The 144,179-nt window shown below is 33.4% G+C and overlaps 2 protein-coding genes across 2 annotated transcripts; one reads left to right on the top strand and one right to left on the bottom strand.

Annotated features, from left to right (window-relative positions):
• Positions 1 to 46,688: 46,688 nt before the first annotated feature.
• Positions 46,689 to 51,248, top strand: LOC115877961. Its single transcript, XM_030894313.1, has one exon. The coding sequence runs from the start codon at positions 46,689 to 46,691 to the stop codon at positions 51,246 to 51,248; it is 4,560 nt and encodes a 1,519-aa protein (XP_030750173.1).
• A 32,072-nt stretch (positions 51,249 to 83,320) lies between these two features.
• LOC115877960 (protein 5NUC-like) lies at positions 83,321 to 143,480 on the bottom strand. The gene is made up of 3 exons (XM_030894312.1): positions 143,330 to 143,480; positions 114,905 to 115,156; positions 83,321 to 83,583 (listed from the first exon to the last, which is right to left on the bottom strand). The coding sequence occupies exons 2-3, from the start codon at positions 115,086 to 115,088 to the stop codon at positions 83,321 to 83,323; spliced, it is 447 nt and encodes a 148-aa protein (XP_030750172.1). The 5' UTR covers positions 115,089 to 115,156; positions 143,330 to 143,480.
• Positions 143,481 to 144,179: the final 699 nt, after the last annotated feature.

The raw sequence follows: 144,179 nt of genomic DNA, 5'->3' as shown, positions 1-144,179 counted from the left end.
ACCACCACTACATATTTTCATACAAGGCGAAGCCAGATCTGTCATGCACAGGTTAATTCACGGTCAGCAGCACATAAGCCAAACGCATAGTGCTGCTAACCAGAAGCTAATCGAAGAGCTAAAAGCAGACAAAGTATTGGGATTACCAATTGATGCAACAGCTACTAGGTATAGCTTCAACAACAAATTTAATATAACTATACCAGGAAGGGAAGACTGGAGTAAAGGTGTACCCATTCAAGCTGAGGCAACCTGGTATACAGACGGTTCAAAAACGTCAGAAGGCGTAGGAGCTGGGATAGTAGGGCCGAAACAAGGGAGATCCTTCCACGTAAGCCTATCGAAGGATGTCACAATTTTCCAGGCAGAAATAACGGCAAAGCACTATTGTGTAGAAGAAATAATAAGACAACAAAGAACAAATCGTTCTGTGGCCATCTTCACAGACAGCCAAGCGGCGCTAAAGGCACTAGGTCAATTCTAGACTAGTGTGGGACTGTGTGCATGCTCTGAATACTTTGGGCGAACGTAGCACTCTTACGTTGGCCTGGGTGCCAGGGCACGAGGGTCACAAGGGTAACGAAAAGGCAGATGAAAGGGCGAAACGCTCATCAATGGCATTCATAGGCCCAGAACCCTTCTGTGGCGTTGCAAAGACGGTCACGAGAATGGCCACGGAACGATGGGTGGCCAACAAATCTCTAGAATGGTGGGGAAACTCACCAGGGCAGAGACAGGCGAAAAGGTTCATTGTAGACCATTCGCCAAAATTCACGGTAGACTTGATAAGCAAGGACAGAAAGACAGTCAAAGCTGTAGTAGGTCTACTAACAGGACATTGTAAGCTAAATAGGCATATAAAGCTGATGGGACTGACAGACGAAGTTATGTGTAGGTTCTGCCAATCTGAAGAAGAAACGTCAGAACACATTTTATGTCGGTGTGACAGCCTGGCAAATGTGCGGTTCCCGGTAATAGGCAATGATAGGCCATTGCTAAGGAGCTACATGAAGGGTGCAGTCTCCAAGTTGCTAAACTTTGTGAAAAGGATAGGACTGGAGAATGTAATCTAAGGATCAGAAGAGGACCACAATAGATCTGAGAAGGTCGCGGTGGATCAGCTCTAAGAAGCTAATCTATACATCTAAGATCACCTCTAAGAATCTAATCTCTAATCTATACAGGAATTAACAGATTTATACATTAGGAACATCGCATTACCAGTAAATCTCCATACTTATACGGCTTTCCTAAACTAGATAAATCTGATAAAACTGTTAAGGAAAGAGTAATAGTGGTATAAATTCTCCATTTACTCTTTTAGTTAAATTCTTACCTGATTATATTAAATTTTGGTCCGAATAATTCTAATTTTATACAAAGCGAAAAAAATAGAACGTGATGTTTTTAGAAATAAGGGAGTTGGTGAGGTTAGTGGGGTATCATATAAAAAATTTTTGTCCGGAATTTCTCTACAAAGTTTTTTGCATTTAGATGGCGAACCAAGCTCACTGTATTATTGACATTTTCAAAAACGAGTCACAGTGAAAAGTCGAAATTTGTTGTGTGTAAGTTTTTAGGTAAGATGATATAAGGTTCCAATAACTAATTATTTTTTTTAAAATTAATTTGAATATTTTTTTTTAATTTTTAAACGCGTCCAGTAATTTTCAAATAACAAATCTAGTGTCTAACAGCCAATTTTTAAACTTTTTCGTGATTTTTGATTTTGGTTCACCCTGCTTTATAAAAAACTTGCACTTATTTTTCCAAAAATAATTACCTCTCATTTTTTGGGACTTATTTGTTTACATCTTATATGTAAAGAAACACATCTTACAGATAAAAAATATGAAAACAATATTTAAAAAAGAAACATGAAATATGATTATTTAATAGTTGAGGCGTCAAGTTGCAAAACCGGTCTTATCCAAGAAACGTTGTACCGAGGTAAAAAGTAAAAACTGTTTCAGTCAATGTTTGAAGCATTAATTTACAAACAAACGTGCTCATTGAGTAGAGTCATTGTTTTGTATCTCGTTTTTCTAGAAATAAAAATTAATATTTAATTTTTAAACAGAAAAAACAGAAAAATAATTCGGATTAGGCGGTTTTTGTTATAGTATGATGCATATTAAGGGTTTTGATACAATACGATCAAGAAAAAACGGCGTCAGCGATAGCTATGAAATGAAGAACGCTGTCACTTTATATGTAAATTAATATGGGAAATCTCATCGATCGTCATTTCCTAACCAACTGGACGCCTTGGCTTCCCTAATTATTTTAGAGAATAATTTCTATTTAGGTTTATTGAAGAGCACACATTCAAAAGAATAACTTTAGATATTTTTGATTAGCCCGTTTACGAGTTATCGCCGATTTCTTTTTAAATATTTCCCCTTTCTTATGGCCCTGTATTTACTTATGAGCACCAGTCAAAAGATAACTGTCAAATGAAGTTGTCATTTCAGAAATTTATCTATTTAGTGCTTTATTATTATTATTAAAAACTCATACCTACATCGAAAATATTAGCCATGAATTACACCTACCGAAGAAAAGCATTTACGATTACAAACATTATCAAGGAAATAGTTATCAAAAGGTGTTTGACAGGTTTGTTGCTCTGTAATCCGAATAGACTACCGAAAATTTAATATCGCAAGTGAATATCTAGAGATTTGAGACCAAAGGTACAATCTAATAAATAACCGCAGATGGAAGCAAGCAGGAACAAAGAGATGATGCAAGAAATGATACCCGACTTGAAGTTTTATTGTGCGTGGAAGAGAACGATGGAAAGATCAGCACAAGGAAACTTGAGGATGAAATAGGGAATAGATCACACTACAGCAAGTTTCGGATTTTGAAACGAATATAAATACTATTCCTCCTCAAATATGAAAAGCATCAAGTGCATGAGATGGGGACGAAATACGCGGTAGGGGCGTTTTGTTTTGATACATGATGGAAAGAGCAAACACGGATATGGAATTTTAAAAAACATTTGTTTCACTGACGAATGCATCGTTTACTGCTTAAATAATGAACATAATGTTCAAAATTATCGTCAGCTACTGGGACAGAAAACCAACACAGTTTTTGTCGAAACAAGGACGCAAATATCCACAGAAAGTAAGTGTTTGGGCAGGATATTCGACACAATATTATCGGGCCATTATTTTTAGGTGAAATTTAAATGCAGAATATTATTTGGAACTACTCGAAAATCATATTTTACCCAGGCTTTGCATAATGCCACTTAGGGAAAATCAGAAGTTTGGTACCAATGGATGGCTGCCCGCACATAGTATTACCTGGCTGCTTTGAACGGAAACGTTATTGGCCTTAAATCATACAGTAAATTGGGCCAAAGCAAGGTCTTCCCCTGATATTTTGCCAAATGATTTCTTTCTCTCTGGGGACATTTTAAAAACAGGATATACAAGATAAAAAATAATCAAATCTAGACGGAAAGTTAAAAAATGCCTTCGCCGAAAAATAAATTTTCAGCTTTACCAACTGAGCAAGTAGAAGAGAATTTTATGATCGCCTGGTTGCTGGGTTGCCAGTCGATGGAGGAATATTTGAACATCTCCTTAAATCCTAAAGTTCATCGCGTAATTCTAATAGTACCTTAAATTGTTAATAGGTTATTGAATATTGGTAATAATACTGTTACGGATCTGTGGGTCCACTAATCTAAACCTCACGATAAAATACTTAACGAATTTATTTTTCTCACTTTATACACAATTACTAACTTATAACACACAAAATGTAACTAACTATTTAAGAGATTCCTTCACCAAATTGTCCGATTTTCACAATCCCCACGCGGTATATTCAAATTTCAAAAAACTGTCTCAGTTGTCGATGGCTCCGGCTTATATATACTCTATTGACTGCTTCGAAATTTCCCCAATTCTCGGAAAGCGTAATTTCTTCATACCAGACAATTCCATTGTCTGATTCCCTTTACTTCGACTTGACTAAAAAGATGGCGCCTGAAAAGTCTTTTAATTTCTGGCGTGATACGCCATTTTTCTTGACACGCTGCGGTTGTGCAGGCGACCAGTAATACATTTTAGCCCTTGACCTTGATGACATTGCCCCTTTCTCAAATTTTGATCGTCCTGATCAAGGTTTCCTGTCTGGTATCTTCTTCAATCGATCCAGATGCGAACTGGCTTTCATCTTACTTCTAGGGCTGCGTTGAATCCGGTACAACAACATCATTTTATCCTCCTCGATGACTGTATAAGGACCTTCCCATGCTGGAGTTAACTCTTTGGGGACCTCCTTCTTTGCGTGCTGTGGGTTATATAACCATACCATATCGTCCTGTTGAAATCCCGTAGAATTAGCTCTGAGGTCGTAACGAGCTTCATCCGGTCACTGGCTAGCGTAATCTTACTTCTTACGGCCTTATGAATTTCCATTAACCTTTCCTTCAGTCCATCCCAAGGCGTAGTCCTCTCTCACATTTGTGGTGCCGTCGTCTGGTGATCCGAACACTAAGTCACAAGGCAACCGTAATTCTCGACCAAATAAAATCTTCGATGGTGAAAGTCCGGTGGTGTTGTGAACTGCACTTCTATACGCCATTAGGAACAGCGGTATGTGTTGATCCCAATCTCTTTGATGTTCGGCCACCATTTTCGAGAGGTGTTGTTACGGTTTAAAATTTCACCGTAACTTATTTTACTTATTTTGCTTATTTTTAGGAATAAAACTAAACTTACTTGAATAACTTGAATAATAACGTTTAATTAGCTTACTTCTTAACTGTACATATAACTTCTAATAATATCTTATCTATTAAATCTCTTCACCACAACAATTTCTTGGAATGGAGTTGTCTCCGATAACCGTAATATAAAACCCCATTAATAAAATATCAATTTGTCTGTTTAAAACCTACCTTCTTTCTACAGTGGTTACTAATTTTATTTAGACTTAGGCTTGTGTTAGGATAATTTTCGGCATATTTCTGGAGGATTCTTGAACATAGACTTGATGTGATTATCTTTATGTCTGTTTTCAACGCAAACAAGTGGGAATGTTAAGGTCTGCTGCTATACTAGGGTTAAAGATTTTTATTATGTATATTTCCTGTGTGTGATCAATTGATTTTACCTGATTATAGTTGATTTTTCCCTAAATTTCATCTTGTTTATATTACGATTTACAGACTGACGTTTCAATTGTTGTCAGCTGATCGTTTGACACCGACGTTGAAGTTTGACCATTGAGTTATAATAAAAGAGGAGATGCTATCACGTGACCAAAGCGGTACCAGGTCAGCCATATTGATGCGACTCTCTTGTCAATTCGTGCTATTGCCGTCTAGCGTAATCCTGTTCTTGATTTTTGCGTTTATTTTGAGTTATTTTGTGTTTTATTTGGACTTATGTGTGTTGTGTGACTATAAACAATCATGGTGTCATGTGCTGTTCGAAGTTGTAGTAGCAGAAACGCCATCGATAGAAAGAAATCGTCAGGAATTACATTTCACAGGTAATGGTAAACAAGATGCAGGGCCGAACTCTGAGTATTTTATTATCTTTAATATACCATTTTATAAATTAAATCCCAATTTTTATTAATATATATGTCTTTCTAGGAGGATTTGCGGTACCGGATTTGTAATTAAAATTACGTTTCAATTTGACAATAAATTATAAAATACACATTACATAGAAAATGGTTAATAAAACAAATAAATCATAATCATATGAATTAAAAAGGCAATGTTTATGCAGTGTTGTGTGTGTTAATATACTATTGTGTGTGTTAATATACTATAGTGCTATTATACAGTGTGACCCATTTATTTTAGGTTCACTCTGAAAAAAAGTTTATTAATTGTGCAATATGTCTCGGGTTGTTTTTACATGAAAAACTTTATCTACTTAGCAAAAATAGCCTTGTTCTAAAAATATTCTAGGCATACTTTCCAGTTTTCGTGGGTAAGTAGTTAAAGTGCATTAGGGCTTTTTTTAATCTGTGTATATAATCCAAACCAAACCACTCGATTCAGCATAACTTTAAAGGGCTTACCTATACCAAATTTGACCAAAAAATCTCTGGTGTGATTTGTTAAAATCTTGCTCCTAAAACTGGTAAGTAGACGTTGAATGTTTTTAGAACAGGGTTATTTTTGTTAAAATAATAAATTGGTTTAAATTTTTATTATTTTTTTTATTTATATGTTATTATTATTTATATGTTTAAAGTTTTAAATTAGTATCACACAGTTTTGATCAATCATTTCTAGATAATCACAGAACATTATTAATAAAAAGTATAATAGAAAGATATTTAAATATTTGAATGATATACCTCAGTAAAAATATATTAAACAATCTTGTAAGTGAAAGACATCAAAGCAATAAACTTATTTTATTTAAAGGGCAATAACTTTCATATTTTTTCTAATGTGTATCATAATATTTTATAATAATCTATTTGTAATAAATAAAGTTGCATTTTTCGTAATTTTATTTTTAGTTTCATTTTTCCCATAGGTATATATCATCAACTTCAACAAAAGTCAATTAAGGTAAGTTATTTTTTATTTTATTTTTTTAAAACTATAATATGATACATTTTATCTTTAAAATACATACTAGAAAAAATAATAATATTAAATAAAATATTATATTTTATTTAGGTAGGTATTTTATTTAACAAATTTTGGGTATAAGAAATATTTTTTTTTCACTATTATAAATAAATAATTAATTTCAAAAATAAAAAAAAATAATAACTAAAAAATAAAAAACATTAATTTATTTAAATTTTAAAGGAATATTTTAAAAATGCAAATTTGCTGAGTCCAACACTGATATTTCGCCGCCATATTGATGCTACTTATTTACTCCTCCTCCAGTGCGAAACTGTTTTTCCAAATTTCCTTTTGGGTATTTGTTTCATGGGAATAGCATCTCCTCCCTTTATTATAACTCAAATGAGTTTGACAGATTGAGTCTTTGTAAATTAGGTTTTCGATCTTTTAAACGGTTTTATATATGATCGGAAAATGGCTAATAATTTTCCGAAGATATTATGTTCATATAGGATTATTATAATTTTATTGCGATGTAATAAATCGTTTCACCTAACTAGATGCATTTAAATAAAATTTTACATCAAATTTTATTTTGGGTCTTTGTTTTGCAATTGGCTGCCAGTGTTGGATTTTGTGTTGGTATCTTGGGAGTCCAGCGTCTTTTTGCGGATTTGCAAACACGCGTCCTTTTCTCGACTTTGAACCATCTTGGTGCAAAGTAAGAGAAGCTTCCTCTGATCTCTGCCGAACATAAAAGAAATTTAGTGAAATTTTGGCTGGTCGCCGTTCCATATTGGGATTGTTCAGTAAAATTACGGTCTTGGAATTCATTGAGGGTCGAGAAGACCGATTGGCAAGAAATTGAGCTTGGCCTGTGTGGGTTGTTAATTCCGGGAAACCTTGAAAAGGACATCTTTGTTGGTTGGAGGACAGGAGTTGTAGATGGGTACGTGGACGTACTGGGATGAGTACCGAGGATAAAGTTAAGGAACCCTTCCATGGCTAGTAACATGTTGAGACGCCATCTTGTCTTGAAGGTCCCGCATGGTGGAAAGGTATTTTTACTCATGTCCAAATCTAGAACGTGTTACTAAAAATAGATTACATTTGTGTGGTTCTCAAGTTCCTTGGCTCTTAGTGATGATTATGGTTTAGCTTAAGATTTTTATCAATTTTTTTTGTACTGGATTTGGTACTGAAACTAATGTCCTCGTGATGTGAATGCTGGGTCAGACGAGGGATGCCACTGTGACGAGGAAATGCCACTGTGACACTGAAGAACTGCAGCAATTCGGGATTTTCTCATGGACTGTGACTGAACGACCACTGGATGACAGATAGAGACTTAATCATCTCTTATTTTATTGCGTTTATGATTGATTAAAATTTTGGTTGGCATTAAATATACCTGATCGTATGTGAACTTGGCATACCAGGGATTTTTTTTACATTTAAATTTCATTTCCATTCTTTATAGACATTTCTAATCATAATCACAAACACGCATCAGGGGGTTGTTCACAGTTTAGTCACAACAATATTTTGTGATACTATTCATGATTTAATTGTATTTTACGGATAGTCCATTTTACTAGATATATATATAGAGTATTATATATATATATATATATATATATATATATATATATATATATATATATATATATATATATATATATATTTCATTATTTCGTATTTAAATATTTGTTACATTTATGATAGATCTTGGTAATTTGTTTTAACTTTAAATTTAATATTTATTAAACGAATCCAGCACATTTTAGACTTTTCAATCAGTACAATTTTTTCCATACACCTCCCTTTGATATCTCTTGTTCTGTGCATTTATATTTTACTTAATTATTTACTGAGCTAGCTGGAACCTATTTGGTAACGGAGCCTGGTGAATTTGGTTCTCATTATAAACTTTTCACCTGGCGGTGGCGTTATAAAGTTTAAGCGCACAAACGTGTCAGGGGGCCTGGTGGAAAAATTCGTATTGATTTTAAATATATGATTGAAAAATTTTAAATTTTTAGTGAATTTTGAAATTTGATAACGTGGAAGTGTCAGATTTGAATTATTATTGAATTAATTGTGTCACAGTCGCAGATAGTGTCATTGGTTATTTATTTTAAATTGGTAGTAACTATTTTTGAATATTATTTCGTGTGTGAAACTGATTGACTATTAAAATGCCTTTCAAACTAGATGTAGACAGATTGCATAAAGATGAACTTATTTGGGAACTTCGATCTCGAGGTATAGCCGCTGAGTCTGATAATGTGGATGCTCTTAGGAAAAGTCTCCGTGCAAAGCGCTTTTAAGTCTTGAAAAGATACTTTAACCAACCTATTCCCTTTTGAGGGAGATGCTTCTGAGGAGTTAAATATTTGTCGCACTTAAGCTGAATGATGTATTACGGGAATCTTTTAACGACATTCTCTGGTTCTGTGGTCAGGTTAGACGGGTCGTGAGACAAAGATAGCGGCTTAAGCTACCGCATAATAGATTAGAACGAATTACTTCTGATGATCCAGATCTAGTGTGCAAGGTGCCGTGCTTCGTAAGGGTTTGATGGAAATGATTTCTGTATATAATAGTAAAACTTAGCCTTAAACCTGTAACAACAAAATGTACTTTACAGATTTACGCCTTCAAGACATACCACCTAGTACTTGGAAATACAGAAACGCATTCTCCACCAGCTGTTATGTCGTCACTGCGTGCGTTCCACCGGATACCTACAATGATTTAAATTTAAATATTTGCTTTAAGACGTTATTTACTTCTTTACGGTACCTATTCTATAAGCTGGGCAAATTAAATTTTCGGGCTTACCTACTGAAAGTTTTTACCCATTTTTGTGAAGAGTGTAGAGGAACATTGCATTAGTAGAAATGTTAATAAAGCAAATTTGTTTAGCTCAGCTAGAGATCTTTCTTCGCAGGCGATGCATTGAGAATGTACAACTGGTTTAAGAGATATGCGCGAGTGATTGGAATAGTTTGATTGCTGATGAAGGAAGAGCATGTTCCATCCCGGCAGATAAACTATGGCAACAAATTTTCTGCGTACCTAGGGTGCTCCTTCCGGAGTCGATAGTTCATATATGTAGCTATTATGACGAGTTTATTTGATAGAATGCCTGCCACACATGTGTCAGATAGTTTGCGTATGCAAGTTTTGCGTCGAAAGATATATTTTGCCATTCTTCCAGGAACGATTAGCATTAACAGAAATTAGATCACCTTCGAACTTATTGAACTATGTCGTAAAATCGAGGGAAATTCGTGAATCTGTAGATACCTTAAGCCGCCTAATTTGTCGTCACTTTCTTTGAACCTGATTTAGCTTTACAGTAAGGGTAGTCCAGAGACAAAAGCCGTCCAACTGTCAATGAAATTCAAATTAGAGAACAAACTTGTTGAGATGTAAAACCCGGGGGCATTTTGCGAAAGATTGTCCGAAAAGGAAACACGATTTTCGTTGTTTTGGATGTGGTAAAGAGGGTTTCACAAAGAATTCGTGTCCTAATTGTAATCCAAATAGGAATTCTCGAAGTCGAATGAGCCTAGTGCGTACATCTGAATCATCTCAAGAAACAACCAAAACACACGAACTTCTGGTTCGGGAAGCTACGCAGAGATTTGTAGTTGATCGGCCCAACCGCCTCTTTATGAGACAGTCCGGTCAAAGATTTTAAAGGTAAAGTTGTTCTGGATTACATTTTAGCTCCAAGTCACCGGCGAAGGTGAATGTCCGTATGCTTAAAGTGTTGAAATTTTAGGTTTATCTTTTGTGCGTTTATTAGGACAGTGGTGCTAATAAAAAGTATTTATGAATTTAGAGGGATACGAAATGATTAAGAATTTAGGCATTAAATTAAATCAATAACCTCTAAATTTACTTTGTCGTGTCAAAGCTGATGATAGTCAATGTCAATGTTTAGGGGTAGTTACAATTCCAATTTAGGTTACGTAGTTAAAATTATGGACGTATATATATTTCCGATTAAGACATACAAGTTAGTTTTGGGAATAGATTTTTGGATTAGAATGGGAATAGTTCCAGATGTTAGGAAAGCGAGAAATGGTATTTCCGATGTAGATCTAAATACCAGTTTTAAATTCTATCGAGTCACAAACTGACTTAGGGACAAATGACTTGTGAACAATCTTTAACCAAATTGTTAATTTTATTTTTTTCAAGTTTTGATAGCAAAATGCTTTGGGTTGTTGTACCCACAGCAGTTCAACATAAGATTCGTGTTACACAGGAAGATCCTATTAAAACAACGTTATTAAGTTTATGCATCACCTTTAAAACAAGATATTATTAATACCTCGAATTAGATAAAAATGTTAAAGTTAGGTTATTGAAAATCTTCTAGTGGTTGGTCTTCACCCGTGTTATTGGTCCCAAACCAGATAAACTGGAGATTTTGTGTGATTATCGTAAATTAAATAGGGAGTTACGGAACGCGATGCTTATCCTTTCCTCGTACATTTCTGGATATTTTTGAGGAAGTTAGGTGGAAGTAAATATTTAAGTTCTTTAGACATCAAAGTGCTTACTGGCAGGTAGAAGTTGAGCCAGATTCGCGTAAATATACTGCATTTACTGTACCATCAAGGGGTTTATTTCAGTTTACAAGAATGCCATTTGGGTTACATAATGCGCCCGCAACGTTTCAACGGTTAGTTGATAATTTATTTGGTCCTGAGTTGGAACCGTTTATTTTGAAATACCTTGATGACATTATCATTGCAACGCCTACCTTAGAGAAACACTTTGAAGTTTTAGAATTAGTATTTGAACGTTTAAAAACCGCTAACCTAACCTTGAACAAAGAGAAATGTTATTTCTGTAGACCAGAGTTGAAATTTTTGGGTTTTGTAATAAACAGATCTGGGATAGCTGTAGATCCAGGTAAAGTGGAGGCTATTGTAAATATGCCAGAACCACGAACAGTTAAAGAAGTCAGACGGGTAATTGGTATGATTACTTGGTACAGACGTTTTGTTGACGGATTTTCGGATATTCTTGCGCCACTCACGGGACTTCTTAGGAAAGGGAAAAAGTTTGTTTGGGATGAGTCTTGCACGACTTCTTTTCTTAAAATTAAGGATGCCTTGATTTCCGCTCCAGTTCTTGCTTGTCCAAACTTCAAGTATCCATTTTATGTACAAACTGATGCTTCAGCTTATGGATTGGGAGCAGTTCTGACGCAGAAGTATGATGATCAGGAATTTGTGATATGTTATCTATCCAGAACACTTTCACGTCCTGAACGGAATTATTCCAGTACAGAGCGTGAATGTCTCGCTGTTCTTTGGGCAGTTGAAAAACTTCGTTGTTACTTGGAACTCTCTAAGTTCTATGTCATAACTGATTGTCACTCTTTGTTGTGGTTGGAGAACTTGAAGGATGCGCAGGGTAGACTTGGTCGCTGGGCTTTGAGACTTCAACAATTCGACTATGAAGTAATTCATAGAAAAGGTAAGGAACATGTGGTTCCGGACACTCTTTCGAGAGCGTTACCTGTTGTTGATATTGAACTTAATTTTCTAGAGGTTTCCGATGTTAGTGATCGTTGGTATTTGAAAATGCGTGAACGTATCCTTAAAGATCCACTTCATTTTTCTAAATGGCGTGTAGAGTCTGGTAAACTCTATAAATATATTGAACCTGATTTTCCTGAATTGCGAGATTCAACAGATTTTTGGAAATTGGTAATTCCCAAGGAGAAACGTGTAGAAATTCTTCAAAAATTTCATGATGATCCGACTGCTGGACATTTAGGTGTTTATAAAACCTACCATCGAATCGCTCGTCTTTTCTATTGGCCTGGTATGAAGAACGATATATCCAGATACATTAAACGATGTCGTGTCTGTTTACGGACAAAGCCAGAGCAGAAGAAACCAGCTGGTTTAATGGGAAATCCACTCTCTATCACACAATGTTGGCAAGTCATCAGTACTGATCTCTGTGGTCCTCTTCCTAAATCTTCGCATGGACATCAATATATTTTGGTTGTCACCGATAACTTCAGTAAATTCAGTTTATTTTTCCCGTTGAGGAAAGCTACTGCTGCAGCTGTTTCAAAGATCATCAAGGATCAAATATTTATGATATTTGGTGTACCGTTACACTTACGTTGTGATAATGGTGTTCAATTTAGAAGTCGAGAATTTACCAATCTTTGTAAAAATTATGGTGTAAATATTATTTTCAACCCAAACTATTCACCTCAGTGTAATCCTACGGAACGAGTCAATCGTGTCTTAAAATGTATGTTAACCGCATATGTTGGTGAGAATCACCGGAAATGGGATGAAGTTTTGTCTGAAATTGGATGTGCCTATCGAAGTGCACGACATGAAGTTACTACTTCAAGTCCATATTTTGTAAATTTCGGTCATGAAATGGTTACGCATGCTAATGAGTATGAGGTCCATCCGAAGTTTTCTACGAGCTCGACGCTAGATCCGGATAATCATCAACCCAATGATCCTCTCCCATCTGCTGAGAACATTCTTAGGTTACAGAAACTTCGAGAGTTTGTTAGAGTCCGTTTAAAGAAAGCTTCTGATCGATCTAGACAGCAGTATAACTTGCGTAGAAGGCATGTGACTTATAATGTCGGCGATTCTGTTTGGAAACGACAGTTTGTTTTGTCAGACGGTGCGAATTATTTTGCAGCAAAATTGGCTGGGAAATTTTGTGGTCCTTACAAAGTTCGTAAGAAAGTTGGATATTGTGTTTATGAACTTGAGGATGACCGTGGTGTATCGATTGGGAATTGGCACGTAAAAGATTTGAAACCAGATCCAGGTTAGATTTTAGGATGTATATATTTTTCATTGAGTTGGTAGTAACTCGCTGTTTTTAAAGAAATTTCATTTCTTTAAAAAAGGAAAGAGGGTGGGGTGTTACGGTTTGAAATTTCACCGTAACTTATTTTACTTATTTTTTGCTTATTTTTTTGTGAACAAAAATCAAACTTACTTCCCTGAATAACTTGAATAATAACGTTTAATTAGCTTTACTTCTTTAACTGTACATATAACTCTAATAATCTTATCTATTAAATCTCTTCTACCACAAATGTAATTTCTTGGATGGAGTTGTCTCCGATAACTGTAATATAAAACCTCTCATTAATAAAATATCAATTTGTCTGTTTAAAACCTACCTTTCTTTCTACAGTGGTTACTATTCTTTATTTTCAGACTTATGCTTGTGTTAGGATAATTTTCTTGCATATTTCTTCGGAGGATTCTTGAACACATAGACTTGATGTGATTATCTTTTTGTCTGTTTTCAACGCAATGTAAGTGGAAATGTTGGGTCTGCTACATACTAGGGGTTAAAGATTTTATTATGTATATTTCCTGTGTGTGATCAATTGATTTTACCTGATTATAGTTGATTTTTCCCTAAATTTCATCTTTGTTTATATTACGATTTCACAGACTGACGTTTCAATTGTTGCTCAGCTGATCGTTTGACACCGACGTTGAAGTTTCACAGATGAGTCTTTGTAAATTAGGTTGTTGGATCTTTTAAACGGTTTTATATATGATCGGAAATGTATTAATAATTTTCCGGAAGATATTATGTTCTACATAGGGATTATTATAATTTTATGACAGGATGTAATACAATGTTTCACCAATCCGTATGCATTAAATAAAATTCCTACATCAAATTTTATTTTGGGTCTTTTGTTTACTGGTTGCCAGTGTTGATTTTGTGTTGGTATCTTGGAGTCCAGCGTCTTTGCGGATTTTGCAAACACGCGTCCTTGACTTTGAACCATCTTTGGTGAAAGCAAGGGAAGCCTCTGACTTCGGTTGAACAACATAAAAGAAATTTAGTGAGGAAATTTTGGCTGGTCGCCGTTCCATATTGGGATTGTTCAGTAGAATTACGGTCTTGAATTCATTGAGGGTCGAGAAGACGATTTGGCAAGAAATTGAGCTTGGCCTGTGTGTGTAGTTGGGAATCTGGGAAACCTTGAAAAGGGATATCTTGTTGGTTGGAGGACAGGAGTTGTAGATGCCGGTGCGTGGACGTACTGGCTGATGAGTACGAGGACAGTTAAGGAACCCTTTTCCATGGAGTAACATGCGTTGAGACGCCATCTTGTAGTGCAGCGTCCGCATGGTGGAAAGCAGTGGTATTTTACTATGTCCAAACTAGAACGTGTCACTAAAAATAGATCAGCATTTTGTGGTTCTTGTTCCCTGGCTCTTAGTGATGATTATGGTTTAGTTTATATTTTTATCAATTTTTTTTGTACTGGATTTGGTACTGAAAACAATGTCCTTGTGACGTGAATGCCACTCAGACGAGGGATGCCACTGTGACGAGGGGAATTGCCACTTATAGGACACCAGAAGACCAGCAATCTGGATTTTCTCATATGGACCACTGGAACGATCACTGATGACAGATAAGACTTAAATCATCTCTTATTTTGATTGTGTTTGTGATGATTGATTAAAATTGAGATTAAATTAAATATACGATCGTAACCTTGGTATACCAGGGGATTTTTTTTTACATTTAAATTTCATTTTATTCTTTAGATATAAGACATTTAATCATAATCACAAACACGCATCAGGGTTGTTCACAGTTTAGTCACAACAATATTTTGGTGATACTATTCATGATTTAATTTATTTGCACGGATAGTCCATTTTACTAGGATATATATATATCCTTCTCTCATTATTTCGTATTTAAATATTTGTTACATTTTATGATAGATCTTGGTAATTGTTTTGAAACCTAAAATTTAATATTTATTAAACGAATCCAGTACATTTTAGACTTTCAATCAGTACACTTTTTCCATACACCTCCTTTGATATCTCTTTGTTCTGTGCATTTATATTTTACTTAATTATTTACTGAGCTAGCTGGAACCTATTTGTAACGGGTTCTGTGAATTTGAGCTCTCATTATAAACTTTTTTCACCCAAGGTGGCGCGTTATATGGTAGTTCTTCAATGGTCTGGGTTGAATCTTTTCGACCCATCCCACTAGACTGCGGGATGTAAAGCCGTTGTCCTAGTCTTGTGAATACCAAGCAGATCACACATCTTCTGGAACAGTCTTGACTCGAAGTTCCTTCCTTGGTCAGTGTGAAGCTCTAAGGGAATTCCAAATCTACTGAAGACATTATTGACTGGGACCAATACTTCAGCTTACAGTCGATGCTTCTTGGTTTGTAAATGGCAAAACTTCTGGCCATTTACTGAAATAATCCATCGCCACTAAAACGTACTTGTTGCCCTTGTGCGTTTAGAATGCATGGGCCTGTGTCACACAGCGATTCTTTCTCGAATGGCAGTCCAACGTTATATTGTTTCATTTTTTCCCTAGATCGAGTGTTTGGTTCTTGGCCGGCTGCATAAATTTGCACATTGTCGACACCATTTCTGACATTTTCGCAATAATCCACCCAGTAAAAGCGATCTCAGCTTGCTCAAGGTCTTGTTTACCCCAAGATGGGCTCCAGTTTTACCACCGTGAATTTCTCCAATATCTGGGTAACTTTCTTCCTTGGTACCAGTAACTGAGTTGTTACCTGCTGCCATCCGCACTCTTCCATGTGCGCTTTAACAATCCATTCTCACAACCAGTGAATTCCACTGAGCCCAGAGAGCTTTGAAACGAGCCCTCTGTCCGCAATATCCTTCCACGGTGGTCTCCTCGCCGTTACCTTCCTTTGAGCCGTGTAGTATTGTCTGATGTCTGGATCTTCCATTTGATCTTTCCTCAATTGTGTCGTCGTCCACTGTTCATCGGTTCCAAGTTTAAAACCTCCTTACTTCATGACAGTGCTCTTCACGTTGTTCCGTTTTACAGCAGTGCTTTACAATCGGTTTGACAGGGTCTTCTGATAAACCGTCTGCGTTACCATGCATTTTTTCCAGCACGATGTTGGATGGTAAAGTGATACTGCTGGAGCTTCGTCGCCATCGTGCTACTTTGGCCTTCAGGGTTGTTTTCATCTCCATAAGCCTGGAGAGCCGCATAAGGATCTAAACTCCAATTAAAAAAATTTTGGCCATACAGATATTTATGAAAATGATCAACTGCCTTCACAATTGCTAGCAGCTCCTTCCCAGTAACGCAGTAATTCCTTTTCCGGTTTGGATAGAACTCGACTGTAATATTCTATCACTTCGTTCTTCGCCATCTTGCACTTGTGATAGCACTTCGCACCTATGCTGATGTTGCTGGCGTCTGTGTCCAGTGGATATACCTCCCTTGTTGTTGTGTGGGTAGGCTAGAATAGAACTTTGAACATAAAAAGCCGTCTTAAGTCTTCCAAAGGCTACATCACAGTCGGTGTCCATCTGCAGAATGACTTCATCACCTGTAAGTCTATGTAAGGGTGCAGCTTATATTGGCAAATCCCTGACAAATCTTTCTGTAATAGGTGGCATAAACCCAGAAAACCTAAGTTCATGTTTTGTCGCGAGGTTTAGGCCAATCTTTGATTGCAGCGATTTCTTCTGATCGGTGTAAATTCCGTCTGCCGAGACTATTACATGACCCAAGAATTCCACTTTGTCGCTGGAATAAGCTACACTTCTTCGGGTTCAAGCCAGAAGTGAGCATTCGCATGCGACCAAAGACTTCTTCTAAATTTCGCAATGCTCCCTCAAAAGTTCTTCCCATAACCAGCCATACATCGTCGAGGTAAACCAAGCACGTTTTCCAAGTTAATCCCTCCTTAACACCACCTCCATGAGATGTTCGAAAGTGGCTTGAGCATTGCATAATCCAAATGGCATAACTCTTGAATTGGTATAGGCCGCTTCCTGTAGAAAAAGCCCAGTCTTTCTTTATCGTCCTCGTCCAGACTGAATCCTTTGGACCATCCACCTTTAAGTCGAGAGTGGAGAACCAGCACGAACCTGCCAGAGTTGTTAATGTAAGCCCATACGTGGCAGTGTAGTAGCCATCTTCTTTATAGTGACGTCATTGAGCTTCCTCCATAGTCCATACGCAGAATCGTACTACCATCTTTCTTCGTCACCAAACAACGGGAGATGACCGCTTGGACTTGATGATTCTTCGATTACCCCTCTTCAGACATCTTATCTACCATTGTCTCCATTTTCTTGTTGTTTGGAAAGGGGAACTCTTCTAGGACGTTGTCGAATCGGCTGAGCATGACCAGTATTAATCCGGTGCTTCACAAAAACTCCGTTCTTCCACTGTTGTTCTTCTCAAAATACTGCCATGCTTTAGCAGGAACTGCTTAGCCTTCTGTTTCTCCTCAGGTGTTAGGTGATCCCATGGCTGTTCTAGATGTTTTAGTGTTTCTGGGATGCCTTTTTGTGTAACAGCTGACGACACTTCATCACATCGGGTGACACTTCTTACAGGTTCGCAGATGGCTATCTTGTCACCTTTTGGATCTTGACACAATCTTCGGGAAAACATTCGCAATTTGATCGGTATATTCTTGTCGGTGTTAACCAATGATTTTCCTACTTAAGTACCTATCCTTGTTTTGTTGTCGCTACTTTGTACCAGTCCAACACAGCACTCCAGCGATTTTCCCACTTTACCTGAATACGATCTTCCTCGGTATTAGCCAGGTATCACCACAGTTTCCGCTGATCTTACATCCATTCCTTCCTGGTCCCTCGTCTGGAGATAACATAAACTCTTCATTTCCGATATTCAGGATATTTCCTCTGTAAGGATCGAACGAAAATCCATGCCATGTTGACGAATCACATCCATGCCCAAGATGAAGTCATCTTCAATATCTGCCACCTTAAAACGCTATGCTGGAACTTCAAATTTCCTAACTTCAGTTGGCCAGTCTGACGATAGCCTCCCCGTACAACGGCCATTTCCGTAACTGTACACAATGTAAACACACTTTCTTCTCAGAGGCATCAGCTTCAATCCTTGCACTGAGTTAGCCCGCAATCTAACGATACCATAGCGCCAGTGTCCACTGTCATTCGGATTCCTCTTTCACTGATTCTTCCTCTCCTGTCGATCACCAAACTGTCAGCGGTTCTTCCTAGACTTCTAAATGGAAAAATCCTGGGGGCTCTGGTTCTCCCCAGTCAATACTTGCCCTCTTAGTATTGATTGCTTTTAGTTTTCCTGGTGCCTGGCGTTCTCTGGATGGTGAACGGATCGCATTTGAACGCGGCATCCTGGGTTTTGATGCGGCCATTCCTGCCACATCTATAGCACCTTATGTCCTGGGATCTTCTCTGGTTCTCTGTCTGGTTATTGTTGACTCCTCTTGTTTATTAGTAGCCTGTACATAGTTTGTCGAATTTTCTACACATCCCCTCCAAACTTCTGTGGGTACTCGGGCTGTTCCTCCCCACCGTTACCGATCTTATCTTCGGTCTAGGGATGGCGCTTAAAGCAGCTTCGATTTCCAGCGCTCCCTGACCAGTGCTTCGCTGCTGGTAGAAAATTGGATATATTGCAGCGCCTCTGTAATTCGTTGTCCCTCAGTCCGGGCTGATAAAGCACTAGAGCAGCGAGTTCCTCTCCCAACCTTCCGGTGCTTTCAGTAGTATACGCTAGGTGTACCAGCCGACGTAAGTCTGCTTCAAATTCTGAAGACTCTCTCCGACCTCTGCAGGCGTGTCTTTGATCTTGGGCCTGGAAAAAGTTGACGTCGATGTTGGTCGCCATATTTCTGTCCAGTGCAGCAACCAAAGTTTGGCATATTCCTGCTGGGCTGCCAGGAATAGTTTGTAACAGTTCCAGGGCAGGTACACGCAGCGCGATGACAAGTGCTGCTGCTTTCTCTGGTCAGTCCATTCATTGGCAGCAGCCGCTGCTTCAACTGGGCGGTGGTACATCGTCCATGTCGTTTGTCCATCGTAGGTCGTGGGCCTTAAGGTTTGCCGTTCCTGGAATGCCAGGTGTTTTACTTGTACCTTGGTCTCTGTAGGTCCATCTCCAACCTTTCTATCTCTGCTGAAGGCGCCTCCAGATCTTTTACGGCTTTGAAGGTGATTTTGTTGTTCCTGGTAACGTACTCAACATTACTTGTTGCTTCTTTTTTCATATCCCTCGAAGTTTTTGGTGAAGTCGAATTCTGATTTCTAAAATTTTCTTGAAGCCGGTCCTGTTCTTCTTGCTTTTCCTCTGACGTCGTTCTCCAAACGAATTTCCAAATTCATCCAACATTTTCTCAAGCCGGTCCTGTTCTTCTTGTTTATCTTGTTGTTAAGTTGAATTTTTAAATCTCGAAAAATGTCTCCTGCCGGTCCTGTCTTTGCTGACGTCGTAATTTTTCCTCTCCTTTCTCTTCTAATCGGGCCTGCTCTTCTTTCTCGTTCTTTACGGAGTCTTTTCCTTGGATCTTCTTCGTTTTTCTTTTCGCAGCCTCTCTCTTGTTCTTTTTCCTGCCTTTTCTCCTCATATTCTCCATAAAATCGCCTCCAATAATTTTACATATTTACTCTCCATTTTCTGCTTGTTCCCTTGTACCACAACCATAAAAATATTTCCAATTCGGTCTTAAAAATCTCTCAATCCACTTAATTTCTGCTTAAAATCCTCTTTGAATCGCAATCTGACACTCAATTGTTACGGATTCCGTGGGTCCACTAATTGAAACTCACGATAAAATACTTAACGAATTTATTTTCTCACTTTATACACAATTACTAACTTATAACACACAACAAACTAACTATTTAAGAGATTCCTCTCACCAAATTGTCCGATTTTCAATTTCCACGCGGTATATTCAAATTTCAAAAACTGTCTCAGAAGCTATCGATGTATTCCGGCTTATATACTCTATTGACTGCTTCTCGAAATTTCCCCAATTCTCGGAAAGCGTACTTCTTCATACCAGACAATTCCATTGTCTGATTCCCTTACTTCTCGACTTGACTAAAAGATGGCGCCTGAAAAAGTCTTTTAATTTCTGGCGGATACGCCATTTTTCTTGACACGTTGCGGTTGTGCAGGCGACCAGTAATACATTTTAGCCCTTGACCTTGACAATACTATAATTAACCTTGTAATTGATTACTTTATTTTACTTTAATTCATATTAATTTATATTTATAAATACATCTTTAAAATTTCCGATGTAGGAATAAGTTTTCAATAATAATAAGACACTAAATAGGTAAATTTCTGAAATGACAACTTCATTTGGCAGTTATCTTTTACCTTGACTGCTGCTCATAAGTAAATACAGGGCCATAAGAAACGATAAATATTTAAAAAGAAATCGGTGATAACTCGTAAACAAGCTAATCAAAAATATCTAAAGTTATTCTTTTGAATGTGGGTTTTAGTGCTCTTCAATAAACCTAAATAGAATTATTCTCTAAAATAATTAGGGAAGTCAATAATTGACCCCATTAAAATTTACATGGGATTTCCTATGTCCCGGCCGACGATGCTAGGTAGTCGGTAAATAGATACCCGGTAAATTAATATATTAAGCGTCGGGACTGTATAGCCATTAAATTATTTGTAAATTTATTGTTATTTTAACAAACATTCTTCTCTTCTGAGTATGCATATACGTTCCGGAAGTTGGTGATAAGCAAAGCGCTTCGAACTTTACTGTCTGGCTGAAAAACATTACTTATTTAAAATATTAAAAACAGGCTATTCTCAAGGCTAATTAAAAAACTTGACGACAAAATATGTATGTAATCAAAACTGCAAATACTTAGTTTCGTACAAAAATCTTTTCAAAAATTTTTAAAGTTAGTAAGTAGTTTTCAGTAAGTAGCAGTTTTTTAACTATCTCCCTACATCTTTCTATTTTTCACTCTGTAGTATATCTTAGTGATTTTGTCTGGTTATTCTCTCTGTATGCCATATATCACATAACACTTAACCTTCAATCAGAATAAATTAGCCGTTTCAATTTGCGTAGAAGTTTGTCCTAATTTCAATGTAAGCATTCAGAACGTTAAAATCGGTGGCAGTAATTTTCATTTAGCAGAAAAGTTAACAAACTTTTACATTTTTCCACTAATTATACTTCAAAATTTGCGAGTAGTGTATTTTGCTCTTCAGAAAATTGAGGTTAGAGAAATAAAAAGATTATTGTTTTACAACCTAATTATTAGGCTTTTTCTATGGATACAACTGACTATCACAAACTAAGATAGGTTGCTAGGATATTCCATTAATTTTAATTATTTTTTTGAACGACATTTGATTGAAAAAAACGGCGTCAGCGATGGCTATGAAATGAAGATTAGCTAGTCATTTTATATGTATGTAAAATTATATGGGGAATATCGTCAATTTGTTTATTTCCAAGCCAACTGGAGGCTGTTTTTTTCGATTATACGGTATAATTAAAACCATTAATCTACGACAATGTCATTATGACACATTTAACATTGTCATTTGGATGTCATTATGGCTTTCATAATAGCACATATGGCTATTTTGAATTTATAATAACAGGCAAATTTTAAAATAAGAAACAAGCAAAAAAAGGTATCTAAATACGTTTATTTATTGTAAACATTAATTATAATATCAGTAAAAAAAGTCATAAAGTAAATTTATTTCCTGAGTGCTTGAACTTGTTGAAGATCCATCATTGCCAGAAATGTTACCCAAAATATTACATGGCACTTTTTTCTTATTTTCTTTGGAATTTTCTATATAGCTCTATGCCACTGTGTAACAATTAATAAATCAACTCCTGAATCTGCAAGCAATGACGCAGACGATCTACGGAAACAATGACCAGTGTATTGTTGTGGATTTGGAAGACTTAGGAACAATGCTATTTTATACAGCATTTTTCCTAAAGTATTAATGCCAACGGGTTTTAGAATTAGAATTTAGAATGAGTGGGAGGGGGGTTAATCACTTCGACCTTACAGATCCATTGTGTCCCCCTTTCTTGAATCATAACTCATCATACAGTCCCAGGGCTTTGACAAAAGCCAGTATCTGGGACGGTTTTATAGAGGGTAGTTCTCCATCTCCAATATCAGTCGTACCAAAATTCATGGCACGAATGGTTGTCGTCTCGGCGCACTCAGTGATGAGGTGTACTGGTGTTTCCCCATCTTCCCCACAGAATCTGCATTCGCCGTTTCTTCTTAGTTTCAATCTACTGAGGTATTCATTGAGGAGACAGTGTCCTGTTAAAAACCCCGTGACAATCCGAAGATTGTTCTTACTCAGACCCAGGAAGATCTGTGATTTTTCTTGATCATAAGCCCTCAGAAACTTCTTCGAGTGTCTTAGACCATTGCAAGATTTCCATTCCAGGTTGCGGATGGAAATGCCAACGGGTTGCTTAATACATTTTCCATTTCTGTACCCCACAAAAAGTCGAGTATGCTCTGTGTTGCTTGGCCGCATAGCTATATATCTTCGAACAATTTCCACCATATTTATTCCTTCAACATTCCCTTTCGTTATAAAAAAATCTCGTGATATCTTTGTTTTCGTAAATGGAATAATGACATGAATGCATTGTCCTTCATCTTTAACATTTTGCAGCTGCAGATTTGTCAACTCGATACGCCGGCAGGCTCACGCATATCCCACTATCAATGAAACTTTTGTCAGGAAATAAGTTTTATCATTAGCTTCCAACAAAAAATGAGTTATGTCTTCCTTTCGGATTTTCTTTATAGAAATGCAATTCAAAATATGCCAGGAGAACCTTTTCGTTACTACTATTCTTGATTCCTTTCCCTTTACACCAATCTTCAAGTTTTACATAGGCTTGCTCGTACGTTTGTCTTCATTTTTCGGGAAGTAGGGAATCGACAACGTTTTGCGCAATGCCTTCAATATCCGAAGGGTCACTTTCAGAATCAGAATCACCCATATTAATATTATTTTTTGCGTTTTGCTAAAACTGAACGTTTAACACAAAATTGAACATCAATAATTGAGTTGCCAAAGTCAAAATGGAAACAATCAACAAGCACGGTTACCACGGCGTCGACTAATATGGGTACTGGGCACCTGATAATTTTGAATTTTAATTTTTATGAGGATATCTCTGATATTTTAAATTACATCAAATCTCTTTGGATCGTCCCTTGTGTCATGTCGTAGATTAAATTTTGAATGATACACGTTCGATACGAACTTTTTAATGAAACTTGCGTAACTAAGCCACTCGGCTAACGCCTCGTGGCTTAACGTTACACGCGTTTGATTATGATGTTCGTATCGAACTTGTATTATTAATAACTATAATCTGTTCCACTAATTTCAAAGTGAAGGTGAATGAAGCTTTAATAAACAAAGACTCAACGCTCGGATCAGTGGCGCAACTAGGGGGGGGGGGCTAGGGGGGGCTTAGCCCCCCTAGACCCAAAATTAGCCCTCCCAGATGTTTGGTGCGGTTCAATAAAACCACGTGATATAGTGTGATTCTACGAGCAAAGCTGAGTAACAAGCGTCAGGTCCTCATGGTTGATTACCAAAGTTTATTGATATTTATTAGTTTTAAGTTTTTGATAATATTTTATTATGAATAAAAATTATACTTTTTTTGCCGTACGCTTGGCATTTCAGGCGAGGCACAAAAAGTAATTTTTACTCAAATAGAACATGCAATTTTTTTACGTATTTTTTTTTAAATTAATAATTTAAGACTTATCAACAGAAAATTTGATTATTTATATGGGACACTCTGTATATTTTTAATGCATTGAAAATAATTTAAAATTACCTTTCCAAAAATATAGCACACTTGATATTTTGCCTGTGATTCTAGCTGTGAACAGCAATTAAAACGAAAATAATATTTGCAATGAGAGATGCAGAGATTAAACTATATCTAATAACAAAAAAAATAAATAACAAACCAAGAGATTTTGCTACAGGTGTTTGACATGTCGACCGTATTCTATTATGGACACACGGGACCGTTTTTAAACATTTCTCGCGGAATTTATTAACTCAGTGGTGGTGAAAGATACCCTCGCATAACCGCTAATTACTTCTAATTCTTGTCTAGATTATACAGCCAATTTGAAAATAAAAACCTTTATTCTTTCGCAAATAGAAAAATCCATACGCGCCAAGTCCAGCGGCCTCGACGGCCAACGGCTGGAACCTTGGTTAGCTATTCCTGATTCTCGAATTGGCTGCAAAAATTTGCTGATAACTTCAGTGTTCTGGGGCGGTGCTTCGTTTTGCTGAAAAAATAAGTTTTCGAGTTCCATTAGGGGCAGATCGTCAAATAAGGGGTCCAAAGCTTACTAGTTAAAAGTGGCGAACTTTTAAAAATTCTGTATTTCGAAGGGGACTATAACAAAATATTAAGTATGCTATATTTTTGGAAAGGTAATTTTAAATTCTTTGCAGTTAATTAAAAATATACAGGGCGTTCCAAACAAAAAAAATATTTTTTCTGTTAATAACTCTTAAATTATTAATTTTAAAAAAAATATACTTAAACCATTAAAATGGTACTTTGGAAATGTTTTCATAAAAATACAAAATTTTCCATAGCAAAAAAGTTATAGAGATTTGTTAAAAATGCACATTTTTGAATAAAAAACCCGTAACTTCGAAACAGTAACAGATATCGATATGCGGTTTTCACTATCATCTTTTTGATAGAAAATTGAGCTCCAGAGACCGACATTAGTTTTAGTGTATCTCCTATAGAAAAGGGTGTTTCCCTTTAAAAGCGTCCAATTTGGCCCATCCTGTACATAATAAAGATTGGTTAAGATTAAGATAGTATTATATTTCATGGTATTATTAAATAAAGAATGAAAAAATATTATGAACAAAAAATCACTGTTTCTTTAAAATTGTTATTATCCTCAAACCAATATTACCTTAAAAGTCTCGGGGCTTGAGCCCCCCCCAACAGTCGGTGTCTAGTTGCGCCCCTGGCTCGGATATTCCCCTGTCTCTTCTCATACTTTTTTTAAAACTTTTTCAAAATATTCCGAAAATGATAGGAGACTCTCTGTCTAAATGTCGAACATCAGTGTTTTCTGTTGGTTAGAAAATATTATTTTTATGGAAAGAAACAACAGATATAATATATCCTTAGTACATTCTTAGTGCGGAAAATACAGAAGCATTAAATGTAAATGTTATAGATCAAACACGTAAAATACATGGCTGAATTTCTCCGACACTTAATACATTACGCTAGGAAAACAAACGTCAAAAACAGTGCGTCATAGTTTTGCAGCACGTAAAATTAATGTTGTTTTGTTTTTGTTCTAGGTGGTGCAGCTCATGGTAAGTAGATTCAGAGGAAGCTTCAGAGTAACAAAAATAGAGGTGCCGTTCTCTCATCTCTCTCCAGCATTTCTATCCAAAATAAAGAATATTTATGTGTTCACTGGAGTTTCCATTTACTAACTTGTAATACATACAAGAACACTTTTAAAAATTTTTTCGCCGGTAAAAAACTCATAAAAATTAGAGAGTTATACCGGGTGCATCTGAAAAGTGGCTCACCCCTATAACTTTTTTATTTTTTTAGTTAAAAAACGAGATTTGGTATGTTAGTACATATATGACATAAATTAGGATTGATTGACATATGTAGTAAGAGTTTTCGGTCACTTCCTGTTTCACCCGAAATTACTCCAACTTTTGATTTTTAAATGGCACCCTTCGTATTTGGATAGAAAATCACATTCTGAATAGAATGACATATCATATGTCAATTTTGACATTTTTGCATATGGTTTATTTGAAATTATACCTTGCGGTTTGTAACGAAAATTTGACTCGAAATACCAAGTGTGTGGTATCAAATTATTCGTAAAAAAATGCTTTTTCCAAATATGCTAATGAGCCACCCTCGTTCCATTTGAAAAAATTGAGATATGATTAAAAATACGATTTGAGCATTTTCTAACTGGCCAGGACAAGACGCCAAAAACATTAGACGATCAAATCTATTTTTCCAAGGCTCCTTGATTAAGAATTAGTGTTTTTAACATAGCCATGGCACTCTAGATTGAATTTTAAAATACAATTTTTTATTAAGCAAGAGTGTCAAAAGTTGACATATGATATTCATTCAGTCATTTTATTCAGAATGTCATTTTCTATCGAATAAGGTAAAAAAATAGGAGGATTCCGTTTAAAAATCAAAAGTTGTAGTCATTTCCGATGAAACAGGAAGTGAAGAAAAACAATTGAATACGTCAATAAATCCTAATTTATGTCATATACTATCTCGTTGTTTTTATCTGAAAAAACAGAAAAGTTATAGAGGTGAGCCACTTTTAAGACGCATCCGGTAGAGGGTTGTTCACCAGATACGACACGGAGTATTGTAGTAGATTTTTACAAATTGTTAGTTTTGGGTTCCTCGAAGGACTATTAGAGCTGCAATTTAAAAAATATTTTTACAAGATACACAGTGTCCCAAATATGTAAAAAATATTATAGTTGTATTTTTTTTAAATAGAATACCCTGTATATTATTCTATTTTTAGATTCTACGATTGAAATAGAGATAAATTTGATTAAGGTTTATCACACTTAAACCTTACCGTTTTTGAAATATTTTGAATTTTGTGAAATTGCAGTGAAAGATTTAAGGCTTCATTTCTCCAAGGTTCGACTTTTTAATGGTCCAATCAATTCCAATCAACTCCAATCAAACTTTTTAATACTAAATATTTACTGAAGTTTATTTATTGATCAGATATTGTATTGCAATAATAAAAATAAGATTACCTAATACAGAGTATATAAAATTTTATATTAAATAATTACTAGCTTTAAATGGCAATAACTTATAATTATACACATACATAACAATTAATTTAAATAAAACACCCTGTATATTTTACGAGAATCAGATGCACAATTTAATTGTCTATTAAATTGCATCATACCATTTTGTTATAATTTAGACCTCATTTATCAATATACCCATGGAATATTGACATTTTAGATTTTTTTAAAGCAACAAATCTACAAAATGTACAGGGTGGCTCGAATTCGACGCTCATCATTGGGATTTCGGAAACCGTAAGAGATACAGGATCGGTTAAATGGAGGCAAAGTTGCGCAATTTGATGCTCAATAAAATGCCGTATTGCATTTTTATTTTCTATTTTATTTGCACAAAATATTCTGGTGATGGAATAAAATATTCTGGTGATGGAATTTTCTGTACGAAACGTCGGCAAATATCAAAGTGACTATATATAGTGTTTTAAGAGCGGTGAAAGAATTTAATTAAATTGAAAAAAAATCAGGTCCGTACTTAAAAAAATTAAGTTGATGATGGTCGCCAGAAGCCCACACAGAGTTATAGAGCAGAAAAAGTGGCCATGAAAATGTGTTTTTCATGTTAAGTTAATTTAACAAATAAAGCCAGGAAACAATAGAAAACAAAATTGAAAATTTCGTTTATTTTTTCGAATATATTCGGAAGTATTCGGAATTTTTCAAAATGCAATACGGCATTCTATTGAGCATCAATTTGCGCAACTTTGCCTCCATTTAACCGATCCTGTATCTCTTACGGTTTCCGAAATCCCAATGATGAGCGTCGAATTCGAGCCATCCTGTACAGGTGCAAAAAACGATAATATTGCAAGCCCATTTGTTTACAAAAAGAAAACTATTTAAATCTTTGTAAGAGAGTATAACAATTAAATATACCACCATTAACACAATTGTGCTTAAATTGTGCATCTGATTCTCGAAAAATATACAAGGTGTTCCATTTAAATTAATCTAGTTATTGCCGTTTAAAGCTAGTAATATATTTTTTTATTTTAATTTTTAATTAATTATTTAAAGTGTACTTGCGAAACACTGATGACACACATCACAAATACACACACTGTAAGAAATAAGAAGTTATTAGAATTATTTAATAGTTATTTACAGTACAAGTGTGTTTATGAACATGATTACAACAACGAGTGTAACGAGTGTTGTAACCAAGTGTGAACGAGTGTTCACACTCTTTCTCACTCGTTCACACTCTTTCACACTTGTTCACACTCGTTCACACTCGTTCACACTCGTTCACACAATCGTTCACACTAATCGTTCTAAACGCACGTAGGTCATGTACAACGTTTTATCTACAACCGAAAAATATGAAAATGCTGTTTTAATTTTCGTTTATTAGTCGCCCACCTTTAACACCTTTAACTATGACATTTTGACTTTTTTGCCCAGAAAGATCATTTTAAAAATTACGATGAGCGATTCCGTCTCCCTTCAGGTGTAGAACTTGCCGCAGTACGTGCCACGGAATCATTATTGCGGGAAAAGTTAATATATTTAGATGTTCGTAGTTGTTTTTCATTAATATAGCAACTAGTTGTGTTATAGATTCATAACACCACTAGTTGTGTTATGAATCTCATAACGTGATTGAAATACTAAAAAAATAGTGATGTAAAAACGTTATAACTAAACGGTTGTAGATAAAATAAATTTTTAGACACTGTGTATAAGGTAGTATAAGTATTATTTTACACAAAATTTAGTAAATAGAAAAACTTCAGTACCTACTATTTTGGTTTTAAAAACTTAAATACGCCTAGAGAAATGAAGCATTAAAATAATTGTTACTGTGTTTTGACAAAAACGTAAATATTTCAAAAAGGGTAAGATTAAAATGCGTAAACGTTAATCAAATTTACCTTTATTTTAATCGTAGGAACTAAAAATGTAATAATATACAAGGCGTTCCATTTAAAAAAATACAACTTTGATATTTTTTATTTATTTAAGACACTCTCTATCTTGTAAAAATATTATTAAATTGTAGCTCTTAGTCCTTCAACGAACCCAAAACTTACAATTTGTAAAAATCTAATAGTTTAGCTACAATACTCCGTCGTATGTGGTGATTAACCCTGTATATCCATTTGTTTCTATTTTCATTGATTAGTAGCATTGACTTTAGCATTGAAAATTTTGACCATAAAAAGAAACTTTTGTATTACGACAGTTTACAAAAGTTCCTTTTTATAGTCAGTAATAGGGTACTGGAAATCGTATTTAAAGGTCTATACATTTTCTTATAAAATCAAAAATTTAAATATATCGATAGATATTTTAAATCAGGGGTGAATGTTTCCGCCAGTAAATACCATGGTATCCAGAAAATACATAAAACGGATTAAAAAATACTCAAGTATTTAAAAAAATTGGTCAAGTGCGAGTCGGACTCGCGTACGAAGGGTTCCGTACGTTTCAGTATCTATACAACATTAGACACTATATTGTTATAAACTCTTTTCCGATTTAGCTGAAATTTTGAATGCGTTAATAAAGTTAATTTAAAAAAAATGAAGAAACACATTACTAAAAATTGTATTAATCAATAATAAATTTGTAAAAAGTAAAAATAAATATGTAAAAATTAAAAAAAAGTCGCCTTAACTAGGATTCGAACCTGCCATTCTACTCAAACTTTTTGTTTTTGTCTAAAAAATCAGAATATCTACTTCGTTTTATAAAATGTTTCTTAATTTTAGGGACCTAAAGTGAAACATTCCCATAAAATATTTTAAAAACAAAGTAAAAATCAAAAACAGTATCCACGACAATTTTCTTTGGTAATTACGCCGCGCCGGCTGTGGCAATAGACAAGGCCGAATCCATCGTCGTCGCCTTGCATTATATCTCGCATCTGCCGACTGAATAGATTCCCGTGAACTAGTCTTTTAATAGTTCCCCTATGCCCGGATCCGATAACATGCGGCTGGCACTCCCCACGCCTGCCTAGCATCAATCGCGCTGGCTGATCCATACGTAAACTAGTCTTTTATTTAGTTCCTCTAGTTTCTTTAGGTCCGGATCCGATAACATACGGCATTGGGCTGGCACTCCCACTCCTGCCTAGCATCGATCGCGCTGGCCCGATCCGTTCGTACGTAAACTAGTCTTTTATTTAGTTTAGTTCCTCTAGGTCCGGGTCCAATAACCTACGGCTGGCACTCCCCACTCCTGGCTACCATCGGGCTACGCGCGCTAGCCGATCCGTCGCCGTCGCATATTATTCTATATCGGTCACAGTGTCGATCCCGGAACAGGTCCTGAGGAACTAGTTCTTTGAGAAACCAGGAACTAGTTCCTTTCATTCCGGGGTCGGAATAGTTCATTGGAACTAGTTCGTTCACTAACTACACACCTTTAAGTCTTAGTAATAGGGTTCCCGTTTTTACACTTTGGGTACGGAATCCTAAAAAACATGTGTTTCGATATTTCCTCTTTCTCTGAGGTGAAAGTAAAGCCACACAAACCGGAAACCCCAAAAGAGAATAAAAGGAAATAAACCGAAAGAAAACTGCAGAGAAGGAAAAAGTTTCCAGTTTGTCAGCGTCCTAAAGTTTCTTTGGCTTAGTTTAGGTGAGAATTCATGCCGCAATTTGTATTCCGCGAGGTGCCAGCGTCGAGCTTAATATGCGACGAGACTTGCTTAAAAGTTATCGGGATTCTGTTGTATTTAAACAGATTTTTTTGGGTTCGATTTCATTTGGGATTGAACGTAATGAAACGAAATGAAATAACATTAAGAAAGTATTTGAAGAAATAATGTTGTGAGCAGTACTTTATTTTGTTCCCCTTCTATCTGGCTATATCCTTTTTTTTTGTTTTTAGAGAGAATTATTATACATTTTTTTATAACGACACAAAAGTATACATTTTTTTTCTTGATTAACTACATAAAAGGGCAATTTTTTTGCTAAGCAATTAAAATAATAGTTTTGTCGCCTAGGCATAAAAGTAAAGCACTTTTTTTTTTACTAAGGAATATACCAAGAAAAAGAACGGAAAAAGTCTTGCTGAAGAATGGTTCCAATTCAGATGCGCCATCTATTGGGGCGTTGGCATTAAAATAGAAAATTAATATTTTTGTGACGTTTGAAAAAAAAAAAGATTGTTTATTATAATGAAACAAGAATAACATAATGTGCCCAAAGTTTTGAAAATTAAACAAGTAAATATAAATAGGTACTTATAATGAAAAATAAAGACCTATAACAATCGCAAAATATTTTCCGATGCACGTCATCAATCATATCGAAATTGACACTAATGCCTATAAACCTGACTAAATGAAATTTTGGCAAACATGTTTAAATTTTTTGTATAATTTAAGATACCGAACATCTCTTCATTTTACTTCATAGAGAAAATGATTGTAACAGATATTTTATTTAGATTAAAACTGCAAAAATTAGTTTAAAGCGATTTTTATTATCGCCATTAGGGTTGTGGATTTGACCTGTCAATTTTTTTCCGTCAATTGACCAAAATAATTTTAAAAGTACAATGAAACAAATAAAAACAAATTATTATTTTATTTCACATAATCATTGAAATAATATATAAATAAAGAATATTTTCCTTTAAAATAAAAAAAATAAAAATTAGAAAATTAACAAAAACATATTTCTATTTTAACTTAAAATAAACAGAGAACATTTAAAAGTTATTTTAAAAATACTTTTATTCTAATTCAAAACAAATATATATAACATAAATTAATTGACATACATAAGTAGACAGTGGTAAGTTCTCATTTTTATCTTCATAGTCGATGTCTGAAGACGAAGACTTAGTACTTATAGTAGACTTACATTGAGGTAGCAACCCTTCCATTTTTGTTTATTATATTTAAATTATATTTAACATAAACAAGTTTACCAGATCTTGTAGTGGTCAACCTGTTTCTTAATAATTTATTATGAACAATTCCCGAAGTGGACAAGTTTCGTTCACAAGAAGCTGAGGAGGCCGGCATTCTTAGTAATTTTGTTGCAACATTGTGAAGTACCGATTTATTCTGCCAACTGTCCCACCAAGTTGATGGTGTAATATCTGACGCGCGATGTTTTACGTACTGATTTGATACTTTTTACGGCTGTCCATATTATTCGATTATTGAATATATTTGATGCTGTTCCAAAATTTGATATCTCTCCAAGTATTTCAATTTCAGATTCATTGACACCAAGTTGTACGATCAACGTAGTCGCGCGTTAAAGTTCTTCTGGAGCTTTCTCTCCTTTATATCTAGGATCGAGTAAATATGCTGCATTGTGCGTGTTCGGTACAGACCATATCAATTCTTCTCATTATTGATGCAGTTGTTATTTTTTCGATATTTTTATTGAGATTCTCCGAATCGCTAAGTGTCATATTCCTTGAAGGCGGTTATAGGTAAATTGGACATCACAAACGCATTATAATTATAAAACACCATATTATTATTAAATAATGATAGATAACATTCTACAATTGTATAAGATGTTGTTTAAGACATTTTGACCGAATTTGACTGGTCAAATAAGAAGTGGTCAATTGACCACTTCATTAAGATTCGTCTCATAAATCCATCACAATCTGGCAGCGCTGTCGCCATCGCTTGTCACTCAAAGTTGATCACGTGTATCGGAAATTGTTTTGCGATTACTTTATATTTTAGGTAATTTTAAAACTTTTCTAATTCAAGTCCGTCTAAATTATTTTAAAATAATTTTATAAAAATTTTAACAACATTTATGTCTATTTTAGTTTTTGACATTTATCTGTTTGTTTATTTTGATTTACTAATTCTGGTCTATAGTGTTATAATTCGTTATAAAAATAATCTGGCTGTCACACACATCCCGGATGGGATTGCGGAGCTGACTAATATATTTACATTTATTGAAATCTATTTATTTTCTTGAAACTTTAATAATCTCAACACATTTTTTTCTTTCAATGATTTTCTGATGCAATCAAAATAAGTTCATTGGACACAATTTATCTCTGTACAAAAGTGCATCGTTTGGCCGTTAGAGGGTGCCAGTTTGTTTAAAAAAATAAACAAATTTTTTAAGATATTTTAATAACTGATATTCCGATTTAAACGAGATTTAGGGTTCCTATGTTTTGCTAAGCGCTTTAACATTTACGGGAAAGTTTACGGAAAAAACTACCCCCACCTTTACATAAATTTTAGTGTAATTATTTACGTCTTAAAGTACTTGTTTTTCCGATGTTGCTAGCTCTCGTACTAGAATGATCGTAAACTAAAAGCACTTCATTATGTCTACGGAATATTGAAACACCTTGTACACGGTGGCGCACCTCATTCGCATTGGTTGATTATACGAAAACGGAAAGATGTAGAAACAAAATACTTTTTGGGTATCTCTGGGAAGGCAATATGCATAATTTAAAATTATTTTTCGAAATATACAGGGTATGAACTAATATCCACACCAAAGTTATATATTTTCTTATCGAATACCCGGTATTTTATTCGTATTATTTGGATCCGTGGACACAAAATGAAGAATTAATTATAAGGGTTAAATATGTTTACAAGCTTTGGTTTTTGAGTTATTTAAAAATATTTAAATATGCATGCTAAAATAAAAAAGATTGTCAACACCCTGTGCCTTACTTTTCAAAATTAATTCTTGTGCTGACTTTTAAGCCAAAGAAATAAATTTTACTGCAAAATTTGATTGCTTCGTTTAATATTGGTCTATTTTAAATATTTATTTTACATAAAACTTCGTTTGAAATAACGAAGTTTTTATGTAATACGTACAACACCCTGTATTTTTTTAAATAAATCGAAGCAGATTTAAATGCTCTTTCAAACTATATCAGGGTTTCCTATACCTATCTAGCTCAGATTTTGAATTAAGAGCAATTTTTCAATAGAATGGCAACCAAGAGGGACAGTTAGTAGTTATTTTCGAAATCGAAATTAGTCTATGGACTTTATTTAAATTTATACCAGTTTACTTTTATTTAATTTACCCCTATAATAGTTTAATAAATAATATCTATTAAATGTGTATTTATTATTCTGTGATTTATTTTACGATGCCAATTAAGACAAATTCATTTTCTTCACTTCCAACGACAGGTTTTTTATAAACCACACTACCAGATCTCCGAAATAGGACAAGTAGTTTTTCAAAGGAACGCTTATCAGGAAGATTCCTATTTGGATATCTTTGAGTATAAGCCCTTGAAGCAATTTTCGTCACAAAATAAAATCACTAGTAACAGATCCATTCGTTCCGCTAGCAGATACTGCTTTATTTTTATTAATAAAATAATGAATACTTACTTATTAAACTATTGTAGGTAAATTTAAGTAAACTGTTATAAATCTAAATAATAATGTCCATAAACTAATATCGATTTTAAAAATAGTTACTAAATGTCACTATAAAATTGCCATGGCGACACCAGCCATCTTAATTGCGATTTTATTGAAAAATCGCTTTTTATTCAAAATTTGAGCTACATAGGTATAGGAAACCCTAATATAGTTTGAAAGAGCATTTGAATCTGCTTCGACTTAATTTATAAAATACAGGGTGTTGCATTTGAAATAACGAAGTTTTTATATAAAATAAATCCTTAAAATAGATCAGCAATTTTTGTACGCCTGTATAAATTTAAGGAAGCAATAACATTTTATAGTAAAGTTTATTTCCCTACCTGTAAACTCAGCACAACAATTAATTCTGAAAAGTAATGTACAGGGTGTTATTAACCCATTCTATTGTAGCATGCATATTTAAATATCTGTAAATATCCAAAAAATCAAATATTTTAAACATATATGCTTTTTTTGGGCACATTGCCTCCCCACATATACCCATAAAATATTTTGCTTGTACATCTTTACGTTTTCGTATAATCAACCGAGGCGAATGAGGTGCGCCACCCTGTATAGTGTTTTCATTTACTTTGTTTACATGTCTAGTAAAATGGCACATTTGTTTCATTTGGAAATATGTTGAAAATGGAAGAAACTCTCGGGATAGGAGAAACTACCACGTTCTCCTAATGAAAATCCATTTCTGCCAATGCTCTGGTTATGCGTTCAATTAGAAATTAGAGAATTGGATTGCCACGATATACAGAAGCCTCATTTAGTGATTTATCTGGGTATTCGGGATATTAGTAGGATTAAGGCGAATAGAAGACAGGGTTAATAGTTTAACATCTCTGTTTTATCTGATTAGTTGTTTGATAGAGATAGAGCGTATACAGATCTAATAATACAGTTCATTTGTTGAACTATAAAGAAAATAGAGTAATTTAACATTACCTACGTAATGAGTTTTATGTTTTTTTTTTATATAGGGTGGGTCTGTTTTTATATAAGTTACATTAACCTATATGACATTATTAATCTAATTCTGGAGCTCAGTAGATTCGAAAATTTCTTCTTATAATAAATATTTTTATTTCTAACCAACTTTTATACTTTTGAAAAAAATAATCTTGGGCCCAAACTCAAATTCGTGAAAATCAATTTTTTTTCCTTGAAAAAAATTCAAGGTGTTTCGCCACTGGAAAAACTAAAAAAAATTATACTTTTTGGTATAGAATATGGCAATATACAGAGTGGTTCGAACTGTATTCCGGAAACTTCAGCAGCATATTCTGCAGATAAAAATAAGTAAATAAGTTCCTATAAATGTATGTCCTAAAATGCTTAGTTTTGGAGATACAGTGTGTAGAAATTTCATTATTATTTCGATTTTATTAAATTGTTTTTTTCCAAATAATTTCTGAATTAACCTCAATATTTGGATGAAAATTGGTGTCTGGTAGTTTTTTGACATGAGAAATTTGATTTTGATTCGGTTTGAAGAGTAATAACTTTTCGTCCGTACCTGTCTAAAACTACTGAGTGAAAAAATGTACATTTCCATGATTTTTTACGTAAAAAATGCCTCTTGGTAAAAATCTCTACGAGTAACCGTCCTCAAGATATTTAGAATGGTAATAAATAGTCAGTACATGTCATTATTGACAAATAATAAACATGTTGAGTAGATAATTATTTGACTGAAATGATAAATTTTGGAACTTTTTATTTTCTTAAATAAATGATGATAAAACAGTTTCTGTTGAACTTTTTGCTCAAAAATATTTCAAATTTACGATTGTAGTCTAATAACTATTTTGTCAACAAATGATAAAACAGTTTCTGTTGAATTTTTTGCCCAAAAATATTTCAAATTTACGATTGTAGTCTAATAACTATTTTGTCAACATGTTTAATTTATGTCAATGATGACAGGTATTGTTAATATAGATTCCAAATATCTCGAGAACCATTACTCATAGCGATTTTTACTAAGAGACTTTTTTTGCCGAAAAAACGCCGTAAATGTATATTGTTTAACTCAGTAGTTTTATACAGGTACGTTATATGTAGGTGGCACCCTCTACAATTAGGGGTCATATTGACATCAAACTCGACATCAAAATAACATTTCTCATCTACTACTTGTTTTATTTTTTATCTCAAAAACTATTAGATATGGTAGGTATAGGTTAGTATAATTGAAAAATTGAGATATGAAAGTAGTTTCCAAAAAATGTAATAATATATTGGGTGTTCCATTCAAAATAAGAAAATTGCTATCACTTCAAATGATGCGGTCACATTGTAAGGTTGAAAGTATTTTAGAAAGATGGAGCAGGTGCATTTATGTAAAAATCAAAATTTAAAAAAAAAGTTCACCGGTTCTCCATAAACCTCCTACTTGCCATCACCCTGAATTACCCTATATAGAGGTTTTCTAGAACGCTGGCTAACCCTGTATATAAAAAACCCTTATTTTTTAACAATCAATTACCTCCTAATCTTTTTTTTTCACACTTCCATACTGTATGTTTCTGCCACCAAAAATATTCTTTACGAACACCTGGGACCAATTCTGAAATCGTTTGGGACTCCAACATGCCACTAAAACTCTCCTCCGGGCGATCCCTTTTAGGATCCGGCGTTTTCAAGTTTTCCCGTATAGTTCCCTGTTTTGCGGTCTTCTCTTGCAGGTCTATTGTGCCCTATAGTATCGTTAATTCCATAGGTTTAAGTCTACTTCTGTGTTTTATTGAGGGACAGTCTTGCTCTAGAGCAGGGTGTTTCAAGCTTCAAAAGGAAATTCAGATTTTTTTATATATGCAAAATTTTTGAAGTAAAACTTTTTTACGCGCGCTGGGAGTAAAAATTCAAGGCCGCGACACACGAGCAAGTCTTAGATTATAGTGATAACGAAAGGTGGTAACCAGGGATGGCATGATTTAAATCGTGATTTAAATCAAGTGATTTTTTTAATTTTAATCATGGGATTTAAATAAAAAACAAATTGAGACTTTATAATAAATAATAAAATAACTGTAAAAGTTATAAAAATGTGTCCTAGAAAACTAGAAAAAATATTTCTATAACAGATAATATATCGAAAAATAATTGTAAATGTTAAAATATCTATTCATCAATTTAAATTTTGACCGATATTTGAAGTAATTTCGTGTGATTCCATTAGACCGATAAACGCAGGAATTATTTTAAAATTTATGTTTAAGTGACAAAAACTCGCTGTTCGAATACGCAAAGTCTAGTGCGGAACTAGGTTCTTCTGATATCCTACTCTAGACTATTTCTTCATTCCCGAGAATTTATGACCGTTGTCAGAAAATGTGTTATTTTTTTAAAACTGTTGTATGTTCCCAAATTTCTACCGACATTTTGATCTGCAGTAAGTACTTTACACTTTGACATTAGATAATACATACTAATTTCATTCCCGACTTAAGACTATTTTCGAACAATAGTGTATTATTTTATTAGGAATAAAAACTATACTTTTTTTGACGATGCTGTACCTTTGAAGGACCATCGTAAAGTTATTCTGACGATGCCTTATCAGGGAGGCACAAAAAACAAAAGATATTATTATAGGGAGGCACAAAAAAAAGGATTTAAAATTAAATATCTTAAACTTTATACATAAGTTTTAGTTAGCTACACGATTTATACAAAAGTGTTTAAAAGGAGCCACCCTGTATATACTATTTCGTCTCACCCTGTATATGTAATCGAGGCAGAACAGTGGTCGGTTTGAGTGGTTGCCGACTTTAATTAATTGTTCTGCTAGAGTGCAACACGAGTATGGTTGATTGTTATTGGAATTTCGTTATTTTGATGAATATGAGCAATAATTTTGGCTGTCACGGTTTGCAAAGCGTTTGTGAAACAAGTATCGATATTTTTAACCGTTTTAGCAGATGGTTTAATTATAGTATCGCAGATATAAAGTTTTCCTCATCCTTTTAGTAATTTACTTTTAATTGAAATTTGACTTTTGGGTTGGTTTTTGCTCTGAACTGTATTAAAAATTATATCAAAATTTTGTTGATGTTTATTAACAAAACAATACCTTATCTTAGATAGGAACTATCGGAAACAAGAAATAACCATCTTACCCGATAGTCAAGTAGTCTTAAGAGCGATCAACTCAGTAACCACCAATTCGAAGTTGGTGAAATAATGACTAGAGAAGCTGAACAAATTAGGCAAAGAAAATAAAGTTCTTCTACTTCTGGGTACCAGCCCACCAAGAGATAGAAGGTAATGAAAAAGCAAACGATCTAGCTAGAAAAGGAGCGAACACTCCACTAACTGGACCAGAACCGTCCTGCTTCCCAAGTATAAACCAACTTAAGGCGGAACTCAAGAACCTGGTAGGTTCTACCTTTAACTTGGAATGGGAATTCTCCAATGGTTCGAGTTCCAAAAGTTCGAAGACATTTCTCAGAATTTACGACCGAGAAAAATCAAAGATTTTCCTTGATTTAAGTTAAGTAAGAACAATCTGCGGATTGACACGGGGTTTTTAACTTAAACAGTACACTCTATTCTTAAACATATCAGTCGATTGACGTTAAGAAACAACGGCGAATGCAGATTCTGTGGGAAAATGGGGAAACACCAGAAAACCTCATTACTGAGTGCGCCGAGACGACAACCATTTGTGCCATACACTTTGGTACGATTGATATCGGTGATGGACAACTAACGTCTGTAAAACCAAACAAAATAGATCTATAAGGAGACATTGATTAACTTCCCCCCTCCCATATAATCTGAAATCTACTGAAAAATAACCTAAAATCAGTTAAAATACGAAATTATAATTATTTAATATTAAAATTGTTATTTTTAATTACTTGCGCTTTTTTAGTTTTAATATTTAATTGAGTAATTTCTAAAAGTTCAGTCTTTTTTAGTTTGTTTGTATATTTCAATTTATTTTATTTTCGTAAAAGGGTAATGAATATTTTTTCATTCTCTTTGATGCCATGAAAACATAATAAAACTACAAAAAAAGTTTTTTTTTAAATGCCGAACTGTATAAATGGTGATATTTATTAGGTATTGTAGTTTTTAGGTATATTCTTTTTTCGTAATTGACCTGCGAATATTATATTTGGATTTATTTGTAGTTTCTAGGTAATGTTTGTTAAATAAATAAATAAATGAAACAAACAGAATTGGCATTTGGTAAATACATGTCATGCTAAGTGTATTTAAGCGATACTTCTGTTTTATAGCAAATATTTTTTTTTGTCCAAGAGTAATGTATTGATAATATTACACACCGGTTGTTTTTCGAAAGTGGCTCACCTCTATAACTTTTTTTTTCAGATAAAAAATGAGATTTGGTATGTTAGTAGGTACCTATATAACATAAATCAGGAACTTCCTGTTTCACTTGAATTTGAAGAAAGAATCCTGTTTCACCGGAAATTACTAAAATAATTGATTTTTAATTTTTTTAAATTATTTATTAGATTGTCAAGGTGTATGGCGACATCTGTCGGGGAACGAGCCAAGTAGAAGAAAAGCGACTTCTGTAATTTCGACCCAAACAGCAGAATTTACTGGTAGGGGGCCGAATGCTACAGAAAATTACAGTAAGTTCTAGAAGCAGCCGCTAGAGTATATAAGGCGCTTCCCGCGCTCTCTGGACAGTAATCGTAATAGAAATCGCTCCGTAATAGAAAAATTGTGGACTAATTGGCGAAGGTGGCAGAAAATAGTTTTAATAGTCAGTTGTATTGTTAGTTCTGTGTAAATTGTTTATATAGTGAGAAAAATAAATTTGTTAAGTATTTTATCGTGGGTTTAAATTAGTGGACCCACGGAATTCGTAACAATAATAGGGGCAAAGTTGCGCCTTGGGATGTTCACCACGATGCTATCTAAAAAGTTTTAAAAATCTCAAGGATTGCTGAGTTTTTTGAAAAAAAGGGATTTTTTGGAAAATTAATTTTATTTTTTCCTGTCGTTACTTTTTAGAAAATCAAAAAATTAATTGCACATTCTCATAGTCACTTTACTATTGCTATCTGATAGTATTTTTAGATTTTTCAATTAGCTGATAATTTGTGAGATACAGAGGCCAACTTAATTTTTTTAAATACGGATCTGCATTTTTTTTGTATTTAAAATTTTGAAAGAACTCGGTCTCCTGAGCAGAATGATATGCCACACTTAATATTTTTTTTGTTTCGGACAGTTGAACACAATTTAATTAAACTAATTTCAAGTCCGGCTCTGTTTTTTTTTAAATATTTAATCTATTCATCGTTACGATATTGATAAGCTTTCAAACTTAACAATGACGTGGTGTAAAACATTGAATACGGAAAATCAAATTCAATCAAATAATAAAAAATAATATAAAATTATTGGGCATTACTTGACGTCATTTTTAAAAGTGAAATACAGCAAGTGACAATACATTTCAACATTTACAATAAAGAGGCATTCTGTACTCTATATTATTCGGAAGTATAAGAAGAAGATATGTTCAAAGAGCTATAAATAAGATTAAACGAAAAATGCATTTTTGCATTAGGGACGGTGGTAACCCTTTCGAACATGTAGAGCATTAGAAACTAGTTTGTAGAAGTTTTAGATTTATTTATAATAACTACGATTAATATTATGCATATCAAAATAAAATTACACTAAATCACCACAATACACCAAAACACTTTTACTTTTACACTGGACGCGCGTTTCGCTAGTGTTTTGGTGTATTGTGGTGATTTAGTGTAATTTTATTTTGCTGTGTAACACCAAAGGTTCCAAACCTCAACTGTAATTATGCATATGATTAGATCATATATTGAGATTTCAAATTCACAATAAAAAAAGTTAAAAATAATATTTTTAAATTGCTGATCTGGATATTATTTATTTGAATCTTTCAATTGGCTCGATTCAATGTTAAATAGCGATTAGCACTGATCCATATTGTTGCGATGAATATAATCAGATTAAATAATTTAAAAAACCAGAGTCGGACTTGAAATTATTTTAAATAATAATTAAATAGTTTTGAGATTGTTAAGGTACCTAAAGCAAAACAAGTATCAATTGTAGCATATTATTGTACTCAGGAGACCGAGTTCTTTCAAAACTTCGAATAAAAAATGCAGGTCCGTAATTAAAAAAATTAAGTTGGCCTTTGTATCTCACAAATTATCAGCTAATTTCAAAATCTAAAAATACTATCAGATAGCCCTAATAAAGTAGCCATGAGAACGTGCAATTAGTTTTTTGATTTTCTAAAAAGTAACGTCAGGAAAAATAAAATTGATTTTCAAAAAAATCCGTTTTTTCCAAAAAACTCAGCAATCCTTGAAATTTTTAAAACTTTTTTGATGGCACCCTGGTGAACATCCTAAAGCACAGCTTTGCCCCAATTTAACCATCTTCGTATCTCTTACGGTTTCCGAGATACCAATGCTCGTACCTCGAATTTGTAGCACCCTGTATATTTATATTTTATTTTTAAAATTAAATTAAAAAAAAACGTCAGCATACGTCGATCAATCGTGGTTTATGTCATATACGGATATACCGAATCTCGTTCCTGAAAAAATAAAAAACTTATAGGGGTGAGCCACCTTTGACACCTGTTACAGGCCCGTATGCAGGGTGTTTTAAAAAACGTGCCATCTCTAGTAAGGGGATTCTTCACGTAAAAATAAGATTTATTTTTTATATCATAATAGGTCCGATTCTGCTTTGTTTCGTAGCTATAGGGTGTTAAAATCTTAATAATTTTTCGATTTATTATAATTTTCTTCCAAGTACTTTTAGCGATTCGTATGAAATTTTGAGAGTAGAAATTACTCTAAGTGCGACATATTTTAAAGCTAGAAAAGTGTTACCATATTTACTATTAACCAGGGGCGTGCATATGGGTTATCACTGGAATATTTTTTAAAAGGGCTATTTTTTAAAATTTTTAACATCCTGTAACTTTAAAACTCTGCATTTCCGCAGCATGTTTATAGGTGCTTTTTATAATATTTTATTGTATATGTATACATTACAATAAATTTTTCTTTTAAAATACTATAACTCGATTAGATATTTTCAGTTTTATACAGTAGGCCAGTAAGCGATGATAAAAATAGGGTATTACCTCCGAATTCTTGACACCCGCACCAATCGACGTGAAATTTTAACAGTGAATAGAAATATATGTAAGAAACAAAAGTTACATAGTAGCGATGTGTGCTATCACTCTGGGGGTGAGTGCCCCCTTCTCGGGGGTGAAAAATAAATCACCCATTTTAATTGCAAAAATCAATAAAGAGATGCTCGAAAAGACCTTTTAAATGCTTTTTTAAAAATTCTTTTCAAGTTTGTAGCTCAAAACTCGCGTAGTTATGATAAAAATAAAATGGTCGCCTCATTTTTTCGGAAAAAAATTAACAACAAAATCTGTGACTAAAATCATAAAAATAAAAACTATCTATTTTTAGGAAATTAAACGAGCTACAAATTAACCTCTATGGTTGAACAGTCTTGAACTCTTCATTTTTACGAGATTTTTGTGTTTTAAGGGCTCAAAGAAGGTGGTCCTTACACGCAAGTCTAACTAAAAAAACGTAATATCTACGAAACAGAGAAATCAACAGAAAAATTGAAAGATCGCAAATAAAAAGACCTTTAATTTTACTCAACTGCATTTTTTTGTATCTTTTTTGAGATATGTAAAAAAAAATATTTTTTTTTTAAAATAAAATATAAAAAATTTTCAGTATTTTCAACTTTTCTAAAATTTTTGGACGAAAAAAACTGTCTTGCAAAAATATGTGTACTGTCTAAACGTCAAATTTGTGTGTCAATCACTGTGCAATAAAGTGAAGACATGTGGCTATCTATTTCAAAAATTAAGTTGTTCGAATGTCATATGCCGCAGCTCTCATGAAACTGAGTGATTAAAAATTATCATAAATTAATTTTTTTCAAATGGAAACCTTTAGTTTTAAAGCGTATGTTTTTCTTGATTTTAACGAGTAGTCTATGACTTTAAACGTCAAATGATGTAAAACAATAGATCTGGCCATGTTATATTGTGACTCTTTGTTCAAAAAGCAGTATGTTATCGATCATCGTTTCCAAGCCAACTTTTTTTTTCTATCATACGGTATATTATTAATAATTAGTAATATCAACCATTAGATATCACTAAAGAGCGAAAATACGAGATATATTTTTATAAATACACTTTTTAAACTTTTAAGGGGGCAGGCAGTATTTATAATATAGGAAATTCAAATAATGTGTTTTCTGACAGATGGAAATAAGTTGTCTGACTGTTTGACAATTAATGTCCAAGGAAGCTAGATAAGATCAAGAAAAATATACGTTTTCAAACTTAACCTTAAATAACTTAAAAACGATTTATTTTAGGTATAGGAACATGTATAGTTAAAAAGCAACGAATTGAAAAACCTTTTCATTAGTGATATAAAAAAGTGGGTTTCCATTTAAAACAAATGATTTATGATAATTTTTTAATTGCTCAATTGCATCACAGCTGTCGCCATTATTATATGACATTTGAACAATTCAATTTTTGAAATAGATAGCTACATGTCTTCTCGTTATGTTACAGTACCTGTGGTAATCACTAAATTTGACGTTCAGGCTATACAAAATTTTTTGAAAGGCAGTTTTTTTCTTCCAAAAATGATTAATATTTTTTTTTTCGAAAACAGTTAATGTTAGGTATATAGTATATCAAAATTCATAAAACAGAGAATATAAGTATGTAATAAAATATGGGGGTACCCATTTAAAATAAGAAAGTTGCTGTCAACTTCCGGTATTTCCGGAAGTGAGAATTTACACAGTTTCTTCTTCACGCCCGTAGCATTAGATGAGCTCCGTAGTACAATTAAATGTATTAAAAATAAATTCTCATCTGGGACTGATGGGCTTACTCTCAAAATGTTCTCTGAACTTCCGGAATGTACATTAATCTATCTTACTACTTTAATTAATGAGTCATTCCAAAAAGGAGTTATTCCAAACTGCCTTAACACAGCAATAATTATTCCTCTGCATAAAGGAGGAGATAAAGATCAAGCTTCGAACTATCGCCCAATTGCTCTCCTGCCCACATTATCTAAGATCATTGAAAGATTGGTTAAAAAAAGGCTTCTATCTTTTCTCCTTAAATATAAAGTACTTTCTACCCATCAATTTGGATTTCTAAGTAACAGTTGCACAAATGATGCTGTGTTCGACCTTTTTAATAATGTATACTCTAGCCTGAATAACCATCACTCTACAGCTACAATTTTCTGTGATTTCTCTAAGGCTTTCGACTGTGTAAATCATAATATCTTAATTAACAAATTGCAATACTATGGATTCAGGGGAGTGCCGCTCGAATGGCTTAAGTCGTATCTTGGCAACAGAAGGCAGCTTGTGAGGATTGATACGTCTATGTCTTCTTGTAAGCCTATAGAATGTGGTGTCCCTCAGGGTTCAGTACTTGGCCCTATTTTATTTCTGGTGTTTATCAACGACATTGCAAATCTAGACATTAATGGTAAAAGCCTCTTTGCGGAAGATACTAGTTTCACTTGGAGCGGCCCAGATGTTACGGCACTATATAATACTATATCCAGTTACTTACGCACCATTAAATCTTGGTGTGATTCTAATCTCCTATGCCTCAACCTTTCAAAAACTAAAGCTTTTTCATATAAAAGTACTATACAACCTTTTGTACTTACAACTTACAACTTTGTTGTAGACAACTCTGTTACGTTAAAAATATCTTATTGTAAAAATTTAAAATTTGGATATTTGGCAACGTTGCGCCACCTGTAGGAATACTTCCTTCTTGTCATGGCTGCCGGCAACTGAACACTGTTTATATTTTATTCACAACAATAAGTTATTTTTCAAGAATTAAACAAGTTGAAAAAGCTCGCGAGTGTTTTATTCAAAGAGACAAGCTAGTAGAGAATCAGTGCAACATAAATAAAATGGTCCAATCGAGCTGGATAATTACATTCGGGCGATAAAAGTTCTCAAGGTTGTTGTCGGCAGCGCAAGAGAGCAGGTTAGTTCCTTTAATTTTCCATTTGTTTTAACCGTTACCCTTGTATATCCATTTTGTTAGTATTGTTTTGTTTGAATGAGAACTGTCGTACGATGGCAGAGCTAGATTTATTAATCCGGCAGCGCGCGGCTGTTAAGGGAAATCTTACGCGGCAAAAATCATATCTAGAGCAAATTCAAGACGAGGAGATAAGCGAACGTATAGTCGTGGAACTAAAACTAAGGCTTTCTAAGGTAGAAGTTTTATTAGATAAATTTTTATGAGATTCAAGATGAAATTGAGAGTAAAGTTGAGGAAAATCAGTTAGGGGCGCAAGAGCAGGAACGGGAAAAATTTTGAAGTTTCATTTTATAGTACAGCGGCTGATTTTCAAGAGATTTTAAATAGTATTGAGACAAGAAATGTTTCCCAGAATGATAGCAATGGCATGGTACCTACTGAAAATGTATCTTCGGTAGTACCGCAAAAATTGTACAATTGCCTGCCTTAAAATTACCTACATTTAGCGGCCGATACGATGCTTGGGTCGAATTTCGCGATGCATTTAAAGCGTTAATACATGAAAATTCCGGATTAACTAATGTGCAAAGTTTTATTATTTAAGGTCGTCCCTTAAGGATGATTCTTTGAATTTAATAGAGTCTATACCAGTGTCAGATTCTAACTATCAGGATGTATGGCGGTTGTTGCATGACAGATATGAGCAAAAATCATTATTAATTCATAGTCATTTGAGATCATTATTTGAATACCCAGTAATTGACAGAGAAAGTCATGCCAATCTTCGCACATTTTTTGATTCTATGACAAAACACGTTAGGGCATTAAAAATTTTAGGGGAAGAAACAGATAAATGGGACAGAATTTTAATTTATTTGTTTTGTACGAAAATGGACAAGAATACGCGAAAAGAATGGGAAATATTTGATTATAAGGGAGAGCTTCCGACGATGTTTGACTTAAATAAATTTTTAAAGCAAAGATGTGATATTCTAGAGAAACTGGAAGTGACAAATAAAGGTCCTCAAAAAGAATACGAAAATAAAAATAAATATATTGAAAGGGGTCCTAGGGTGCAGCAAAAATTCAATGCGTACAGTAGCTACGAAAAACCGGGTATAAGTTGCTTCTATTGTAAACAAAATCATACTATATTTAGATGCGAGAAATTTTTGAATTTGACAATCGATAAAAGGTCTATTGAAATACGCAAGTTGAATTTATGTAGCAATTGTTTCAGGCGATCACACGAGCTGAAAGACTGCAGACATTCCGGTTGTAAAAAATGCGGAAAATATCACAATACATTACTGCATAATCCTAGCGTCAATGCCACCACTATACGACAACAAGCGACCGAGCGAGGGAGCGAGACAACCGCGAGAGTCACGCATGATACCGATGGTGACGTACACGAGGCTCAAGTAAGCGGCGTTGCCACGGTTAGTTTAAATACCGAGATTTTTCACGATACAGGGGAATTGGTTTCGCGCGAGGGAAAAATGGAATCAGAAGACAATGAGACTATGCATGCGATGAGTAGTGTTTATAATAACACATATTATGTTGGTAGTCAGGTTATGCTACCTACGGCTATTGTCAAAGTGGTTGATTCATTTGGTAATTTACGCGAGTGTAGGGCATTATTAGATAGTGGTGCGCAGAGCAACTTTATTAGTGAAAAAATGAGTAAACTTTTGAACTTGGAATTATTTCGAGGGAATTTTTGCATATCAGGGATAGGCAATGGCATTTCAAAGATAAAAAATAAAACAAGTGTTAAGTTGTTTTCGTGCGATGAGACTTTTAGTATGACGATCGAATGTTTAATTATGCAAAAAATAACAGATAATTTACCTACAATTTCTTTTGACAAAACTGAGCTAGAGATACCTAGGGAAATAAAATTAGCCGATCCTAATTTTAACGTAAAAGGAGAAATTGACTTGTTAATTGGGTCCTCCGTGTTTTGGGATCTTTTATGCGAGGGAAAATTACATGTGAAAAAATCGAGAATTATTATACAAGAGACCCGTTTAGGTTGGGTAGTAGGCGGTGTTATGGAATTGTCTAGGTTTACACCAGAAATTAATAATACGGTGGTAGGTTTGTCTTTGGATAAAATGATCACAAGATTCTGGGAAATCGAAGAGATAGGTTTAGAGAAAGTTTTGAGTGAAAGTGATAGATATTGCGAAGATCATTTTACTAAGAATTTTCAAAGAACTCAAGAGGGAAATTTTGTTGTTTCCATACCGTTTAAAGAGAGTATTAAGAAATTAGGAGATTCTAGGGAGAGGGCTTTGCAATATTTTTATTCACAGGAAGTTAGGTTAGAAAAGAAGCCAGAGTTAAAAAGGGAATATATTAAGTTCATGAATGAATATTTAAGCATGGGTCACATGATTGAAGTGAAAGAAGGTGAATTTGATAATACTGTTTCATATTTTTTGCCGCATCATGCTGTGGTACGTGACGACAGTGTGACCACTAAGGTGCGTGTGGTATTCAACGCTTCAATGAAAACTAAGTCAGGTCTTTCACTTAATGATATTCAATATTGTGGTCCTACTCTTCAAGACGAGTTATTAGCAATTATATTAAGATTTAGGAAGTATGAATATGTTATGACCGCGGACGTATCCAAAATGTATCGTATGATTTTAGTGAATGAGAATGATAGAAGTTTGCAGCAAATTTTCTGGAGGCCTGATGCATCTGAAGAAGTCAAGATTTATAAACTTAATACAGTGACGTACGGTACGGCGTCTGCTCCCTATCTTGCGGTGCGTTGTTTGTGGCAATTAGCCAAAGAAAACTCAACAAACTATCCAGAGGCAAGTGATTCTATTCTTAAGTCATTTTACATGGATGATTACATAGAGGGCGCTAATAGCGAAATGGAATTACTAAAATTACAATGTGAGGTATCTAATATTTTGGCAGGGGCTGGATTTGAATTACGAAAGTGGCTCTGTAACAAGAAAGATCTATGTGAAAAATTTAGAATAAACGAAGAGATTGATTCAAAAATAATGACATTTGGGGAAAATGAGTCAAGTAAAACTTTAGGTGTTGTTTGGAATGCTTGCTTAGATAACATTCAATTTTCAGTCAATATTAGAGAATATAATGTAATAAATAAGCGTAGTATTTTATCAATGATTTCGCAGATTTACGATCCGTTAGGTCTTGTAAGTCCGATTATTATAGTGGGTAAGCTATTAATGCAAAAACTATGGGAGGCAAAGATAGGATGGGAAGATGAAATACCTAGTTCTATTAAGTCAGATTGGTTGACATTTAAAAATAATTTAACTTACCTGAATGATTTAGAAATCCCTAGAAGAGCAATGTATTTGAATTATGATATTATAGAGCTGCATGGATTCAGTGATGCGAGTCAAAAGGCGTATGGTTGTTGTATTTTCATAAGGAGTATTAATAAAAAAGGCGAATGTATTTCTAATTTACTTTGTTCAAAGTCGAGAGTGGCTCCAATTAGGCAGGTAACACTGCCGAGACTTGAGCTGTGTGCTGCGTTGTTGCTTGCAAAATTGGCACAAAAGGTTATTCAACATTTAAATATTAAATTTAATAAAATTTGCTTGTGGTCAGATTCACAGATAACTTTATACTGGATACAAGGGCCTTCGAATAAGTGGAAAACCTTCGTGGCGAATCGCGTGAGTGAGATACAACAACTTACCGATGCTACGAATTGGTATTATGTGAAGTCAGCTGACAATCCCGCTGATTTGATTACGCGTGGAACGGCTGCTACTGAATTATTAAATAATAAATTTTGGTGGTCAGGGCCAGAATGGCTTTTAAATCCAAGTTTTGAGCCAACAAGTTTTCAAGGTAAGGATGATTTTAATTTTCCAAACGAGTTACCCGAACAAAAAATTATTGTAAATTTAACAATTGAACACTTTGATATAATTTCAAGGTTTTCTAAGTTTTCCAAGTTAAAAAGAGTTTTTGCATATTGTTTACGTTTTTTGTGGAATGTTCAGTGTAAGAAAAAGAATTTAATTAAAAGAAGCGGTACATTGTCTATAGAAGAGTTAGATCATTCTGTTAATGAGTTAGTTAAAATAGTACAAAAAGAATCATTTACAACAGAGTATCAAAGAATGCAAGAAAACTTACCTATAAGTAGAAAAAGTACATTGTTATCGTTGAATCCTTTAATGCATAATGGAATAATAAGGGTAGGAGGTAGATTGCAGAAATCAAACCATGAATTTGACAAAAAACATCCGATTATATTACCTAAAAATAACTTACTAACTACACTTATACTTACAGAAGAACACAGGCGTCTTATGCATGCAGGACATACACTTCTTTTATCGTCAGTTCGAGACAAATTTTGGCCAATTTCGGGCAGAAATCAAGTAAAAAAGGTTATAAGAAATTGTGTTACATGCTGCAGGTTAAATCCTAAATTTAATACTTACCTTATGGGCGATTTACCTGAGAATAGGGTCAATCAATACTTACCTTTTTATAACACTGGTTGTGACTTTGCCGGACCTTTCTTGCTTAAAGACCGAATGACTCGAAAGCCAAATTTAATTAGGGGCTATGTATGCATATTCGTATGTCTTGCAACAAAAGCTATGCATCTTGAGGTTTTAACTGATCTTACTACTTCTTGTTTTTTAGCGACTTTCAAACGTTTTATCGGTCGACGCGGGAAACCTTTAAATATTTACACAGACAATGGCAAGACATTCGTGGGAGCAAATCGTGAGCTAAAGGAACTATTTAATTTCATTAATAATCAATATCAACAGGAAGATGTCAAATTTTATTTTACAGAACAAAAAATATGTTGGCATTTCATTCCTGCTCGTGCACCGAATTTTGGCGGGATCTGGGAAGCAGGGGTTAAGAGTTTAAAATTTCATTTGAAACGCGTTGTCGGTGAGGCTCACTTATCTTATGAGGACTTCGCGACGGTTCTCATTCAGATCGAGGCAATACTCAATTCACGTCCTATTTGTCCAATTTCACCCTCCCCAGATCAACTTAATCCCCTAACTCCAGCTCATTTTCTTGTTGGGAGAAGTCTAGTATCACTCCCAGAAAAGTCTTACATTGAAACCTCAGAAAATCGCCTAACAAGGTTCCAGAGACTTCAGTATATCGTCCAACACTTCTGGAAGCGATGGCACCAAGAGTACCTCCATGAACTGCAATCCCGGAGTAAATGGAAACACGGTGATCCCTGTCCTATTAAAGTAGGATCCATGGTGCTGGTGAGCGAAGCCAACAGTCCTCCTTTGCAATGGCCTATGGGATGCGTGCAGGAGTTACATCCCGGGGTAGACGGTGTAGTGAGAGTGGTGTCGGTAAAGTTTAAGAATGGTGTCTATAAAAGGCCTGTTACAAAATTGTGCCTATTACCTTGTGACAGCAGCGAACCAACTAAACTGTAAACCCTAAACTGAGAATCTTTATGGTGTAAAAAGCTAATTTGTAACAATTAAGAATTTGGTTGTTAATTTGGTAGTTTGTAAGCAAGAAAATGTTATTAAGTTAAGCTGTTAATTTTGAAATTATATTTCAAGGCGGCCGGAATGTTACGTTAAAAATGTCTTATTGTAAAAATTTAAAATTTGGATATTTGGCAACGTTGCGCCACCTGTAGGAATACTTCCTTCTTGTCATGGCTGCCGGCAACTGAACACTGTTTATATTTTATTCACAACAATAAGTTATTTTTCAAGAATTAAACAAGTTGAAAAAGCTCGCGAGTGTTTTATTCAAAGAGACAAGCTAGTAGAGAATCAGTGCAACAAACTCGTTAAAATGAGACTTGCACATCGAAGCCTTATCAAAGAAACTAAGCTCTGCCTGTTTTGCGCTAAGATCAGTTTCTAAGGAACTTAACTCATCAACTTCTAGAATGGTCTATTATGCCCTTTTTGAGTCGCATCTTCGTTATGCCCTTCCATTCTGGGGTACTTGCTGCGCGACAAAATTTGATCGTATTTTCAAACTTCAAAAGAGAGCAGTTCGACTTATTGGGACTAAACAGTAGAACTCACTGCCAGAATTTCTTTAAAAATTTCAAAATATTGACTCTTCTTTCCTTATCCATTTTTGAATCCGTTTGCTTAATCCGCAAGCACATATTCTCTATTCCGGAAAGGCCTTCTCACAACTATCCATTTAGGAATGCGGAGCACGATATTTATCTGCCAACCCCGAGCTCAGAACTAGTTAAGGGCTCAATACTGTTCAATGCCAAGAAAATGTACAATCATTTGCCTTCGAATATCAAGTCACTTTCATTCTTTCCCGCATTTTGCAAAGCTCTGAAATCATACTTACTGGAGAGAGCCCTATATGCGGTAAACGACTTTTTTGTTAATGTTTAATCATGAACAATTTTGAATTTTAAAATTTTGATCATCTCACACACTTGTTAAAGGTCTAGTATTTAATATTTAATATTTTATAACTCTTGATTTTATGATATATAACATGATTTTATCCATTTACAGTATTCCTTTTGTAAAATTTTCTAGATACGCCTGTGTTCTGCAATGTCCATATATGTTTTATTTGTAATTTTATGACGTAAATTTTTTGGAATTGATTTGTATTGTATGACACTTTTTTTTATTTTTTGTTTATTTGTTTTTGTGGTTTTTTGTTTTGTGAATGCTTTTTCGATGAAGCTGTTTTGGCTTTCGATATATCTCACTGTGAAACAATGATGTGCAAAATCTAAGGTCTAAATCTTGTAGTTCTCTAGAAACTTCTAATGCACGCTCAGTCTGTATATTAGGTATACAGGGGACACCCTGTATATTATTTTTATTTAACACTTCGAGTTCTGTAACTTTTTTGGGAAGCATTTTATGACATGTTTATAGGAACTTTTTGTTTTATTTTTAACTGTAGAATCACCTACCAAAGTTAGATACACTATTTTTTGACACTATGTATAATAAAGCAAAAAAAGTTAATGAAAACCAACTAAAAGAATAGGATTAAATTATTTAGAAAAAATGATGTAATCTGTTGGTTCCAAAAACCATTTGTCATAAACGTATAGTCATTCGTCATATAATATAATAAATAGAATTAGTAAAAGGATGACAAAATATACCTAAATTATTTTTTTTGAAGTGGAGCCATTAGATTTGGAGATACACATGCACATTTGCACATATTGAGGTAACGCCACAAAACGTTTTACATGAAATTTCCAACACATTGTAAAATTAATGGTTAAATTTATGGCGGTTTTATGATAATGTAGCGTGGTGGATAGAGAATATCAGATTACAGCCCCTCGAATATTGTTATACTCACAAAATCAGATAATTCCACTCTCTTCATCATAAATTAGCTAATAAATTTGGTTAATGGACATCACCGAACAAGATTTATCGCGATATTGTAAAATTTATTAAAAATTATCTCGCTCAAGAGGGCTTCTGATAGGTATTTTGTCGATTACCAGATTCCATATTTTGTAATCTTGTTACCTATCATTTTATCGAACATGGCTTTAATAAATTATATTTTGAACAATATTTTTAAAAAAGCTCTTTAAATAAATATTTTTTATATTTTTATAAGTATACAGTGATATATTATTTATTGGAATGATACTTTCTAAAAATTGGTTTAAATTATATTTTTCTAAAAATTGTAACACAAATTTATGTTCATATACAGGGTGGTCCTAACTGTATTTCGGAAACTTCGGCAGTATATTCTGCAGATGAAAATAAGTAAAAATGTTCTTATAATGATTGTATGTCCTAAAATGCTTAGTTTCGGCGATACAGGGTGTAGAAGTTTTATTTTTATTTCGATTTTTTCCAAATTATTTCTGATGTAACGTCAACATTTGGATGAAAATTGGTGTCTGGGAGTTTTTTGGCAGGAGAAATTTGATTTTGATGTCAATATGTATCTCTATAAAGTCGCTACGTGCAACGGATCTCAAAATATTTAGAATGGAAATAGTCAATACATGTCATTATTGACAAAAACTAAACAAAAAGATAGTTATTTGACAGAAATGATAAATTTGGGATTTTTTTAAAATTAATGCTACATTTTTTCTTTGAAGAAACGATGATAAAACAGTTTCTGTTGAACTTTTCAAAACCACAAAAACATTTTAAATGTATGATTTCAGTCTAATATCTATTTATTAAAAAAGACGATTAATTTATGTCAATGATGACAGGTATTTTTTTAATTTTGATTCCAAATAACTCGGGAACCATTAGGTACTCGTAGCGACTTTTACCAAGATATTGTTTTGCATAAAAAACGTTGTAAATGTATATTTTTTTACTAAGTAGTTTTATATAGGTATGGAAAAAAAGTTATTACTCTTCAAACCAGTTAAAAATATGTAGGTGGCGCCTTTTACAAGTAGGAGTCATATTGACATCAAAATCAAATCTCTTACGTTAAAAAACTCCCAGACACTAATTTTCATCCAAATATTGACGATATTTCAGAATCAAAAATAAAAATGAAACTTCTACAATCGAAAATAAAAATGAAACTTCTACACCCTGTATCTCCGAAACTAAAGCAATTTACGTCATACATTTATACGGAGTTTTTTATTTATTTTTATCTGCAGAATATGCTGCCGAAATTTCCGGAATACAGTTCGGACCACCCTGTATACTAATAATTACTACTGTTTTAATAATTTTAATGCTGAAAATTTAGGGTCGATGAAAAATTTAAGGGTTGATGCAAACCAATTTAAATATTTGTTGGAAGAAGTTGTACCTAGAACAAAACAAACACATTAGTGCACAATATTATTTTTCTTCGGGCTAAAGCTAGAAATTACTCTTCTTTTCTTAATTTTGTTTTTCATATTCTGTGTTTTCCATATACAATCATATTTTTCATAAATAGTAATAAACCTTTTAAAAAGTATAGTCAACTGAGACATGAATGAACTCATCTGAACTAGTTTTTGGGACCAGAGCTGTTTTTCGGAACCGGGAATCTGAACCGGAATTGCGCCTCATGGGAACCGGGATTTTCCATTCTTTTCGGTACTTTTGGTACTAATTTTTGTTTAGTGATGGTGCAGTTTATCAATTAGAAGTTTTTCCGGTTCTGAACACTAATTGGGAGAATTAACTGGGGTTTTCGAAACCGGGAATTTCCTGGTTTTGTCGGTACTTTCGGTACTAGTAAATTTTTGTTTAATGAATGTGCAGTTTGTCAGCACGCAAGGGATAGTTTTCAGAAGTCGATCGAAAATTTTAAATGAAAATAGTATCAAATCATTAAGTTATCAGTCATGAGAAAATTAAGATGAACAAAAATGAATACAAGAGAAGGAAAAAAAAACAAAAACATAGGTAACTTAAAATTTAGATCAAAATTACATTTTTAATTAAAAATGCAAATGCCTATAAAAGTATTAGCAGTTTATTTTCAAATTGTTAAGGATGCAGCTGTGAATTTTCTACATTTATTTTACTCTAAGAATGTATATTTTTAGAGGTACACAAAGGTATTGATTTTTTGGTAGTGATCTCTAATTTTATTAACTTAAAAAAAGATAATAAAGAATAATTAAAGATACTTAAAGATATATATTTCTTGTTGGATTTTATATATTGACACGAACTAAAAAATTAAAATTCCCGGATCTCCAATGTATGTAAATTTATGAACATGCATCTAGATATTAAAAAAATCACATTAATATGAATAATTGTTGGTTAACTCTATACTAGTAGCTTCGTTGTTTAGAAACAATACTATAATTATGTGAATTTGGCAAAGCATCCGAAACAGAATAATAGAAAATATAGGGATGCATTGCCAGGATGTAATTGTATTTAATTTGTGGTTAAACACGGCAACAGAGGAAGTTTCAAACAACAGAATATAATGGCCTAATAAAGTTTCAATTTATTATGAAACTCAATCCTGGAAAATTTAATATAATGTCTCAGTTTTTGTGCAACCTAAGTAACACATGTAAAATTTGATAAAATTTTGGTGAAGTCGATTTAGTAGATTTCTAGAAAATATACACTTAGATGCAAAAAAACGAAACGGAAAATTTTTTCGTTAAATTTAAAGCGTTATATTTTTTTATTTTTAGCCCAATTCATGATTTTTGACAAACTGTATATAAATATATTAACTTCGATTCTTAACCTCAGTTTTGCATAAACTGTAGTATTGGACTTCATTATACAGGGTTTATCGAATGAGTGTTTTTTACCTTAAATTTAAAACACCCTGTGCCAGAATGTCGTGAAAATGTTTTCCTTAAACATTATTTTTCGGTCAGAACCATGACTCCTGAGCATTTTCTTGTTTTGCTTAAATTTTAAGAGCGAAATGAACTTGCCACCAACAATTTGTAATTTTTTCAATTATCACTTCTTTTTGAAGTTATTTTTCAATATTACAAGGCGGCTTCGGTGATTATTGTGAACTATGTACTACTATGAACTGACCATCATGTTCGACGTTTGGGAAACGCTTGGCAGGAGGGTTAGAGGTCACGAAGCGGTATCAGCTTCATTAAATGAACTTTGCTTGGTCCTTAAAGAATGGGAAAACATAACGCAATATTATATTATATGCAACTTCAATGACAGTATGAACGGACAAGGGAGGCAATACAATAAGTATTATGGTATTTTTTACACGATTTTTTTTGTTTCTGTCTTGAGTATTACAAATGTTTTCTTTAATATCGCTAGTTCTGTTATCGTTATTAAAACTTTTAATAACCTTTACTTTTTTTTATTTTTTTTATTAAAACCAGGACTGACCTTTTAACATTTTTTTTAAATTTAGTATAGAGTATCCAATACAGCGTAATATGACGTTACGACAATAATCACCAAAGTCACCTTGTCATATTGAAAAACAACATAAAAAAGTAATAATAACTAAAAATAAATTGCAAATTGTTGGTGGCAAGTTTATTTGGCTCTTAAAAATTAATCAAAGCATGTGTTGACATGAGACAAAGAACAAAATGCTCAGGAGACATGGTTCTGACAGAAAAATAAAGTTAGGGTGTGTTAAAGTTAGGGTACATATTAAAGTTAGGGTGTATTAAAGTTAGGGTAGTAACTTTCACAAAAACTAATAACAAACTACTATATGTTATCCAAACAAATAACACCATTAAATTATAAAAACTTCGAAGAAAATTAAAATCATGAAATTTAAGAAAATGATATAAACGTTATGACATCGACCAATTTATATAAAAAGGAACAATGTCTTCGATACTATCTGGCCTAGGGAGAGTCTTAAAAGTCTACAAATTGTTGTCAGACGATGAAAGTTTTAACCGACAACTGCGAATGAAGAAAAAAATTAATAAATCAAGGTATTAAAATATATTACATAGTTGTATAATGGTTTAGTTAATAAATTATTAATAGTAAAATACAGATAAAGTAGTAAAATATAGCCAAAAAATAGTAAATAGTAAAATATAGCCAAAAAATATAGACATAGAAACTAGAATAAAAAAAGTAAACATTTTTTGATAGTGATAGAGGAGAGAGGTAAGCTCGAATTAAAATAATATTTTTTTTAAGCCAACTGTCACGTAGATTTGATTCGATAATACTGCCTATACATTAAGAGCGCTTTCACACACGCCGGCAAAATCGGTGCCGGTGTCGGAGCTGAAATCGATTGCAATATAAATAAATTAGCTTCTTCACATATACTCCGATCCGGTAAATTATTTTGTCCGGCAGCATTTTGCCGGGAAATACTATAGAATACAACAAAAAAATTTACTGGGACGGTGCCGCTGCCGGTGTCGTCGCCCCTTGCAATATAAATAAGTTAGCTCTTTAACATATACTCCGATCCGGTAAATTAGTAGGCCCGGCATTATGAGCCGGCAAATGCATTGGTCTTGGATCTCGACAAAACGGATGCCGGACCGATCTCCGATTTATCGATTTCAGTGTTTAGCCCAATTACTTTAAAATTTTTCAACAAAATAAAATAATCGGAACTTTTGGCGCAGTTAGTTTCTATTTGACAAGTAGATAAAATCACAGCCATTCCATCTATTTCGTATGGGAAAAGTCCGCCATCTTTATTCTAAAGTTTTTGCAATTTGAGCTCTTAGCTCTTAGCATTTTTCTACCAAAAAGTTTATAATTTTTTAAGTTTGTAAAAATACGTATTATTTATTGCTATTAATTTATATAAAGTGTGAAAAATGATGACGCGGAGTTTGATGTTTTTTCCTTTATTCAGTCATTTATGATAACAATAACATATTTATAGTTAATAGCACATTTAAATACCAAGTTGTAGAGGACTTAATTCTCGACAACTTCTAAAATAATATGTCGAATAAAAAGCGTTTTTATTAATTTACCTTATTGATACAGCAATCATTTCCTTGGGAGGAACAGAGAGTCTCATTGGAGTATCCTGGTGCTTTATACTTTTGCTTAGTCTTTCCACAAGGAAATCAAAACTAGATATACTCATACGAAAATAATTAAAAAATTTATTGTTGCCCTTGGTAAGTTTTTCAAAAAGAGTATAAAAATTGCCTTCTATGTACCGGGTGTCCCACTAAGAATAGCTCTCGGCTGTATCTCGGAAAGTATTAGTCATAGAGCTTGCGGAAAAGAATATTTATGACTAAAGAGAGCATGATAAATTGCTGGAAATTATTTTCAAGTTTGTAGAGCGGCCGCTAGAGGGTGCAACTGCTATTAAAAATAAGGAAAAGGAGTTTTTACACAATTTTGCTTAGATAACGGATACTATAAATAATAGATTCATAATCTTCAGTAAATTTTGCATATTTTTTTGTTACAGCCATTATTCCCTATCTGCCAAAATAAAGTGGTGGGGGAGTTAGATCTGTTTTTATTTAAATGTTAATAACTCCGGACTGGTTGATCGGAATACAACAAGTGAGGGCTCGTTTAAAAGAGCGTTTCTTACTCTATATTATACCATAATAATAATAATAATAAGGTTTTGAACGTAGACGCTAGGGGGCGCGGACTTACAATGTAACAAACATTGCGCGTTTTATTTCAGAAAAATTAAATGCGATAGTATATGTAATTTTATTATTATTACTTTTTTTTTATTCAGTACATCATATTGCACTGAGCGTATTTACCGTACTGTTCGTGCATACGGTAATCGGCACCAAGGCCAGAAGTGTATCCTATATAGTAGATTATAATTTGAAAAAAAAATATCATATACAAATGGTGTATCATATACTAGTCAATTATGGAAAAATATGTATACAATTATGTCTTTTGTAAGGCCTAATCCATCTAACTACTAATATAATAAGAGAACTTTTTATTTATCTACTGGGTTTTTAATTACAAAGTAGATTATAATATGAAAAACTATCAGAACCACTCTATGAATACTAAATTTTATAAAAAATATTTTTTTACAACGTCTCTCTTTAAGTGTTAGATCATATGGTTATGTATGTGTTTTTCTATAAAAAATATGAATATAAAAGGGATATTTGTTATAATTATAATTTAACTAATGAAATTGTAGGCATCTGTAGCTCCTAGAATAAAAAAACTTGGGAGTTTTGTTTAAGTGCAAATCTAAAGTATGTACTAGGATGTATTTCAGGAAAATATTTTAACTTCTACAGGGTGGGTCAAAAAAGTGTGAGTGTGAAAAAAAAACACATTTACGAAACTAGAAGAAAATCAGACATCAGAACAACCAAGTGAACCAAACATAAACTTTCATAAAAACTAATAACAGAAACTACCATAAAATTCATTATGATACTCAAAAAAAGAAATAGCACAATTAAATTATTAAAAAATCTTGATATTAACAAACATGATATTTAAAAAAAATATATAAACGTAGACGGCATCGACAAATTTATATAAAGGAACAATGCCTTTGATGTCATCTGCTCAGGGAGAGTTTTAAAAGTCTTCAAGCTGTTGCAGAAGATAAACGATTTAACCGACAACTGCGATGAAGAAAAAGTCTAACAAATAAAATTAATAAAATATATAATATATTACACAGTTTTGTATTATGGATTAGTTAATAAATTATTAATAGTAATAAACCTGTCAAAAATATAGAAATTATTTATAAAATTTAAATGAAAATTTTAAATAAAACTAGAATATGAAAAATAAAAATAAATCTTTTTTTGATAGTGATACAGCTAAGCTCAAACTAAAATATATTTTCTAAGCCAACTGTCACGTAGATTTGATTCGATAATACTGTTGATGTTACATTGTTGTATTTGACTTTACTTACATTTACACTTCATGATTATTTGTCATGAAATGAAGGGCCCAGTGGATAAACAGGTTAAGCGCTATTTTACTAATTTTACATGAGATCACTAGATGGCTGATGGCTATCAGGTTCTTTCGGTGTATTCCATATTTTTACTAGGCATATATCATAGAATTTAACAGCTTATTGTCCTGCAGAGATTGTACAGGGTGTAGGGACAAGTTAGACCAACTATAATATTGTAAAATCCTAAAATTAAAAAAAAATTGGCGCTTAGCAAGTTATTCCCCCGGACTCTTCAAATGTAAGTGTTAATTTTTTTATAAAATTGGAGTTTTACCCGTGTACACTTATATATGTATATTTTGGGAATTCGAGACCCTTTAGTTGACACGTCAAATGGAATGTTAATTTAAAATTCTTGTTTATGGGTGGGAAAGGGTGTATGAAAATATTTGCTCATTAGGGAAGCCGCGTTATACGCTATATTTTTTTTATGTTTTTTTTTGGTTTGATCTTTTTTGTATTTTAGTTTCAACAACTCTGAATAGTGTTATTTTATTTATTTTAACTATTCTAGAGAATACTAAATTAAATATTCCAAGGTAGCTTTTTATTATAATATTATCGTTGTAACTACTACTAATGATATTTTTTTTAATTTACTGGCGTATTTATTTTATCCTATCGCTAAGCGAAGTCTTGGGTCGGTGTTTACATGTATATGGCGATATATATGGCGATCTAGTAAGTCGGAGAGAGAAAAATGCGAAGTATTTATTTAATTTCCACTTAATCCAACACTAGATTTCATGCGCTTGGGAAAATACTTGCTCTTCTTTCTTTGTTCAGTACATCATGTTGTACTGAGCATATTCACCGTATTCTTCGTGAATTCGGGTATCGGCACCCAAGGTTAGAAATGCCTAACCGGTATAATTTAAAAAAAAATATCATAAATGGTGCTTCATATACTAGTCGATTATGGAAAAATATGGCTGTCCCAAGGAAAAACACAGTATGTTATGATAAAATATTTTTGTGAGAAATTAGGAGTGAAAATTGCTTTGTTCTACCGATCACATTGAAGATACTGTTTTTAGTCTGTATCTTCGTTATTTTGCTCTAAACTGACGATTGCAATAAATTGATAATGACCAAGTATACACATATACCGGGTGCGTCTCAAAAGTGGTCCACCCTTATAACTTTTTATTTTTTCAGATAAATAAACGAGATTTGGTATGTTAGTATACGACATAAATTAGGATTGATTGGTGTATTCAATTGTGTTTGGTCTCTTCCTGTTTCACCGGAAATGACTACAACTTTTGATTTTTAAATGGCACCTTCTGTATTTTTTTACTCTATTCGATAGAAAATTACATTCTGAATAGAATGACATATCATATGTCAACTTTTGACATTTTCGCTTAATAAAAAAATTGTATTTTAAAATTCAATCTAGAGTATCATGACTATGTTAAAAACACTAATTCTTTATCAATGAGCATTGGAAAAATAGAGATTTGATTGTCTAATGTTTTTAGTGTCTTGTCCTGGCCAGTTAGAAAATGCTCAAATCGTATTTTTAATCATATCTCAATTTTTTCAAATGGAACGAGGGTGGTTCATTAGCATATTTGGAAAAAGGATTTTTTTACGAATAATTTGATACCACATACTTGGTATTTCAAGTCAAATTTTCGTTACGAACCGCAAGTTATAATTTCAAATAAACCATATGCAAAAATGCCAAAAGTTGACATATGATATGTCATTCTATTCAGAGTGACATTCTCTATCGAATAAAGTAAAAAAATACCGGGGGTGTCATTTAAAAATCGAAAGTTGTAGTCATTTCCGGTGAAACCGGAAGTGACCAAAAGTAATTGAATACGTCAATCAATCCTAACTTATGTCATATACTAACATACCAAATCTAAACTAAACTAAAAAAAAGTTATAGGGGTGAGCCACTTTTGAGACGCACCCGGTATATCAAAAATTATATTTACAGGAAAATGCATATACTGTGCTTCTCCTTGGGATAGCCGAATTATGTCTTTTGTAAGGCCTAACCCATTTAACTACTAATATAAGAATGGAACTTTTTAATTTTTATTTATCTACTTTATCTATACAGGGTCCGGCAATAGTGCGTCGGGCATCTGTAGCTCCTAGAATAAAAAACTTTTGGGAGTTTTGTTTAGGTGCAAATAGTAAAGAATGTACTAGGTATACCGGGTGTTGCATCGTCGAGCGGGACATAGGAAATCCCATGTAAATTTTAATGGGGTCAATTATTGGTTTCCCTAATTATTTTAGAGAATAATTCTATTTAGGTTTATTGAAGAGCACTAAAACCCACATTCAAAAGAATAACTTTAGATATTTTTGATTAGCCCGTTTACGAGTTATCGCCGATTTCTTTTTAAATATTTCACCTTTCTTAAGGTCCTGTATTTACTTATGAGCACCAGTCAAGGTAAAAGATAACTGTCAAATGAAGTTGTCATTTCACAAATTTATCTATTTAGTGCTTTATTATTATTAGTAAAAAACTCATACCTACATCGAAAATATTAGCCATGAATTACATTACCGAAGAAAAAGTATTGATGATTAAATGGTATAATATCAAGGAAATAGTTATCAAAAGGTGTCGGACATGTTTGCTGCTCTGTATCCGAAAAGACCGATACCTGGAAAATCTACAATCGCAAGGAATATCCAGAGATTTGAGCCCAAAGGTACCCTAATAAATAACTGCAGATGTGAAGCAAGGCAGGAACAAAGAGAAGATGCAAGAAATGATACCGACTTGGAAGTTTTATTGTGCGTGGAAGAGAACGATGGAAAGATCAGCACAATGAAACTTGAGGATGAAATAGGAATAGATCACACTACAGCGTTTCGGATTTCGAAACGACATAAATACTATATTCCTTTAAATATGAAAAGCACCAAGTGCTACGAGATGGGGATGAAATACGGCGGCAGGCGTTTTGTTTTGATATGATGGAAAGAGCAAACACGGATAGGGAATTTTTAAAAAAACATATGTTTCACTGACGAATGCACGTTTACCTTAAATAATGAACCCAATATTCAAAATTATCGATATTGGAACAAAGAAAACCAACACAGGTTTGTCCAAACAAGGACGCAATATCCACAGAAAGTAAATGTTTGGGCAGGGATATTCGGACACAATATTTCTTATATATCTTATACGCGAAATTTAAATGCAGAATATTATTTGGAACTACTCGAAAATCATATGTTACCTGCTTTACATGATGCCGCTAGGGAAAATCAAGAAGTTTGGTACTAAATGGATGGCTGCCCGGCACATAGTACCCTGGCTGTTCGGGAATATTTAGACAATCCGGGAAAAAAATTGAAAATTTAACGGAAACGTTATTGGCCTAAATCATACAGTAAATTGGCCAGCAAGGTCTCCTGATATTTCGCCAAATGATTTCTTTCTCTGGGGCCATTTAAAAAACAGGATATACAAGGATAAATACCCAAATCTAGACGAGTTAAAAATGCTATTTCTGCCGAATGCAATAGAATTTCAGTTTACCAACTAGCGAATGTAAGAAGAGAATTTTATGATCTTTTACATCTTAAATCCTAAAGTTGTAACAATTTAATAGTACCTAAATTAATAAGTTATTGAATATTGTAATAATACTATAATTAACCTTGTAATTGATTACTTTATTTTACTTTAATTCATATTAATTTGTATTTATAAATACATCTTTACGATTTCCGATGTAGGAATGAGTTTTCAATAATAATAAAGCACTAAATAGGTAAATTTCTGAAATGACAACTTTATTTGACAGTTATCTTTTACCTTGACTGGTGCTCATAAGTAAATACAGGGCCATAAGAAAGGAGAAATATTTAAAAAGAAATCGGCGATTACTCGTAAACGAGCTAATCAAAAATATCTAAAGTTATTCTTTTGAATGTGAGTTTTAGTGCTCTTCAATAAACCTAAATAGAATTATTCTCTAAAATAATTAGGCAAGCCAATAATTGACCCCATTAAAATTTACATGGGATTTCCTATATCCCGTCCGACGATGCAACACCCGGTATACATACTTTACTTATAATAATAGTAAAGTATTTTTATTATATTTTATTGTATTATTGGGTGGTTTTGACAAAAAATTACTGTGGAAAATGTCATATGAAATATAAAACTGCGAATATATAAACAGTTAAACATTTTGAGATACTCTAAATACCAAAAAATTTGTAATTCTCCATCTATTAAAAAAAGCTAATATACAGTACATGTGCACCATTAAAAAAAAAGAAAAATATATTTTATATTTAGAAAGTTTCGCGTAGAATTTTGAACAAACTATATGACATAAAATTACGATATTTATAGCAAAGTAAGTACTGTCCATCTACAGTTATTGAATTTTTAGTAATTTTTTTAAGAAAGGCTGAAAAAAATATATTCCTTATTTATTTATTAATATTTCTGAGACTATCAAATTATATTTACTCATATCTTAGGATTATGTAAAGTGATCTAAAAGAAAACCAAAAATGATCTTTTCACACTCTCAAGAAGTTAAAATATTTTCCTGAAATACATACTTTAAGTTTGCTCAAAATTTTTCTATTCTAGGAGCTACATATGTCCGACGCACTACTTCCGAACCCTGTATAATAAATCCCCTTAAAATGTTAATTATTTGAAATCTTCCGTAGAAGTGTTATTTTTAATATTGGTTCATTCTTCGTTTCTAGGGATTTGCAAATTAGGGGTTTTCTTGAGATTTTTCAATTCCCATCCTTTTTTTTTCACTTCGTTATTCTCGAGGACATTTCTTCCGTCCCTTGTGGACCTTAATTCCTTCCTCTTAATAGATATAGGGGTATTTTAAAGGGATTCTTACCCGGGCGACGATTTTGGCGCCTTGATAAATCGCAGAATAAATACTAGAACTTCGAGTTAGTTAAAGTATTCCGAACGGGATTCGTTTAATTTTTCTTCGTTTTAGTTAAAGTCTAACGAAGTAAATTAGTCCTTAGATAGATAATAAATTATTCGTCTTTCTTAGTTTTAATGTCGCTGAGTACCCTTTTTACTCGTTTTTAGTTAGAATTCGGAGAATTTAAGCGATTACTGAAAAGAGAAAACTAAATTAAATATTCCAAGGTAGCTTTTATTATAATAATATTTTTATGACTACTGCTAATGATAATATTTCTCTTTATTTAGTGGGCGAATCTTATAATAGATTATAATTTGAAAAATATTACAAATGGTGTATCATGTCCTAGTTGATTATGTAAAAAAATTGGAATACAATGACTGTGTCTCTTGTAAATCCTCCACAATCTTATTGCTAATAATAACGGAATTTTTTGATTTTTATTTATTATTTATTGGTTTGCTGGTATTGTAGATACAAAGAATATTAGAATATTGTATCATGTCCATGTTTATTTTGAAATAAAAGATTTGGGTACGAAATAATATAAAACGCGCTTTACTAGAAATTTTCTTTTTAAGCTTGAGTCTGTAAAATTGGATTGGTTGTTGTTTTGTTTGATGTATTTTAATCGTTTTTGTATAAAATAATACTTATGCGTGCTACAGGATATATTGGAGACGTAATGATAAGTCATTGGCTATGAGCATTGTGGAAGTCTCCAAGTTATTAGTCTTTTAGAAAATGATACCATTAGAGAATGTAATGTGAGAGATGATAGAAGGACCATGATAGATATGTAAATGTCCCAAAATAAGCCCATCATGAAATAAAATAAGTCATTGGCATAATTTACAGGCATACTATGTATAAGTAGATAGAATATTAGAGACCCTCGTCCTCATTTTCCACCTCCTCCTCCTCATTTCCATCTCCTCCTCCCCTTCCAGTACTGATCAGATACACTTATATCTCCCCACTCACTTGTGTCCCCACTATATTTATTTTTAATTTGATGTTGTTTTATTGCTAATTATGTTCGAACTAAATATTATCTGACTTGAGAGAAAAATTGAAAATAAATATAATGGGGACACAAGTGAGTGGGGATATAAGGATGGGGATATAAGGAAGGGGATATATAAATGTATCTGAGCAGTACTGGAACGGGAGGAGGAGGTGGAAATGAAGAGGAGGAGGTGGAAAATGAGGAGGAGGGTCTTTCACATTCTATCTACTTGTATAATGATTTGGTTTGGTCTGTCTAGATCCAGTGTACAGTAGACAAATTATAGATACTGAGATGAACCGCCTGTTTAAAAAATAAATAACATATTTCTTTAAATTCTAAACATTCATTTTTAAGACACTCTGTATACATAAATAAAATTATAGATTTTTAAAATAATATTCGCAAACTAGGGAGATGGAAATCAGTAAGTTTTATGTCAAAGAATATTATTAAAAGTAAAGTTAACTAGTGTTAACTAAAGCATAATATAGCTTATTTCTCCGTAATAATATTCTGTGCTAAAGATTTTACTTCTTTATTTCATCTGAGAATTATATCATATAACAAGAGGGTGTATTTAATGGAATGTATTTATGCTGGAAATAATTTCAGTTTAAAAGTAATCTAAATAAAATCGTTTACTGTTCCTGCGTGCCGATGTTTGTGGTTTGTGAAAATAAGGGCCTGTTGAGTGTACTAAAATTTTTCGACCGTGCATGGACGCATATCTTAGCTCGCAAAAGGGCAACCAGAATCAATAAATAGAATTACTTATGATCTAAAGATATATGTACCAAACCTTCAACTTTAGCGTCGATCTCTGCAACCAGGGACTTTGTACCTACGGGTGTGGGGACCCGTTAAACTCTCTTCTGTTTTGAATTATATAAATGTGGCATGTTTTGAATGTATTAGACTATTAACGTAGGTATGAGGACAGTTTCTGTATTATTATTATTATTTCTCTTTTATTAATGTTCAGGACAGCATAGTTAGATTCTCTGGAATAGTGATCGGGGATTTCTCTGCCGTGTTCTTTTACTCGTGAATTCCAGGTAGAGTACGGCACTCCTTTCATTTCATTTTATAAAATAAGTAGGGCTATTTACAAATTTAGCGTTTCATTTACAAAACCTATTCTCATCAAATTTCTCAAAATATTGCTTCTGGCGGGGGCATCCGAGTCAATCGCAATAAAAAATGATTTTAACACAACGTAGGTTCCTTTATTTCATTTAAATTGTTTGCTATACAGTTGGCCAAAATATTACCTCCTCAACTTTCTTAAAGTACCAATATTGTTAGAGGTAGTACATTTGGACTCCAGAAACACGATTATGAGTTTCTTTTCGCCAAAAAAATTGCTAATTTGGAATTTTTTGGAAAATTTTTTGGAGTTTTTTTTTTATTTTTTAGTTAAAAATGATAATTTCTTGATAATATGGCAACATAGGTGGAAGATTAAATTTACAAGGAAGAAAGCCCAGAAAAGATCTAGTGGTTCTCAAAATTTAAACAAAAAACATTTTTTCGAAATTTTCAAGTAAAATAACTCGGTTATTGTGGACTTATTTGAAAAACGGTAAAGAGAAAATATGTTTCTTTTATCGAGATCTACCAGCCCTGAAAATATTTGCACTTATTTAAGGCTCACCCTGTATAGTATGGTAATAACAATAATAGATAAGTTTTGTGTTTAAACGGTACTCCAATGAACGAATGTACTTTGAAAATAATTTGTCTCAAAGGGAATAAACTAGAAGCGAACAGAAATATAAACATGGAAAATAAAGAACATGAAAGTGGGCTTATGATTTTATTACACTGCCACCCGAGGGTTTTATTGTTGGATGGTTTACAACAAGCCATCTAAAAGCACTTTTGGTTTATGTATGTGGAATATTGAACTTGTTTAGGAAGGTTAGAATACTCTGTTTTATTTTTGTCTGGTTCTGAATAATATTAGATATATTTTAATGTAATATCAAAAACGTGATACAGGTTGTCCCTGGCCTAGCTCCAATAATTATCTATAGAACTACAATATCTAGATTATATATTTTATTTTCAACATATTATCAACGGAATTTTTGAACTTTTAATGTGGGCATTTGGATTAGCATCAAATTACGCAACCTTGCCTCAATTTAACATACTTCATATTTTCTTCTAGTTTCCGAGATCCAAATGAAGAGGCTCAAATTTGGGACACCCTGTACAAGTAGATAATAGTTTTATGGTAATTATGGTCTTGAAATATTCATTGGTAAATTTTTATCCATATAACCGATTTTATTCTCTGTAGTATTGGATTCGCATTATTTTTCAACCCCAAAAATTTAAAATATATTTTACATTTTACCCATTATCTTATGTACCTATTCATTGTTATTTGTATATTGTAAAACATTTGATGCATTTGTATGGTTCATAGTTTATTTGCCAAAGTATTTATTACTATAAATAGGTATATATATTGTATTTATTAACTTTGTATATTAGTATGTATAGTTCATAAACTATATCATTTTAAAATACAAACCAAAAATATCAGGAATAATTATGTTTCCGTGTATTCTACAACATATTTATTAATCCGTGGTATCTAACTAGCGTGACGTCATAAATCTCGCTTCAAGGCTGTTCTATTAGAGACGGCATTGATTACGATATTACGTGTCAAAGGCTGATGACATTTTACTTTTGTCAATTATGACATTTCGCGTTGATTTTTGCAAGAAGAGGAAGAACTGTCACTTGTTTTATTACTTTCCTTTTCTATTTCACGAAAGTAAAAAGAGTTACCTATCTGATTCGTTCAGGCATTCATTTTAAAGAATATCAGTAACTTTTTGGATAGAGGGGTTTTATATTTGCCATGTTGGTAAAAAATAACGGTCAAGATTCAAAGTTATTCATTTTATAGACTATATTTTTAATATTTTTTTTAAGTAAGGCTGAAAAAAAAATATTTTTTATTTATTTATTAACATCTCTGAAACTATCGAAATGTATTTATTCATATCTTAGGGTCATGTAAAGTGATCTGAAAGGAAGCGAAAAATGCAATAATATACATTGTGTTCCATTAAAAAAACATCCCGATCCACTCACACCATGTAGAATTTAAAATATTTTCCTGAAATACACCCTAGTACATACTTTAGGTTGGTACTTAAACAAAATTCACAAGTTTTTTTATTCTAGGAGCCACAGAGCGCATTATTGTCGGACCCTGTATATTACAGTGTTTCATTTAAAATCCGAGCGATATTTTTATATCAATTTCCCTTAACTTTTTATTTCGGAAGCGCCGTCATACTGAAAATATCTCAATTCGGAGGTTTCTTTGTAAAACACTGACGCGAAAAAGCTCGAATATTGCAGTTTTCTAAAAACTTAACTAACGCCAGCGCCACCCTATATCTTCATTTTAATTAATTTTCTAATAAATTAAATTCTATGAAGTAACAGAAATTAATAATAAATTGTAATTTACAGTAAAAATAGCAGATTAGGGAAAGCAAATACATACTTTACTATCAAATATTTCAAATCTTTTAATACATTAAGGCTGGATTAACAGATCTGTTGCGTAGTAAACCTCAATAAAAATGTGGTCGATCATTCACCAGCATATTTTTTTTTAATTACAAATCAGTCTAGAGCTTATTTAAATAAACATTTCAGATGAGAAAAAAAATTGCAAATGATTCTTGCTTGGAGGCATAAAAGCGTTAGACAACACAAATTAATTGTAGAGAGATGAAATCTTGTTTGACAGGGCGATACACATTATTGAAAGTTCATGCACGTGGTTGGAATAATAGAACATTTAAATCATTCGGATTTACATTTTAAAACTCTTTTGAAAATGTTACAATATTATGCTTTTTTACGAGTTTCGTGAGGAACTTTAAAATCGGTTAATGATTAACAAACAATTGCATATTTATTAAAACGAACAATAAGACAGGCAGTTATTAACAAATAAACACTTCATACTACAATTTCTAAATCTGCGCAGTGACAACAACGATATGATAAATTTTCACATAGCCAACAGTCATGGGCGTTAGAGATGAGCAACAAATCGCAAACTGCGATTCAATCGCAACGATTTTAAAATCGCAATGGCAACCTGCTCATAGGAAACCGCGACTGCGATTTCTTCTATTTGCAAGTTTCAATTTAGGCAACCAGTATTACTATAGTTGCGAGTTGCGATTTTGTTGCGATTTTGCTGCGATCGTGATTTTATAAACTAGGACCGTGATAAATTTCTATCTGCGAGTTTGAATTTTTAGGTGTTGCGATTTTGTTGCGAATGTAAGTTTGTGGTCCATTGAAGCATTTTATAGTAAGCTGCGATTGAATTTTTTTCTCATTTTATTTATTTATGAGAAGGTATTATTTTCTAGGGACAAGATCAAAATAATATACCGGGTATTTCTCAAGAGTGGTTCGCTCTTTTTTATTTTTTATGATCAAAAACGAGATTTAGTATGTTAGCAATGTTAGCATATGACATGAATTTGGATTAACTGACGTATTGAATTCGTTTCGTTCACTTCCTGTTCCACTGGAAATGACTACAACTTTTGATTTTTAAATGGCACCCTCGGTATTTTTTTTACTTGATTCGATAGAAAATGACACTCTGAATAGAGTTACATTATCATATATATGTCAACATTTGACATTTACACTTAAAAAAATCGTATTTTAAATTTCAATCTAGTGTGCCATGGCTGTGTTAAAAACACTAATTTTTAATCAAGGATCCTTGGAAAAAAAATTGTCTATTGTTTTTCGTGTGTTATCCTGGCCGATTAAAAGATGCCCAAATCGTATTTTTAATAATATCTCAATTTTTTCAAATGGAACGAAGGTGGTTCATTAGCCTATTTAAAAAAGCATTTTTTACGAATAAATTGGTACCTAAGCTATAGGTAGGTACATACACAGACAATTATATCCCTAGTACAACTTCCCTTACTATGAGGAGATGCAAGACCTTGTCGTTGGTGGGAAAGTCCCTGGTCAGGTGCTGGGGGGAATCCCCCCTAGCACTTGGCTTGGTCTAAGAAGCATCTCACTCATCGTCTTGTCCCTGGCTGTAGTGTCGTGGCCAGGGAATTGCACCAAGACATATAACACATATAATGCCATACCAGGGTTGGTCATACCAGGCACCCTCTACCGACTGTGGTCATGTCTCGCGGGTAGAGGGTAGAGGAGGGGGGTCTTGGCTTAACCGCCCGGACCAAGAGGAGACAACCTCACCAAAAACATAAATCGTAAGATGGCGGGACCAGGTCAAAGGGATGCGTGGCTAGATAGAAGACTAGCCTTTACTGGTCTCAACCTAGGGGCATCAGTGGGCACCCCATTGTATTTACCCCTTACTTCTATACGCGGGGCTCTGTCCAAATCTAAAGGTAACTACACGAGGGGCGGATGACACTTGCTTGAGTTCATCCTCCACAAGTGGCACACAAGCTACCACCTTCTCCAGGAAGGGTCGGGAGCCTACCTCTAGACCCAATAAGCGACACAAGCTACCGTTTCGTCTACCCGGCCTGGGTCAACCAGGCGGACTAGACGATCCTCGAGAGTAGCTTAGTAGTAATTTAGTCTTAGTAGCGGAGCAGAAGAAAGGAGATACAAGGACTGCTCCACGAAGGACTTGCTCCAGAGGAAGCAAAAGCGAAAACACACCTCCTAAAAGGGGAGAGTAAAGAAACCAAGAAACAACCTGACTCATCTCCATCAAAGGGCAAGAGAGGGAGCGAGAAGCTCTCACCTCTTCACCGGCAGGGAGAGAAAAAAGCCAGGATGGAAATCCGTCCAACACTGGGAGGCAAGCAGGGACGTATCACCAGCTTTGCCGCTATTACTGGACAAGTGAAAATGGCGGTACTGCTAAAGGATTTTCCAGCTCTGACCACCGACCAGCAAACGTCTCTAGAAGAGGCTATACTGGACGTAGCTGTGGCGATAGGATCGCAATACAACGATCTACAAAGTGTGGGTGAGCTGCGTTTTGCGGGGATACACTTTCGGGTGGGCATGATCCTCATAGATTGTGTATCTCAAGAATCGGCGAATTGGTTGGTGGAAATCGCACCTAAGCTTAAAAATTGGCAAGGACCGGAACTGGTTGCAGTGAAGGGAGAAAACATCCCTAAAGGGGCGGCCATCACGGTCTTTCTGCCGAGGAGCAAGGGGAAAGACACCACCTACCTGCTGAACCTTATTCAGGGTCAGAATTTAAATGTAAGGACATCGAGTTGGCGAGTCATCAACTCGAGGGAGGAGGGTTATGGTCAGGTCCTCACAATAGGAATTGACCTCAAATAGACAATAGAGAGAGAGACATATCCCCTATTATAGATACGGGACAACACCGATATCAGGTCTAAGGAGAGACCAAGTTAAAGAGATGGAGGAAATGGAGACAGATCCTCGAGCCTACACCTCACGGATACCTCATGCAGAGGCAAGCTCCTCGACTGTGAAGGACACGGAGGGTCAAACTCCAACCGTGGAAGGATGTGTACCCTCCGAGGAAGAACATCTGTTGTTCAGAGGAGAATGGGAAATACCCTGTTCCTTATACAACAGGGGTATGATGGGTTATAGACTGTGTAATGACTGAAGGAAGGGAGACACAATAGATCTTTAAGGTCGCAGTGATTAACCCCTCCTCTCATTCATTCTACATTCTACATCCCTAGTACAATATTTAAATATTAACATCGCAATCGCAGGTTACAGTCGCAGCGATTTAGAAATCGCAATCGCAGTTTCAGTTGCGATTGGAGAATCGCAGTTTTGCTCATCTCTAATGGGCGTAGCTAAGTTTTGACTTTGGGTGGAAAAAAAGTGTCAAAAGTCAATACCAAAATCTGCCTTACCATACTTTCAACAAAAGAATAACTTCATTTAAAACAGTAATCTGCGAGGGGCTGCGGCTTAATCTTGACAAAATTTCGTTTTCAAATTTAGTTTTCGCATCTACGACATTTCATTTCGTTGCTTTGCTGGTAAAGAGAAGTTTTCTTTGCTTTTATCTTTGCCCACAGCTCTAACATAACTTCTGTCTTTCTTCGATAATACCGTCGATAACAGATATTCAAAAATATCCTTCTTCGAGGCGTTTATATTAGAATTGAAATATCTGCTAGTCGAATAAATCGACTTAGCTCTTGCGTTTTTTATAATGTTTGATTCTGCAGGAAATTTTTTATCTTCAAATTCTGCAATTTTCTAGTGCGAACCCTTATTAAAACATCATGAGTAAAAAAGAAACGTTCAGACTTTCCACATCTCATCTACAATACATTTCGGAGTAAATTTGGAAAATTTCATAATTTAAATATTATAATTAAAAAAAAATATATTATTAATTATACCAAATATCTAGAGCACTTGAAAAACCTGGTGCTTCTGAATGCGTTTCCACTGTATAATCGAAAAAGGCAAAAAAAAATCTAAAGATCTGTTACACTGCTCTCATCAATGGGCTACAAAACAGTGTCGATTTTCTCACAGTTTCACCATAAACACTTGCATATAAATTGCATTTTATTTCATTCTTTTGCTAGTATATATTTGTTTTTATAATTTATCACAACTCAAACAAAAACACGGCATTGCTTTTTTAAAGTCAACGTTTTCACGCAATCTGTTTCAACATACAGGGTCGGTTTTATGTATGGATGGAAACGGTCGATTATTAGGTTAAATATACAAGGTAACGCAAAAAGTCCAATACAAAAATTATAGTGTTTTTAATGTCTATTGGCGAGTTATTAATTTATGTATACAGGGTCGGTCATAAAGTCGTGGCACATCAAAGTTTATTTTTTTTTAAAAAACCCTGTATATTACTGCATATTTCAATTTTTCCTTCAATTCTAAGCAAAAATCGAAATAACACAATGTAGCTCAAACCAACTTTTCCGAGTTATTGATTTTTGAACATATCACTTAAACAATTTGATTTAATTAATATCGATATGTTATACAGTTTCTTTTAATGATATATTTCTGCTGAAACTGTGACACTGTTGTAATGTACTTATAAATACCTATTAGCTGCTAGTTAATTTAAGTATACAGGGTCGCTCATAAAGTTGTGGCACATCAAACTTTATTTTTTTTTAATGAAACCCCCTGTATATTATTGCATATTTCAATTCTTCTTTCAATTATAAGCAATAATCGTAATACATAATGTATATAAATTGAAGAATTGAAATGTTAAACTTAAATTTTGTAATTTCCAGACTTGATATAATCTCATTTTATACTTCTATAAATACTAACTTGGGAACTAATGTCAAACATTATTAAATATCAGTTTCGGCAGAATGGCATCGTTAAATGAAACTGAACATATCGAAATTAGGTAATTAAATCAAATTGTTTAAGTGATATTTTCAAAAGTCGATAACGCGGAAACGGTTGGTTTGAGGTAAATTGTGTGTATTTCAATTTTTGCTTAGAATTGAAGAAAGAATTGAAATATGCAATAATATACAGGGGGTTCTATTTATAAAATAAAAACTTTGGTGTGCCACGACTTTATGACCGACCCTATATACATGAATTTATTACTTGCTAATAGATATTTAAAAATCCTATAACTTTTGTATTTAACATTTTGCGGTACCTCCTATATTTTACCTAGTAAACGATCGTTTCCATTCATAACAGCGACTTTGTATATAGGATACTTTTTAAACTCAACATACAATATACTTAATTCTACCAATATCGTTTGATATTAGTGTTGCACAAGACAAGAATTCTTGTCTTGAAAATCAATTTCTTGTCTTGTCTTGAAATTCAAGACAAGAAATTTTCAAAGTGTGGAAATACAAATTTCTTCTTGCCTTGCAAGTTGGAAGACTCTTAAAATTTCTTGTCTTGAAAAATGTTACATTCTTTAATACAGTTTTTTTTATAATACCATTATACCAATATAATTTTGTGTACGAGTATAATACCAATTACCAATATACGGTTTATTGTCTCGACTTTATTTTATTTCATTCTCAACACTAAAACACTGGCTATGATAGAAAAAAATGAACACTGGTCAATATTAATGCCGGGTTTATACAACATTTGCAAAAGTCGTAATCATAATCAAAGTCTTAATCATCGTCATAATCACAACGCAATTTTAATGTGCGTTTATAGAACATTTTCATAATCATAATTTTTATATCAGTGAAGTTGGGTAACATAATTAAAGGCTAAGTTCATGGTAGATGTGAACAGGTTTATAAGAAGTGGATAGTTTAACTTTTATGATTATGACTATGATTGTGATTGCGACTATGTAAATGTTGTATAAACTCGGCATAAGTTGCGCAAAGACCTAATAATCGCTTAAAAAATGTATCATTTCTAACTTTCAAGAAATCTTGCAAGACTCTTGACATTTCTTGCGTATTAAAATCTTGTCTTGTTTTGAAATTCAAGACAAGAAATTTTGAAAGTCTTGTCTTGAATTTCTTGCAAGTGTCTTAGTCTTGCAAGACTTATTCAAGACTCTTGTGCTACACTATTTGATATATTGATAGTCAAACGTAAGGTTTTCATAAAGGCTTATGACGCCGTGCGTCGCAAAAAAGAAACTATAAATTTATTTATGAACTTTTATAGGACGCAAATAATAGCTCCGGATCAATAAAATATAAACCAAAAATCATTCACTTTCCAGGGGTGCATCAAAAACAAGAAATTTGAGCGCCAAAGTATAGAAATGGGTACTTTCGAACATGCGTCGGTTAAGTAGAGTTGTAGCATCGTAGAGACTAAAATACTCAACAAAGTAACTGATAAATTTCAACTGTAAAAATATTGTTAGAAATAAAACGTGCGAGTCGCTGCCGTGTCGGTCACGGGGGTGTCAACTATTCTCAGGTTAATAATAAGGTTGCTTTTGTTGTGTGTTTTTCGTATTTTGAAATAATGCGTTTAAACTCTCTCGGTTGTTATCAATATTTTACAAGTTAATTTACAAGTTAAATTGTTTTTGCGGTCATGTTTCCCGGACGCAAATCCGGGCCGGACTGCTCCGGACACTTTAAAAATCCGGACATGACCGGGTAAATCCGGACGTATGCAAACCCTAGACATACGAGTACAAGTTATGTTATCTTTTAGTATTAATAAATCCATCAGGTGGCATCCTAGCCACATCCAAAAATGATAGAAAAACAATATACATGTCAATTATAATGACAGACACAACTGCCACTGTCATGTATATTGTCGTTCGAAAGACTATACATCAACAATAATTATTTAAAAAAAATTCAGAATTTTTCAGAAAGAAAATTTATTAGTTGATTATATCCTTCTATAAATTCTTGTATAAATATTAAACAAGGGTTATATTTAACTTTATTAGAAATAGTAGGCGAATAAAATTTTTGCACATAAAATGTTTTATTGTTTCTTGTTAACTCATATCTGGTTTCATAGATAAAATAAAAGACTAGCTGGGTTATTGGCAGGAAAATTCGTTTTGTTTAAAAATATGATTTCATAGTATTGTAGAACATTATTATATGTGCCTGACACTTTAATGAAGCATGACTAAATATAATATTTTGGACAATAAAGAGAGTAGTGTAATAAAACTGTGATATCTAAATACTTTTCAATTTTACAGCCGTTATAAGTAGTACAAGATTAAAAATATGCTATTTTTAATATACGAATATTTTTATATGAATATTACTTTAAGCGTAATCTTCTGAAAGAATTAGTTGTAACATTGAACACTTCCTCAAGTCAAAATATAATAAAATTTTTGTACTTTGTACCTCTGGATTAACTACCAATGGAAACGTATTTCTCATAAGCTCTTTACTTGAATAAAAATTTGCCTAACGAATGAAAAAAGCTTGTTTTATTATAATTTACGAAGATATTTGTAAAATTAAAATAATTAACCTGTCACTAAAATGTAGACATTGCTTAATCATTTTATTACTGGAAGGTTTATAATTGAATGAGATAGGACAATAATAGATAATACAGTAAATAATTTAAGTGTCAATGATTTGATTAAAACAAAAGAAATATTTTCTAAAACAACTCTAGAAATATTGTGTTATTCATTTAGCAAGCACTATAACTTTTCTGTTGTTTTTTACTTTAATTAACTATTTAAATTAATAATATTTTATTTATTATATTTATAAATAATAATTAATTAATTTAATAGGTAACACGTTATTTTCAGATACTACCCTGTATGTGCCGGACGAATTTTTATTGTACTACTCTAGTAATTCATGTTATATGTATAAACCATGAGATTTTTTTAACTATGTATAAACCATATCACACATAGACAATGTATTTTATGTTTATAGATGGTATTTGTTATGCCCCGGGTCCAGACCAAGCAGACAAAACAACGACAAGACAGAAACATTCATGTTTTACGACAAAATTGCGACAAATCCAAGACATTTCTGCGACATTTTTCGGTAGTCGGTAAAGATCAAAGTGTCTATGTTAAGGCGGATTCTCACGACTGGCGTACTTTACGTACTACGTACATAAATTAATTATACGTATGTGTATACCTTTAAGATTGTTACATAAGGATAATATTTTTCTATCGATCGTGTCAGATGATGTTTTTGAGAGATTTGTTGATTCATCTATGTTTTTCGGTCAGTCGAGATTATTGTTGTTTATTGTAAGCTTCGGCAAGTTTCGAGCGGAATAAATTTGTTTGTGTTTTTGATTTTCAACGTTTATTTTCTGTAATATCCCTTGTTTTTAATAATATAATACTAATTGCAAGATGCATGCTTGTCGCCCATGTGTAAGTACATCTCTGGTTTTTGCCATTTACGCGTGGACTACTCTGGTTTTTCCTTTGTACGGCAAAATAACCAAGCTGTAATATCTCTGGGACTAAGCGTATTATTGCTTTCTTTTTTCGAATGACGTTAACACTTGTCTATAAAGTTGTATCGCTATCTTAATTTCTATGAAAATGTGACATATCTGGTTTTTCCCGTGTAGTCTTTATTTGTCCACTCCATTTATTGCTGTGAAAACGATTTAGGTATGTCGCCAATATTGAACTTATTAATGTAAATTTGATATTACATAATCTATTATTGTTTTAACGTTTTAAATTATCCATAATTAACTCGAAAAACACTACGATCCGGAAAGACATACGCTATAACAGTCAAGGCGGATTCTCACGACTGGCGTACTTGACAAGTACGCCAATATTTGCGTACTTGGCAAGTATCCCCACCAGTCCCCACTTTGTACTACATTGGCAAGTGTACTTGGCAAGTACGCCAATATTTGCGTATTTGCCAAGTACCCCTACAATCCTTGGCAAGTAAACAGTATAGTCGCATCGATGGATACTGGTCGTCCCGAAATTGTCGTTGCTAGTGATTCTTTTTAAGTTCTTTTACTGTACACTGCAATACGATTTCTATGTTCTTTATGTTTGGCCATCCATATGAAGGGCTCATTTTCGTATAAATCCCTAAATTCCAAAACAACATCATTTGAAGACTACACGGGAAAACCCAGTTTTGTCCATTTTAATTCGAGCCGAGAAAAATGCAATTTAGTGTTTTTAAAGAAATATGTTATTTTCGGTTGAATAATTAGAAAAATAATTATATTACTACCAATTCTGAATTATTAATACTGCGAATTATCGCCATATTCTGAAATATTGAAATAAAAATCTAAATAGTTAATCTAAAAAAATAGTCAAAATGCAAAACAAAACAGGGGAAAACCAGAGATGTTCAATTAATTAAACGTTGTATAAAACCTAAATCTAAACTACATATTATTTTTTTTGTTGAAAATTAGTATTTAAGTAGGTTTTTATTCCAATACATAAATTTATAACATATTGATAACGAAAAAAATATATTCCATATATACGTACATAAATTAATTACGTATGTGTATACCTTTAAGATTGTTACATAATGATAATATTTTTCTATCGATCGTGTCAGATGATGTTTTTGAAAGATTTGTTGATTCATATATGTTTTTCGGTCAGTCGAGATTATTGTTGTTTATTGTAAGCTTCGGCAAGTTTCGAGCGGAATAAATTTGTTTGTGTTTTTAATTTTCGACGTTTATTTTCTGTAATATCCCTTGTTTTAATAATATAATACTAATTGCAAGATGCATGCTGGTCGCCCATGCGTAAGTACATCTCTGGTTTTTGCCATTTTCGCGTGGACTACTTTGGTTTTTCCTTTGTACGGCAAAATAAACAAGCTGTAATATCTCTGGGACTAAGCGTATTATGGCTTTCTTTTTTCGAATAACCTTAACATTTGTCTATAAAGTTGTATCGCTATCTTAATTTCTATGAAAATGTGACATATCAGGTTTTTCCCGTGTAGTCTTCATTTGTCCACTCCATTTATTGCTGTGAAAACGATTCAGGCATGTCGCCAATATTGAAGTTATTAATGTAAATTTGATATTACGTAATCTATAATTGTTTTAACGTTTTAAATTATCCGCAATTAACTCGAAAAACACTACGATCCGGAAATAAATCGGACATACGCTATAACAGTATTGCTGCGCAACATTATTTGCGCAGTCGTTTTTTTGCGCCTCGGCAAGTGTAAACAAGGCTGGCCCAGGCTGGCCAAGTGTACTTGGCAAGTGTACGATTAATCGTTTGACTAGGGCTATATTTACCGACAAAGAGTGGGGACGCGACAAGTGACCAAGGAACCCGTTCTCACGACATGGCAAGTATATTCCAATAACAAATGTTTGTCAAGTACGCCAGTCGTGAGAATCCGCCTTAACATTATTTGCTCAGTCGTTTTTTTTGTGCGTCGGCAAGTGTAAACAAGGCTGGCCCAGGCTGGCCAAGTATACTTGGCAAATGTACGATTAATCGTTTGACTCGGCTATGTTTACCGACAGAGAGTGGGGACGCGACAAGTGACCAAGGAACCCGTTCTCACGACATGGCAAGTATATTCCAATAAACAAATGTTTGTCAAGTACGCCAGTCGTGAGAATCCGCCTTTATGTTCGTATACTTTACGCCAAGTTGTCGGCGCAGTGTGGATGGCGTGTGCTGCCAACAGTAGGGAGACCTGTGAAATCACACATGCTTAATAAAATTCATTCGCAACAACTAAACTTTTGACTTTGTTATACTTTTGTCCTTGCGGTGTGGACAATTTGTCTTGTCAGAATTCCCCATTTTTTGTCGCAAGTTTGTCTTGTTTTTGTCCGAAAATCGTGTTTAATTTTTGTCGCCTTGGTCTGGACCCGGCTAGGACCCGGCGATTCTACAGTGAGTAAAAGAAAATACGTAATAGATTATCTAATTTAAATAGCCAGTTATAATTAATACTACATGACACTCAGACAGCTAATATTGGGACAAAACGGTCATCCGATTTTTAAATTAATTTTGTGTTGCAAATAAAAGTGATAAAATTAAAAGTGTGAAAGAATTGCGGTGTTCCTATACTGCCTAGCCTACAATAATTATAAACAATTAAATATTCCACTCACTATACTCAAGTATTATCCAAAGTGATTGGTATTATCTATAGTCTGCCCAACGAGAGCAGACATGACTGTGACAGTTAGACAGCACTGTCATTTTAATGCACACATAAATTGTATTTTGTATCATCTTTCCTGAATCGTAAGATGCGATTCATAAAACTAGCGAAGCAGTACTGGGAAAGTCCACCAAAAAGAAACAACCCACAGACTGGTTTAACGAAAATCAACCACATATACAGACCTTATTGGAACAAAAGCATAGAGCACATCAAGCAGTCACTAGAGACTTTTAGATTTTTTGGAGACACTTTAAAGCAGCCAACAAAACGTTTCGAAGAAATCTGCGCCAATTAAAGGATGATTGGTGGTCACAAAAGGCTAATCAGATTCAAGAGTACGCCACGCATCACGATTATTGTAAATTCTTCGAGGCTGTAAAAGAAGTATACGGCCCAACCAAGAAGGCAAGCTGCCCAATCATGGCACAAAATGACGAACTTCTAAAAGAGGAAGAGCAAATTAGAAACCGCTGGAAAGAGCATTACAGCCATATCCTTAACCAAGAAAACAACCCCAATATGGAAGCACTAAACACAATACCTCAGTATAACAGCCTTCGATGTATTAGATACTCCAATAACAGAACAGGAAATAATGGCATCCATAAAACAGCTTAAAAACAACAAATCAGCTGGCTGTGACGCGATCCCGGCGGAAATCTATAAGTGTACAAGTAAAGACCTTATTGGTCATCTTAAGGCTCTCTTCGATGTCATATGGGAAAGCGGAGAGGTACCTCAGGACTTTTGCAACGCGAATATAGTTAATATATTTAAGAACAAAGGAAGTGCATCAGACTGCGGAAATTACTCGGGAATTTTACTATTGGCTAACGGAGGAAAAATTCTTACAAAAATTATGTCAAATCGCCTGCACCCACATATAGAAAAAATCCTTCCAGAATTGCAGACGGGTTTCGCACTAACCGCGGCACCCTCGATTCCATATTTTCCATCCGCCAACTACAAGAAAAAGTAAAGAGCAGCAGTCTAAACTTTATGTTGCATTCATCGATCTAACAAAAGTCTTCGACTCTGTGAACAGAGATACACTTTAAGCAATTATGAAAAAGTTCGGTGGACCCAACAAATTTCTTACAGTGTGTAAAAGCTTCCATAACAACAACCAGTCAAGAGTGTCACATCATGGATCACTGAGCGATCCCTTCCTGACAAATACAGGAGTTAGGCAGGGATGTCTCTTACCACCTCTCCTATTCAACATATTCATGGAAGCGCTCTCCATTATAGTGGACAGCAAACTGCAGAAGAGAGGATTGTGCATTAGATACAGATATGACGGCGGTCTGTTCAACATAAAAAGACTCACGGCAAAAACACGTACAAAATTCATCACAGAACTTCAATACGCTGATGACTGCGCTCTAGTTGCAAAGACGTTACAACAATTACAAGAAATGTTGAACACATATACCTTGGCATACGAGGCTTTGGGCCTTAAGCTAAACATCGACAAAACCAAAATCATGTGCATTCCCCCAGAAGATCATAACAATGCTATAAAAATCGGAGAAGAACTATTGGAATATGTAGCGGAATTTAATTACCTCGGCAGTTTGATTTCGGAAAAGGCCAATATCGACTATGAAATTCAGCACAGGATTAGCAGTGCCTCAAGAGCATTCTGGAAATTAAAAGACAGAGTTTTCTACAATCATGACTTGAGTACAAAAACGAAACTTGCAGTGTACCGAGCAATTATAATCCTGGGTGCCGTACCGCTGGGTGCCGAAACCTGGGTGCCGTACCGCCGACACATGAACGCATTAAACAAGTTGCAACAGAGACACCTTAGACATCTCTTAAGAATCCGGTGGTTCTATCATGTCTCAAACGTTTCGGTCCTTGAAAAAGCTAACTGCGAGAGTATTGAAGTCATGGTTACAAAATCCCGCTTAAGATGGGCTGGTCACGTATGCAGAATGCAAGAAAACCGCATGCCAAAAACTTTGCTTTACGGTGAGCTTGTTGACGGTAAGAGGAGGCCGGGTGGACAATTCAAAAGGTACAAGGACATTTTCCACGAAAACTTAAAGGGGATTAACATGCAGAATCATTGGAAAGAAGCAGTTCACAATAGAACTCAATGGAGAAGAACTGTAAACTCAGTTAACAGCGACAACCAAAAAGTAAAGAGGCAACAAAGCAAAGAGATTTTTGAATGTCCGGAGTGCGGTAGGCAAATAACATCACGTATCGGGCTTTTCAGTCACAGAAAAGCTCATGAAAGAAAACGCTTTGCGTGACCATCTTTTGATCCGTGTCGAATACTCGTCAGCGTACAGACTTTACTCTTTGTTACTAGTAAACTCTTTTTAGTTTAGGCTTCCAAAATGTGTATGCCAGCACTGCTTTTTTGATCTCATGTCAATTTATCAGTTGTTAGTATAAGCACAGACTAACCTAAATTTAGTTTGGTATAACTAATACGATGAAATATATACGTATGAAAATAGACAATACATATAAACAATAAGTTATTTAATTTAAACTTTCATATTCACCGAATGGCGTATATTTCTGTATGCCAATTTGAAAGAGCTTTTTAAATTAGAAAGAGCTTTTTACTTGAAAACTTATTGGAAAAACTTTCGTTTTACAAACGAAATTTTTATGTATATTTTTAGTTTTAATAATTCCAATAATCGTTTTTTTCTTACCACGGCATCTGGTTTGAGGGTATTCATAAAAGCAGCCGATATATTCGTTGTAAACAGACTGAACCAAGACGTTCCAATAAAAGTGTCTCCAGCATTTAAAAATAATACAGGCGGGGATTCACCTGCATCAGCGGCTCTTCTGAATTTTCTAATTACTTCAGCTGTTCTGGCAAATCCGCCTGGAACAAAAGAATATTCATAAAAAGTGTTAGTAACAATCAATTTAGCAGAGTGATATACTGCAAAATAAAACACTAATTCTCCACAATACACCAAAACACTTTACTTTGCACTGGACGATGCTAACATAGTTTAGCATCATCAGCAGATGATTAAAACTATGACTGTGTAATTAACTGTGTATTGAGGTGAATTAATGTATTATTTTGACTCGACAATTCTAACACCAAAGGTTCCAACCTTCAACTGTAATCTTAAGAGGCACATACTACCGTATGATAAAAAAAACGGCGTCAAAGATGGCCGGGGAATGACTATCGATAGTAATTTTGGCGAGGTCGATCTCTACACTTTGCCAACAATGCAATCGCAACCTGCGATCCTTTTTCATAGTAAACTGCGAGTTGCGATTGAAACATCTATCTGCCGACTTTCGATTTTCAGGCTACCAATATTACATCAGTTGGGATTTGTCACTGCGAGTTCCGATCGCAGCTCCCACCGCTGCGATTTTCGATCGCACTGGCATGTTATGGCATCGGCACCGACACGCTGGACGCCGCGCCGCGCGCCGTAATTCGCAACTGCGAATTGCGATCGCAGCTCCCAACACTGCGATTTTCGATCATACAAAGCCGCCGCATCGACAAAATCACATCCGCAGTTACCATTCGCATTGCTGTAACGTTTTTAGTTCGTTACATGTCTTTTTTATATATAATATATGATGTCTGGCCTATCATCACCGGATTCCGTATCGTTCAGGCCTGATAATTTATTTGGCACGCTTGGCGTAATTTTTACGTTCCCTAGTCGCCAACCCTGCTATCGTTTCACTGTTCTGTGGAGGCGCGCGCTGTCAATATCCTTGTTATATGTCAAGGCGCCTCTCTGCGTTTTAACCTCACTTTGTTTTTGGCCACGGTTGCAAATCCTGCTTTTAGAAATGGCAATTTAAATCTTGCTGCAAAATATGAATCAGCTGCCATTTCGAAGCTACAGGCACAGAATATCTAGCTACGCAACAAAAAAATACTCGAAATGAGAGAGCTAAAATTGCACAAATAAAATACTAGATGGCGCGACAATATCATAATCAGTAGGGACTTTAATAATCAGAATATAATTGGAAATTTTGAACTACTAGAGTGTAGAGGTAAGGAGAAATAACTCTTACGGGACTTTTATTGAAAAAGTGGTCACAAAATGGGAAGAATAAGGGTTCGCCAAATAACCATAGTGGCGCTAAAAACGCATGAATCTAAAAAATGAAAAGTAACCATAGATAAGAGAATAAAAATAAATATAACCAAACATTACCCAAAAAAAATTTGTTTTTATTTTTCAGACAGAGTTTTTGAATATAAAATAATTATTGTTTATCAATATTTTGTGCTTTATTTATTATTTAACAATGGTTAAAGTGTGTGTGGTGCGAAGTTGATTGAATAGCTGATGGAAAAATAAAGAGCAAAGGCAAAGCCTACGGTATGTAAAATACATAATATAATTCAGTATTGTATTATTTGTATTATATGTAAAAATTAGAGTCAATCAAAAGTGTAGTAAACATTTTTCGTAAGATTATTAACATATATGTTACAAAGTATATTTTTACAATCCTTTTTATAAAGTTACAACCTAAATAAAATTTATTTTTAATGATTTTAAAGTTTGACAGACATGCACAAATTGTTGGCATTTTTTTAAACAAGTTAAAGTAGGAAATACATAAAATTGTAGGTACTTTCAAGAAATATAGTTAATTGTAAGTGCTGTATTTTAATAATCTATCAAAAATCAAAATCATCAGGATAATATTAGGTATTGATTTTCAGACAAGAATTAGATTACAGTGATGGTCAACAGCATTTAGATATTGCTTTGAAATCTACAGATAACGTATGGCAGTTTCATTTTAAAGAACAAGATGTTAAAGTTTGTGATAAAATTGTTATCAGAAATACTGTCCACTTTAGTATTTACATAGGAAAATATTGGAGGATGAAGCTCTACCTACTGCCTCAGGTTAATTTAAATTCTGAATTGCAACAACAGCAACAAGCAAGAAGGGCACCATTAAATGAATATTATACACATAAGTATATTATTATACACAGAAAGAGTAATGTTATACACATAAATATTAACATTTTGTAGAACAACAACACAATAAAAAACCAAAATATGAACACCAGCAACTAAAACAGGAACCATTAAATAAATATTATACCCGTAAGTACAATTTGATCGAATAAAAAACGGCGTCAGCGATGCCTATGAAATGAAGATTGCTGTCATTTTATATGTAAAATGATATGGAGAATGTCATCGAGATGTTCATTTCCAAGCCAACTGGACGCCGTGTTTTTTCGATCATACAGTATTATTATACACATAAATAATAATATTATACACATAAATAATAATAGTTTATTTTTTTTTCTTTTTCTTAAACCTTTAGAATTATATCCATATATATATATATTTTTTTTCCTTTCTTGGGTATGAGGTTTTCTTTATTAATTGAAAATGGAAATTTTTGTTTTTATTATGCGACGTTTCGCCTCATCATGGTGGGCTTTCTCAGGCACTTTATTCTTGAAGCCGCAGCCGCCTTGCTACCACCAGTCTATATAGAATTAAGCCATCCGACTATCGAACATTTAAAATCCACTATTCTGAATGAATGGCAACTACGATGACAAAACGTAAATAAATACTTGTACAGTATAAAATTATATTATATTGGCTTAATTTGTAGCGTTTTATTTTTCTTTTTATAAAATTCCAAATTTTAATATTGCTGGCGCCATCTATTCGCTAGATGTTAAACTTCATTCAGTACAGGTAGCGGCTCCTTTCCATAAAAACAAATTTCATTCAGTATAGACGATAGAGTTCACTTAATTGCCTTTGGTCATATGACCTGTCAATTCGAAGACTTCCGTTTTGCGAAGAGGAGGAAGGAGGTTTTTTCCGAGAGATTGAGATCAGAAAAAGACGCGTGGTTCAGCGTCCGACGAATCTCAGAGAAAAAGGGCTTTCTGAAACACTTTTCCTAACAGTAAAGGCACAGGTATCCAAAAGTGGAGATTTGAAATCCTGTAAAGAATATACTGTTCAGAGCCTAGTTCGTGTTTTTTGGCCTTTTCCTGGAATAAGATCACACTATTCCCGTTTTTTATTTATTTTGATAATGTTTGATTGTGCATTACTGGTTTGGATCAGCATATAGTTTGGCTATATTTTGGAAGGTGTACAGCTGATTTTCAGACCGTAAGTTATTTTTTTGGTATTCGGTGACTGTTCTGGGAGTTTTTTTTTATAGATAACTGGCGTATAAGAAATTGACGTATAAGTAATTGGCATATGAGTAACCACTTTTGAGACAGTATTTATGACTCTACATTTATTCTACTGATATCGAAGACTCCTGCTACTATCGAAGAGTCTACATCCACTTCCGTTAGTCTGGAGACTGCCTGCCTATCTGTTCACTACGTCATAAATTAAAAAAAAAATACAGATAAGTTCTAAGTTCAACACACAAGGTATTCCCTAAATTTTTTTTACTTTGAGATAATATTTTGAATATCTCTGTGAATTGTTGTCATTTATTCCATATATTATAGTCAAAATTTACCTTTTAGTTAACATTATAAGTCATGCTTTGTCCTTAACGGTACGTTTTACTTCAGTATGATCTTTTATGTGAGAATCGCTAACACGGATTCATTTTTGAAGGTTATTGTACACGATTTGTTTCGAAACATCATCGTATTGGTACTTACATAAATTTCACCTGTTTATATATTACGTAGTATAGTATACTGAAGAGAACTTTAACTAAATTTGAGTTTACTTAAAGCAACTAACGATTTCATTGGGATAATTGAAACTGGGTTTAAACTGATTGATAATTGTGTTCGTTTTTAAATAAATGTTCAACGTAGGATAGTTATATCTGACTTTTATTCTTGATGAACATAATAGACCCTTATTGCTGTTGATTATTTTATTTTAGCTATTTCATGATCAAATTTTCTTACTGGTTTCTTACTTTACCTTTTCATACCCAAAGTAAGTGGCGCCTTTTTACTGTCTTTGACCATTACTATTTGAATACTTAACATCAATTTTAGAATCTTTGCAGCCTATACATTATTACTTTTATTTTATTATTTAACAACATTATTAAGTCACCACAGGTCACAAGCCTTACCTACGAACCCAGCTCTCCTCTAACCCTGAGCAACGGATACCTTTTTCTTTCTGTTTGAGTGATGACAGAAAAAGTCGTCACACAAATAGAAGAATAAAGAATATGACGCCCTGTCACGTGGGGCTTTACTTGGTTTAATTGGCTCGACTTAGTTTAATTGGCTCAATTTAATTTAATTTGCTTCACTTATTTGGTAGACTTTGTAAAATAATTTTTGTTAGGCTCAGATAAATTTTCTATAAGGCAAAGACTATAGTTTTGAAATTTTATTTTCATTATTTCTGTAATTAAATTCTAATAATTTCAGTTCAACAGCAATTTTTTTGTTTTATAAATTCTTGAGGGTGTTTGTTTATCTATTTAAAACCCAGATAAATAACTTAATACGTATTTCTGACTACATTTTTTATTGACGTTTCGATTTTGATTTAAATATACAGGTATGGTTATATTTTGAATATACAGAGTGGACATAATTTCAGTATACAGGGTAGCACTGTTAGTATTTCATAAAATTTTGGAATTTGTTTCGAATACTTGAATCTTTTTTGGTTTTGACATTGAACATATTTTCTTTCTGATAGTTTGCGCCGAATCATAACAGCTTTTTGTTAAAATTAGTAAGTTTTTCTGAATCATTTAGTCTTTAGTATTTCATATAGCTGAATTACAATGGAGAAAGAATCTTTTAAAGTTAATCATTTACGACAAGTAGAATTAGATTACGAACTTCTTATTAGGGGTATTAAAACATCTAAAAATGTTGACAGTAAACGTAAAATTTTGTCAGGTCTTTTAAGTAGAGAAGTAAATAACCCTTTTTGTTTAGTTAATATGGAAGATTATCCTGTTTCTTTTGATCAAGAAATTTCAGAAATTAAAGCAACTTTAGATTCAATTTCCTTGTCAATTTCTGAATTTGAGGGTGGAGTAAATGATTCAATGTTCAAAGTTATAAGATCTCGTCTTGCGCATTTGGCTGGTAGAATCAAGAGAATAATTTTAGATGAAAATCGTGCTGATGCAGAAACTATTCAAACTGATGTTTATACTAGTTGTTATCAACTTGAAGCTGACCTGCTTGTCAAAACTTCAGACATTAATGAAACTTTAAACGTTAGTTCTGTTCCTTCAGGACCAGTTATTAATGTACCGCCTCCTATTGTTACTTATGTTGCTAAACCTTGTCCAGTGTCAGACTGGCCTATTAAATTTAATGGTAATCCTCAAGATTTATTTTCATTTTTAGAAACTGTTACTGAGCTTTCTGAATCACGTAAAGTTAGTGAACAAGATTTATTTTCTTCTGCAGTAGAACTTTTTACTGGTAATGCTTTTATTTGGTATAGAAGTATTAAACAACATGTCGCAGATTGGAAATCTCTTGTAGAAAGATTAAAGAAAGACTTTTTACCACCAGATAATGATGATAATATTTGGTCACAAATTAAATCTTATAAACAGCGAAAAAATGAAAGTATTTTAATTTTTATAGCAACTTTAGAGAATCTTTTTAGTAGATTAAGTAAATGCCCTAGTGAGGTTACTAAAATAAAAATCATTAGACAAAATTTACTTCCTGAATACATTACTCAGTTAGCTTTAGTTGATGTTTTATCTGTGTCTGAACTGTCTAATTTGTGTAGAAAATTAGAAAATGCTAAACATCAGAATGAAAAACATTCTAGAAATTTAAATGTTTCTGAATTAAATACCACTCCTGATTCTAGCTCGTTTGATTCTCGTCGCGTACAGTTTAGTAAAAAATCTAAGAATGTAAATGCTCAGAACAAAAATAAAAATACTACTGCTAGGTCTCCTTGTTCTGCTGTAGCGTCGTCGTCTTCTGACCCTGATATGGTAAATACTTCGAGTATGCCCCGATCTGTAGAAAATTCAGGTAAGGAAACAGCTTCGCGTTTAGTTTGTTGGAATTGTTCTGGTCCGAATCATACGTTTCATGATTGTCGACAGAAACGTAGGGTTTTTTGTTTTAAATGTGGTAATTTAGGGGTTAAATCACCGGCGTGTCCAAAATGTTCAAAAAACTAATCGGACGAACTCGTGTTTCTGGTCATGTAGTTCAAAAAAAATTCAAACCCAGAAATTTATTTTCAGAATCTGATTGGAAAAAGTGGTTATTATGTGTTAAAAATTTTTATAGATCCACCACTACCAATCATAAAGTTTCTCCTCTTTTTTGTCCTAAGGTATCTGATAACAGACCTTATATTTTAGTAGAAATTCTTGGCGTTGAAATTTGTGGTCTTTTAGATTTTGGAAGTACATCTACAGTTATTGGAGCTGCTGGTATTCCTGTTATTGAGAATCTAAATTTGAATATTAGGGAACCAACTCATTTGTCAATTAGTACTGCAGACAATACTGAAAAGAAAATAGTTGGTGTAGTCGATCTACCTTTAGTCGTTGATGGTTCATGTCAAGTTATCAGTGCTATTGTAGTACCTTCATTGCCTCATAGTTTTATTTTTGGTTGTGATTTTATCTTGCGGTTTGATCTTATGGAAGATCTTAAGAAGAATTGGTGGGAAGTCAACTCTAGATCTCAGCCAAAGTTTTCTTCATTTCCCTATAACACTCATGCAGTAAATATGTTGTGTACCCTTGATGATTTAACACCAAATCAGAGAAAACCAGCTGAACTTCTTATTAACTCTTTTGACAGTATTAACAGTGATCATGGTCTTGGTCGTACCGATAAAATTACTATGTCAATTGACACTGGTGATGCCAAACCATTTCGTCAAAAACCTTTTTTAATGTCACCTTATATGTCAAAAATCTTAAATGAGGAATTAAATGATATGCTTAAACTTGGTGTTGTGGAACCTTCTAATAGTCCGTGGTGTTCCCCAGTGCTTTTAGTTAAAAAACCAACTGGTGAATTTCGTTTTTGTTTCGATGGTCGATCTTTAAATCAGGTTACAAAGTATGACTCCTACCCTATGCCAAATATAGATAGAATTTTAAACTCTCTTCGTGGAGCTACGTATATTTCGAGTATAGATTTGCGTAAAAGTTTCTGGCAAATTCCATTATCAGAGGATTCAAAACCAAAAACTGCTTTCAGTATAGTTGGTAGAGGTCAATTTCAATTCACTACGGTGCCATTTGGTTTGTGCAATGCCGCTCAGACACAACAAAGACTTGTTGATGCTATTTTTGGACCACGTTATGAACCACACATTTTTTGCTATTTGGATGATATAATCATATGTTCACCCAGTTTTGAGGAACATACCAAATTGCTTTCTGAAGTTAGAGACAAGTTAAAAGATGCTAACTTAACTATAAATATAAAGAAGTGTGAGTTTTTCAAGAAATCTTTAAAATTTCTTGGATATATTGTTGGCTCTAATTCATTAAGAACTGATCCAGAAAAAATTTCAGCAATGTTAAACTTTCCTCGCCCTACCACGACGACTGAAATTAAACGATTTATAGGTTTGTGTAGTTGGTACCGTCGTTTTATAAGAAATTTTTCGACATTAGTTTCACCCATTAATGATTTGTTAAAAGGTAAAAAGAAAGGTCAAGGAATTCAGTGGAGTCCTGCCGCTGAAGATTCTTTTTTGAAAATTAAACAACTTCTGGTTTCTGCTCCAATTTTGTCCCAGCCGGATTTTTCTAAACCCTTTATTATAGAAACAGATGCATCTAACACCGGTCTTGGTGGAGTTCTTCTACAAAAAATTAATGACGAAGACCGTGTAATTTCTTATGCTAGCAGATCTCTTACTAGATCCGAGCGGAATTATAGTGTAACTGAGCGAGAATGCTTAGCTGTTATTTTTAGTTTGGAAAAATTTCGTCCTTGGATTGATGGCGTACGTTTTACCGTTTGTACAGATCATTACTCTCTTTTGTGGCTTAATAAATTACAGAATCCTACTGGTCGTCTTGCTAGATGGGCTGTCAGACTTAGACAGTTTACTTTTGATTTAGTTCATCGTAAAGGTTCACATAACGTAGTTCCTGATTTTCTTAGTAGAATACCTGGCGATGATTCTCCTTCAGATATTTCAGATAATGATTCCTTTGTATGTCCACAAATTTCTATTTTGAATATAGATTTAGATCATACTGATGCATGGTATGAGACAATGAAGCGAAAGATTTTAGCTTCGCCTAGTTCATTTCCACAGTGGAAAGTTGAAGATGGTTTTCTTTTTAAGTTTATTCCGGTACAGCTACCATTTTCATCAAATCTTCAAGAATGGAAGAAGGTTGTTCCACGTCCTCAACGTCGTAATATTATCGAATCATGTCATAATCCGCCAACTTGTTCGCATTTGGGTTTCTATAAGACTTTATCAAGACTTCAAGAACAATTTTACTGGCCCAAGATGAGAGCCGATGTTCTTAAATTTGTTAGGAGTTGTCGTGTTTGTGGAGCTCAGAAATCTTCAAATACTATGCCGTTAGGTAGGATGGGAAGAGAAAAACAAGTTAATATGCCTTTTCAGACAATCGCTTTAGATCTTATGGGTCCTTTTCCTAGATCAAAAAAGGGTCATAAGTGGCTTTTAGTTGTTGGCGATTGGTTTTCGAAGTATGTTCTTCTGTGTCCGTTACGTTCATCAAAATCTCCGTATGTTGTGAAGTATCTTGAGAGTGAAGTTTTCCTTACTTATGGAGTACCTCAATATATAATTTGTGATAATGGTCCTCAGTTTGTTGCTAAAGAGTTCAGAGATTTAGCAAAGAAATATCAAGTTCAGAAGATCTGGTATAATGCTGTGTATTCTCCTCAATGTAACTTTGTTGAGCGAATGAATAAAACAATAGGAACAGCTATTAGAACTTATGTTAAACAACATACAGATTGGGATGTTCAACTCTCTAATATTCAGTTTGCTTTAAACACTTCTAAACATGAGGTCACAGGTTTTTCTCCTTCGTTTTAGTTTTCGGTAGGCATATTCCCATCTCTGGTAATTATTATGGTCAAGTTAAGTTCTCTGAAGATTTTGAAATTATGCCTGGCGATCGCAACTCTTACGCTTCAGAACTCAAAATCTTTATAGTGTCTTTAGCGAAGTCCGTAAGAAACTTCATGCTGCTTACGAAAGAAACTCAAAGTCTTATAATTTGCGTAGACGTGATCTATCTTTTCAGGTTGGTGATTTGGTTTGGAGACGTAATAAGGTCTTATCAAATGCTGGTGTTAACTTTTCAGCCAAGTTAGCCCCTCGTTTTGTTTTATCTTCAGTACGAAAGAAAATTTCGAATTTAGTTTATGTTTTAGTAGACGAGGATGGTAATAACGCAGGCCGCTGGCATATAAAGATCTTATACCATACCAAGGTCACATGATTGACGACGATGATACAGGAAATGTCTCTACTACGTCACAGTAATTTAAATAATCTATTATGTCCGATTCCTTTTTAGGGTTTAGTCTAAAGGATACATAGATTATATTTTAGTTTTTAGTTTATATTAAAGTTATACAACAATTCGCTTATCGTTTTACGGATTTGTCGCGAATCAGCATAACTATTGTGTTATTTAGTTTTTTGCGCGTATATTTTCAGTATAATATAGTATTTCTATTTAGAAATGCGAGCATATAGCAGTATTTTTCTTTTTTCCGAGTATTCTACAGATTACCTAATTTTGAGTAAATATTTTGTGGGATGGTAATTCTGTTAATCACTCATATGGTTTTGTGCCATTTGCTCCATTCTATGACATTCAGTTCACAAGAATCTGAAATTTAAGCAATTCTTGTATTTTGAGAACACGACTTCGTGACAAAACGAAAAGTTGTTATGATTCTGATTGCAACCTAATGGTGAGACATAGCTGACCTCATAACTTCGTAAGTTTACTGTGTATTGGGTATGATTGTGATTTTCTTTCCATATTTGCAATAGCGTTTCATAGGCTGGAATCCTATGTTACGGACATTTTGGGTCATTCGTGACAATCTTTTCTCTCTTCCTTTATATGTTTATCTATTGTGATTTCTATTGTTATTTTCCTTTCTTTTTCTCATACAGGTGAGTTACCTTGAATGGTTAACCGGTGAGCACACAGGTTGTGGCGAAGGTAGTTTGTTTTGGTCACGCCAAACTTACCTCTTATAGTGATCCGTAGATGGCTTTTGTTGAGGTTCTTTTGTTGTTTGTTTTGTTCTCCGCTTCCTTGGGTGTGAGGGGTCGCATGACTGATTACACGCGATTTGTGAATGTTTCGTTGCCTCACACTAGGTGGGTTGAGTACGGACAATCAGCTTGAGGATTTCTTCAGGAACATCTGTGCTTCCATGGGATTCTTTCTTTCTTTTTTTTTTCCTATCCCATACTTTTAGGTTTAGATTTAGTTTTAGTTTTTATATATAGTTTATATGAATGTTTTTATTTGGATTATATGGTGATTTGACTTTCCCGATTGTGTAATCTCACTGATTTGACATACCGATTGCGACTTACCAATAGTGACTCCTTTATGGACGTGTGATACACGAAGTTATCATCCACCAAATTTTCATTTGAAAATCCAAAACCCTGTACAAACTTAGTTTAGTTTTCCTATGTGGTGTTTGGGCGAAAGTCCTCTTTGAGGGCCTTTTCTTTTTTTGAGGGGGGCAGTGTAGCGTTTTATTTTTCTTTTATAAAATTCCAAATTTTAATATTGCTGGCGCCATCTATTCGCTAGATGTTAAACTTCATTCAGTACAGGTAGCGGCTCCTTTCCATAAAAACAAATTTCATTCAGTATAGACGATAGAGTTCACTTAATTGCCTTTGGTCATATGACCTGTCAATTCGAAGACTTCCGTTTTGCGAAGAGGAGGAAGGAGGTTTTTTTCCGAGAGATTGAGATCAGAAAAGACGCGCGTGGTTCAGCGTCCGACGAATCTCAGAGAAAAGGGCTTTCTGAAACACTTTTCCTAACAGTAAAGGCACGGGTATCCAAAAGTGGAGATTTGAAATCCTGTAGAATATACTGTTCAGAGCCTAGTTCGTGTTTTTTTGGCCTTTTCCTGGAATAAGATCACATTATTCCCGTTTTTTATTTATTTTGATAATGTTTGATTGTGCATTACTGGTTTGGATCAGCATATAGTTTGGCTATATTTTGGAAGGTGTACAGCTGATTTTCAGACCGTAAGTTATTTTTTTGGTATTCGGTGACTGTTCTGGGAGTTTTTTTTATAGAGTAACTGGCGTATAAGAAATTGACGTATAAGTAATTGGCATATGAGTAACCACTTTTGAGACAGTATTTATGACTCTACCTTTATTCTACTGATATCGAAGACTCCTGCTACTATCGAAGAGTCTACATCCACTTCCGTTAGTCTGGAGACTGCCTGCCTACCTGTTCACTACGTCACAAAATTAAAAAAAAAATACAGATAAGTTCTAAGTTCAACACACAAGGTATTCCTTAAATTTTTTTACTTTAAGACAATATTTTGAATATCTCTGTAAATTGTTGTCATTTATTCCATATATTATAGTCAAAATTTACCTTTTAGTTAACATTATAAGTCATGCTTTGTCCTTAATGGTACGTTTTACTTCAGTATGATCTTTTATGTGAGAATCGCTAACACGGATTCATTTTTGAAGGTTATTGTACACGACTTGTTTCGAAACATCATCGTATTGGTACTTACATAAATTTCACCTGTTTATATATTACGTAGTATAGTATACTGGAGAGAACTCTAACTAAATTTGAGTTTACTTAAAGTAACTAACGATTTCATTGGGATAATTAAAACTGGGTTTAAACTGATTGATAATTGTGTTCGTTTTTAAATAAATGTTCAACGTAGGATAGTTATATCTGACTTTTATTCTTGATGAACATAGTAGACCCTTATTGCTGTTGATTATTTTATTTTAGCTATTTCATGATCAAATTTTCTTACTGGTTTCTTACTTTACCTTTTCATACCCAAAGTAAGTGGCGCCCTTTTTACTGTCTTTGACCATTACTATTTGAATACTTAACATCAATTTTAGAATCTTTGCATCCTATACATTATTACTTTTATTTTATTATTTAACAACATTATTAAGTCACCACAGGTCACAAGCCTTACCTACGAACCCAGCTCTCCTCTAACCCTGAGCAACGGATACCTTTTTCTTTCTGTTTGAGTGATGACAGAAAAAGTCGTCACAAATTTTTATACTAAATAAAATGTGTTACGTTATTTTTGACCTGCATTATATTTATTTAAATCCCATATCATCAATTAAACTTGTAATAAAGTTTTCCTAATTATAATTAACATTAATTTTAAACTAAAGCTTTTTCATCTTGAATAAGATTTACGAAATAACTTATGAGAAACAATAAAAAGAGGCTCTGATATCTGAATAATCGATAATAAAACCACATATTGACTTACTTTTATACTAAATAAATGTAGGTATGAAGTTATTTTAAAGCTGCATTATATTTATTTTAAACCTATCACCAATTATTACTTTAAATAACATTTGTCTTAATTATAATTACCATTAATTTTAAGCTAAAACGATAAGAATATTTTTTCGTCGTCTTGAATGACATTTGCGAAATAATTTATGAGAAACAATAAAAAAGGGCCTAGTCTATTGCTGCTGAATAAAAATCTGTAATTTATTTCATGCAACATGAAAATAAAATTGTATTTTTTTTTTAAACCCGCGGCTTCGCGTTTGCTTCACGTCAAATATTTATGTCTTGAATCATCTGTTCTAAAATGTTCGGCGCATGTCTTAAATTTTAGAATCTTGCTACAGCAGCGCCATCCTAATTCTTCCCTTTTTTTGACCATTTTTTAATGCACGGAGTTATTTCTCCCTACCTCTACACTCCATAAATCATACCTACAATTTTATACATGTAACGAGGCTTCTGTTGCGTAGCTAGATATTCTGTGCTACAGGTAAAGATGAGTTATTATCTTTTATAGATTCGATATTATTATTGAATATTTTTAGAGTAGAGTTTTGGATTGACCCACCTTAACTCGTATTTGTATTTTGCTGACACATACTTTTGCTGTTGTCCTCCAGAATGGAAGAAAGGACAGTTCTTTTGTTTATTATTGAGCCCTCGGAAGTGTTTCGAGTTAGGTTTATTTTGTTTATTAGACCTTGTTTGGTTTTTTAAACAAGAGTTTCATATTTTTAGGGTCTTATGGACGGACTGTGTCCAAGGTATGGACAGGTGTCCCATATCTATGTATTGATTCCAAGGTACGGACTATTTACAAGGTACGGGTAGTGTCCCCATATTGCCACATTATGGATACAGCGTAAACCCCATGCTGCTTCGCTCCCATATCTAAACCTAGTCAGTAGCTACGGCTGTATTGATTCATGGTGTCCTCATTCTGGCCTCTTTTGTTGTTTTGGCCAACATGATCGCCGACAGACAGTACAGAGATGCGAGCCCACCTCACGCTGTTACTGTTTGAAGCAAGATTACATAAAGAACAGCTAAGTGTAGATTTAGGTTCTGGTTTTCAGTCGATTTTCAGTCTTAACTTAACGTACATTTTAAACGATATCGTACAAGACTATATTTAGTGGTTAGATTATAAAGAACATTTATGTCGATTTAGTAGTTACAATATGATTTAGATTTTAGGTTTCATTACATTACGCCTTGTAATAGTATTACTTTTTTATAGATATTATTATTGCACTAACATCATATAAAATATATCAAATTAATTAAAGTAATGCTACATTTCATATATTCTCTTAAACGTTACATGTCTTGTATTTTATCATAGTTGTTTTCATAGATATTTAGTACAATTCTTAACACCACTTTCGTTGACATATAACCACTATAATGATTATTAAAATTGTACAATGCTATTTACCATCACTAATAAATAATAAATATAGTCAATAGTATAATAGAATAAATATAGTCATTAGTTTTAAGTAATATACAACTGTGTTTTCTTTCTCTGTACATGCCTGGCGCCCAATATTTATATTTTTTTGTTTATTGTTATTAATTAGTTTTCTTTCCAGTGAAATACCTTATCCACGACTGCTCTCCGATGAAAAGCTGCCGTTCGCAGTGGTAATGTTTATAAAAAAACGCTACATTGTCTAGCAACTCAATCGCAGGCCGGGTCCCGTCATACCTATGAAGCGTTTGAAAATATGCTTATATGTAGTTTGCAGCATATATAGGGTGCTACAAATTCGAGGTACAAACATTGCTATCTTGGTAACCGTAATAGATATGAACATGGTGAAATCGGGGCAAAGTTGCGCTTGAGGATGTTCACCAGGATGCCATCAAAAATGTTTTAAAAATTTCAAGGATTGCTGAGTTTTTTGGAAAAAAAAAACGGATTTTTTTGAAAATCAATTTTATTTTTTCCTGTCGTTACTTTTTAGAAAATCAAAAAACTAATTGCACATTCTTATGGCCACTTTATTAGGGCTATCTGATAGTATTTTTAGATTTTCAAATTAGCTGATAATTTGTGAGATTGTGCAACTTAATTTTTTTTAAATACGGACCTGCATTTTTTATTTCCGAAATATTTTAAATGTCTTTTCGGACATTTAAAAATTATTTTAAATATCCGAAACAAAAAAAAGTATAAAGTGTAGCATATCATTATACTCAGGAGACCGAGTTCCTTCAAAACCTGAAATAAAAAATGCAGGTCCGGATTTAAGAAAATTAAGTCGGCCTCTGTATCTCACAAATTATCAGCTAATTTGAAAATCTAAAAATACTATCAGATAGCCCTAATAAAGTGGCCATGAGAATGTGCAATTAGTTTTTTGATTTTCTAAAAAGTAACGAGGAAAAAATAAAATTGATTTTCAAAAAACTCAGCAATCCTTGAAATTTTTAGAACTTTTTTGATAGCATCTTGGTGAACATCCCAAGGCGGCAACTTTGCCGCAGTTTAACTATCTAATTATATAATATATATATATATATATATATATATATATATATATATATATATATATATATATATATATATATATATATATATATATATATATATATATATATATATATATATATATATATATATATATCTATTACGCTTACCGAGATGCTCGTAGGTACCTCAAATTTGTAGCACCCTGCAATTTATTAGTTTATATTTTTAAAATAATTATATATTATTTTTTATATAATAATATTTTAATATAGTTTTAGATTTATAATATATTATATGGATTGAAAATGTTAAAATAATTTTTATTTTCGGTTATGACTAATTATACAGGGCGAGTCTTAAATAAGTGCAAATATTTTCAGGGGTGGTATATTTCGACACCAGGAACACGTCTATGAGGTTTTTTTCGCAAAAAAAGATGTTGAAAATCGTGCATTTTCTTTCACCGCAAATTTTTCCACGGTATAATTTCTTAATCTCTGCTATTATCATAGTTACAGCTTTACTCTATGGTTACGGCACTAAAAGGGATGCAAATACAGAAAAAAGCCGGTGGCTCTCAACATTTTTCCAAAAAAAATATATTTTTTAAAATTTTCAAACTTAAATAACTTAGTTATTTTGGACTTATTTGAAGAATTGTAAGAGAAAATATGTTTCTTTTATCGAGATACACTCGTCCTGCAAATATTTGCACTTATTTAAGACTAACCCTGTAGTTGCTCTCAGGTATAATTCAGATTGTTTAGATTTAAATAATACGATAGTGTCGATCCTTATTCCTTTTTTCGAGGGTCGAATTTGTTCTAATATTTAATTATTTATGATGATATCGAGGATGATATTATATTATTTTTAGAGTTTTTTAAAATTTATTTTGTATAAAGTGTTATATATCTACAATATTAGTTTGTATATTATAGAGTAGATGAATTAATAGCAACATTTGAATTTAATTAAAAAATTATTCATAAGCACAGTTTTTAGATTCAAATTATAAAAATTATCTATTTTCATTCTTTATTAACTAGAAGACATAGATTATGGTAAGAAACCTCTGTTAATATTGGATATTTTTTTCAGCCATTTTAATTTACTATATTTTGTTATCTATTATTTTTACAGGGCGTAGCGTACCAATTACAGCGCTTTCAGATGGAGCGAACCGTACGCGCGGAGCGTCCGCGCGGATGTTTTTTTAATATAGCTCATCCGGACGGAGCCTACGCGACCTATGTGAAATCGTTCATATAAACTCATGGTACTGGTTCGAAGTCGCGGACGGTCCGTCGCGGACGCTCCGCTCCATGTGAAAACGCTGTTATATATACACTCACCGGCAAAAAAACCGGCCACTAAAAACTAGTCCCAATTTCAAAGTTGGATTTCTCGCGAACCACTCATTAGATTTTGATGATTTTTTTTTAAATTGTAAATTAATTCCTTCTTAACGGATGCTACGTCAGCAATTTTTATTCCGAATTTATTTTGAGCATATACAGGGCACAACAATAAGACGAAGTTTTTTGCCCAAACTTTGTAACACCCTGTAGGGTGCAGCAGCTGTAGTAGCTATTGCTAAATCAAATCACATTGTAACCTCATCTTTTTTGAGCATTTTATTTTTTAATCACGACATTATCTATTTGTATTGGAGATACGCTGCTTTAAAGCAAACGCCTTGGAAAAAGCTTTAAAATCAAATCAAACATCAAAACGTAGACGTAAACTAACTAAAACAAGAAAATTAAAAAAAGGTAAAGACATTTTAAGGGATTAATATCTAGTATCCACTCGCCTGGTGAAATTTCCCGTTTCCAATTTACCGATTCCAGGCATCCTGGACTGTTGTTCGAAATATACCCAGGGTATCGGAGACATAACGTTGACTTCGGCCATCCCCAATTAAAGCCACAATACGAGCAACATCCGTTACACGTAATGGTATTTTTTAATTTGACAATCGTTTTTCTCATATTGCAAATACTGATAAATCCGTTTTCGCCTATGTCGCCTTGATTATTTACACATAAAACTTTCTGTCTTTTCCGAAATGAATTCTGAATTTTTCCGAGACGTTCGTTTTAAAACAGCATATCTCCAATACAAAAAGAGATAATATGCTGTAATGAAGTTCATAAAATTTATAGGACACCCTGTATATTGTGTTAATATTATACTAGAATAATAGAGACTTCATTCTCTTTTAATAATGACAGTCAATGTATTTTATTGTTAAATCATTATTGTAATGAACTTCATTAGTGTTCCTATTGTTGAATTAAATAAGTTAAATATTTAATTGCCATTTTGTAAGAGAGTTTTGATCGGTTTTGGTCGCTATAGTTTAAAGGATGATTCACGGTACACCGGACCGTACCCGAGCCGGGCACGTTCCGTAAAGTAGACACCGAGCCACGTCCGCGCCTTCAATATATGCAACACCGAGTGGACAAGGGGGATCATGTCCGTGCCGATTATTCTTCGCATCTCCGTCCTTCTATGATAGCTTTTGGTAGGTATCACTTTTCCTATCCCGTGCACAAAGTGGTTCGAAAGAATGTGTAATGTAAACAAACATCCTCAGCTTCGGCCCTGGAGGCGACCCCTCGATCCTTAATTAGTTCATTTTTTTGTGCCGTCGCGTATAGTTGGTTTAAAAGAGTGTTGTTACGATGCCAAAGATACGGGAAAAACGAAAATATTTTAAACAATTAAAATCGATTAAAAAAACTCTCAGTCGTATCGAAAAAAAATTAGTTAGTGATAGTGAAGATTTTTCTTCAGAGTCTTCAGAGTTAGAAGGTAAATTAAATGATGTAATAGTATCATTAATATTATTTTAATTTGGAATTGATATTTTGCTTACTTTTATTGTAAAATGTAGAAATATATTTAACGAAAACAATTTAACAAAACAAAACAATAGAGTCGTAATTTGTTATATTTAGGAGAATGTTCGTTGTTTTGACTGTATTTTGGCCATATTAATTTTCCATACAGGATGATTATTGTCTTGATGACATTCCTGTCATATTTTGAATTTCTATAATAGAGAATTATAAGAATTATAGGAAGAGGGCTTTAACTACACAGAAATATATTTTAAAAGCAAATTGAGCTTTCTTTGTTTTATAAAATAAAGTTTATCACTATAGTGCGTATGCGACTATTTTCCAGTTTTTTCAGTTCCAGACGTTTTGATTACAAAGGGCCCTTTGTTTTATTTCAGATACACGCAGGCTTATGTGTTATTATGTTTATATTTTCTTTTGAATAATAATAATTCTGAATATGTAGGTATTAAAAATTCGTTATTTTGACTGCATTCCAGCCATATAAAATTTCTAGAGAGGATAGTCATTGTCTTGATGATTTTCCTGTGATATTTTGATTTTCTATTATAGAGAATGTTGTTGTCTTGGCTGCATTTTGGCTATATATATTTTCTATACAGAATGTCTTTGTCTTGAATGTATTGTATCTTGTCATAATTTGGTTTACTATTATTCTTATTATACTGGGCTATTATAGAGAATGTTCGTTGTCTTGACTGCATTCTGGCCATATAAATTATCTATACAAAATGCCATTGTCTTGATGGCATTTGTGTAATAATTTGATTTACTATTATCCTTGTTATACTGGGCTATTATAGAGAACGTTCGTTGTCTTGACTGCATTCTGGTCATATAAATTATCTATACAGAATGCCATTGCCTTGATGGCATTTCTGTAATAATTTGATTTACTATTATCCTTGTTATACTGGGCTATTATAGAGAACGTTCGTTGTTTTGACTGCATTCTGGCCATATAGATTATTTATACAGAATGCCATTGACTTGATGGCATTTCTGTAATAATTTGATTTACTATTATCCTTGTTATACTGGGCTATTATAGAGAATGTTCGTTGTCTTGACTGCATTCTGGACATATAAATTATCTATACAAAATGCCATTGTCTTGATGGCATTTCTGTAATAATTTGATTTAACATTATCGTTGTTATACTGGGCTATTATATAGAATGTTCGTTGTCTTGCCTGCATTCTGGCCATATAAATTATCTATACAGAATGCCATTGTCTTGATGACATTTCTGTAATAATTTTGATTTGCTATTATTCTTGTTATACAAGGCCATTTTATTATAGAATGTTCGTTGTCTTGACTGCATTCTGGCCATATACTTTTTGATGGCTTCCTGTCATATCTCGATTTATTATTATAGAGAATGTTTGTTGTCTTGACTGTCATTCTGGCCATTTAAAAAAAATTTCATACAGGAGATTTCATGTCTTAGTATTCCCGTCGTAGATTTTATGTATTTTATATTATAGAAAATATTCGTTGCTTTGACAGCACTATTTCATATTTGATAAGATATACAAAATGTTCGTTGTTTTTCCCGCATTCTTAGATAATTTTATTTCTTGACTCAGATATAGATCTAGATTCAGATCTAGACGAAACCAATCAGGAGTCAGAGGAAACGCCGTTTTTAGAGGCCCCATCAACCTCTAATGTGGAGCAAGAGCATCTTCATCCAGATATTGCTGATAATCCAACAACGGAAGACCATGTACATATTCAACAGGTGTTATCTATACTTGGGGAGGATCCTGGAAAACAAAATACGTATGGTCCGAACATTCATGAGGAACTAGGGTTGCGTTGGACTGCGTATCTACGAGAGGGCTTAACGACAGACAGAAGGAAGGAACTTTTAGTTAAACATTTGTTGCCAGAAAACTGTAGGGCACTCAGTCCCCCACAATTGAATGTGGAAATAAAATCTATTTTGGCTACACATGTCTTGAAAAATGATCATTATTTGTGCGGTCTACAAGAGCAACTGGGAGCGGGACTAGCAATCTTGGATTCAATTATTACAAAGAAATTGGAAGAACCAGACAAAGTATTAATATTGACCGATGATATTGTAGAGAAGCTGGTTGAGGGAGGACAATTATTTACGAATGTCCACCAAGCAATCTCATTTAAACGAAAGTTTGAAATTAATCCGCATTTAAGCCCGGATTGTAGATCTGCGGCTATTAAATCATCTTTAGATGATTATTTGTTTGGATCAGAATTTTTGTCTAAAGTAAAAGCCAACAAAGAAATGAAAAAAACAATAGACGAGATCAAGGAAATCAAAAAGACACATTTCTCTTTAAGGGCTGGACCATCTGGAGCCCAAAATTTAAACTCCAAACGCCCTCTTTACAAAACCAGAATGAAACCAGACAGGAGACAAATGAAACAGAGAGGCCGACTTACCAATCAACATCAGGGAGAAACACGCCAGTACAAGAAGAAACCAACAGAGAGGGGCAGATACCCACCAAGATCATTTCGCAAATAGAGGTAAACACATTACCCAAAAATGCAGGCAGACTAAAACTTTTTCAAGAACAATGGTCTAAACTTTCTGATAATATACAGATTCGTAACTGGGTATCAGGCATAAAATTAGCTTTTTGTTGCAAACCTATCCAGCGTAGAATTCCAAATATAAAAATTTCGAATTTCAAACTGCCCATTTATAAGGCGGAAATTAGAAAATTAGTGGAAAAAGGAGCTATAGTAGAGTGTTCTTATAAAAAGACCCAGTTTTTGTCTTCATATTTTTTAATAAAAAAGCCCAATGGAGAGCATAGATTCATTCTTAACTTAAAAAAATTAAACAAATTTATTATTAACCATCATTTTAAGATGGAAGATTATCGAAGCGCTTTGAAATTAATAACTTATAATTGTTTCATGTCAAAAATCGATTTAAAAGATGCATATTTTCTATTATCCATTAATGAAAACTATAGAAAATATTTAAGATTTTGTTTTCAAAAGAAAATTTATGAATTTACATGCTTGCCTTTTGGCTTAAATATAGCACCATTTATTTTTACTAAATTGCTAAAGCCGGTAATAAAGAGATTAAGAGAGAGAGGGCATATCTTAGTTATTTATTTAGATGACATTTTAATTTTTGGTAAAACCTTTGCGGATTGCACTGAAATTACTAAAAATACTATAGAACTTTTATATAGCCTAGGTTTTATTCTTAACTTGGAAAAGAGTATTTTAATTCCCACACAGAATATAACATTTTTAGGGTTTACTTTCAATTCAGTTCTTATGACGTTAGGCCTGCCAATAGAAAAGGCAGAGGATATTAAAAACAAATTAATTAAACTAAGACAAAAAACAAATTGCAGAATTAAAACGTTTGCTTCGCTAGTAGGCAAATTAGTTTCAATTTCACCCACTTTTACTTATGGTTGGCTTCATTTAAAATCGTTTGAAATAGTTAAAATAAAATCATTAGCCCAGAGTAGAAATAATTATAACTTGAATATGATTATTCCTAATAACCTGTTATTTGATATAGATTGGTGGATACATAATATAAATAATTCAGGGAAACAAATAAAACCGACACCATACTCTCTAGAAATATTTTCTGACGCTTCAAATACAGGTTGGGGGGCTTGGTGTGTTGACCAGGAGGCACAGGGATTTTGGGACAATAACCAGATTTTATACCATATTAATTACCTTGAACTGTGTGCTGCATTCTATGCATTAAAACGTTTTGCTAAACTAAGAACTAATTGTCATATTCTATTGCGAATTGATAATGTTACAGCCATTGCATGTATCAACAGAATGGGCAGCACCCGACATTCAAGCCTAAACAGTATAGCTAGAAGCATCTGGGATTGGTGTGAGTCCAGAAACATATTTATTTTTGCCTCATATATAAATACCAAAGAAAATATTAAAGCAGATTTTTTATCTCGTAAACATCAATCAAATGTAGAATTTGAATTAAACCAGAGTGTTTTCAAAAAAATTGTAGAAATATATGGTTGTCCCGAAATTGATCTTTTTGCATCAAGAATAAATGCAAAATGCAAAAAATATGTTTCATGGGGGCCAGATCCAGATAGCTTTCGAGTAGATGCATTTACTTTTAGCTGGGCAAATTATTACTTTTATGCTTTCCCGCCGTTTTCTCTAATTAACAGGTTACTTAGTAAAGTTAATAATGAAAAAGCAATGGGTATAGTTGTAGTGCCAAACTGGCCAACACAGCCATGGTATCCACTATATATCAGTCTACTTATAGAAGAACCCATAATATTGTTACCAGGTGATGACCTTATTTTCTTTCCTTTCAGAGAAAAACATCCCTTGTTCAACAAAATTTCCCTGGTGGCAGGGAAGCTATCAGGGAATGGTTAAAATTGAGATCTTTTCCAGAAGAAACTATTCCAATTTTTTTATCGTCAATTTCAGATAAGACCTTAAAACAATATTCTTATTGTTATAAAAAATGGTGGAAGTTTTGTTGGGATAGGGGTCATAACCCTTTTAGTTACAATTTAAATGCGTTACTGATCTTCTTAACAGACATTTTTAATAATGGTTTATCTTATTCCTCTCTTAATTGCTATAGATCGGCATTTTCATTAGTTTTTATTTACCCACCGGAGGATGAGTTAGTACTAAGAGGTTTTTTAAAGGTTTATACAACAGACGTCCGGCAGCACCCAGATATGAGTCAACATGGGACACCTATCCAGTATTAACTTATATTAATAGCCTTTTTCCGAACGAAACTCTTACATTAAAGAACTTGACATTGAAGCTCGCTACTCTATTGCTATTTACTTCGGGCCACAGAGTTCAGACCATTTCAAAAATTTCTGTATCTAACATAATTAAGCAGGAAGACCGGATCGAGATCAGAATTCCTGATAGACTAAAGACATCAGGTGTTAAAAGGAAACAACCGGTTTTAGTTTTTCCATACTTTAGAGATAAACCAGGACTATGTGTTGCATCTACATTAATGTATTATTTAGATAAGACTAAGTTATATCGTAACTCTACAAATTCACTGTTAATTACATACCAGCGACCCTTTCATGCAGCATCGACCCAAAGCATATCTCGCTGGGTAAAAGAAATTTTACAAAGAAGCGGTATTGATACTAGCATATTTAAGGGTCATAGCGTCCGTCATGCCACCACGTCAGCAGCTTATAGGTCAGGACTAAACATAGATTTAATTAAAAAAACGGCAGGCTGGACAGAAAGATCTAAAGTATTTAATAACTTTTATAATTCACCCTTGGCAACCAACCCTACATATTTTGCTAATTGTATTATTCAGAGAATAGACAATTAAGAAATTATGTAAATACTAAGAAACTAAACAAGATTAGACTTATTGTGTGTATGTTTCCTTTTATTTTAAGGTTTACTCGTAATCATTTAATTTAAATAATTATTTTGTTTTTTTTTTGGTAATAATTGTTTTACTACTATATCGTTACGATTAATATAGGCATCCATTTTGTTTAGGTTAAAACATAGGGTAAACATAATATATGCAAATATTTTATTTAGGTTGAATTAATTATAGATAATATTTTTATAATAAAATATTATTAGATATTACCTAGCTTTCTTACCAATGTCGCACCGAATAAAGTTTCTATGAACATCTACCAAAAGCTATCATAGAAGGACGGAGATGCGAAGAATAATTATAAGATTGATTGACTTACCTGGTAAGGAAGATCAATCTTGATTATTCGAGCATCGTAGTCCTTCTATGATAGAGCCCTCCCATACCCCAAACATTACCCGATTCAGTGCGATTTACTCCGTCACAAATGAACTAATTAAGGATCGAGGGGTCGCCTCCAGGGCCGAAGCTGAGGATGTTTGTTTACATTACACATTCTTTCGAACCACTTTGTGCACGGGATAGGAAAAGTGATACCTACCAAAAGCTATCATAGAAGGACTACGATGCTCGAATAATCAAGATTGATCTTCCTTACCAGGTAAGTCAATCAATCTTATAATTATATTCTAGAAAACAGTGTTGCCGCAGTGGTACATTTGTACCAAATTTGATACTTTTAATTCTATTTGGTACAGTGGTACTACATTTTCAAATCCAGGATGATTCGGTACAATAATTATTTCCCACGCGCACCGAAAATGAATAGATATTTAATAATTATCGTCGTTGTTGATATTGCATTAAACGCGCTTACCGATACCATTCGGAGACAATCCGCATTAATTAACGACGTATTATAAACGTTGTAATGTATATAGGGTTGCCTATATTAAATAACCCGAAGAAAAAAAACTTAAAAATTTGCTGTTTCTAACATGCTTCTATATTTGCGTTTTTTTTAATAAAATTTAAGTTTTCCAAGTATCGTGTGTAGTATTAGAATTACTTACATTTCTTCAACCTATACATACTTATAATTGGGTTTTCTGAATTTCTATTTCATGTTTTTCGTCTCGATTTGTGTCTTTCTCCAGGAAGTTTTTTTATGTAGAAATTTATGAAGAAATTTCTACATAACAAAACGACCAAACCGGTTAAAGTCATTTGCAGATGTATTTTGTTGTGCTTTAAAAAATTGTACCAAAGTGGTACATTTTTAGTTTATAATGTGGTACGCGCTAAAAGTTGGGTGTGGCAACACTGCTAGAAAACAGTCGCTATAGGCCCGTAGACGAACGAAGTATTTAGCCGCGGCGGCTCATTTATGTTTGCCGCAACGGGGCCGGAACGTAGCGGATCCGGGGAAAAATGTACACCGACATTTCTTGGACGGGGCACGGACGCGTTCCGGCGAAGCTCGGGCCGTGCTCGGCTTAGCATGAATGTATAAGTATAAATAACATTTGACAATGTTTGGCCGTGCCTTCACCGTCGCACGGCTCCGGCCCGTCACGGTGTACCGTGAATCATCCTTAATGCGAAAAACCGAACCGTTTGCGCCGCTCGCCCTTTTCTCCTAGTGCAGGCCGAGTGGAGGGGAGCATCAGTCGAGTACCTTGGCTGCAGCAGCTCCAGGTAGTTAGTTTGTGGTCGCACGCGAAACAGTGAGGTTCGAGTCCGGAGTGCCCTGCCAAGTGACCTGCTGCCAGGCGCCGATTGTCGCCGCACTGTACAAGGTAAGCACCCACCGCCAAAGTGATCGAGAGTAGGTCGTATTCTTTTTATTGTTAATGACGTTTACTTTACTGCCTTAACGCGTTACAGGAATAAGGGAGACAGAGATATTTATATTCGCTCAGATAGGCGCAACTATGAACCTCTACGGAGGCTGGAGGCTATTTGAACGAATCGCGCGAACGCAAAGACATAGCAAAACTTAGATGCGATCAGGTAGATTCAACTATGAACCTCTACGGAGGCTGGGGGATATTTGATCGGATCACGTGGACGCGAGGAACGATTTATTTTGTTAAAAGGGAGAGAGTGAGACAGCTAACGGTTAAGGTAGTTCAGTAAACGCACGGGTCGCGAAAATTCATAGAGCTAGATCTCGCCCAAATCCCGAGGCTGGTTTTGTAGCTCCCGTATTTCTCTAGGTGTGTCGTCCGGACGGCATCCTGCATCAGTGACGCTGGACGGGATCTCGCCGAAATCCCGAGGTTGTCCTGACCGGGCGGTGTGTGTGCGGGCTGCGCTTATCCGAACGACGTACAACTCGCCGAGGCGTCGCTAACGTCTACGTCACTCCGGGACTCGCATGTGTGTATCCCACGGGACGCCGTTAACTTCGCGATCGATCCAGGGCTCGCGTTTGTGTATCCCACGGGACGCTGTTAACTTCGCGATCGATCCAGGGCTCACGTTTGTGTATCCCACAGGACACCGCTAACTTCGCGATCGATCCAGGACTCGCGTGAGTGTGACACGGGACGCTTTTAACTCCGACGCCGATCCGAGGTCCGTGTTTCGCTGTCAAAACGGACGCCGTTCCGATAAATATTTAGCTGTGATCATCGGGACGCCTGTAACGACGTCGTCGCCGTTTAGAGAGTCGCGTCGTGGTAGAGTGTGTTGCTCCGGTACCTACGTGTCTGTGTTCATTAGGACGCCGCTAAATCCGACGCCGATCAGGAACTCGCGTCGTCGTGTTTAATAGAATGTCACTTTGGGAACGCGTTTTGAATTCGCGTGATAGAATCAGTCAGAGAGTTACGTATCGGGAATAATCGATCAAAACTCTAGAGGTACACGGTTGTTATTGTAAATTTTACTTTACGGGTCTCTAAATATACATTTTATTTCACTATTGTTACGATTCGAGGACGTGAACCTTCCTTGATTACTTCTGTACATAATTAATTAGTTAAATTAAAACCTAGTGTTACGTTATAGTTAATTGTGTGTTTTATTTTCTTTTCATCTCATCACTCCCTGGTATCTCCACTGTATAAAAGCTACCCGTATTGTCACTAGTGGTCTCTCAAACACATTAAACGTTGGGGGTGGCGCCCGAGGAACCGAACCAAGGCAACTCGGCGTCCGTGAGCTTTCTCAAAAACGGGGGAGCCTCACAATGGTGATTAGAAAAACAAAATGCTCACAAAAGTTGAGGCTACAATGTGATTTGATTTAGCAATAGCTACTACCGCTGCTGCACCCTACAGGGTGTTACAAAGTTCGGGCAAAAAACTTCGTCTTATTGTTGTGCCCTGTATATGCCCAAAATAAATTCGGAATAAAAATTTCTGACGTAGCATCCGTTAAAAAGGAATTAATTTACAATTTAAAAGAAAAATCATCAAAATCTAATGAGTGGTTCGCGAGATATCCAACTTTGAAATTGGTCTAGTTTTTAGTGGCCGGCTTTTTTACCGGTGAGTTTATATAATAGTTATTTACAGTACAAGTGTATTTATGAACATGATTACAACGAGTGTAAACGATTAAGGTGCCATTACACGGCGCGTGGAGCGCCGCGCCTAGACCGTCAACTGTCGCTCCACGCTCCGTGTGATTTTCGCGCCACGGGCTTGGTATATGAGCATATGTATATATGAGCAGTTACACGTCGACTGGCGGTAAACTGCACACTCCAAAGCAAACGCGCCGCGAACAATTTTTGCCAGTAATTTTTTGAATTTAGTTAAATTTAAATTGTTACATAATTTATTTAAATATCTCCATTTGATGCGAAAATGCATAATTTGATATTCGCTTAAAGAAATCTATAAATATTATATTAATTAGGTGGAAAATTACTGAAAATACAGGGTATACCCAATATACTCTACCATGTTATTGCTTAAAATAATTATTATTATTTATTTTAAATGTTATATAAATGGTAAGAACACTAGATAAATTTTGCTGAGGTGACTTATGTATATATGAGTAATAATTACTGTATTTTTGAATACTGTTTATTGCATTTATACTTCTAAAGATGCGGTTTTCACATCACTATGCTACTTTTTTATGAAACCAAAGATGCTACAAGAGTTGTCCTAGTCTTATTAGTTCCTAAAATACAGGGCGAATTTTAAAATGTTGCATTTTTCGATCCCATCGTATATTGGTTAACTTATCGAAAAGGTGAAAACTTAGTCTCGTTGAGTTTTTTACATAGAATCCAGTGACGTTAACTAGTTTCGCTCGTAACTCTCATTTTCGAAATCTGACTTCTATTTGTAAATGACACCCAGTGTATTATTTTTTTATTTTTTTTGCCTTGTTATGGGCTTTCTGAAAATACAATATACTCTAATTATTTTCATAATTAAGGTAAAAAAATAATTATTTAACTTTTGAACATAAATACACCTAGTTTAAAAAAGTATTATTATCTTATTTAATTTAATTTAACCAGATGATTTTGCTTTCCACCCTGTTATCTAATAAACTGCACTGAAAATAAAGTTGGGAAATAAATTATTCGATTTTATTTAAACCCAATTTAAACCGATAATATATGTTAAAAAGTTATATAATGCATTTTTTGTATTCTGCCTGCCGATCGGTCGTCCCATCGGCGCACACTGTGGTGGCTGATAAGTCTAGCGGGACAAAACCGTTTTGTTTGTAAAAATAAGCCAAAAAATGTGTACTGATAAGAATAAATAGTGTTCATTCCAACTGATATAAAAATATCATACGAAACAAAATATTTATAAGTGCTTATATACATTCTATTCCAAAACCAAATTATGTTGGAGATTGCCAAAGGTATGTACTTTTATACTGTACGTATATTATTCGTTAAAATTCTTCGTGTCTTTGTTCTGCAGATATCAAACTTCCATTTTTTTTCAAAAGTCGATATGTTGAATGATGTAGATCTTTTGAGTTACCAATAGTTACCCAAAAGTATTAAGCAATTTTGATGCTAGAATGTTTGTAGTTTCAATTTCAATGCCCATATTTATTTTTACCGGTGTTGCCAAATTGTTGAAAAAAAAATTTAGGAGTCTCGCACCGATTCAGCTGCCAAGAATTTTTTGAAGCTCTCAAGGAAAAAAAGGCGTTTCTTTTTGAAAAAACCAACATCATCTCTTGACCGTTTTGTGGGATATCGAGATGCAATTTTTAGATCCCAACTCTCTTAGTAACGAAGAAAAGGAAGGTGTTAAGACCCATCTGCGATCATTTCCCTTGTTTTTTTAGAGTTCAAGCTTAACAGGTGGACGCCCAAAAGTTTTATTTCAATTGGCTAGTATAATAACGAAACAAAGACTCATTAAAGGGTAATTGAAGAACATTGAAAATAAGAATTACGCTTTGCAAGTATTATGAGCTTAATGGCTAGTGGGAGTAGGGATGCTGCTGTAATCGTTGAAACCTTATTTGAAACTCTATCGAAAGACACTGAGGTAGGAATAGAAATGAATAAGGAATGACACCAGTAGTCAGTTCGGCAATTTTTCTCAAGACAAAAACATCCAAATGATGTTGTAGTTAAGTAAAGCATGACTATATGCAAAAGCCTTTTTTACTTTCTCATAATTTTTAATAAAAACTAACTGATTATTACTAGTTCTAATAAAAGTTTTAAAAATTGTCTTAGATACTTACTATATATGAATTTACAATTACAGAGTGTTAAAATTAAAATTAAAATAACTATTTTATTTATTTTTAAATAAAAAAAATTAAAATAAAATATACAGGGTGTCACAAGATCACAAAGTAATTAAAAAATAACTGCTAAAATAAATATAAGTATTTACCTGATATCATAATTTTATTTATTTAGCAATAGTTTACAGTACGGTTTTTGTGTATCACGTACGAATAATATAATAGTTGTATTATCTTGTGTTTATTTATTTATTAATAAATTAAGTTGTTAATAAATAAATAAATTTAACCCATATGGATGCTATACATATATTAAACCATTTGCTATTTGCTACGTTATTAGATTTTAAGTCCCAAACATCGCTCCTGAGGTTTTGTCCCGCTAGAATTACCATCTGCCGCACTGTGAGGCGCGCCTTGACGCGTCTTGGCGCGGCGCTCCACGCGCCTGGAGCGTGGATCGGCGCTCCACACGCCGTGTAATGGCATCTTTAGAACGACGAAGTCGTAGACCGAGTCGTTCTAATCACACGAGTGTTGTAATCATGTTTAAACGCACGTGTAATGTACCACGTTTTATCTACAACCGAAAAATAAGAAAATGCTGTTTTAATTTTCGTTTATTAATCGCCCACCTTTAACACCTTTCTATGACATTTGTCACATTTTTTTCTGAAAAGTCAGATTGCCCTGTCAAGTAAACGCGAGCACATTTTGCCCAGAAAAATAATTTTAAAAATTACGATGAGCGATTCCGAAAGTCTCCCTTCAGATGTAGAAGTTGCCGGTTGCCGCAGTACGTGCCACCGATTCATTATTGCCGGAATAGTTAATATCTTTAGATGTTCGTAGTTGTTTTTCATTATTATAAAAACTAGTTGTGTTATAGATTCATAACATCACTAGTTATGTTATGAATCTCATAACGTAACTGAAATACTAAAAAAATAGTGATGTAAAAACGTTATAACTAAACGGTTGTAGATAAACTATTAAAATCGCAATCGCAGGTTACAGTCACTGCGATTTATAAATTACAATCGCAATTTGGCTCATCTCTACTCGACAGCGTTTTCTGTAAATATCTACTGGAAGAAACACATGCATGGCGTGATAAAATGATAACTACATTTTCACATATAATTTCATGATTCTGGGATACTGATATTAAATACTAATTCATTTTTTAATTACATGTGTGTTCTGCGTGAACATCTATAAATAGCAATAAATAAAGAAAAACAAATTTTCTGTAAATAAAGTGTAATTTAAGATTTCTATGACGGTTATTTTAGAAATATAGGTCTAAAATTTAAAAAAATACCTACAATGCTATGGCCAGGTTTTTGACCCGTAGTTTGAGAAAGAATAATATCACAGTTTAAAGAATAAGTTAATTATAAGTTAATAAGTTAAATATAAGTTAATTATAGTTAGTTGATCTCTCGTATACGGCCAGCGTTCTGACTGATAAAATAGCACTTCCGCTGCACCCGGTAAACGTACAAATTTTTTGTCACCTCGAAGGGTCACGGGCCAGATTCTCGGGTGCCATACAGTATTTTTGAGTCAAATTTGGTTAAAATCGGTTTAGCGGTTTTTGAGTTATCGTGTTACAGGCGGACAGACGGACAGACAGACAGACACCATGAAAATATTTTGTATTTAGGTCATTTATGACCCAAATAACTCATTTTGAGTGAAATTAAAAAACTTTTTTTTGCCGATCTTAATAGCCTACCATACTTATTGGTATGGTCGGCTAAAAATTAAAAATCTAAAATTTTATTTTCATAGCTACTTTTTTATAACCTTCCTTAGGATGCCTCATGTACTAAGGAATACGAAATATATAATCAATACATATTTCTTTAAATATCGAGAAATAAAATATATTTTGGCAACACCGTAAGAAATATCGCCGCGCGTAGTCCTCAAAATTTAAAATATTTGCATTTTCAGGCTTCGATTATGTTCAAAGGCTCCAACGTGTGACAAATCGCTAAAGCTTCCACACGAGCGTTCTTTAAAACTATAATATTCTTTGGTTATAGACTGTGCGATGGCTCAAGGAATTTGGCCCCCCTATTACTCATTCTACATTCTATCAACCTTTATCCTTAAAACTTAATTTAGTATTGCAATTATACCAATTTTATTGTTATTTTATTAAGATTGTATTCAGCCATCCCATTTAAATATTTGATATTGGTTTGGTATTATAAATAATGCTACACTGTATACTTTAAAAATACTCGTACTTACCCACACATTGGTGTGCCTTGTGTGTTTGACACGTTCCTCCATTTCTGGATGTCTGCTCAAATCTTCCGTGCATATCATTATTATGCAGAATGATCAAACTTAAATCTTTGGGACTGAACCAATCGAAAGGTGACGCCAAGCATTTAAACGTCAATAGTGCCAAAATTATACTTTTTAGCCACATTTTGTTCTCTCCCGATTATTGAGTGTTTTAATTCCTAATGGGGTACATCTGATTTAGGTCCGTTTAGTCTAGTGGAAAAAAAAGAATATTTTTCAAATCAATATCGTTACGTTATCTAAGATAAAATTAATTTTTGAAAAAGTTTGATTTTTTATGACCATATGACAATCAAAAAAACCCTTTAGTTTCAGTTTTAAGGTCAACGTTTTGTTTCAATTCAAAAAATGGAAGTACCATTTTACAAAAAAAAAGTTGACGTTGAAGGAACATATTTCTACTAGAATATATGAAGGGGTGGGGGGAGATTTCACCCTTTTTGTGTATTTTTTTTTCTATGGATGTCAAATGCTAAAGCCAAATGGCAAAACTTAGACACACCAAATCGTTTCTTCACTTGTTCAAATCTTTTTTCTCAAAAACTATGCGATGTGGCATTTTTTACAAGAAACAAAAAATGTCATCGGTTGAGTTGGAAAATATTTATACTAAAATTGATGTAGGGGTGGGGGTAGTTTTCACGCTTTCCGTGCTTTTTCTTAATATTTGTGAAAGTGAAATGTTAAAACGCTTAGCATAACAATACATTCTCATAGGAGATGCAAGACCTTGTCGTTGGTGGGGAAGCTCCTGGTCAGGTGCTGGGAGGAATCACCCTAGCGCTTGGCTTGGTCTAACAAGCATCTCACTCATCGTCTTGTCCCTGGCTGTAGTGTCGTGGTCAGGGAATTGCACCAAGACATATAACGATGCCGGACGGGCTACCCCTGTCCGTCATATCGGGCACCCTCTACTGACTGTGATCATGTTTCGCGGGTAGAGGGTGTGAGGGGGGGTCTTGGCTTAACCGCCTGGACCAAGAGGAGACAACCTCACCAAAAACCTAAACCCTACGATGGCGGGACCAGGTCAAAGGGATGCGTGGCTAGATAGAGGACTAGCCATTACTGGCCTCAACCTTGAGGCATCAGGGGGCACCCCATTGTATTTACCCTTTACCTCTACATGCGGGGTTCTATAGACGTGGACCGACTATCCCTAGCGAATCGTGGGAACGCTATGAGATCTAGTACTAAAAACACCACCGGTGAAGCTGTGGGGAAGCTCCCTAGCGACACTGGAAGAATGAAAGTTCCAAGGGACCAAATCCAAAGGAAATTACAAGAGGAGCGGCTGACACTTGCTTGGGATCATCCTCCACAAGTGGCACACAAGCTACCACCTTCTCCAGCAAGGGTCGGGAGCCTACCTCTAGACCCAATAAGCGGCACAAGCTACCGTTTCGTCTACCCGGCCTGGGTCAACCAGGCAGGCTAGACGATCCTCTGAGAGTAGATCTTAGCGGAGCAGAAGCACGGAGATACCTCCGACTGCTCCACGAAGGACTTGCTTCAGAGGAAGCAAAAGCGAAAACACTCCTCCGAAAAGGGGAGGGTAAAGAAACCAAGAAACAACCTGACTCATCTCCATCAATGGGCAAGAGAGGGAGCGAGAACCTCTCACCTCTTCTCCGGTAGGGAGAGAAAAAAGCCAGGATGGAAAGACGTCCAACACCGGGAGGCAAGCAGGGACGTATGACTAGCTTTGCCGCTATTGCTGGACAAGTGAAAATGGCGGTGGTGGCAAAGGATTTCCCAGAGACCACCGAGATTTCCTCTGACCACCGACCAGCAAACCTCTCTAGAAGAGGCTATACTGGACGAAGTAGTGGCGATCAGATCACAACACAACGATCTACAAAATGTGGGTCCGCTGCGTTTTGCGGGGATACACTTTCGGGTGAGCATGATCCTCATAGATTGTGTATCTCAAGAATCGGCGAATTGGTTGGTGGAAATCGCACCTAAGCTTAAAAATTGGCAGGGGCCGAAACTAGTTGAAGTGAAGAGAGAAAACATCCCTAAAGGGGCGGCAATCACGGTCTTTCTGCCGAGGAGCAAGGGGAAAAACACCACCTCAGAACGGTCAAAACTTCAATGTAAGGACATCGAGTTGGCGAGCCATCAACTCGAGGGAGGAGGGTCATGGTCAGGTCCTCACAATAGGAATTGACCTAAAATCCAAGGAGGCAATAGAAAAAGAGGGACATATCCTCTATTATACATACGGAACAACACTGGTATCAGGTCTAAGGAGAGACCAAGTTAACGAGGTGGAGAAAATGGAGACAGATCCTCCAGCCTCCACCTCACGGGTTCCTCAGCCGGAGGCAAGCTCCTCGACTGTGAAGGGCGGCACGGAGGGCCAAACTCCAACCGTGGAAAGGTGTGTACTCTCGGAAGAAGAACCGTTGTCAGAGGAGGATGGAAAATACCCTGTCCCCTCTATAACAGGGGTATGATGGGTTATAGACTGTATGATGACTCAAGGAAGGGGGGCACAATAGATCTTTAAGGCCGCAGTGATCAGTGCCTATTTTACCATAAGGCCCGGGCCTTGAGTCCGGTGGTCTGGGGGGCCCGTTAAGGGTCGTAAAATATTCATAATTTCAAATGTAAATTTACATAGCAGAGAAAAAAAACAGATACTTCTGATAAGGAAAATAGAATTAAATAAAATAAGCTTTAGATTGATATAATTAATGCATTTTTTTAAATTATTTATCGGCGATTCCCCAATCTAAAAATAACTAAATATCACTTCGTCCTACGTGGGAGAGTTTGTTTCTTCTTCCTGTGCCTTGTGCTTAGCCGCACGTTGGCGATTGTCTGTACTCTTCATACAATGTGTAGACTGCCGTTTTCGGCTCTTCGAAATATGGTGGCTGCGTCGCTGATGTTACACCAATCCCTTATGTTTCTTAGCCAGGAATGTTGTTTTCTTCCTGGGCCTCGCCGTCCCTCTATTTTTCCTTGTAGAATCAGCTTAGGAATGTAATATTTGTCTCCTCTAAGGATATGGCCGAGGTATGAGACTTTCCTTTCTTTAACTATGCTAAGCATTTCTCGTTCATAGCCTGCAATTCTTAAAACTTCTTCGTTGGTGGCATGTGCGGTCCATGGCACACGTAAGAGTCTCCGGAGAGTCCACATTTCTCAAGCCTCGATGCGGTTTAGGGTTCTAGCCTTGAGAGACCAGGTTTCTGCGCCGTATAGTAAGATAGGCCATATGTAGCATTTTACTACCCGTAGTCTAAGTGTTAGCGGGAGACTGCATGCTAATAGGAAGTTTTTAAGTTTAAAAAATGTTGACTTTGCATAATTCGTTCTAAGATTAACTTCCTCATCGCAGTCCCATCGTTTATTGATCATGGCACCCAGATATTTAAATCGTGGAACTCGCTCTATAATATTTCCATCCACGGTCAATGCGGTGTTGATTGTAGGCTGGCGTCCTATTACCATAAGTTTGGTCTTGGCAGCGTTGATTTTAAGACCGAAACGATTTCCCATGTCCCCTATCTTATTTATTATTTTCTGGAGATCCTCTAAAGTTGGTGTTAGTATTGCCGTATCATCTGCATATCTTATATTGTTAATTGGAACTCCGTTAATCTTAATTCCTCCACTTTCTCCTTCCAGGGCCATTTGAAATATTTTTTCGACGTATATATTAAAAAGTATTGGTGGCAGTATACAGCCCTGGCGGACTCGTTGACAGACATTGAAGGTGTCTGTGGATAAATTTTTGTTAACTCTTATCTCTGCGGTTTGGTTCCAATATAGTTCCTGTATGATTCTAATGTCTTTGGCGTCTTTTCCTATCTCGAGCAGTCTGTTTAGGAGAATATCGTGTTTAACGTTGTCGAAAGCCTTCTGATAATCTATGAAGCACACAAAGACATCTTGGCGTTGATCATAACATTTCTGGATTAGTAGCTTGATTGAAAACAAAGCCTCTCTGGTACCCAGCCCCTTGATGAAGCCGAACTGTGTCTCTCCGCTTTTTTCTTCACATTTCGAGTATATACGACCATGCATGACTCGAAGAAAAAGTTTCAGAGCATGACTCATTAGACTTATAAGTCTGTAGTCACTACAGTCTTTTGGAGATACCTTTTTGGGAATTGTTATAAAAGTTGATTTTAGCAAGTCGTTTGGAATTTCACCCGTATCGTATATTCGATTGAATAGATATGTGAGATGCTTTGAGTCAAATATTTTAAGAACTTCTGCATGCACGTTGTCATGACCGGGGCTTTTTCGATTTTTCATAGCTTTCATAGCATGCTGAACTTCAGATTCAAGAATTTCCGGGCCCGACCAGTCTTCACAACTGAGAGGTTGTCTGTCTTCTCTTTGGTCTTCAAATAATAATTGTCCATAGCTTTTCCATGTGCTGCACAGATCTACCGGGTCTAAAATCAATTTCCCATTGTGTTTTAGGGCAGGTATTGGTGCTTTTTTTGTTTGTGAAGAAGAGTTTGTTTAAGTTTTGTTATATAAATATTTTCATTTTTTTTAATTATATTTACTTGTGTATTTATTATTTATTGTTATTGTTTACTTTGTTTTTTGTTCACTAAAAGAAAGGTTTTTTTATTTTGTCAATTTACTATTAGAAATTTTGTTTAGGTACCTAACTTTTGTTCTCGGTTTTGTTAAAAAAAATATTTATTTTTTAAAATTAGAATTAATTTCTTTTTTCATTATTTATTTTGTTGAATATAATAATGTTTATTTATTTTTTTAAATTATTAAAAAAATAAAAATAAAAATAATTGTTTTATTTTTTTAACCCAAACTAACAAGAGAATTTTTGAATTTTACTGGAAAAGAAGGCCCAAATTTTTGCTTAGGCCTTAGGGCCCGACCAGATGAAAAATAGGCCCTGGCAGTGATTAACCCCCCTCCCCCCCCTCTTACTCATTCTACAATTCTCTCTACCCAAAATCTCATTCAAATCGGAATATCTGTTCTTAAAATACCTATCTTAAAAAACGCGTTTATTTTTTTAAATGTCATGCTCTCTAACGGACAAACGAAGCACTTTTGTATAGAGGTAAATTGACTCCAATGAACTTATTTTGATTCCAAAAATACGTAGTAGTTTTGTGTCAACGGAATATTGGGACATCCTGTATACCGGGTGCGTCTCAAAAGTGACTCACCCATATAATCTTTTTATGTTTCAAGATATAAAAACGAAATTTGGTATGACATAAATTAGGATTGATTGACGTATTCAATTATTTTTGGTCACTTCCTGATTCACTGGAAATTACTACAACTTTTGATTTTTAAATAGCACTTTGAATATAATGATATATATATCATATGTATTTTGACATTTTCGCTTAAATTGTATGCTAAATTTCAATCTAGAGTGCCACGGCTGTGTCAAAAACCCTAATTTTTCTCCGAAGGAGCCTTGGAAAAATAGTTTTCATCGTCTAATGTTTTTAGCCATGTGGTGGCCGGTTAAAAGATGCCCAAATTGTATTTTTAAACATATCTCAATTTTTTTCAAATAGAACAAGGGTAGCGCATTAGCATATTTTTGGAAAAAGCATTTTTTTACGAATAATTTGGTATCACACACTTGGTATTTCCATTCAAATTGTCGTTATGAATCGCCTGTTGCTATTTCAAATAAATCATATTCGAAAATGTAAAAAGTTGACATATGATATGTCATTCTATTCAGAGTGTCATTTTGTATCGAATAAAGACCATGCCATTTAAAAATCAAAAGTTGCAGTGATTTCCGGTGAAACATGAAGTGACCGAAAGCAATTAATTGAATACGTCAATCAATCCTAATTTATGACATATACTAACATATCAAGTCTCGATTTTTTATCTGAAAAAATAAAAAAAAGCTATAGGGTGAGCCACTTTTGAGACTCACCCGGTATAGATAGTTCAACAATATTGTTCGTTGGGAATAACTCAATTGAATAATTGAATTCAAAATAAACGAATTTTATTGTACATTAAACAATATTACATATTGCACGGTATCAATTGATAACAATGTTTAATTGGACTATTTTAACAATAAAAAATACTTAGCCATTCGATAAAATTACTTTGTTGAATCAGAGGTTGTATAGTTCATTGAAAAAAAAAACAAAAAAGATAATACTAAAAATCTAAAAATAGATAGTTGGATTTGGTAAATGCTCTTAAAAACAAACAAGCTCTTTAGAAGAAGAATCATTCGATTATAGACGAAGAGCTGGCTACATAAAAAACCTTATCATCGTTACATGGCTAATTTTTTGTGTGAAGTATCCTTTTTTGTAGCCATTATGAAATAGTCATGTCTGCCAGCGCGATCCCGGGGCTTAAAACGGGGGCGGCCAATCGAAAGGGTGAAATTTTGATACTAAAAATATTATAAGGTACACGTGTTATAATTGCGAAAATAGCTTTTATTTATTATTAAGAAATGTGTAAAACTGTTGACAGACATTTTTCTCATGGTTAAATGCCGGCAGACAACCCGAAAGACGCATGGAATTTGACAAAAAAAAATCATCGCATACATGCATGTCGATTGGTGGAATGTCATGTTTATTTATTTAAAAAGCCGTATGCAAAAGGATAAACAAAAAAATCCTGGCTCAATCAGCGGTAGACATTTATAAAAAACGCGATATTACTCTACAGGGTGAATCTCGAATAAGTGCAAATATTTTCAGAGCTGGTAGACCTCTATAAAAGAAACAATATTTTATTTTTACCGTTTTCCAAATAAGTCCAAAATAAACGAGGTTATTCAAATTTGAAAATTTAAAAAGAAATTGATTTATTTTTAAATAATTTTGTGAGCCACATGTTTTTTTTTCTGTATATTTGCATTCATTCTTTTAGTGTCGTAACTATAGAGTAAAGCCGTAAGCATGATAGGTCAAGAAATAATTATACCGTTGGTAAATTTGCGGTGAACAGGCAGTTCTAAAAAGTTTTCTAAAATATATAGGAAAATTTTAAAATAATGCACGATTTTTTATATCTTTTTTTGCGAAAAAAAAACTCATAGACGTGTTCTTGGGGTCGAAATATATCACCCTTAAAAGTATTTTCACTTATTTAAGACTCGCCCTGTATAAGCGTTTTCAGGAAACGCTGGCCGCGTTATCAATTGAAACATAATACCTGTAAGTCTATAAAAATTTTACGGTGCAGATATCGACTCAGAGGAAGACTCGTTTGTGAGAGCGGGGATCTGCAGTAGGATGAGTCAGATACAAATAGGTGAGAAAGAATAGTAAATGTATGATATCTGTTTTGAAATAATAAAAAAATATATTTATAATATAAGCGTTCCCTGAAAGCGCTAGAGTAATATCGCGCTTTTGATAACTGTCTGCAGCTGATTTAGGGACGATATTTTTGTCTGCCCTTTTGCATACGGCTTTTAAAATAAACAAATATGACATTCCACCAATCGGCATGCATGTACGCCATATTTTTTTCATTCTTCAAATTTCATTTTTTAATAATTTTTAAAATTTCATGCCTCTTTCGCGTTGTCTGTCGGCATTTTAGCGACAAGAAAAACGTCTGCCAACAATTTTCCACGTTTCTTAATAATAAATAAAAGATATTTTCGCAATTATAACTCATGTACCTTATAATATTTTTAGTGTATTATCTTTTAAATATTGTGATAGATACATTATAATCTTCCTTCTACTTTTCTGTTAGTTGAATATACGAAAAAAATCTGATCAAATTTATTTTAAATGAAACTAGTCTAGTCTTATTAATTAATCAAATTAAACTAGTCAAATAATATTAATTGCAATCAATTATTAAAAAATATTAATTATTTTGGAAAATAACTTTTGAAATGGAGTATTATTGATAAAATTTAGCCAGTTTTTTTTACCCAGTAGCGTATAATATGATCTTATCATTTATCGCTGTATAATAACTTTGTTGTGGCAGAAAAATAGTATACCAGTTAGTTTCAAAATATTATTTTTTTTTCAAACGTCACAAAAGTATTAATTTTTGCGACATGATTGACAATATTGCCGTTTATCACCTGTGACGTGGTGACCAACCTGCGCAATATCATACCTTGTTTTTTTTGTATCATGATAATTACTTACAAGGTATGAGTTTTAAATATTTTTATATTATTTGGAACGTTTGAAATTGTTTAAAACATTATTTGTGGCGTTTGAAAAAAATAGCATGTTTTATTCGGAGTAAAAATGACTTTTGTGCTTCGGCTGTATGTCAAACCTACAGTCTCGCCACGAAAAGTGTCATTTTTACTCCTAATAAAACAATATACTAGAAAGTTTTATGGTTTAACGGGCTTTGTGAGTTAAAACATAATGATATTTTCAGTTTTTATAATTCCTGATCGAAAATAAACGGCGTCAGCGATGGCTATGAAATGAAGATCGCTGTCATTTTATATGTAAATTTATGTGGGAAATGTCGTCGACCGTCGGAAATGTCGTCGATCGTCATTTCCCTGCCAACTGGACGCCGTTTTTTTTTCATATGGTACAAAGTTAAAGCAAACTTGACTCTGACCATGTTTTACGCTAAGAAAGATTTATTTCGTGTAATAAAGATTTAAATGGTTTGAATTTGATTCAAACGTTTTGTTTTCTAAAAAAAAAAATTATCTTAAAAACGTAAAACCTCAATTTAGAATAAAATGATCGAAGAATGAAATAAAATTTTATAGCCCTGGGTCAAATAGAAATAAAGTAAGTGTATGTAACTTTTTTTAAATATTAATAATTACCAGTAATTAGCATTAATGTACCAACATATTGAAAATTGTTATTTCTTTGTTAAATACGGTTTAGAATCCTTAAAATAACAGTAAAAATAATCGAAAATCAACAACGAAATAATAGTTTTGTTTAAATTTCTTAATCAGCTGAGCCCTATTTCTAGTTCGCAAAAATCCGAGCTATATTATTACATTACTCTGAGGGAAATACCGCAAATAATCGATATTTTTGACTCCGCCCCTAATTACATGCTTCATTCTTTTAAAGCTTTGCGATTTGTTCGCCAGAGGCAGCACATTTTGTCGAGAGGTTGACCAACTTTAAGAATATATATAAACAAGGCTAGTACTAACTACCAAACTACCTGCGAGAAGCAAAAATGGGTCTGAACCCCCCAAGTATCCATAATAAAAACTTTGTTTATGTAGAATTTTAGTAAGTTAAAATATAGTTAATTTCTGGTAGTGATTATTAGTTTCTAGATATTATTAGTTTAAAATTTATAAGCATGCCAAAAATGTACTTTGTCATAAATTAAACAGTTAAGTTCTAGTAGTTTTCATTTAATTTTGAGTAAGACATACACTCGAACATGCATTACAAAAATGTAATCAGTTTTGTTGCCAAAATATAACACAAGGTTCCACTTCAAGTATTTTTATTTTTGAATTTGGGTCCAAACGTTTTATTAGTTTTATTTTATTAAATATTATAAGAAAAGCATTAAATAATAATTGTTTCATAAAAAAATATAATATATTTTATCTAGGTAGTTAACGTGATAAAAGGAAGACAGAAGAATTTGATTAAATTAATCTACAGTAAACATACGGAAATAGCAAGGTAACTGTCAAGGTATTGAGACAATTAAATTTTACATGTATTATTTTCAAAGGTTATTACCATAAGTAGTAACGAGAGATTTCATTTGCTATTAAATAGTTATAGGTAGTTATAATTCTGGCAATATTATTAATGTACAGGTATTCGTCATAAATGTAACGCGTTGTCGGCAGAAAACCAGCAGCAATTTAATAAACATATTGCCCCATTCCTATAGATTCAACTAATAGTGTTTTGTATATTCCCTCGCATATTGCATATTTTTTAAGACATAAAATATAAGTTGCTCGTTCGATTTAATTTCAACGGATTTATAAAAATAAATAAGATAATTAGATATATGGCAGTCGACCAGCGTGCTATTGCACGATTTAGGATCTGTAAACCAAATATAATTTTCAAAAAGAGACGATTAGGTTGATTATCACTATACCTTCCGTTTCCATTCCAAATCCGTTGCGTATATTTCATTGTATTCACGCTATACAAAATGCTTCCGTTCTGTATCAGTACTACTACCTAGTACTACCTAACCTAACCATAATTTTTATTGTGGTACAATAATTTATATGATTACAAAAGTTTTATTTTAAATATTTGTATCTTTTGGAAAAGGGAATAGATTTAAGAGGTGGTTTTATTTTAGAGGTGAAAGACTAAATAAATATCAAAAATATGTTAACAGAGCTGGTACAAATATAAGAACTTGACAACGCTGTTGACGCTTCAGTCCGTCCGCCAAAAAATGTATGGAAGTAAAGGATATGGAACGGAAGGGATACGGAACGGATAGTGTGCATTATCCTATTCATTTACATGATATAATATTTTATGTAAACGGAACGGAAACGGAAGGTAGCTGATACGGAAGGTATAGTGAGAATCAACCTTAATGATGATGGATTCTGAAAATTTCTAATAAATTTTGTTAAATATGTATCATTACATTTATGAAATAACGAATTTAGCTAATTTGTACTGTGACATGTTTCTTTGTATTGATCTATCTTTTTTCCAAGGCAAAATTCATTTAATGTTAAGTTGAATGAATGTTGGAATTATATTAATTTCGAGACATTACATTATGTATAGGTCTGAAGTAAGCATTTTGGAGTTATACTTTTCGAATTTAGAAGTGATTTAAATCTAAAGACATTCCAAAAATTTACTACTTTGAGAGAAACTTTTGCTCAGCATGTAAAAAACCATACCATAACGTGGTATACTGATGCTTCCAAAACCAAAGCAGAGACAGGGATAGGAGTATTTAGGCCGAAAATTAAATACTCCGTATCAATGGACACCTACCCCAGCATCTCTCCGGCAGAAATCTACGTTTTCGAAAGATGAGTACAATTTATCTTAGATTGTGATTAACCATTCTGAACCAAATCGGTTTTAATATTACTTAGTTCAGAATTCAGAGATTCTTGATTCTTAGACACTGCTCTATGTCACACATTCATCACTCTACAGCTACAATTTTCTGTGATTTCTCTAAGGTTTTCGACTGTGCAAATCATAATATCTTAATTAACAAATTGCAATACTATGGATTCAGGGGAGTGCTGCTCGAATGGCTTAAGTCATATCTTGGCAAGAGAAGGCAGCTTGTGAGGATTGATACGTCTATGTCTTCTTGTAAGCCTATAGAATGTGGTGTCCCTCAGGGTTCAGTACTTGGCCCTATTTTGTTTCTGGTGTTTATCAACGACATTGCAAATCTAGACATTAGCGGTAAAATCTGCCTCTTTGCGGACGATACTAGTTTCACTTGGAGCGGCCCAGATGTTACGGCACCATATTGTTAAATTCTTTTGAATTCGCGGTTAATGTCAAGCAGTGACTGCCGCGGCGACGCTATTCTATAACAATATAATATATACTATATATAGTATACATAGTGCCGTAATCACTGGATATATACTATATCCAGTGACTTACGCACCATTAAATCTTGGTGCGATTCTAATCTCCTATGCCACAACTTACAACATGCGACGGGCAAAAAACCGTATTTTTAAATACGAGATACGAAATTTCGCTCGAATGATCACTCGGTTATTGCAATCGCTTGATACTCGAGTACTCGATTATTGAAATTAATCGGTTTTTCCCATCACTAGCCTCAACCTTTCAAAAACTAAAGTTTTGTCATATAAAAGTACTATACAACCTTTTGTACTTAATAACACCACTATTGTCGTATTGACGTCGCGTCTTGGACTCTCTGAAATTCTTAGGACTTGTTGTAGACAACTCGTTAAAATGGGACTTGCACATCCAAGCTTTACCAAAGAGAAACTAATGAACAATTAATGAGAGTAAAAGTTACTCCAAGTGTCCTGTATATTTTAATACTGAAAAAGTGTCTTTATCAGGGACGTGCATATGGGTTAGGTTAGGTTAGTTTTCAAAAGTTTTAACATCCTGTAACTCTATAACAATGCATTTTCATACTATACTGAATTTTTATACTAATGTTTATATAGGAACTTTTATTCATATTATTTGATGAGGAATCAATGAGCACTTATTTAAAACTTTAATCGTTAAAAGTTAGCGATATTAATTTTTTTTTAAAGGTTGCTATTAGACTTGGATCAAGACAACTTAATAAAATTGGGTTTATCTCATCAAGGAGGCCGAAATCGAGAAAATATCAAAAGATAACTTTTAATTCGCATTAAACTGCTTACACATATTTCGCTAACAAGAAAAAAAGTCAGTGGCATACATGATTTTTTTAGAAAATATTCCAGTGACAACCCATATGCAAGTCCTTGGTGAATATGTCGACACTTTTTTAGCTTTAAAATATGTCGCATTTATAGTAACTTTTACCTTCAAAATTTCACTCGAAACGCTAAAAGCACTTGGAAGGAAATTATAATAAATCGAAAAAATATTAAGACTTTAACACCTTGTAGCTACGAAACAAAGCAGAATCGGACCTATGTTGATATGAAAAATAAATCTTATTTTTACGTGCGGAATCTCCCCACGAAAGATGGCACTGTTTTCTGAAACACCCTATAGAATCTAAGAGCTAGTGGGGTTGCAGTCGGAAGGGTTTGGACTCACTTTGCTAATTGTCAAGCTTTTGGAATTTATTTATACCATCCTCAAGACATCAACAACGTCGTAAAACCTTCTGTAAAAATTATACTTAAAAAATTGGCTAGCGGGCACACTAAGGATACAACGGCAAAAGTATTACTGACCAGTCAACCACAATGATGTGGGTGATAATGGGGCGATTAAAACGCCTATATATTTATTTGAAACATTAAAATAATTGCGAAAATTCAGAGAGCATATCAACTGTGTCTCAATTACGCGGGTTTTCGCGTCATTCAAATTCGTCCAGGGTTTCACTGCCAAGAGGGCTATCACATCAGATCTCTATGAAGTATCTTTATTTCCAAAAAAAAACGTAGCGAAGTAATGTGAAAACTACTCACAAACGAGGAACCCTTTAAAACACACGAAAATGGGACACCCTGTACAGTTCGTCCGTCGCAAATTTTCACCAGTGGGAACGCGGCTTTACATCCAATCGAAAAATTTTCTTTTGAAACCTGCGAGAAGCAAAAATGGGTCTGAACCCCCCAAGTATCCATAATAAAAACTTTGTTTATGTAGAATTTTAGTAAGTTAAAATATAGTTAATTTCTGGTAGTGATTATTAGTTTTTAGATATTATTAGTTTAAAATTTATAAGCCAGCCAAAAATGTACTTTGTCATAAATTAAACAGTTAAGTTCTAGTAGTTTTCATTTAATTTTGAGTAAGACATACACTCGAACATGCATTACAAAAATGTAATCAGTTTTGTTGCCAAAATATAACACAAGGTTCCACTTCAAGTATTGTTATTTTTGAATTTGGGTCCAAACGTTTTATTACTTTTATTTTATTAAATATTATAAGAAAAGCATTAAATAATAATTGTTTCATAAAAAAATATAATATATTTTATCTAGGTAGTTAACGTGATAAAAGGAAGACAGAATAATTTGATTAAATTAATCTACAGTAAACATACGGAAATAGCAAGGTAACTGTCAAGGTATTGAGACAATTAAATTTTACATGTATTATTTTCAAAGGTTATTACCATAAGTAGTAACGAGAGATTTCATTTGCTATTAAATAGTTATAGGTAGTTATAATTCTGGCAATATTATTGAAGTACTACTTACAATATTAGTTAAAGTTTCGTTTGATTCGATATTTAATTATACAGGGTGTCCCAATATTCCGTGGGCATAGAACTACTATGTATTTTTGGAATAAAAACAATTTGGACACAATTTACCTTTATACAAAAGTGGTTCGTTTATCCGCTACTAAACCAAACACATTTTTTCAGATCTTCTAAGAACCGTTATTCCGATTTGAATGATATTTTGGGTTTATATGTTTTGCTAAGAGCTTTAACATTTAACTTTTACAACATTCAAGAAAAAGTACGGAAAGGGTGAAACTACCCTCACCCCTACATAAATTTTAGTATAAATATTTTCCAACTCCACCGACGGCCGATTTTCTTTTCGTAAAATGATCCCTCTAGTATTTACTACATTTTTTATCTGTTGTAAAAAATATCACCACCGTGCATACTTCTTAAGGAAAATAAAATATTTTTCCAAAGCTGACTTCCAAAAAATGTTTTTTGTCACATTAAGTTATGGAGGCGCATAAAACCTATTATGATACTAGCGTGTACCAGCGACTTCGTTCGTGTCGAATTAATCATTTGTAATGGTGATGATAAAGCAAAGCAAGAATTTCCATTAATATACAAACTGGATAAAATTTTCTCACATTTATGTCAGCATGAGAAAAAACAATATGGCGATATTATTATATAACTTGGTAATATTTGAGGGGTAGTTTCATCTCGTTGGAATTTGACTTTCGAAAAATCCGTTTGCCAAAAATAAGCTTTTACGTCAAGCAGTTTAAGCAGAATCGTGGTTAAGAAATTACCCAACTTTTTGGAACACCCTGTATGATTTTTAAAAAATTTCAAAATATGTAAAAAAACCAAATAAATTATGCTTGTCCAAGCGTTTTCCCGAAAGACTAACCGTTTTTTAAATAACAAATATTGTAATATTTGAGGGGCGTTTTCACCCTCTTGGAATTTGAGATTCGAGAAACCCCTCCTTATCGTTAAATAAAAATATGTAAAACAACAATGTAAAACTCACCGGTTTTTAAATAAAAAATATTTTAATACTTGAGGGATAGTTTCACCCCCTTAGAATTCGAGTTTCGAAAAATCCCTTCTTATCGAACCTCTACACCCTAAAGTCAATCTGTTTTCCAAAAATCAGCTTTTTACGTCAATCGCTATAAGCAGGATCGTGATTAATCAATGACCAGATTTTTCGAAACGCCCTGTATACATTTTTAAAAAATCTTAAGATATGTAAAAAAACTAAATAAAATATACGTGTTTAAGCGTTGTTTCGGAAACTTGACCGTTTTTTAAATAAAAAATATTGTAATATTTGAGGGGTGGTTTTACCCTCTTGGAACTGGAATTTCGAAAAATCCCTTCTTATCGAACCTCTACACCCTAGAATCAACCTGTATGCCAAAATTGAGCTTCTTACGTTAAGTGGTTTGAGCAGGATCGTGATTAATCAGTATATCAGTCACTTAAGGATTTTATATATTAGTATAGATAATAATCAATTTGGAGAAAATACGGAATTTTATGTTAGTATCACAAATTATATTTATAACTATAAGCTTCATTAAAAGCTTAAAGAAATTAATAATTTTTAAATTAATTAACGTTCTGGTTTATCTTTGATTGGTGCCCTCTAAAGGCACACTGACCAGAGCCGTACGCCCCGCACGCGCCGCACGAATCGCACTTTTTTTTCTTGTCGCGCACACTGACCCGTACCGAACGCGCCGCACTCACCGCATTATTCGCTCTTTTGTTTCTTTTTGCCCCTACTACACCTGTATTTGCCAATCGAATTTCTCATCAATCGCTTCCGGAGTGCTGTCTGCAGTGACAACGAACAAGAAATAATTATGAGCCCCTTGCTAATAGAAGAAAAAGAAGAAATCACGAGAAAGAATCGAAAGTTATGGGTTCACAATATTTGCAAAAATTTTACCTTTAGGAGGGGAATTCCACACATTATTACCATATTTAATTGAGGACGAACTAAAAATTTGTCAATATTTCAAAATGAGCCATAAAAAAATTGCGAACTTTCTTAACGTATTGAATTTCTAATCTCCTCTTCGGCTAGTTCGATTCGGCTACCCGCTTAGAGTGAAAGGAATTGCGTGTGACGTCAGCAGCACTAGCCGCATTGACCGAAAATCATTCTGGCCCAAGAATGCGCCGCATTTTCGTCGATGCGATTCGTGCGGCTCTGGCTAGTATGCGACGTTTTTTTTACAAGAGAAAAAATATAATAAATACTAGAAGGATCATTTTACCAAAAGAAAATATGTTATCGATGGAGTTGGAAAATATTTATACTAAAATTGATGTAGGGGTAGGGGTAGTTTTCACCCTTCCCGTACTTTTTCTTGATTTTTGTGAACGCCAAATGTTAAAGCACTTAGCAAAACATAGACATCCAAACTCTCATTCAAATCGGAATAACGGTTCTTAAACTATTTGAAAAAATGTGTTTATTTTTTTAAAGTTTGATTCCCTCTATTGGACAAACGAAGCACTTTTGTATAGAGGTAAATTGTGTCCAATGAACTAATTTTGAGTCCAAAAATACACATAGTATGTGACTTTCCAAAAATGTACTGTTTTTAAAGAAATAAAAAAATCTATACTGCTAATACCGTATGATCGAAAAAAAACGGCGTCCAGTTGGCTTGGAAATGACGATCGATGACATTTCCCATATAATTTTACATATAAAATGACAGCGATCTTCATTTCATAGCCATCGTTTACGCCGTTTTGACACGATTGACACGATCCTGCTCAAACCACTCAACGTAAGAAGCTCAATTTTGGCATACAGGTTGATTCTAGGGCGTAGAGGTTCGATAAGAAGGGATTTTTCGAAATTCCAGTTCGAAGAGGGTGAAACCACCCCTCAAATATTACATAATTTTTTATTTAAAAAACGGTCAAGTTTCCGAAAAAACCCTTAAACACGTATATTTTATTTTGTTTTTTTACATATTTTAAGATTTTTTAAAAATGTATACAGGGTGTTTTGAAAAATCTGGCCATTGATTAATCACGATCCTGCTTAAAGCGCTTGACGTAAAAAGCTGATTTTTGGAAAACAGATTCACTTTAGGGTGTAGAGGTTCGATAAGAAGGGATTTTTCGAAACTCGAATTCTAAAGGGGTGAAACTATCCCTCAAATATTAAAATATTTTTTATTTAAAAACCGGTGAATTTTTCGGAAAAACTCTTAAACACTTATATTTTATTTTGGTGTTTTACATATTTTAAGATTTTTTATAAATTTATACAGAGTGTTTCATAAAATATCACCATTGAGTATTCACGATTATGCTGAAACTGCTTGACGTTTAAAGCTGATTTTTGGCAAACGGATTGACTGAGGGGTGTAGAGGTTCTCGAGGAGGGGTTTCTCGAATCTCAAATTCCAAGAGGGTGAAAACGCCCCTCAAATATTACAATATTTGTTATATAAAAAACGGTTAGTCTTTCGGGAAAACGCTTAGACAAGCATAATTTATTTATTTTTTTTACATTTTTTGAAATTTTTTAAAAAATCATACAGGGTGTTCCAAAAAGTTGGGTAATTTCTTAACCACGATTCTGCTTAAACTGCTTGACGTAAAAAGCTTATTTTTGGCAAACGGATTTTTCGAAAGTCAAATTCCAACGAGATGAAACTACCCCTCAAATATTACCAAGTTATATAATAATATCGCCATATTGTTTTTTTTCATGCTGACATAAATATGAGAAAATTTTATCCAGTTTGTATGTTAATGGAAATTCTTGCTTTGCTTTATCGTCACCATTACAAATGATTAATTCGACGCGAACGAAGTCGCTGGTACACGCTAGTACATTATATTTTCCAATCACATTTAATTAATTCTATTAATCTTCCGGATATCATGATTACAAACTAATTTTTGACTGTAATCTGTTATCATAATCTGTTCCATTCTCATTCTTTCGATTCATTTAATTTTATCCGTATTTGGATTAAATTAAAAATATGAAAGCTTTAGGAAAAACACGAAGCGTTCTTTGATTTTATTAAAATATATCTTTATTTTCTTTTTAAATTAAATATTTTCTGTATGACCGTTAAATTTTAAAGATTAAAAAACTTCCTTCGTTTACTAATCTTCCTTTACTAGTTTAGAAAGGAATATGTCAAAATGGCATATGACTTGTAGTAAAGTGCCACAAAAAGTATATTTAAAAAAAATACTTTTCCAATAAAAGTTAACTCTAAAAGTACTATAAAAACTATGTAAGTACCATAACAAACATCTCTGAGATACAGAATGAAAAGCTTCAAAAAGATCTACATACATATATGAGAAATGTAAGTTAATAATTCGTTAAATTAAATATAAAATAAGATGTGTGTCTATATGTGTATAATATTATGTATGTGTAAACGTGTGTAGGTATGCTATTAATGTTAGAAATATGTAATCTGTAAAATTACTACGACTATAGGTATGTTGCTAACGTAAAATTTTGCTTATTTTCATAAATGACTTTTGGGAGATCACTTACTTCAAGAAAATAATACTGCTACAGGTCCTGTTTGGAATGTGTAATAAGCACTAGGAACAACCGAGATTCGCTGGTTAGCTCCGTACGATGCCAGAGCGCCGGAACAACTGATTAACGCGAATACCGACAGCTTTTGACAGTTTTTTTTCGCAACGCAAAGGACATCAAGAGAGGTTAAAAAAAAGTAAAAGGTAAAATTATTTTTATATACAGGGTGTCTCAATATACCCTGGAACTACTATGTATTTTTGGAATCAAAATTAGTTCATTGGGCAAATTTACCTCTATAAAAAAGTAGTTCGTATGTCCGTTAGAGGGCATCAAACTTTAAAAAAATATTTTAAGAACCGTTGATCCGATTCTTTGAATAAGAAGACTAAGGAAGGAGCATAATGCTATCCATGTATTCATGCATGGTGGGCGGAAAAAGCTCTCTAGGGTGGGGATCCTTGACAGTTCTGTTGGATTTGTCAGTCTTTACGGAGCTTATTTTATGTTATTTATTATTTATTCTACTACTGATAGTTGTATAAAGGTGGTAAATCTAGATGGAAATTGTGGCAGAACTTAAATTAACAGTGACATTATCGCGATTCATCAAAAAAGACTCTAAAATAGTTGGTTGTGTAGCGTGCGGTAGATCTCGGCAAAAATTGAGTAAAATAATGGAACAACTTTTCGCTAGTAAGTCGCTATATAATATACATACGTGTAGTAAACCGATCATTTATGAAATTCACTTAAATTAACTAAATTATATATTTTCTTGCATTTTAGCTTTTATTTACTACTTGTCAAAGATCAGATGTCAAAGATTACCTGCTTCAGTAGCGTATCGGATGTTTGTGTTAATAAATACTTATTATAACTTATCTATTTTTATTAGAAATATATATTTTTATAACAATTTTAATAACTACCAACATTTATTCACAACGTAAAATAAAATAACACATTATTGAGTCTACCCCACGTCTACCCTACATCATAGTTTTACATTTTTTAATTAAAATTAGAACGGCACTGATAAACCGGAATTTAAGTCGGCTATATTTGAGGCCCACCGCGGTGTACCTAAGATTTTTGATATGCTCCTTCCTTAGTTTTCTTATTCAAAGATCCGATTTGAATGAAATTTTGAGAGAGAAAAAAAATGGTCGTCGGTGAAGTTGGAAAATATTTATGCCAAAACTTATGTAGTGGTAGAATGTAGTTTTCACCCTTCCCGTACTTTTTCTTGATCTTTGCGAAAGTCAAATGTTAGAGCACTTAGAAAATCACAGACACTCAAAATCTCATTCAAATCGGAATAAGGGTTCTTAAAATATCTTAAAAAATATGTTTTTTAGTGTTAAGTTTGATGCTCTCTAACGGACAAACGAAGCCCCCACTGTTCTATAGAGGCAAATTCCTAGATCATATTATAATTACTTACGTGGATAAATCAACGCCATAAATTTAGCACATATACGGAGGGTACCGCTTAAATTCCTGTCCCGATGTTAAAGGATGGCTATAGAATTTCCATGCATTTCCTACATAAGGCTATCCTTGTGTGGTAGGAGGTTTGACTAAACAAGGATGAACCTATGTCTTGAAACCATTCGACTCGATTTTCTGTCCTCCTTCAATGCTGGGACATAAATTCTCTCATTGCTCTTATGGGGAGGCCGCGGTATAGGTATTTTAAACGTATTTGGTTTAGCATTAAAATATGTCTCCAACATCCGACATTCACGACATGCCATTTTCAAACCCTCTTTATTGCACTTATGAAACGTTCAATAGGTTTGTCTTTCTCGAGGACCTTACTTAATGTTGCACGCGCAAAATGTGTTGCATGCACAAAACATCCCCCTTTAGAACTTTTTCTTTAATGACCATAAGTGGGAGTAAAAGACCAACCGCCCGAACAAACACTAGAGGCGCCACCGGTCATCAAATGGTGTAAAAATTGCGAGAATTTAATCATCTAATTTTGACACAAGTGGTCGCGCTTAACTTTTTTAATTTTATTTGAATATTCATTGTTTACAAACTATATTATTAGACTTTCTTGTATTTTGTGAGTGTATAAGTGTTTTCTTAGTATAAAGTTGCATTATATTAATTTAAATGATATTACATACATATTTAAAATTCAAACATTATGACATATATGTCAGTTGCCGTCTAAATGTCATCTTGACAACAAGAAGTTATTTATTGTCAGAAATAGTTAAAATCATGTTAAAATATTAAAATTTACACGTTATAATTAGATATTTTCATAATGGTACAGCGTAATATTGATATGCAGGTCCAAAACAAAAAGTGCCGTTATATTTTTCAGTTTTTGTTGTCAGCCGCGGAAGTTTCAGTGATTTTAGTGTTATCGGATATTTTTATCTGTGAAATAGAAATATTGCGTTGGATAAAACTAAAAGTGGAAGTTTTATTGCAATCTAAGTAAGCGTTTGTCCATTTTATATTTTACTTTTTTCATACTTACGACAAATATACATATTATATTGAAATTTAACAATTCGTTTTATTTAAAAATATTAGAAAACAAGCTTGTAATCAGGTAATTCACATAATTGTAATGTAATATATTCCATTTAAATGTAATATATTACTTTACAATTAAAAATTTAAATTTAAAAAAATATATTAAAAATATATACGGCATTAATTGAAATTTTAGAGTGCGAACAAACACGAGAGGCGCTTTATTATTTACTTTCATTTCTTAACATGACAGATGAAGTTCTAAAGGGGGATGTTTTGTGGTTGCACGTATTTCCAAAATAATCCCAATTTTATACGGTTTAGAAAGTACAAATTATACATTGTTATGGAAACCAACTTTTCGTTGTCATCATATTGTCATAATCATATGTCATAATCTTATATCCATTGTGTAACGACGCTGGTTTTTGCTTTTTATGTTAAAAATTGTATTAATTACTCTTTTATCGACCGCTTTTAGATAGCCAAGGATGCAAGTGTGTTCAGTGAGAAGTTAATTTTAAGTTTGTGCAACTATATTTCTATTTTTTTTTCTTTTGACTTTCTAAATACTCGTAAAAATGACTAGAAAGTGTTTAGTGTGTGAAAGTTCTAATATAAAGGTTCCCGAATTATCTTTTCATAGGCAAGTAAAGTTTTCAGTTGTTCTTTTATTTATATTAAGCCACATGCATACTTTCTGGTTAGATTTCCTAAGAATATTGATATTCGTACGGTGTGCCTAAATGTATGTTTTTTTATATAATTTAATTTTTGTGACAGTAAACATTCAATTTGTTGTTCAAATATAAGCATTTTACAAATTAAATTTTTAAAATTAATGTTCAAATTTGGCGCGCGGACGATAGGTCCTCGACAAGGATAGATAGAGTACATGCCCTAGACACTCAATGGTAATTTTATAGAACTACAAATTTAGTTTCTTCCGCATCGCCAGACGGCGCAAAAGATATTAAAGTACAGGTTTCTAATTTATACCTATATGAAGATGACATGACAGTCTAGTATGGTCTAGTTTTTGTCTAGTTGATACTTAGTTGATAAAATGCATAGATAAAAAAAATAATCTACTATTAAGATAGATATGAAGCTTAATAGTAAAATTTTGGGCCAAAGCGCCCCTCCGTGTTTTTAGTGGAGACTACGTTTAACCCAGCGCCTTCGCCTTTTCTGCTGTAAATGTTTTTTATGTTTATATTTGAATTCAAAGGATTTTTTTTAAAGTTACACTGATATATTAGTATATCAGAGTAACTTTAATAAAACATAAGAATATATATATTTTACAATTTATTTTTTTATTTATTTTACAGAGTTTCATGTAAATGATCGTAAGTCGACTGGCTGTCTAATGAATAGACTGAGATTTATAGATTTTAAAGCGAACGACAAAAAAATCAAACGAATAAATACCATATATTTTCTTTTATCTAAGATACATACCTTATCGTCTTTTGGAAACACGTACATTTTTGCAGTTTTGTTAGTTTCTTTGCAAGATGCAACACAACAAGAAAACACCATTTTTACAGTTAATAAATAATAAAACTATTTCTGACTATGATATTTAAAATTTAGATAGATAGAAAATTAAAAAACAAACGAGTATTTGCAAACGCAGGTCCTAATTCAATAAAAATCAAAATTTTTCCTGCGAAAATCAGGTTTTTTTCACTGAAAAGGTATTTTTTGATTTATCAGCAGTCATTGTCAAGTTGACAATATACAGGGTGTTTTCGAATTAGTCTAAAAAAATTATGGTGTAATTCCTCATGTGTTCATAAAACAATTTTTATATAACCATTAGGTCTAAAGTACTTCCTTTCTGTTCTACAGGGTGTTAAAAATTTAAAAAAATCGATTTTTTTGCTTAACATAAATGGTACACCACTGCTTTTTTAAAGAAAATATATTTTTTTCTTGACTGGCCATCCTTTTTCAACAAAATTGATCTTTTCAGTTTTTCTTGTTCATCAAACGGTTGTCGAGAAAAAAATAAATATACTTATTAAGAGCCCACCTTAATTCGTTTTCTAACGATTTTTTATTTTTTAGATTAATTAGGAAACACCCTGTATATGCATATCACAGGCAACCAAATAAACTAGTAACCTCTAAAAATTATTTTTCCTACCACTAGCGACATACCGTGTTTTTAGTGTGTACTAAATTATTTTATCAAAATTTCACCATATAAGTTTCCAGGCAATGATAAAATGTTGGTGATCCGTCAAGTTATTTTTAAATCATTATTTAAATAATAATTATTAATTCAGATATTCCTGATTTGTCGGAAAGTTCATTGATTCCAGTGATGTGTTTATAGTTTGTGTTTTTATTAGTTTGTATCTTCTGATATTTAGAGTCGATCATCATTTTCGTGTTAGATACTAAACTTTTTAATTAAAGTAATTTTGACATTTTAGAAATGATAAATTTATGAACCAAATAAAAAAATAATTTAATCATAAATAAGTGAGTACATAGTTGGTAATATAGAGTATTTTTAGTAACAGTTAATTAGTAGTCTATAATATTTTTACTCTAATATAATTCAGTTGTTAAATAAAAAAATAGCGCTATGTGATCTATTGTTGGTGTTTAAAATGTATGTATTTATAATTTTAATTTTGTTTTAATGATGTTACACTTTAATGATCTAATAAAACATAAAATGGTAGTAAAAAAGTCTATATTTATTATTTTATATTTTACAAGGAATAATTTTGCGCTTGAATAACGTTACCGTTTTAGTTAGCGTTAATAAGCAAGGGAACGCTAAAATTATGTTATGCCAAAACTCTCCATTAGTTTCTTCCGGATCACCAGGTGGCTCTAAATGACGGACCCATTTGTTTTATATCAGTGTCCAATCTATCTCTAGTACGCGACATTAGTTAGATTATGAGTCAGATAGAGTAGAAGCACCGCGTGTGCAACAAAAAATGAAGATAAATAAAAGTTGTTGATATGTTTGCGACAGTTTCCATAGTGATTTACTTATCCACGTAAGTATATGATCTAGGGGTAAATTATCTCCAATGAACTTATTTTGATTCCAATAATATGTAGTAGTTCTATGTCCACGGAATATTGGGACACCCTGTAGATAAATGTTTATCGGAATAAAAATTGCAGTATCTTCGCTTCGAAAGAATGAGCGTTACAAGCAAGGTTCGGAAGTAGTTAATTAAGACGTAGTTTACCTGATTAACTACGTGTAGTTTTTCTTCAAAAACTTCTTTTCGTCTTTTCGCGTTCATTAACTACATGAAAACTACGTTAATAAACTACTATGTATTGATATTATGAATAGTTTTCCTTTGTATGAGGGGTAGTAGAGATAATATGATGTAAATATTATATTTAAAGCCATATTTCTTCTGTTTTTTTTAAATACATTATGTGTTTTTAAAGCTTCAACTTATTAAAACCTCACATCAAACCTTTGATATTTGAAAGTTACATACATAAGTTACATAAACTACACCCTCTACATAAACTACATTAACTACATGTAATGTAGTTTATGTAGTGTTTAAAAGTAACATGTAGTTTTCCGAACCCTGGTTACAAGTCCCCGATTATCCATCGCTCGTTTGTATTGAAATACGACTTATAGTACAAAACATAGACTTAAAATAAAATATAGACTACACTATTTACATCTATACGCGGTCAAACAATCTTTTTTGTACACATGTTTACTTCTGGGTATTGGTTTTGTACACATGCTTACTTCAGTCGACCGAGCCTTCCTCATCCAGCCTATGTTGTCACGTCTTTAATATTATCAATATTTTTTTTCTGGTTATACACATATATTGAGATATTAATACTACATTTTAATGAAGTAGGTTTTAATATTCCATAGATGTATTAAATATACTACTAAATTATAAGTCGGATACTATTTAAAAAAGATAAGTTCTTTACAATATGGCAACACCGATTAGAGGCGATGTCGCCTCTTCATTCAGATATTCCCTTGTAGTACGCGTCGCACGTGTGCGGTAAAGCTTTGTTGCCACTATGTCCCCGGCTATATTAACGCATTTTCTTAGCTTGTAGTCCTTAAGTGTTTATTTTATTTACTTTTTCTGTTCAAGAATTATAAAATATGGTTCGCCAGTGCCAAATTTGCAAGAAATTTGACTTAAATAATCCATTTAAGTCTTGAAACGACTTTCGACCGGTAGGCAACTCTCAATTTACCCATTAGGGGTCAGTGGCGTTGTTGTAGAAAGGCGCTTATTTAGATAATATTTTAGTAAAATGTAAAATCTGAATTTTTTGTCTTACATAATCATTTATATAAAGGTTTTTGTAACAAAATCATAATTATTATAACCCTGTTAATAATTAATAATGTTTTTATTAAAAATATATTCCGGTTTATTCTAAAATTATCTTCAGAATCTAAAATAACATACAAGAATTTTAAAATCATATTACATTATGAAACAATATTTTTTAATATACCGGGTGTGTCTCAAAAGTGACTCACCTATAATTTTTTTATTTTCTCAGATAGAAAAATAGATTTGTATGGTAGTAGGTATATGACATAAATTAAGATTGATTGACGAATTCAGATATTTTTGGTTTCTTCGTGTTTCATCGGTAATGATTACATATTTTGATTTTTAAAGGCACCCTCGGTATATTGCTACTTTATTCTATAAGAATGACACTCTGAATAGAATGACATATCATATGTCAACTTTTGACATTATCGCTTAAAAACAAATCATATTTTAAATTTCAATCCAGGGTGCCATGGTGTTGATAAAAACCCTAAGTTTTAATCAAGGAGCCTTGGAAAAATAGTTTTGATCGACTAATGGGTTTCATATCTTGTCTAGGCCGGTTAAAATATGTACAAATCGTATTTTTAATCATATGTCAATTTATTCAAATGGAACAAGGGTGACTCATTAGCATATATGGAAAAAGCATTTTTTATGAATATATTGATACCACACACTTGGTATTTCAAGTCAAATTGTCGTTATGAACCGCGTGTTACAATTACAATTAAACCATATGCGAAAATGTCAAAAGTTGACATATGATATGTCATTCTATTCAGAGTGTCATTTTCTATCGAATAAAGTAGAAATATACCGAGGGTGCCATTTAAAAATTAAAAGTTATATTCATTTCGGGTGAAACAGGAAGTGACCAAAAACAATTGAATACGTCAATCAATCCTAATTTATGTCATATATTAACATACTAAATATTGTTTTTTTATTAGAAAAAAATAAAAAAAATATGGGGATGAGCCACTTTTGGGACGCACCCGGTATAATAAAGACAGTACCGAGTTAAATAAATGTAGTTTTCATTTTATCCACTTCCTATCACCTTCCTTGCTTTAATGGAACAGATTTATGTTTTCTCTAATTTACATAATAAGACTTTACTTAACCAGAAAAAAAAAGTACAACAATCATAACATTTTTTTTCTCTCCCTGTCGCCGATTCTATTATATCTGTAGAATAGATCCTGTTTTGATTAATATTAGGGGTTGTAAATGTTTGACTAAAATTAATATTTTTTAATAATTTCAAAAATTACGTAATTTCGATTATAAAATTTCTTCTATAACATGTGTTTTATTATATTTATCCTTTTTGGACTCTAAATCGTTTTTTCTAAACTTTTATTACAAAAAAACCTCTCCTAAATCTTAATAAAATATAAAAAAGTTTAAATACGGTATATTTTTAATTTAATGATAGCTTCATTAAAATAAAAAAATTACCCGGTTATGATACGGAGAGTTCAGGTGTACTTGAGAAACGAAAGACAGTGTTGCGTTTCTCGTCAGAGTCGTAAGGAAACGACCATTACGACAGAGACAACCTATCTATCGCTCGTGTCGCACTCGTTATAACCTAAAACAATAACACAACAATAACAAGACATTGTCTGACCACATGTTCCAGCTATTTATGAATGAGATGCTCAGTCTCTATTTTATTTAAAGCCTATGGTACAATATGATAAAAAAAACGGCGTCAGCGATGGCTATGAAATGGAGATTGCTGTCATTTTTTATATGTAAAATTATATGCGGAATGTTATCGATAATTATTTCCAAGCCAACTGATTAGTAGATCCAAAAATTAAAATATTATTTATATTCCCAAAAATGTGTTGTTTTTAAAGATATTCAAATTAAAAAAAATGAAATTGCATTATTTTTCGCAATGTTTAATAAAAGCTATTAAGTTTTCGGATATCATGAATACAGACAAATTTTTCATTGTTATCTGTTATCATGATGTGTTACCATTCTTATTCTTTTAATTGTTTTAATTATAATTGTTTTTGGATACCATTGATAACTATGAAAGCTTTAGGAAAGAGACGAAGAATAAAGTAAAAATTAAATTAAGTATTTTTCGAACGAAGTATGACCATTAGAGTTTAAAGATTAAAAACATAATGACATATGACATAATAGTAAAATGCCATAAAAAATAAATTAAAAATAAATAATCAAATTAAATTTAACTCTGAATGAATATTAGCTATAAATATACAAAAACCAAATATTTTTAAGATACAGAATGGAAGTATTAGTAAAAATTATTATTCTAAGTTTAAAAAAGCTTTCTATGCTTCAAAAATATCTACATACATACAGTATGTGCCCGGATTGTCTTTACAATAGGAAAAACTTTTCTACTACTGAGATTTTGAGAAAAATGCATTCTTCATAAAAATGTTTGCTTGTTCTAAAATGGTTAATCCCGTTTATACTTTTTCAAATTTCCATACCATTTTAGAGAAAATTAGAAAAAACAAGAAAATATAGTTGGGGTCCTAAAAATCAAAACGCGTTTCTATGGTGATATTATTTCGTTTTCATTCTTTGATAAAATAGATTATTGTTGATAGGATTTTAATTAACGTCATATTTTTCCCTTTTAAAATGTTAAAGAACCAGAAAATTTACTTAGTTCAGTGCTACGGAAAAGGTGGTAGTAGTTATCGGAAAATGAAAGGGAAAATGTGATACTTTAACCACAAAAAAAATATATAACGTTAATCAAAATTAATAATAACCATCTATCAAAGAATGAAATCGAAATTATATTACCATAGAAACGCCTTTCTAGTTTTAGAAAGAAATCAAACATATATTCTTTTTTTTTCTAATTTTCTCTAAAACGGTATGGATATTTGGAAAAGTATAAACGGGATATTAACCATTTTAGAACAAGCAAAAATTTTTATGAAGAATATTTTTTTCTAAAAATATCAATAATAAAAAAGTTTTTCCTTTTGTAAAGACAATCCGAGGACATACTGTATATGAGAAATGTAAGTTAATAATTCGTTAAATTAAACATAAAATACTGACTATGCTATTTTCTATTAATGTTTGAAATACGCAATCTGTAAAATTATTACGACTACATGTGGCTAACGGAAAATTTTGGATATTTTCATAAATGACTTATGCGAGAATACTTACTTAAAGAAAATAATACTGCAAATATCCGAATACTGTTTGGAATGTGTAATGAGCAGCACTAGGAACAACCGAGATTCGCTGGTTAGCTCCGTACGATGCTAGAGCGCCGGAACTACTGATTACCGCGAGTACCGACAGCTTTTGACAGGTTTTTTTTCGCCGCGCAAAGGACATCAGAAGAGGTTAAAAAACGTAAAAGGTAAAAGTGTTATATTTAAGGGCACCGGTTGCTTTGAACTAGTTATAAAAGGCTGTAAACATTAACATGCAAGCTTTTTTAGTTTTCTTTATTCGCGTGAACTATTATACAGGGTGACAGCTTGAAAAGTCGCAATGGGGAATATCTTTATACAAAATGTAATGTACCTACTATTAGGAAGATCTGAAATACGTATCGCGGTTTGGAGGGGAATTTTGGTTTTCCTAAAGGGTTCCCATACAATTAGGTTATTTTACACAGTTTTAGCCAAACGCGCAGGGGTGGATGGGCCATGTGGGAAAACGGGAAAATTCCTGGTGGGCCGGTGGAAAGATGGGCCGGTGGGCCGGTCCAGAGCTCAAAGAAAATTGGATTAGCAAAAATTAAATGGTTAATCTTCTAACTAAAGTGACGTAAGGTCCTTAGTGACTCCATAACTAACTAATCAATTTGCAATTGTCTTCCTCTGGGACACTTATAATTTTAATAATCATCTGTTGTTTGTTCGGTTTGAAAATTTTATTATACAAGGTGAGTCTATAAGTGCAAATATTTTCAGGGCTGGTAAATCTCAATAAAATAAACATAATATATATTCTCTTTATCGAGTTTCAAATAAGTCCAATTGAATTATTAAGGTTTGGAAATTAA

The sequence above is a fragment of the Sitophilus oryzae genome, unplaced genomic scaffold, assembly GCF_002938485.1.
Source record: "Sitophilus oryzae breed Bouriz unplaced genomic scaffold, Soryzae_2.0 scaffold_1499_pilon_pilon, whole genome shotgun sequence".
Taxonomy (NCBI): domain Eukaryota; kingdom Metazoa; phylum Arthropoda; class Insecta; order Coleoptera; family Curculionidae; genus Sitophilus; species Sitophilus oryzae.
The sequence above is the reverse complement of the archived record's forward strand: the minus strand, read 5'-3'. Positions and strand labels throughout refer to the sequence as shown.

Coding starts and splice junctions, on each gene's coding strand:
- LOC115877961 (XM_030894313.1), top strand. CDS start 46,689: ATGGACAAGAATACGCGAAAAGAATGGGAAATATTTGATTATAAGGGA.
- LOC115877960 (XM_030894312.1), bottom strand. CDS start 115,088: ATGTGGCTAAAAAGTATAATTTTGGCACTATTGACGTTTAAATGCTTG. Junction 83,584..114,904: donor CAAGGCACACCAATGTGTGG/GTAAGTACGAGT, acceptor CTTTTGTTCCAG/GCGGATTTGCCAGAACAGCT.